The sequence below is a fragment of the Nicotiana sylvestris genome, chromosome 11 (genome assembly GCF_000393655.2).
Source record: "Nicotiana sylvestris chromosome 11, ASM39365v2, whole genome shotgun sequence".
In the NCBI taxonomy this organism is placed as follows: Eukaryota; Viridiplantae; Streptophyta; class Magnoliopsida; order Solanales; family Solanaceae; genus Nicotiana; species Nicotiana sylvestris.
The window spans coordinates 26,474,237-26,618,415 of record NC_091067.1 but is presented as its reverse complement, the minus strand read 5'-3'; positions in this window follow the sequence as shown (position 1 = coordinate 26,618,415).

The following is a 144,179-nucleotide window of genomic DNA, read 5'->3' as shown; positions in this document are numbered from 1 at the left end:
GTAGCAATTTTGGACAAAATGCCCCTCCAGGTTAATTATGCGACCACATTTCTATCGCAAAACAAACATGCGGTCCGCATTCTCGTCAAAACCATTGCATCTTAGAAACCTTAATTCCCAGGTAGTCGTCGCATTTTGGTTATGCAATCCACATTGTTGATTTGCGACCGCATAATGTCACCCGCATTTTAGATTTCAACAACTTCTACAGGGGGTTTGCGATCCATTATGCGGCCTGCAAACCTGTTATGGGCTCGCATAATGGATCGCATTTCTTGCGCTTGAATTTGGCCAAACAGACTGTTGGACTTTGATGTTCCTATGAGCAATATGCGATCCGCATGTTGGATTTGCGGTCCGCATATTCACATCTGCGATCGCATTTTGCCTTTTTCTTGTCCTTTTGCGGCTTTTTGATTTCATTTCCATGTTCTTGGGTCCTTAAGCCTCATACACTACAAAACATTAAAATTACATAAGTATAAAAAATAATTGCATTTAAAACGAGCTAAAATCTAAGAAATTGGTATTAAATGTGCCGAAAATCTCAGGCACATCAACACTCCCAACTTAAACTCTTGCTTGTCCTCAAGCAAATAAAACGACACTATCCTATTCTAGACTCCAGCTAAACGATATGAAACAATAGTGATCGTGGACGGTGTTAGTTGTCAGTACTACAAGCATGCACTTTCTTTTATTTACCCTTCCCGGACAATCATTGTTATTTACAAAGAAACTAATCAACTTGTGAACCTTGAGCCTCGACCAATTTGACAAAATGTTACTCTCAGCTAGTGCACTTGCATTCTACTTCAAGAACTCAACTTCTGTCCAACCTCACAATTCATGTGCCATCACTAGAAAGAAATTCCCAAACTCACAATATTTACATTGACACAAAAGAGACGGATTCACAAAGACACTCACTCTCATAAAGAGTTTCAAGTGGTACAACATGCCATACCATAGGATTGACCTTATTTTAATTCATCGCTTTATTATAAGAACGTTCGGTTGGAGATCCCATAAGGACTTTTTAAGCTTGTAATGTAGGTTTAGGGAAGGGCCGGATAAACATTTGGGTACAAGTGACTACACCCTCCTTGAACACTACTCACATTTTTCTTTCTTGTTGTTCTTTGCTTCTTTTCAAACCACATAGCCCTCATTGGCCCCTAATTTCCAACATTGAACCACCTTAAATACCTCTATAATTTTCTTCAAGGGCCGAATACATATGTGGCCCCTTAAACTTGTCCATTTTTTTCATTCAAATACCTAAACTAAAGGTTGTTCCTATTGAGCCCCTTAACTCCAAGCAATGTGTCCTATTAAACATAAAAAGCTGACATGGCACAAACAGTGAGATTCATTTACTTTGGGCGTGTGATAATGTTAAAATCCAACTGACATAGATTTAACAGAAAAACTACCCAAAATACATACTTTAATTCTGAAAAAAAGTATGAGCTTCGAGATGCTTCATCTTGTCAGACGGCAAGGTAAGTTTCTAGAAAACGTGAGAAACTATAATCACAGGTGGAATTCTCAATTAATTATATACCTGATTATGAAAATTAGTTGTCCCTATGGATTCTAGTGACTAAAAACCCAACTAATGATCATATGTTTGTTCTTTTATCTTTGGCTTGTCGTTGCCAGAATTAGGTGTTTAACGAATTGCTAAAGATTTTCTCTCTCTCTCTCTATCTCTCTCTCTCTCTCTCTCTCTCTCTCTATATATATATATATATATATATATATATATATATATATATATATATATATATATATATATAAAGCCTTCTCTTTGCATCCTTTGTAAGCAAAACTTGTAGAGAAAGCTTTAATTAAAGCAATACACAAAAATTACAGCACCCCCACCTTTCATGGAGGTTTGACCATGCCAAAGATTACATGAAGGAGAAAGAACTTAGATGACTAAATCGCATAACACCTGAGAATTATTCCTCATCAAGAGAAAGCCAAAAATTCAACAAGGACCTGAAATATGGGGAAGAAGAAGACCACGAATGGGGAGCGACAACAACCAAGAATGGAAAAGATGGGGAGAGTCTGGAAAAAGACATTGTAAAAGAGAGATTATTTTAGAATTTTCCAGGTGTAGCATATTGATTCGTCAGATTTGCCATGTCAGCGGCATGTGAGAATCATGCATTTTATTTTGGGCGAAAAATGTAGTTAGATGTTTAATAGGGCACATTGCTTTGAGTTCAGGGGTTCAATAGGAACAACCATTAGTTTAGGTGTTCGAATAAAAAAAATGGACAAGTTTAAGGGGATACATATTTATTCAGATTTTCTTCAAGGCTCCATATATATATATATATATATATATATATATATATATATATATATATATACATCTATTTTTCTTTTCTTTTTCTTCTTTTCTCTTGTATTTTTTTTTTTGTATTTTTCTTTTGGAGATTGAATAGTTTAATATGAATATTTTGAGGTACACTTTCCTATACTCAATGTACAACCTTGCCAATTTCTGGCTTGACACCACACCCCCAACTTAGGCTTTTAGCGTCATTCTCAATGTTCAAGGAGGGGGGTTCAAAAGAGGGGAATATTTTACAAAAAGGGGAAAGGTTTGTAATGAGGTGACCAAAGAAAAGGTTAAAGGCTCAAATGGGGTAACTAGTGATAATATCTATACAATGGGTAGCTTGAAAGGTTAACTGGGTTTTCCAATATCACAAAGATTGCCAGGTCATTTCTCTAACCAAATGTAACTATCATTAGCATCGAAAGACCAACCGAACAAGTTCTAGATGACAGAAGTAAACACAAGAATTATTTATACAAAGACTCACACACATGGCACACGAACTGTTTGACTCAACATAGTTTTAGCCCTCGAGTAAAAACTTGGCAAATTTGAAGCTTTCATCATATTTACATGTATAGTTCTAGGTAAATATAGAGTCAAAGAGTGAGCTTCAAGTTCACACAGTTGATTTTCTATACAACACAAATTATTTTTTATATTAATTGAAGGGTATAGGCTATTTACAGGCATACATGCTTGAAACTAGACAATTACACTAAACCGGTCAAAATGTTTCATCCTACTACCATGGTTCTACTATTACACCCTTGGAAAAGAACCCGACGAAGAAAAACCAAGGGGAATTCATTGCTAATTACTAAAGATAAACATGCATCTAACTATCTACTTGTTTTTGGTTTTTATTTTTATTTTTATTTTTTTATATACAAAAATAACATATGTACAAAGACAACACAAGTATATACAAAGGTTACCAAGAAATTTTCTTATATAACACAAAAACATGTACAACAGTTCAAGGATTTCAAAAAGTTTGTACAAGGCTATCCCACCCCCAACTGAAAAGCGTGCATTGTCCCTAATGCATAAGAATGTAAGCCAGAGTTTAGGGGCTCCTTAAGGCGCACTAAGCTCTATGGGAGTCGGAAGCTGGCTGAATGATGGTGTGGTCACCCTCTAATGCTGGAGCTGGGGCCGATGAGATCTCGGCCTGAGGACTGACCTCCACTGATGGAGGAGGGTTCTCCAACTGCCTCGACACTGGAGCTGGGGTCTGTGAGCTGCTAGCCTCGCCCGCTGATAGCTGAGTGGTCGATGGATTGGCATGGACGGACATGTCTGCTAGAGAATGTTCTATCTCCATCTGAACAGCTGCTTCTTCCTCCTCTGCAACTGCTGAGGCAGTAACATGCTTGCCTTTCTCTTAAGGGACCTCATCTTCCTCGGACAATGACTCCTCATCAGTCTCCCCCTCGTCTGTCTCCCCACCTTCGGACTCTGCAGAGTGTCCCGAATTGTCCCCAGAAGGGATGTCAATATGTGTAGGGGAAGCTGGATTCTGGGAAGCCCCGACAGTATGAGGTGCAGGAGCTGTCATCAAAGTGGAAAAATCAAGATCTAATTCAGCCACGGATGTGCCTGCTCCATACTCTCCTTCCTTGCGCATGAAGGAGGATAAATCAAACTCCAGATTTTGCATTTTGTGGTGCTCAGTCTTCAGTGTGACAACATCATCACGGAGCTTTGGCAAGTCTCCAACCTCACCCCGCTCTATATTTTGAATCCGCACCTCAAGTTTCTTTAGGAGATCCCCATAAGATGTTAGCTGTTGTTATAGGGCCGTCACTAAGGACTGGATATGGGTCAATGCTTGCTTGATGAGTGTGGGGAGGTCCTTCAGAATCCGGTCTACCTTAGCATTTGCATATTGAGCTAAGAGAGTGAACATCAAAATGGTTGGCAGTGCGGCAGAAAGCTGTGTAATGGTGGCCTGAGAGATGGGATGTGGAGTGGAAGTGGAGGCCACTGTGGCTTGAGGAGAAATAAGAGTCTAGGGGTCTGAGATCTATGTATCAGCGGGAATCTAGATCTGAACCTCTAGGGGAGCAACAACTACTTGTGGCACCACATCATTAATACGCGTGATATCAATATCCTTCAGCGTTTTCCCCGTCTTGTCACTGTGTAGCATTGAAGGGACTTCTACAACCTTACAGAGGGCTGTGATCAAGCACGTGAATGGAAGTGACTTGGCTGTCTAGTTGGCCTGGACCCCTAACTCTAGGAAAATAATGTCACCCACATCAATTTTGATCCCGGTCATAATGCATGCAATGAGAAAAGCTTTCTCAATGCTTATATCAGTCTCACTTGGAGACAGTATCAAGCGAGAGGTGACAAAGCTGAGCCAGAATCTACCCTCTCGTGTGAGATCTTCCTTGAATATTTTATGCATAGGGTCAATCCAAGCGGTGGTCCTCTTGGCTATCACTGAGGCTATCCAACCATACTCACTATCTCTGTTAGCCCATTTGGTGATGTACTCCACTGAGCCCGGTTCACAGTTTGAAAAGTATAAATCATTTATAGTCTCACTACCACAAAGCACCTGCTTCCCCCAAACCAAGACAGTCTCATAGAATACTTTGTTGCGCTTGTAATGAGGTGTTCTAGAGGCTCCATAAGATGCGTAAAACTCATGCACCCATGTTTCATTGAAATCATTAGGCAGCTCAGTGAAGCACTCCTAGTTTCTAGCTACCCTGGGGTCGTGTGGGCACTGAATCATTTAAGTCTCCAAGTATCTCGGGACGTATTTGGCGGAGCGGCTTCTGTCGAGAGTATACTGTGATTTTCCCTTTTGGAGAATGAGATGTTTGGAAGATATTCTATGATCCATTGGTGTAATACAAGTGTTGTTGTGTTGAGTCGATCTATTTTTAGGTCGAGTTTGGTTGCTCCGATGATTTTCACGTTGTCGTACTTGAGAAGGAGCCTTTCTCTTTTTTTTCATGGAAAAAGGGGTATTTTTTGATTGCCCGATAGAATAGTACATGATCCCGCTTTGGCGGGGTCTGATTACATCGACCGTTTGGCCCGATACAGTGTCTCCCTGTAGGAACCTTTGCTTGGCATTTCCCCACCTCTTTCGAATCGGGTGACTTCCAGGGGAATGCCCCTCACCGCTTGAAAGTTGGCCGTAAGGGTGGATTCGAGCAATTCGTGGAGTTTCCCCTTTAGGCAGCATCACAGACGTTGCCTCATTAAAAAACTTGCCGGTAAAAACCCTTTTTTTGGGATAAAAACTCGGTCGAAGGAAAAGAGTGCAACGGGCGTGCTTTTGGGGGTCTCGAGGCCTTCTGATAGTGTTAGTATTCTGGTATCTCCGGTCGAGTGCCTACATGAGGGTTAGTTCTTAATCCAAAATGAAACAAAAGGAATGGCTGTACCTTGAAACAAGATATACTGGTGGCGACTTGAGATTGGCTTATTATGAATGCCTGAGGGCAGACATGCGATGCAGATTTCTACTTCGTGTTGTCAAACCCGACCGGGGTTGAGACTTGATTCGCCCGTGTGCTTATTCGAGAGTGGGGGTATGGGCACTGATAACACGTCATATATTGCAAACATTTCCCTTGCCTCGTGTTGTTCCCCATAGATGGTTTTGACCTCGTCCTTCGTCCGGAACTTTATCATCTGGTGGAAGGTGGATGGTTTTGCTCTCATGTTGTGTATCCACGGTCGCCCAAACAAGGCGTTATACCTCATATCTCCCTCGATGACATGGAATTTGGTGTCTTGGGTTGTGCCGGACACGGTAATCAGAAGGACGATTTCTCTTTTCGGTTTCGCTCGCCATGTTGAACCCATTAAGGACCCGAGTGGCGGGCACGATCCGTTCAAGCAGTCCGAGTTGTTCTATCACCTTCGACCTGATAATATTGGTCGAGCTACCAGGATCAACGAATACACTTTTATCTGAAAATAATTTACAAGAAAGGAGATTACTAGGGCATCATTGTGGGGCTGAGACAGGGCCTCGGTATCTTATTCGCTGAACGTGAGGGCATCTTCGGGGATATATCCCCTAGTCCATTTTTCCCTAGTGATGGATATTTTTGTTCTCCTCAACATGGGTTCCTACGGGGCATCGGCGCCCCCATGATCATGTGGATGACATGTTGCGGTTCATTTGCCTCGTTCTTCTTGGTTGCCTCCCTGTCTCGAAATTGATTTTTGGCCCGATCGCTAAGAAATTCCTGAAGGTGCCCTTTGTTGAGTAGTCGGGCCACTTTTTCTCGTAGTTGATGGCAATTCTCGGTCCTGTGACCGTGTGTGTTGTGGAACTCACACACTAAGTTGTAATTTCTCTATGAAGGATCCGACGGCATTGGTTTGAGCCACTTGGCATCCCTGATTTTGTCGATAGCGAATACGATGTCTGATATGTCGACGCTGAAGTTGTATTCCGATAAGTGGGGCGCGTTTGTCGGCACCATGTTTCGATCGAACCTAGTTCTATTGACGAGCCCTTGAGGATCATGTCCTCGATCTATCCTCCGATCGTTGCGGGGTAGGTTGCGCCTCGGGGCATTACTTCTATCTTCAAGGTACAGTTGTTACCTTACTTTGCTTGGCTTCGACTCTTTTGCCAGGAGTCTGTTTGGGAATATTGAGCCCGAAGAGGCTCCCAGCTGGTCATCCTCGGCCCTAATCTTTGATTGGTATCGGTTGTGAACGTCCGACCAGGTCACGGCCGGATATTCGATTAGATTCTACTTCAACTGTTTTGAAGCCATCGACTTTCGTTCGTTCAAGCCTTGGGTGAAGGCCTGCACCGCCCAGTCACTGGAGACTGGTGGCAGCTCCATCCGTTCCATCTGGAAGCGGGATACGAATTATCGCAACATCTTATTCTCTCTCTGCTTGATTTTGAAAACGTCAAATTTCATCGTTGCTACCTTGATGGCTATGGCATGTGCTTTTACGAAGGAGTCTTCTAGCATGGCGAATGAATCTATGGAGTTAGGAGCCAAGTTATGGTACCACATCATGGCCCCCTTTGAAAGCGTTTCTCCGAATTTTTTTAGCAACACGGACTCGATCTCATCATTTTTTATGTCGTTGCCTTTTATTGCGCAGGTGTAATCAGTGATGTGTTCGTTAGGGTCGGAGGTGCCATTGTACTTGGGGAGTTCCAGCATTCTGAATTTTTTCAGGATAGGCTTCGGGGCTGCTTCCTCGGGGAACGTCCTCTGAATGAACTTCTTTGAATCCAAACCTTTGAGGATCGGGGGCGCACCTGGGATCTGATCGAACCTGGAGTTGTAGGTCTCAACTTTTTTGTCATTGGTTGCAATCATTCTCTCACCTGATTCGATCCTTTTGGTGAGGTCCTCTATCATTTTTACGATGGTGGGGTCAGCCACTGACCCGTTGTTGCTTAACCATTCGAGTGCTCACTCGGCTGGGGGAGTCGTCTCTGGCGCCGCTGTGCTGGGGGTTCTCGGATGGCTTTGCAGCTGAGCAATGGCCAGTTGTTGTGCCTGCAACATTTCAAAAACAACATGAATACTAACTTCTTGTTCTTCCCAGGCCGAGATTTTTTGATCTTCCTGTTGTTCGCCGTGTCGTACGCTCCTGTCGGTGTGAGAAGTTTCATCGACTTATTGTGCGTCCTGTGAATCTGCGTCCGCTAGGATCGGTCCGGGAGCGATATCAGGATTCCGTGGAGGTGCTCCAGCGACCGGGATAGCCACGCCAGTTTCCCCATTATTTTTGAGGTTGTCATTCTTAACTCATTTTACCGAGCCGAACATTTTGGCCTGAAATCAAACTTGGACGAGAAAAAGTGTGAAAGCTGATGTGTGTTTATGTAATGAAAACCAGCAAGAAAATAATCACTATTATTTTTAGCCCCACGGTGGGCGCCAAACTGTTTACCGTGAAAATGGTAACAACAATTAAATTTGTAATGAGATTCTAAAAATACGTGATCTATTCTCGAGCTAGTTGTTAAAGCAGTTAATGCTAAGAATGCTAAGTTTAACGATGAAATGCGGGGTAAAAAGAGGCAGTAACCAAATCGAAGGTGGGTGCTGTTGCCCGGATGAAGAGATGGTTGATGGGACCTCGGGGTCGGCATTAGTATCGATCTCGAACTACCGGGGATAGCCGGGGATGGGATAACAATTAAAGATATAATTAGACAAGGCTCTTTCGGCCGATATTAATTATATAATGAAGAACAAGTTAAGAGGCGATGAATACGGAGATGGCCTCGAGCCAGTACCAAGTGATAAACAAGAAGAATGACCGAAGATAAATAGCTTTGAGCCAAGGGAAATAAGCAAATTAGAGAAGAGAGGAAGAGAGAAGAAATTATTGCCCTTGAGTAGGATGATTGGAGCTGCTTTACAAGATATTGGTGACCCCCCTTTTATAGGAAGGGGACGCCCAAACTAAGTACAAGATGTGTAGTATGACAAAAGAGAATGAGATGTGACAGCATGTTAGCTTTACGTCGCATGTGGGCTGACGTCGAGTCGCTTGAGTAGATTTGATCGACCCCGGGTGCATTCCTCGGGGAGATTCTTGCGTTCGTCGGGGCTTCAGTTGATGTTATTCTTGGCAGGCATCAACAGGTTTCGAGGGAAGCGACTCACCCGAGATCCCGTGTTTCCGGGGTCACTCTTCGAAGCATTACGTCAAGGGGAAATCGGTCCCCGGATTTCACCGCACACAATTAGGAATAAAGGAAACAACCTAAATCTTCTTTTGAATTTGGATTTTTTTTTTCATTTTTAATTTTCGAAAGAAAGACTTATAAAGAAGAAAGAAAATATTTTTTTGATTTCGATATATTTTGGGGGGAATTTCGAAAGAAAAACTTCAAAAAAGAAAGAAACTATTTTTGGATTTTTGCTTTTATGTTAAAATTATGAAAGAAAGACTTCTAAAGTAAATATTTTTGAATCTTGAATTTTTTTTCAATTTTTGAAAGAAAAACTTCTAAAGAAGAATGAAAATATTATTGGATCTTTAGAAGAAATTAAAAGAAAATATTTTTGGATTTTTTTTTTTAAAATTGGGGCTTCAAAGAAAGACTTTTCTAAAGAAGAAAGTAAAGGAAAATATTTTTGGATTTTTGAAAATTAGGGGCCGGACTGATGAGGTTTGCCTACGTATCTCACATCAGGTGAGAATCAGACCTGCGTAGTTCGGCATGTTTTGAGGGAACAAAGGAAACATGACTTTTTGAAAATATTGGCTTATTTTCTTTCTCTTTTTTTTTCTTCTAAATTTTGGCATAGTTTCGAATTTTTTCAAAAACCTACCTCTCACTCTTGTTTTTTTTTTTTCCTGTTTTTTCTTTTTTTCATTTCTTTCCCTATTCTAGAAACCAGTCAATATACAAACCAAAACAAACAAATAAGCAAGTAGCACGTAAGATGCATTAGGATGGTCTTTCAATTTGGATACACCTGTCCTAGACGGACCCAACCCCTGTGTTGAGTCCCCAAAGTCAAATGCACATGATGCAAACAAACGTACCTAATAGGGATCCAGTATGAGGTTATGTCATTCTAGGTTGAATCATGTGGTATATTGTTCTAGACCTGGCTTACCCGCGGACAACTCGAGCCGGGGAGGGGGGCAACGTACCGGGAACCAAAATGCCATCTGACTTTGTAACTGATCCGATCCTCGTTCTAAATTAGGGTATGACACTAACGGAAAAGAAGTCACGCCAGCGTGCACTTTCTAGTAGATTTAGAAGGCTCAGAGAAAAGAAGGGTTTCGTAACAATTTATATACAGTTCAAACAATATCAAAGCGGTAAAAGCGGCATTTAGCACACTAGGATCAAACACGTAAAAAGTCAGATGATAAACAAAGACAACTATAACAATTATTCTAAACTCGAATTCTGAACCCTAAACCAGAGATTCTAGGTTCGATCCCCAGCAGAGTCGCCAGAGCTGTCACACCTCCTTTTTTCCGAGGGGGGCATGGAGTTTTTCCAATTTAAGTGACATTATTCGAAATGAGATTATTTATTTAATTTCAGTGTTGCCACTTGGAATAATATGGTGTTCCAAGTCACCGATTTATTTTAAATCCTAAATCGAGGAAATTAACTCTTATTTATGGTCCGGGAACACAAAAGACCGGGTAAGGAATTCTATTAACTCGGGAGAACATTCCCGGGTTCGTGGTTTTAGCACAGACGCTCAACTATTAATAATTGGCCTAATTATCAGATTAATACAAATTTTAAACCTATTGTGCATTTTAACCTTTTAAACTACTTTTAATTATTTATGAAATTTGTTTGAACAAGTCGCGATGTCGTGCACTCGTTTGTTTTGTACACGTTGTGAATCGCCCCATGAGAATCGTATTCGCGATCTACAATATGTTTATTTTATTATTATTCAAAGTTATGGTCAGGTCACATGAAATGCGCACTCGAATTGGAGATTATGTATCACGACTATGCCAAGGGAGACGTACCCATAGCCGTGATGAATTATTATTAATCGCGCCTAAATCAACTAGCGCATTTGAATTATTTTCCTAACCTTTGAGATTATTGTAAGGCCTTGAGTTATGAATATGGAGCTGATGTGGAAGTCAAGAGATATTTTAGCTATTTAGGCATATACAAGTTATCCACACTTAGAGATGTTTACAACTTACTACTCTATTTTTAAATTTAGGAGACATTTATCTATGAATGGAGAATGGGCTAATTATTAATCTAGTAATTAAATTGTTGGGCTTGGAAAATTAATCTCATTCAGCCCATGTCATTTTTAAAATTAATTGCCTTGAGCCCAAACAAAATGTCAGCCTAAAATTAAAATCCAGAATTCCCATGACCCATTAACATCCATCTTAGAAATTCTATCTCTAAATCAATGACAGAAGGAAACAACACAAACGACACATAATGATCTTTGGGATTAAACCAATCAACTCATAAGGCATGTTACGAGATTACCAAAAACCAACAATAGCAACAGATTTGAAAGCATAACGTAAATTAATAAATAAAGAGATGAATTAAAATTGAACCTTTGTATTGAATTTTAGCTTTTGAAGTAAACAAGATATAGATAGGACCTCCATGAACGCAGACCTCAGCGGACGAGACACAAACCTCGACGGCCTCGTCGGACTTTCTCAACTCAAAAAAGCATCGGCAGTGAGTGAAGATGGAAGTTGTTGCATTTTGGGTGGAGAAATGGAGATGTATTCATGGCTAAAACTCTTTGGCTCAAGGTTGAAGAAGGAGGTAGATGTTTCTTTCCCAGATCTGCTTCGTTCCCTCCCTTGTTCCCCTCTCTATATCTTCAAATATATCCGTCCTCTCTCTCTTATATCTCTGTAGGTGTCTCTCACTCTGTTTCTGCATTTTTTGTTTCTGGTTTGAGCAGCAAGGGGGTAAGAGGCGGATGATTGCTCAGAAGGGTAGTGGGGTGAGGCTCTAGCGTTCTTGGGGTGTAGCTGGTTTAATTTGAAGAGATGCCATTCTTTTTTAGAGTTGTAGGAATTAGGTTCTCTCCATTGATATGGCTGAAGGTTTTGAAGAAGGGTGGCTGCTTGTTAGAGATGAAAAATCAGAGCGAAGGGTGTTGGGTTGTGGCTATTCCTTTTCTTTCTCTTTTTGATGCACTCTTTTTGTTCTCCTCCTCTCTGCTTTCTATATGTGAGACCCTTATTTGTGAGTGTGTGTGTATATTTATAGGAATTAGGAAGAAAGATGTTGAGTATTTTCAGTAAGTCCAAAACGTGAGGACAAGTGTAGAGTTTGTTACAAAAAGAATCTTTACCACTTGCTCATTTCTGATTGGCTATTGTTTATTATTTTATTTTTCAATTTCTTTCCTTTTTGAAGACAAATAAAGAGAAAGACAAAGATAAAAAATATTAGCTAAACTATTTTTTAGATTAAAAAATTCACAAATGCTACTATGGAACATCTGCGAAATCACTAATCTTTCTAAAATTAAAAGATGACATATTTTTTGTAATTTTAATTTATTTTTTTAAAAAAAGTAAAACCTATAAAAAGGTAAAACAAAATTTTTATCTAGATTAAGTTTAAAGATATTTACAAACTATGTGATGAAAAATTCAAATATAGCCAAAAATTAGGTGCTAACACTTCAAGTTCTGCGGATGCCAACAGATCAACCTCGAGTCTCCAAAGGCCAATCCGAGCTGATACACCTCACGGACAGCTAGGACCAGTACCAAAATCTGCATAAGAAGTGCAGAGTGTAGTATGAGTACAATCAACCCAATGTACTACGTAAGTGTCGAACATAACCTGGACGAGGTAGTGACTAGGCTATGACAGGACACCCACATAAATAAACCTGCACGAAGAGAAATATACGAGCAACATAACAACAAATAAAGAATTAACAAGTACTATTGGGAGGGGGAATGAGATAAGGGGTGTAAGATACGGTACTAACAACAGGAAATGATAATAAAAGACAGTCAATAAACCTTTAACCAACAAGATGAACAGAACACAACAAATTAAACTGCAGGGCATCACCCTTCGTGCTTTTAATCTCAATCTCACTATGAAATAATAACAACGGTAAGACATCACCCTTCTTGCTTTTACTCTCACATTCATCATAAATCAACAGATATAGCACTTTATTATCTTTCGTGCATTAACTCACAAATATGGTACGACATCACTCTTCGTGCATTAACACTCATATATGGCACGACATTACCTTTCATGCATTAACTCTCACATATGGCACGACATAATCCTTCGTGCATTAACACTCACATATGGCACAACATCACCCTTCGTGCATTAACACTCTTCCTTACCATGTAATAATAAACATATAAGAAAAGGGAGATAGAATAAGCAAGAATAGGCCTTACGTCCACAATAATTCCACAATACCAATCTCAACTTTGGAAACAATACTCAATTATCACAAATAGCTTGTAATGCAAAAAGAACGATCAATTTAGTAATTAACTAGTCTAAGCATGGATATCATGATCAAAGAAAGAAATAAACTACAAGAAACAAGTTCCATCCGCATGCTTTGACCCAACAACAACGCATAAGTACTCGCCAACTCACATATACGTTGTACCCAACAATTAGACACATAGAAAATATACAAATAAGTCGTAATCCCTCAAGTTAAGGTTAACCATGATATTACCTCGCTCCAAAGATCAACTTAAAGCCCAACCACAACTTTGCCTTTCAAACAAGCCACCGAACAAAAAAAACTAGCAAATTACCAACCAAGCGATTCAAATTAAGCCTTAGGAACTACCCACAATTGCAAAAGAGTCAGTTTAGGACATTATTGAAAAAATCAATAAAAGTTAGCTCCTGGACCCGCTTGGTCCAAACCCAAAATTCGGACCAAAATTCGATTACCCAATCGCCCCCGAGCTCGATAATGTAATTTATTTTTAAATCCGACCTAATTTGAGGTCTTAATCCCAATTTTACAAAAATCCCTAATTCTACCCAAACCCCCAATTTCCACCATGAAAATACTAGATTTTAGGTTGAGATCTTATGAAATATAATGAATGATTGAAAGAAACTAGGTTAGAATCACTTACTAATGAATTGGGGAAGAAGGGCTCTTGGGAAATTGCCTCTAGGGTTTTCTTGTTTTGAAAATTTGAAGAGAGAGAAAATCTCGTCTAACTCGAATTTAACCAGTTGCAGATGTCGCAATTGTGATTGCAAACCCACAAATGCAAGCTTTCTTCGCAAATGTGAAGTCCCAACTTTTTCTGCTATCATCACAATTGCGATGATTTGTTCGCTATTGCGAACAGTGGCCATATGCAAATGCGATCTTTTCTTCACAGTTGTGACCAGACAGGAATTTGGGTTCCTCGCAATTGCGAACTCTTACCTCGCAATTGCAAGATCAGAGGCCTGCACCAGAACTGAAGCACACCAGCTATGTTTTCTAAGCCCAAACCACTCCGTAGCCTATCCGAAACTCACCCGAGCCCTGAGGCTCCAAACCACATATGCAAACAAGTCCAAAAACGCCATACAAACTTGCTTGCGTGATCAAATTACCAAAATAACACCTAGAACTACGAATCGGACACCAAATCAAATAAAACTTTAAGAAAACTTTAGAATTGCTATTTTAACAACCGGACGCCCGAATCACGTCAAACAAACTCCGTTTCTCACCAAATTTGACAGACAAGTCATAAATATAGTAATGGACCTATATCAGGTTGCAAAACCAAAATACGAACCCGGTATCAATAAAGTCAAACATTGGTCAAACGTTTATATTCATTAAGCCTTTAAACTTCAATTTTTATCAACAAAATATGAAAACTTGGGCTAGGAACCTCCGAATTCGATTCCAGGTATACGCCCAAGTCCCAAATCACGATACGGACCCACAAGGACTGTCAAAAGATGGATCCATGTCCGTTTGCTTAAAACATTGACTGAAGTCAACCCAAAAGGATTTTTAAGGAAAAATATAATATTTTAGCAGTTATTTAACATATAAGACTTCTGGATAAACATCCGGAATGCACACGAAAATCGAGGAAGGCTAAAATGAGATATTTGAGGCTTCGAAACACATAATTAGGTTCTAAAACTCTAGATGACCTATAGGGTAATCACATTCTCCACCTCTAAAACAACCGTTCGTCCTCGAACGGACATAGAAAAGTACCTGGACTGGTGAAAAAGTATGGATATCTACTCCACATGTCCAGCTTGGACTCCCAAGTAGTTGCCTCGATGGGTTGACCTCTCCACTATATTTGAACTGAAGGATAACTCTTAGATCTTAACTGACGAACCTACTGGGCTAGAATAGCAACCGACTACTCCTCATATGTCAAATCCTTATCCAACTAGACTGAACTGAAATCTAACACATGGGATGGATCATCGTGATACTTCTGAAGCATGGAAACATGGAACCCCGAATGAACTGCTGATAAACTAGGTGGAAATGAGAGCTTGTAAGCCACCTCACCCACTCTCTAAAGGATCTCAAATGGTCTGATATACCTAGGGCTCAACTTGCCCTTCTTTTCGAACCTCATCACACCCTTCATGGGTGAAACCCGTAGCAACACCCTCTCTCCGATCATGAATGCAACATCACAGACTCTATGGTTGACATAACGCTTTTGCCTAGATTGAGCTGTGCAAAGTTGATCCTGAAAAATTTTGACCTTATCCAAGGCATCTTGTACCAAGTCTGTACCCAGCAACCGAGCCTCCCCCCACTCAAACCATCCAACTGGCGAACGGCACCGCCTCCCGTATAATGCCTCATAAGGGGCCATCTGAATGCTCGACTGGTAGTTGTTGTTATAGGCAAACTCCGCAAGTGGCAAGAAGTGATCCCAAGAACCTCCAAAGTCTATAACACAAGCGCAGAGCATATCCTCCAATATCTGAATAGTGCGCTCGGACTGACTGTCCGTCTAAGGATGAAATGTTATGATCAACTCAACCTACGTGCCCAATTCATGTTATACTGCTCTCCAATTTTGTAAGGTGAACTGTGTACCTCGATCAAATATGATAGACACATGCATACCGTGAAGACAAACGATCTCGCAGATGTAGATCTCAGCCAACCGCTATAAAGAATAGGTAACTGCCATAGGAATGAAATATGCTGACTTGGTCAGCTTGTCCACAATGACCCATATCAGATCGAACTTCCTCTAAGTCTGTGGGAGTCCAACAATAAAATCCATAGTGATACGCTCCCACTTCCAGTCAGGAATCTCTAACTTCTGAAGCAAACCACCAGGACTCTATTGCTCACACTTTACTTGCTGACAATTTAGACACCGAGCTACATATGCAACTATGTTTTTCTTCATCCTTCTCCACCAGTAATGCTGCCGCAAATCCTGATACATCTTGGCGGCACCCAAATAAATAGAATACCAGGAGCTGTGGGCCTCCTCAAGAATCAACGCACGAAATATAGCTACATTGGTACAACCTTGCATCCTCAAAACTCCATCATCTCTAATAGTAACCTACTTGGCACCACCATGCCGCACTATGTCTCTAAGGAGAACCAAATGAGGGTCATCATACTGCCGCTCCTCGATGCGCTCAAACAAAACTGAGCGACTGTACAAGCTAGAATACGACTGGGCTCTGAAACATCCAACCTTACGAACTGATTGGCCAAAGCCTGAACATCTACTGCAAGCGGTCTCTCACCGACTGGGATGTATGCAAGGCTACCCATACTCACTACCTTTCTACTCAAGCCATCGACCACCATATTGGCCTTCTCGGGATGATACACGATGGTGATGTAATAATCTTTCAACAGCTCCAACCACCTCATCTGCCTTAAATTGAGATTCTTTTGTTTGAACAAATACTGTAGACTCCGATGATCAGTGAAAACCTCGCACGGCACGCTTTAAAGATAATGCATCTAGATCTTCAGTGCATGAACAATGCCTTCCAGCTCTAGATCGTGAACATGGTAATTCTTCTCATGGACCTTCAACTGACGCGATGCATATGCAATCACTCTATTATCATGCATCAGTACTGCTCCAAGCCAAACACGAGATGCGTCATAATACACCGTATAAGATCTTGAACCTGTGGACAACACCAACACATGTAACAACCCAACTGATCATTTTGAGAAATTGCGTCTGGTTCAGCAGTTTGAGGTCACGAGCAGCTTAATATTATGTGTATCGACTTGCGTACGCAGTCCGGACATAAAACTGGAAAGCTTTTATGTGAAAATATGAAGAAAAAAAATAGTAATTTCTAGAGTTAAAATTTAATTTTTAGTTGACTTTGGTCAACATTTTTAGTAAATAGACTCAGATCTGTGTTCCGAAAATCCCAGGAGGTCCACGGTAAAAAATGAAACTTGGGCATATGCCCGGAATTGAATTCCAAGGTCCCTAGCCTTAGAAAACAAATTTTGAAGAAAATTGTTGTGCTAGTTTTTAAAGGAAATAAAGAAATGAATTAATATTTGAACTCGTTGGTGTCAGGCCCGTATTTTGGTTCCAGAGCCTAGTACAAATTTGTTATGATATTTAAGTCCTATCTATAAAATTTGGTGAGAATCGGAATTGATTTGACGTGATTTGGACGTCCGGTTAAAAAGTTATAAATAATGAGTTTTGAGGTTAAATTCATAGTTTTTAATGTTATTTTGGTAATTTGATCGCATGAGCAAGTCAGTATGATGTTTTTAGACTTGCGTGCATGTTTTTTTTAGAGCCTCGAGGGCTTGGGTGAGTTTCAAATAGGTTTAGGCTATGTTGCGCTTGTTTTTGGATGCTTCATCATCGTTTCTTCAAGCAAAAATGATACCATATTGAGAAAATAATATCCAAATTCAATTTTTATTAAACCATTAGATCCGCATTGAAATTACAGATCCATAGGAAAGAGAATCATCAAATTTGGACATCGTATGAGGAAGTTATGCTCATTTTCGTGTTGGGAAAAATTATTGGTTTCTGGTGTGGTCGCAAATGCGAACTTTTTCATCGCAATTGAGATGCCCATTTCACAATTGTGAACTTTTTGTTGCAAATGTGAGTTCTGCAAGCCCTGTCTTGTTCGCAATTTGCGAGGGATGCGACATCTGAGGCCTGTTAAGTGAGATTTTTGACAGGATTTTCACCCATTTTTCAATTTTCTCAAACCCTAAACCTCCATAGACGATTTTCCAAAGATCCAAACTTCTCCAAATCATTGGGTAAGTATCTCTAATCAATTTCAAACTATATTTTGTGATTATATCTTAGATTTAACATCAAATTCATGAGAATTTAAAGGAAAATTTGGAGAAAATTGTGAAATCTTTTAAAAATGAAAAATGATGATTCGAATGATCAAATGGTATCGGAATTAGATAATTTTTTTATGGGTGAACTCGTAGCGGAATAGGTGTTCGGTTTTTGTAAATTTTGTCGGGTTCCGAGGTGCGGGCTCATGGAGTTGACTTTTGTTGACCTTTTGCAAATTGTATAAGAATCATAGTTTTGTTAATTGAAATTGTTTTCTCTTGCATTGTTTGATGTATTCAAGCCGTCTTTGGCTAGATTGAGCCGAGCGTTGATGAATTGATAAAGTAAAAGTTAAATTGAGTATTGAATTGGCCGGATTAAGATAAGTATCTTGCCTAACCTTGTGTGGGTGACTTTCCTTTAGGATTTGAGTCTTCCATGCTAATTGTAGTTTGTGCACGCGAGGTGACAAGTGTGTGCTCTTACTTATTTGTGGGAATATTGCCTTTAGGGTTCTTAGGCTCTTATGTTCATTATGTGGGAACTATTCTGTTATGATTGAGTTATCTAATTACATAATTTACCTCTATATGCTCTATACGATATAGTTAGCCTTCCTCTAACTCTTACTTGTTACTTGGCCTTATTTGCCTTAATTGAACTAATTGTTCTCCTTATTGTTTTGTTATCTTTAATTGGAAATTCCTCTATGACCCCGTGTATATATGCTATGTTTCCAAAATATTGTGATTGTCAGTGTAGTTATCACGTGCTTATTATGCCTTGTTATTTTGTTAAGGTTATTGCGCTTCTTGGTTTCTCCGTGATTCTCTTGTTGCTATGTAATCATACTCTTGGTAGTGAAATTTCCTTGTGATTGGATTGTTAGATTGTTGTTGATTCCTTTTCTGGGATGTTATTGTTCATATTGTTGATTCCCTTGTCGGGATATTATTGTTCATATTGTTGATTCCCTTGTCGGGATGTATTGTTTCTATTGTTTGGGTGAGGAATAGTGTAAAGCATGAAGGGTGATGTTGTGCATGATATTGTGAGGAGAGTATAAAGCACGAAGGGTGATGTCGTGCATGATATTGTGAGTGAGAGTCAATGCACGAAGGGTGATGTCGTGCCATGATTATGAGAGTTAATGCACGAAGGGTGATGTCGTGCCATATTCTGTGAGTGTAAAAGCACGAAGGGTGATGCTGTGTCATATTATTGAGGGTAAAAGCACGAAGGGTGATGATGTGCCATATTATTGCGAGTAAAAACACGAAGGGTGATGCCATGTCGTTTCTATTGATTTATATGGTGAGAACGAGAGTAGATGCACGAAGGGTGATGCCGTGCACTTTTTGTTTGCTGTATTTATTTGTTGTTATCAATTCAAGTGTTTTAACGGTTCAGAATTTCCTTACTGTTGTAATCCTTTGTGTTGGAAACCATAGTGTTATCAATACCTCGCCGTATATATATATATATATATATATATATATATATATATATATATATATATATATATATATTCCAATACCTCAAAGTTCAATAATTTTTTACATTTTTATTCAATTAGTTTTTCAATTAAATTTCCTTAAATCATCTGAGGTTATATTCTACTTACAAAAAAAGGAACTTCTACTAAGTTGTAAATTATTAAATCCCATAGTAAAGGTAATAATTCATTCAATGTTGTATTTTAGTTGAAAATGGTACTTTCTTTATTCAAATAATTTCTAAAAATAACTTCATCTTTTCTTACTGAGTTCTTAATTGGTTTAGAAGTGGTACTCTACTTCATGTTATGTAAATAAGACTCCTTGAACCTTTTAAATTGTATGGGTTATGGACTTTATGTACTGAGTAATATGAGAATATTGTTGCGCAAGGTGAGACAGAAATATGTGGGCACAAGGTGTCGGGTGTGCCAAAGGTTTGGTAATTGAGGTTATGATATGAGACATCGAGTTTGAGATGGTTGGAATTTGTGCATCAGAAATGATATGATTTATTGAGCTGACATTGCCTTCCTTATTGAGTACCTATTTACTTGTAGGTGTTCCAGCTGTGTTGGTGTTAATTTCCTTGGTTGTCTTTTATTTCCATCCCTGTGTCCTTTTATCGTTTCTACTTATTGTAGTTTGTTCTCTTTATGTCGTTGATGTTACTTTGTTATCTTTATGTTGATAGTTTATTATCATGTCCCGTTTTATTTATTTGACTAATAGGTGTCTGGACTATTCCTCGTCACTACTCCACCGAGGTTAATCTTGATACTTACTGGGCACCACTATGGTGTGCTCATACTACACTTCTATACATTTTGTGTACAGATCTAGGTATTTGATCGATAGTAGTTGTGCGGGTTGTTGCGGTGGAGACTCAAGGTAAACCTGCTGCAGTGTTTGCAAGTCTCGGAGTCACCTTCAATTGTACTCATTTCCATATGTTCCTTTTGTTTCGAAACAGTGATGTTTTTATTTTGTATAACGACTCTTAGAAAGGCTTATGACTTGTACAACCTGTTTTGGGAATTGTAATTTGTTCAGAGTAATTTAATTTAAAGTTAGTAAATATCCATGTTATTACAGAAAATGTTAGGCTTACCTAGTTTAGAGACTAGGTGCCATCACGACTCTTTTGGAGGGATTTTGGGTCGTGACAAACACCAATGCTATAGTCAAAGCAGTCTTGAGCTTCTGAAAGCTCACCTCACACTCGTCTGACCATCCGAACGGGGCACCCTTCTGGGTCAACTTGGTCAATGGGGCTACTATAGATGAGAACCCCTCCACAAACAGATGGTAATAACCTGCCAAACCCAAGATACTCCGGATCTCCGTGGCTGGAGTGATCTGGGCCAGTTCTGAACTACCTCAATCTTCTTAGGATCCACCTGAATACCTCTACCGATACGACGTGCCCCAAGAAAGCGACTGAGTCCAACCAGAACTCGCACTTTGGAAACTTGGCATTAGCTGTCTATCCCTCAGAGTCTGAAGTACAATTCGAAGATGTTGCTCGTGCTCATCTCGGTTGCGGGAGTAGATCAATATATCGTCAATAAACACAATCACAAAGGAATCCAGATAGGGCTTGAACACCTGGCTCATCAAATCCATAGATGTTGCTGGGGCATTTGTCAACCCAAATGACATCACTAGAAACTCACAATGCCCATACCGTGTCCGAAAAGATGTCTTAGGGACATCGGATGCCCTAATTTTCAACTGATAGTAGCCAGACCTTAAATCAATTATTGAAAAGACCTTGGCACCCTGAAGCTGATCAAATAAGCCATCAATCATTGGCAGTGGATACTTGTTCTTGATGGTGACTTTATTTAACTACCGGTAATCTATGCACATCCTCATCGACCCATCCTTCTTCTTCACAAACAACACAGGCGCACCCAAGGCGAGACACTATGTCTAATGAAGCCCTTATCAAGCAAATTGTGCAACTACTCATTCAATTCTTTCAACTCTGGCCGGTCCATACGATATGTCAGAATAGAAATAGGATGAGTGCCTGAAGAAAAATCAATACAGAAATCAATATCTCTGTCGGGTGGCATCCCCGGAAGATCTGCAGGAAATACCTATGGAAACTCATGAATGACCAGTACTGAATCCATAGAAGAAGCCTCCGCACTAGTATCGCGGACAGAAGCCAAATATAAGCTAGGCACTATCGCGCCCCCTTTTTCTCACGAAATCGGGTTTATGATATTTGGAGGGCAACTCGTTCCTTTTGGGAACTGGGTTTTGCATTTTGAAGAGTCTCCACCTAATGATTTGAGGTGCATTAAGACACCAATAGGGTTCAATTCTAAGTTTGTTTGGATAACCAGAGATTGGGAAAGGGCTTGAAATTATCCCAAGGGGAAGGTGTTAGGCACCCCTTAGGATCCACTAGTGTAGTTTCCGGCCAGACAGTTTATTGTGAATTTAGCAAATATACAAGTACGGGCTCAAATATTAGAGGATTCAAACACATAAACAGAAAGAATAATTAAAAGAAGAGTAAAAAGAGTTTGTTAATAAAAGGAAAAGGGGGGTCCTAGGTTTATATTTAATATGGATCATATCAATGCAATACCCGGTAAGACACTCCTCAGAAGAGGGGATACACATGATATTAGCGCACCTGTCATCATATCCATATCTACCATTTCCACCCCGTTAAGGTATTAAAGCGCGGATTGGTCTTGATTACTATTGCATGCTATTACCCGTCCCATTCCTATCAGTCTTGGAGGCACTTAGGATTACTAGTTCAAAAGGGTGGGATATTAGGCTGATTGGTTTCAAAGAATAAAAGTCTAAGGTGACATACAAAACAAGTAACACTGCACATTAGGGGAAAGCATGCAAGAAAATAAAGGCTCAGGTATGCCTCCTCAAACAAAGCACATATATAGCATGACTTGCACATACTATTTAGGTCTGATTAAAAATACTAAAGACGAGGGGAGTTTGATTATTGAAGCAGACTTGTTTATTACATAACTCAGATAAGAAGTCTGAATCAGGTCTGCCTGCTACAACAAAAAATCGGATTCAATTTTACAGCTATTACTCTAAGGCTTGCCCAAGTGTTTAGACGAAGTCCTATAAGCATGATATCTACTTAATTCAGAAGGTAGTGATACAGTGATAACTCAAAACAAATTGCTTGAAATTCAATAGGCATGATTGCTAAACCTTATTAAAATAAGGGAATTAGGTTATTAAAAAGGTCTAGAATGGATGAATTTTAAAATAGACTAGTTTCAGTTTGTGCAGATGACAGTATCCACTATCGCTGATTTTACTCCTATGAACATGAGATCTAGGATTACTGATTTTAGACCCTTATAGACATAATTGCTTATTTTAAACCTTATACAAAGTATTTAAATGAATAATGTTAAACTCCATAGGCATAATATCTAGTAAATAATGGAAACAGACAGGTTCTTGCTGGGGAATTCCTATAAGCATGATTTCTATACATTATACCGATTTTAACATGCTACTGGATTATAACCAATTGGGCCCTAAAAACATGATATCTGAACGGTGACTAACGCGCAAAATTTTAGATAACTCCTATAGGCAGGTTATCTTTATGTAAACAAGCAGGATTTAAAGTAAGTCCTATAGACATGGTTTCTAAATGCGATGTGAATATACAGAATTTAAAAGCAGTCCTATAGGCATGTTTTCTACCCTTGAGCATACGTAATTACCCAACCCTTTTTCACTAGCCAGCCCCAAATGTTCATTACAAATTATTACAAACCAGGAATACTGAATTACATCAGAAGAGTACAAAGAAAAGTTACAACCAGAGGAAGCCTGATTCTTGACTTTCTCTCTGAGTTATGGAATAAACCACCTCAAAATGCCATTGATCCAAAGCTTTCTCAGACTTGAGTGTGTCAGAGTTCCCTAAGGGCCTCAATAGGACCCCGGGCAGTGCTCACTCCCAAGTTACATAACCAGAATAGAGATGAGTGTAGTGTGGAAATGTCAGCCCTCATGTGTCTAAGTTCAGAGGGAGCTCATGAGTCCTAAGGCAAGGCTCATATGAGGGGTGTAGAACTTAAGTCTAAGAAGAGAATGAAAGTGCAGAAATTGAGTTTTAGGAGCTGAGGGAATAAAGGAGAGGGGAAGGGTGATAGGAGACAGCCATTAACATTTCAGGGAGTCAATAACTTCACACAAAGGGGCAGGGGATTGGGAATCCATTACAAGGAGCCTATACACTTAGACATAGATTATCTTTGGGAATGCACAACAATAGGAAGTGCTGACATGCCTGTAAATCAACCAGAACACACAACGTATAAGAGAAACATGGAGGTTATGATCCTAAGAGGATCAAGTTTGGGTCATGCACATCAATTTCCAATGTTGTCATGCCCCAAACCAACCACAAGTATTAAACACATTGGGGTAGGGATTTGAGATTCACAGGTCATAATACATTGATTCAGAATAGGAGAAAGGAAATTACAGCATGCTAAACAATGGTACTGGGCTAAATACAAACAGTAGGCAGACAAAAATGCAAGAAATAGTAAATAAGCATGTTGTTGTTGGTGCAGAAAACTTAATTAGAACATACCAGTAAGAAATGTAAATGCAGAAAATAAGCAAATTTCCCCACAGCCTAGCCTTGGCTTTTAGCCGGCTAGGTAAGGCAGCAATATAGTAGTAGCAGAGAAGAGAGAGAGGTTTAGTATAGTGTGTGTTTGAACTCAAGTATTTATGCCTTGTGTTCGTGTGTTTGAAAGAGAAGAAGTACATGGTATTTATAGTTTTTGAAAACGATTAAAAGAGAGGTAATAAGCTACAAACATGGAAGCAATCATGATTCAGAATCAATTATACAAGTGATTCCTTTTAATTAAGGGATCACTTGCTTAACGGGCATTGACAAGTTCAAAACAAGGAAAGAAATCAATTTGTCAGCAGTCTGACAGTTGTCATAAAAGAAGTAGTAAAACATTAAGCAAACAATAGAGTCTAGGTACAGAAATACTCTAATTTTGGAAAGCATTCAGTAAGGTAAAACTGGAAAAGAAATTAGTTAACCTTAACAGGCGGGTGAAATCAGAATTTCACAAAAGAAAAGTTTGAAATCAGTCACAAGTTTGAAAATTAGTCAATGAAGGAGACTCAGCATATAAATAGGGTGTATAAACATAATACATGTGAGTCCAAACATGTTGGCAAAAGGAAAATAGCATACAATAGTAGCGCAAAAAGAAAATTCAATGGATAACAACACTCGAAGCATGATAGTCAATTGAATCAGTAGTGAAGAAACATAGAATATCAAAAGCATGTGAAGGTCTCGCGGTAGCCGGTGAGGAAAACACCTTTTGAAAAATTAGGGTTTCGAGTATACTTGAGTTCTAGAGGAAATAGGAACCCAGAATCAAAAGGATCACACAAATAACAGTCTCAGATCCAAAGCAATAGGGTTTTCAACAATAGAAGAATTTTAAAAGATGGATAAACAAAAAAATCAGACAAAACCCAAGCAAACCAACATTAGTCTAATAAACAGTTCAAAATGAATTAAGACTTTTAACATGCAAACTCAGGCAGAAGAATAATACGAGCAAACACAACAAAACATGTCAAAAATCAAAGAAAAGTTTTTGAAATAACTTAACATAACCCTAATTGAAAAGATAAGGAGTTTTGAAAGCAGAGTTTTAAAAGAAACTTTGAGAAAAGCGCTTAAAAGTTCAGAGCAAACATAGATCTGAAACGGATCTAAGAGAAATCGAAAGAACCATAGAGGTTAGGGTTCCAGAAAAACCCCAAATGATGAGAAAGGCTTTGAAAACCCTTGATCTAAGCAGGAGAGTCAAAAGTCTGACTCGAATAGCCATGGATGGCCGGAGAAAGGTCAGAGACGAACGGAAAACAGTCATCGAGCAAAGACTGGACAAAGCTCCTTCACGATCTGGTCATGAGACCACAGAATCGAACACGTAGAAGCCATGGGAGGTGGATACAGGCCTCCGATGACCTCGGAAGCCATAGATTTGGGAGGTATTAGGGTTGTAGTTTGATGGCGACAGCTAGGGTTTGAGAAGATTTGAGAGTGGATTGAGAGAGAAGGGGGATTCAGAGGCGGCGGAGTTTGGAAATGAGGCTAGGGTTGGGGGTCGGTGGAATTAAAAAAGGAAAGGAATCGTGAAGGCCGTTGATCTTTTAGATCAACGGCCAGGATTTGGCGAGTCTTGAGTTGGGTAGGCATATTTAGGGCTTGGGTCGGTTCAGATGGCAATTGAGCTGGGTAATTGGGTTTAAATTGGGGGTCCAATCCAGGCTGTAATTGAAATGCAATTGGGGCTATATTTTAAATAGACACTTTTCCTTTATTTATTTTATACAAAATAGCAAATTAATTTGTGAAAACAAATTGAAGGTACTAAAATGATTTGTAATACATAATTATCAATTTAAAAATACTACACTTAATTTTTATAAATATAAATGCAATTAAATCTAAAAGAGGCTAATATTGCAATTATATGCAATTTAGCTTTAAAAATACTAAATGACTTTGTAAAAATATACAAAAATTATATTAGCTATATTTTAGTATGAATATTATAATCCAATAAAATAATCATCAAAAATAATAATTTTGGAAATTATTATTTGATTTTGGGGATGAAAATAAGGAAATAAATTGGTTTAAAACCATTTAAAACTTAAGGATAAATAATAAAACAATTAGACATAATTATATATGCATTTATATGCTATTTTGAAAGTATTTTTCATATTAGAAAATATATATATTGGGAAAAATTGGGTATCAACAGTTGCCCCTATTTACCCGGGAAGGATGAAAGAGTTGTCGGGTAAGGATATGATGGCCAATTTTGACCGAGCGAGATAGTTCGAAGAAGTTTAGGCCGTGCGTTGGTTTCTGACTGCCTACGTATCCCTGATTTTACAGGAATCAAGTCATATGTAGTTCAGAATCCGTCGGCAAAGTATGCCTATGGAGACTTTCAAGAAGGGACGCAATATCTAGGACGGGGTGAATGGTTAAGGTCTGATAGGGCTGCGGGAACCGGAGCAGAATCGCTCCTGCTGAGATGGTCGTTTGCTCGTCGGTTTACCTACAAATAAGCAATACAATCCTATATTGTGCATAAATTTAAACATGATGCAATTTCCCGTTGGACCATGAGGATTGTCTTCGGACGCTTAGAATGAAGTCCTTAGACCATGATGTCCTGGGCCATGAAGCGTATAATAAAGGATTCGCAGGACATGAAATGATGCTCTCGGGCTATGAGGTTGATGCCTCCGAACCATGATGCCTTTGAATAATGATATGCAAAATATTTAAAGGGGGTCCTCAGGACATGACATGGTATTCTCGGGCTATGAAAATGGTGCCTCCGAACAATGTCTCCTTCAGATGGTTTGGCGATCTTTCAGCCCATGCAATGTAGTAGGTGGTGATCTTTCAGCCATGCAAATGGAGATAAGGAGGCGATCTTTCAGCCATGCAAATGGAGATAAGGTGGCAATCTTTCAGCCGCGCAAATGTGGATACGGTGGCAATCTTTCAGCCACGCAAATGTAGATAAGGTGGCGATCTTTCAGCCGTGCAAATGTAGCTGAGGTGGCGATCTTTTAACCGTGCAAACATAGATGAGGTGGCGATCTTTCAATCGTGAAAATGTAGATGAGGTGGCTATCTTTCAGCCACACAAATGTAGATAAGGTGGCGATCTTTCAGTGTTCTAGACAGTGTACCCGAGCGGACAACTCGAGTTGAGGAGGGGCAACTTACCGGGAACCAAAAGGCCGTCCGGCTTCGTAACTTATCCGTCCTCTTTCTTATTTCGGGTATTGACACTAACAGAATAGGGAGTCTCGACCAGCGAGCTTCTCCCCGGAGGTAAGAAGAGAAGGGTTTCGGCACAGTTTATATATACAGTCCAAATAATATCAAAGCAGTAAAAGCAGCATTTAGCACATTAGGCTCAAACACGTAAAAAACCAGATAATAAATAAAGCCAAATAATAACAATTATTTTAAGCTCGAATTCTTAACCCTGAACCAGTGGTTCTGGGTTACAGATCCCCAGCAGAGTCGCCAGAGCTGTCACACCTCCTTTTTACGCGCCCGCGGGGGCGCAGGGGAGTTTTTTCCAATTAAAGGACAATCGAAACGGGATTGGTTTAATTATTCAGAGTCGCCACTTGGGAGATTTAGGGTGTCCCAAGTCACCAATTTTAATCCCGAATCGAGGAAAAGAATGACTCTATATTATGGTCTGCGTACCAGAAATCCGGATAAGGAATTCTGTTAACCCGGGAGAAGGTGTTAGGCATTCCCGAGTTCCGTGGTTCTAGCACGGTCGCTCAATTGTTATATTCGGCTTGATTATCTGATTTTATACAAGTATGAACTTATGTGCCAATTTTATCTTTTAACCGCTTTTATCATTCACTGTTTTTATCAAGAATTGCAACGTTGTGAAAATGTATCTCGAACCGCGTTACAATCAATGTACCCGTGGTCGTCGACACACTTTGACTCCGTTGAGATTTGGATTTGGGTCACATCAATGTGCACCCGAGTTTAAGGAAATTAAATTATTAAAGGCGCGCCTAAAGCGACTAGCGTATTTATTTTGGGTAAGACCGTGGAATTTGACTGAACGGTCCATCCCGAAGTCTAGATAATTTTTAAAGCAAACATTTACTGAGGGCCCCGCAATTTGTATTTTATCTGGCGAGGCTCGTCTCATTCTTATTTTTTAAAAATGAATTTGCAACGTCATGGACACGCATCTCGAACCACGTCACATTCAATGTACCCGTGATTAGAAACACATTTCAACTCCGTTGAGATTTGGATTTGGGTCACATCAATGTGCACCCGAGTTTACGAAGGTAAGATTTATTAAGGTGCGTCCTAAAGAGTCTAACGTATTGTTATTTTAGGAGGATTGTGAGATTTGCTAAACAACCCGTCCTGGAAAACTAAATGCTTCAATAATATACATTTAACAAGGGCCCCGCATCTGCGCGTTTTGTTTATTTTCATCGAGGCTCATCTCGTTCTTATTTTTAAAGGATATCCTATAGCAACTACGTTTCTTGTCATGTTTGTCTCTATCAATTGAAAACAGTAGATAGTCCTAATTAATTACATGTTCGCGAATTGTTTGTGGCAACATTCAGAAAAAAAAAGCTTGAAAATCAGAAATGAGGCTGCATGTGCAATCAGCCGAACAAATAATCATGGGCCCAAATCCAGCCCATGCGTGATAGGCCAGACCTGGGCCACTGCTTGTTCGATGCGGGCCTGCCTGGTCTGTTTTGACCTGGGCTCGACCTCCATGAGGTTGAGGCCCTGAATTTGTGCTCTTTATCTTAACACATGATTTTAAGGGTTATACATGGCAATTTATTAGAAAGGAAAGAACTTATTTACAGTGTACGGATTTCATGCTTGGACTATATCACAGGCTCATACTACACCATTGAACTAAGTAGGAGATACTACCTACTGCCTTGGGCACACTCTCATCATCAACCTATATGCACATTCTAGCATTCAACTACCATGCATTGACATTTATAGGCATGAAGACTGTCTCTAGTACCCAGAACAAAAATGTAAAAAACTATTACACATTACATGAATATTTAATGTAACAATCTATGTGTAAGAGTCATCCTTCAAGATCTTTCATTTGTATTCATGCTCATTTTTCAATTACATTTCTTGACAGTGCATTGGTTGTGTACCTGGTATAGAGGACAAAGAAGAAAGGGATGATCAGCTGGGCAGTATGCAGTAAACACAGCAACAACACAGCAACAAAACTCAACCAACAATGATGAAGCTCCCGAGTAGTCGAGCAACAAACAACAATCCCAGAAACAGAGTAATGAACCAGCAAAACAGCAGAGTATTCGATGTAAACACCCCAGCAGTTCAACAATCACAAGCGGCTCAAACAGGCAACCAACAATGTCTCCCAGAATACAAGGACTAGCAGATAGTCGAGTACCAAGCCAGTAATCCCAGGAAAGAGTAAGGAAATAACAGCATTAACTGGGGGTTCAAATGCAGTAAAACCACCAGTTCAATAACCACAGACAACTCAGTCAATGCAAGCAACAGAACTTGGCCAAGACAGCTTGACCAATATGCACTCTTATACAACTTTCAGGCAGTGTTTTGGTTACAATGTCTATTGGAAACTACCCTATGTTTATACTGTTATGATTTGAGACTCACTAGACCTCTCTTCAGACTAAAAGTTTCAGCTTTAAGACTAAAAATTCCAGCCTTCTATTTTTCTCCTTTTCTGAAGACTAAAAAGTCCAGCCCTGTTTAAGTTCTCAAATGGCCTATTTATAAGCCAAATGAACCAGTGCAGTTAAGCTGCCTTTTTGCTGCAACTTGCAGCCTGCCCATACTCTGTTAAACCCATGCTTGAGCATCTCTTGATGCCATCCATTGGTTCCCCACGCCTGGTTTTGTTTAATCAAGAGGTATGGGCTCATTTCATTTTAAGCCCCATACCCTTGTGTCTTGTTCCCCATTGGTATTAGTTTAATCTTAATTAGTACCCTACTTGTCAGCTTCATTTAAACTAACCTTTTCTGCCCTTTTCCAAACCCCAGAATACCCTTGCTAGCCCTTGATTATCACTGCCCTGCCCATTGCAGTATCAGGGCACTTTGGGCTTTGATCATTCGATTTCAGAACTGCCCCAGCCTGGCTTTTTAATTGTTTACAAGGTAGTTACAAACTAACATTCATAGGCAATGCCCAATTCAAATCACAATACAGGCCCATTCAGAATATTTGAACATTCAGTCGTAGGAGACTAATCGACGACATTTATCAGGTCGACTACACTAATTATAACGGGTAATAATCAGTCGCTCATATAAACAATACGTTCAGGGACCTAAAGGGTATCATACAACTTTTGCTCGATTACTGGGCCTATATGAATTAACTCATTTGACGACTAACCTAATTGACGATCATGTTTATCACAGAGTGTATTCAGAACACAAACAGAAGACAATCGACCAAATAAAAAGGCCTTTAACAGAGATGGAAGAAATCCGAATGAAAAATAACAACATAACAAACAAACACCACGAAACATGCTGACAACTTAATTAGAACTAAAACAAAAGAAAGGAAAACTTACCAAAAGAGTTTGAAATCAAAACGGACCCAAATCAGATTCAACTTCGAACTTTTGAGGCCGAACAAACTTTAATCAGGGTGTTCTCACATGAGAACACCTTGATTAAGGTCTATTAGACCTCAAACCCTTGTCCAGACCGGCCGGATTCCCCAAGTGCATGTGTTCTAAGGTCTGGATTTCCAGATCTGATTTTTAGGGAGTTGTGGGTAGATTCGGACCAAACCAAGCTTGGTTTGGTCACGAGGAAAGTCAGGGGAGTGGCTGATACAAAGATGGTGAGGTTTGGTATAGATCGAGTTTTGTCTCGAATCTTCAAATCCAGATTCGAGACGATAGGAGATGATTCGAAGTTCGTGGTTAGTAGATTCGTGTTCAGGGGAGTGAGGGGGTCTTAGGGTGTTCAAGGGGTGGCCACCGGCGTTCGTGCCGCCGGCTTTAATGGCGAAGGAGACTAGGGCGACTGCTAGGGTTTGGGGGTTTCAGGGTTCGGGGAAGGAGATGACTGAAGGGGGGGGGTTCGGATAGGGGGTGCGGGGTAAAGGGCTGAGTTTATATATGGGGAGGTTGATTGGATCTTAGCCGTTAGATCATATGATCTCAACGACTTGGATCTGAGGGTGAGAAATGAGACGGTGTCGTTTGGTAGTTAAACGGGGTCGTTTGGTTTAAGTGAGGGGTTGGGTCGGATTGGTTATTGGGTCGGGCTTTGAAACGGGTTATTGAAAGTGATCCTGGACCGTTGGATTGGATTGATTGGAACGGCTGAGATGGATTGGCCTGAAACGGTGTCGTTTCAGGAGGTGTCTGGGCAGGCCTGGACTTGGACCGGATTTGAATGCTGGTTTTGGGCCTGTTTTTGTTTCACTTCTTTTGGCCCAAACCGATTTCCTTCACTCTTTGTTTTCTAATTTCATTTTTTCTTTTAAAACAAAAATAAAAATAATAAATAATAAAATAACGAAATTAAAACTAAACAACAATGTAACATTTTAACACGATTATCACAAAAATTATTTAAGTAAGTTAACTAAAAGCCTAGAACGGACGATGCACACATATATATATTTTTTTTGAATTTTCTTTTACTGACCGAATTATGGTTTAATCATCCTGACATACATATTTTGTTTGTTAATGATTAAATGCAAAAATGGACAGATCCACAAATGACTAACAACACATGTCACGAAAACTCGAACAATTGTACAGCGAAACCATTTGTTACTATTTTTATTTTCTTTTGGAGCGATTGCTCGTAAAGCAAAAATCACGTGCTTACAGCTGCCCCTCTTTGCACGAAGACACGAAGGGTTTTCGCGCAAAGATAAAGCGAGCGATTTTTGCCCGTCCGAATACTCCGTGTGAAGCATTTTTGAAAAAGATTTGACCGAACCTTTGCTTCAGAGGTTTCCTACATATCCTGGGCTGAACAGGAATCAGGTCAATGTAGTTCGGGAAATTTTGGTAGCTGGGACTACCGTGTGACTGTAGTGTTTGCTGTTGTTGTGCGCTGTTGTATGCTGCTGTAGGATGCTACTGCTCAACCGATCTCCCTATTACATTGCTCTAAAAGGAAAACAAGAAGCTAAGCTAAACTGAGGATCCTGAAATCTCATCCATCTTCAACTTGTTCTTGTTGCCTTGCTTTCTTGTCGGCTAACGCTTTCCTCCGATGCCTTTATCTTGTGACTTTGGGAGAGGATGCTGGTCCTTTGCTGACATTTGAATGCCAGTTTTCATCACATTGCTTGATCCGCTGGGAACATGACCTGTTCTTCAAGCCTTTCCATTGTTTTTTTGGTGGTACGACTTTTCATTAAAATTGTTATGTTGGGCATGCTATAACTTAAAATGTATTCCCGCATTATACTGGTGGGCGACCTAGAACTTAAAAGTATTCCCGCATTATACTGGTGGGCGACCTAGAACTTAAAATGTATTCCCGCATTATACTGGTGGGCGACCTAGAACTTAAAAGTATTCCCGCATTATACTGGTGGGCGACCTAGAACTTAAAATGTATTCCCGCATTATACTGGTGGGCGACCTAGAACTTAAAAGTATTCCCGCATTATACTGGTGGGCGACCTAGAACTTAAATGTATTCCCGCATTATACTGGTGGGCGACCTAGAACTTAAATGTATTCCCGCATTATACTGGTGGGCGACCTAGAACTTAAAAGTATTCCCGCATTATACTAGTGGGCGACCTAGAACTTAAAAGTATTCCCGCATTATACTGGTGGGCGACCTAGAACTTAAATGTATTCCCGCATTATACTGGTGGGCGACCTAGAACTTAAAAGTATTCCCGCATTATACTGGTGGGCGACCTAGAACTTAAATGTATTCCCGCATTATACTGGTGGGCAACCTAGAACTTAAAAGTATTCCCGCATTATACTGGTGGGCGACCTAGAACTTAAAAGTATTCCCGCATTATACTGGTGGGCGACCTAGAACTTAAATGTATTCCCGCATTATACTGGTGGGAGACCTAGAACTTAAAAGTATTCCCGCATTATACTGGTGGGCGACCTAGAACTTAAATGTATTCCCGCATTATACTGGTGGGAGACCTAGAACTTGAAAGTATTCCCGCATTATACTGGTGGGCGACCTAGAACTTAAATGTATTCCCGCATTATACTGGTGGGCGACCTAGAACTTAAATGTATTCCCGCATTATACTGGTGGGCGACCTAGAACTTAAAAGTATTCCCGCATTATACTAGTGGGCGACCTAGAACTTAAATGTATTCCCGCATTATACTGGTGGGCGACCTAGAACTTAAATGTATTCCCGCATTATACTGGTGGGCGACCTAGAACTTAAAAGTATTCCCGCATTATACTGGTGGGAGACCTAGAACTTAAATGTATTCCCGCATTATACTGGTGGGCGACCTAGAACTTAAAAGTATTCCCGCATTATACTGGTGGGAGACCTAGAACTTAAATGTATTCCCGCATTATACTGGTGGGCGACCTAGAACTTAAAAGTATTCCCGCATTATACTGGTGGGCGACCTAGAACTTAAAAGTATTCCCGCATTATACTGCCCCGGTTTTTTGGTGACTTCCCTGGCGTTGCCTCTCGCTGTCATCATCAATCCTTTGTTTTCCTGCAGCAGACAAAGGGATTTAATTAGTTTTTATCGTGGTGGTAGAGGGTGCCTTTCTGGCGGATGATTTTCCTTTCTTCCCCTTTTCTTGCTCTTTGTCCCCATAATTGGTTGGCGGGCAAAGTTGCCTGTTGGGGGGTCTCTAGCCTGCTGGGGATTGGTTTTCAATTTATCCCCTTTTCTGCTTTCTCTTTAAACACATGATGTGGGAGTCTGCTTCTAACTCCCGAAACCACTTCCTTTTGGAGCTTACTTCTTCCAAAATTTCCGAGCACAATCCCTGCATTGCCTGGGACCGGCCTTTAAGACTATTTATATTATCCTGCATTGGATGAATTCCCCTTCGGTCCCTGGTAGTAAGCTTTGAAAAAATTCTTTTCAAGACAAACTTTAGGAAGAAAAGATAAAGCTAGAAGAAGAAAATCTTTCTGAACCCATATTTGGTGGGGAGAAGAAATTCAGAAGAACTTATCTGGAGGACATGACTGGTCCCTGTGATCATGACGTGCACCATAGATTCCCGACCCAGTCTATTTGTATCAATCGATTTGCCCGATGGTCTGACTTGCTGGGGATGATAAATGACTGTCCATTCTGTTGCAAATGTGGTAACTTTTGCTGATTCGTCTTGTCGCCTCATAGTGCCCTTCGAGGGGTTTTCACTAATGAGACTCTCTCTTTTCTCTCATCTCCCGGCGCCTTATGGTACCTGTGAAGGTTTTCACCAATAAGACTCTCTCATTTCATACCTCTCATCTTACATCTCCTCTCGGTGCCTGCGAAGGTTTTCACCGATGAGACTCTCTCATTTTATTTCTTTCGAGGAATCGGGGCGTTGTAGATACGACCCTCTCTTCTGGAGATTCCTTTGACCATCAATTCATCCTCAGTCTTGCGATCCTCTTCTTTGTTGGGGATCGGCGTATTATTCTCGGCCTCATTGCTTGACTCGACATCTCTTGAACATTGATCGGGAGGTCTTTTGGACATTGATGTTGGTTTTGGTGTGGAGTTAAAGAAAGGCTATGAAAAATGAAAATAATTTGATGGGTGATGTGCTACAACTTTTGGAATCAAACCTTTGTTGGAATTTAAAACATAACCTCTGCCCCAGTTTTCTTGCTTGGGGAATTTATTTTTTACACTTATGTTGCGCTATGTGCGTTACGCATGTTGTGTCTATTATGCACACTATGTACATTATGCATCCTATATTCACTATGATGCATACTATGACCGAGCCGTGAGGCGCCTACGTATCCTCTTTGAGGAATCAGGTCAAATGTAGTTCCCACGGTTTTGTATTTCTTATGATTTTATCTTCCTTTTTCTTTTTCCTTCTTTTCATTTTTCTTTTTCTTTTCTTTTCTCTTTTTTTCATGTCTTTTCCATTAATGATTCCAAAAGAGGGGTATGAAAGAATAACTTAAGGCTCAAAGGGGGGAAGCAAGGGTTACGAAGTGTTTGGATAGAAGAAAGAATTGCCTCCGTCATCTCATTATCCAATAAATGCCAAATACAAACAAATAAACCAAAAATTGCCATAATTAAAGAAATTACGCATAATATCTCTTGACTGCATCTGAATTGATAGCCATGTCGACACATCTACCTTCGACATCTGTCAAACACAAAGCACCGTTGGACAATACTCTGGTCACGATATAAGGCCCTTGCCAATTTGGGGCGAATTTGCCTTTTGCCTCGACCTGATGTGGGAGGATCTTCTTCAATACCAGCTGCCCTACTTCAAACTTCCTGGGGCGCACCTTCTTATTATACGCTCTTGCCATTCTCTTCTGGTACAGCTGACCATGGCACACTGCTGCCAATCTTTTCTCATCTATCAGGCTCAACTGTTCCAATCGAGCTTTGACCCATTCATCATCATCAATCCCGGCTTCAGCGGCAATTCGGAGGGATGTAATTTCGACCTTTGCTGGTATCACGGCCTCAGTTCCATACACCAACAAATAAGGAGTTGTGCCTATGGAGGTCCGGACGGTAGTGCGGTACCCCAACAAGGCAAAGGGTAATCTCTCGTGCCATTGTCTGGACCCTTCTACCATTTTTCGCAGTATCTTCTTGATATTCTTATTGGCTGCTTCGACTGCTCCATTCGCCTTGGGACGATATGGGGTGGAATTGCGGTGTGTAATCTTGAATTGTTGGCATACCTCTCTCATCAAGCTGCTATTAAGATTCGCACCGTTATCCGTGATGATCACTTTTGGGATCCCAAATCTGCAGATGATATGGGAGTGAACAAAGTCCACCACTGCCTTCTTGGTTACTGATTTGAAGGTTTTAGCCTCAACCCATTTGGTGAAGTAATCAATGGTCACTAGAATGAACCTATGACCGTTGGATGCTGCCGGCTCGATGGGCCCAATGACATCCATGCCCCATGCCACAAACGGCCAGGGTGCTGACATCGTATGTAACTCTGTTGGCGGAGAATGAATCAAATCTCCATGTATCTGGCACTGATGGCATTTCCTCACAAAAGTGATACAGTCGTGTTCCATGGTGAGCCAATAACACCCTGTTCGAAGGATCTTTCTTGCCAATACATATCCGCTCATGTGTGGCCCACAAACTCCAGCATGTACCTCTGCCATAACCGTCGTTGCTTGACTGGCATCTATGCATCTCAACAATCCCAAATCCGGGGTTCTTTTGTACAATACTCCTCCACTGAGGAAGAAACCATTCGACAAACGCCGAAGGGCTCTTTTTTGGTCTCTAGAGGCATGTTCTGGATATATCCCCATTCTGAGGTATTCCTTGATATCATGAAACCAGGGTTCGCCATCTGCTTCTTCTTCTATGGCATTGCAGTAGGCGTGCTGATCACGGACCTGGATGTGTAGAGGATCCACATACATTTTGTCAGGGTGGTGCAGCATTGATGCTAAGGTGGCCAAGGCATCCGCAACCTCATTGTGAACTCTAGGGATGTGTTTGAACTTCACCGATCGAAATTGCTTGCTCAGATCATGCAAGCATTGTCGGTATGGTACGAGTTTTAGATCTCGTGTTTCCCATTCTCCCTGAATTTGATGTATCAAGAGGTCCGAGTCTCCCAAGACCAAGACGTCTTGGACATCCATGTCGGCAGCCAGGCGCAGACCCAGAATGCAAGCCTCATACTCGGCCATATTGTTGGTGCAATAGAAGCGTAGTTGAGCCGTAACAGGATAATGCCGTCCTGTTTCAGAAATGAGTACTGCTCCTATTCCAACCCCTTTTGCGTTTGCAGCTCCATCGAAGAAAAGCTTCCAACCCGGTTCCTCAGGTAATTCCAACTCATTCGTATGCATCACCTCTTCGTCAGGAAAATACGTTCTTAAGGGCTCGTATTTTTCATCAACGGGATTCTCTGCCAAATGGTCTGCCAGTGCCTGGGCTTTCATGGCCGTCCTCGTTACGTAGATGATATCAAATTCTGTGAGCAGAATTTGCCATTTTGCCAACCTTCCCGTGGGCATAGGTTTCTGAAAGATATACTTCAACGGGTCCAAACGGGATATGAGATAAGTAGTATACGAAGACAGGTAGTGCTTCAACTTCTGAGCTACCCAAGTTAAGGCACAACATGTTTTCTCGAGTTGAGTGTACTTGACCTCATGTACTGTGAATTTCTTGCTAAGATAGTAGATGGCTTGCTCCTTCCTTCCTGTGTCATCATGTTGCCCCAATACACAACCAAATGAATTTTCCAAGACCGTCAGGTAAAGAATTAGGGGCTTCCCGGGCTTAGGCGGGACCAATACGGGTGGATTAGACAGATACCCTTTGATTTGGTCGAAAGCCTCCTGACACTCTGCCGTCCAACCTACCGCAGCATCCTTTTTCAACAGCCGAAATATGGGCTCACAAGTTGCTGTGAGTTGAGCGATGAACCTGCTGATGTAATTGAGTCTACCCAGCAAACTCATTACCTCTGTTTTGTTCCTTGGCGGTGGCAAATCTCGGATGGATTCAATTTTGGATGGGTCTAACTCAATCCCCCGTCGACTGACGATGAATCCTAGCAACTTTCCTGATGGAACCCCGAATGCGCATTTGGCCGGGTTAAGCTTGATATCATACCTCCGGAGTCTTTGGAAAAATCTCCTTAGGTCTGCTACATGGTCCTCCTGACGCCAAGATTTGATGATCACATCATCGACGTACACCTCGATTTCCTTGTGTATCATGTCATGAAACACAGCAGTCATTGCTCGCATGTACGTTGCCCCAGCGTTCTTTAAACCGAACGGCATTACCCGATAGCAGTAGGTTCCCCATGGCGTAATAAACGCTGTCTTCTCAGCATCCTCTTCGTCCATTAGGATCTGATGATAACCCGCATAACAATCCACAAAGGATCCGATCTCGCGCCCAGCGCAATTGTCGATCAGGATATGAATGTTAGGTAGCGGAAAATTGTCCTTGGGACTTGCTTTGTTGAGGTTGCGGTAGTCGACGCACACCCTGATTTTTCCATCCTTCTTTGGGACTGGTACCACATTGGCCAACCACTCGGGATACCGAGTGACCCGAATGACCTTCGATTGCAACTGCTTGATCACTTCTTCTTTGATCTTTACACTCATTTCTATTTTAAATTTTCTTAGTTTTTGCTTGACCGGAGGGTATGCCGGGTCAGTGGGTAATTTGTGAACCACTAAATTGGTGCTTAATCCAGGCATATCATCATATGACCATGCAAAAACATCTTTGAATTCCCTAAGAGTTTTGATCAATTCTGCTCTGACATTCGGCTCAATATGGATGCTAATTTTGGTCTCTTGGACGTTATCAGCGTCTCCTAAATTCACAGCCTCGGTGTCATTTAGGTTAGGCTTGGGTTTCTCTTCAAATTGGCACAGTTCTCGGTTTATTTCTTCGAAGGCTTCCCCTTCGTCACATTCGGATTCATTATCACAAACGACCTCTTGCATCATTGAGTCAGATTCAGATTGATTTATTAGACTAGGTCGAAGATCCGCTGTGCATGCCATGTCATTAGGACCAGTAAAAAGAGAACTGTTCAGAAAGAAAAAGAACAAAACAAGAAATTAAAATGGGACAAAAGAAAAGAACTTTATTAAATTTGCAGGATAAAAAGGGTTCACACTTTTACAAAACGAAAGTAAAATTGGGATTACACCCTTGAATAATCCGATCAAACAAACAAACAAACAAAACATTAATCAAAGCCTACTACCAAGACTCCCCTCGGACAGGAAGAGGAGTAACCGTCCAATTGTTGGTCTTGGCCTCAGGCCCCACAAATTGTATCTCTGCTCTGCTGGAACCTTCTCCAGCTTCCACCATACTGACATCCGCGAATAGCCTCTCAAAACTCTGATTCAGGTCTTCATTTATACCGATCAAAGGTCCTCGAATCTTTGGGATCGCTGACCCCTTGGCACTTGCTTTAACAAAAGACCTTGAGAGGCGTGGCACTGGTTTAGGCAGAAACCAGACCCTCTTCTTCATTTTTCGCGCTTGCTTCCTGTCTGCTGCGGTTGGTTTGAACCCCAATCCGAAAGTTTCCAGATTTCTGGGAAGGGAGACAGGTTGGACTATCCCTTGAAGCTCGATTCCCAGGCCTTTTCCCGGTACAAATCCATTACCCAACATTTTCGAGACCATCATGACTGTTGCGGCAGCTACCCTAGGGTGCGGGATGATTTCTCCTTCAGAAATTTTGTTGGCCGACCCTGTATCGAGAATCTGGTAGACCCAAGGACCTTTGTCATCAGTGGTCTCTATGAAAGGCACAATGGTTCCGCCCATGGTGCATGTTGTATCCTCGCCGTGTAACACGACCTCTTGTCTTTCCCACTCGAACTTCACCGTCTGATGTAGGGTGGAAGGCACCGCTTTGGCTGCATGAATCCAGGGTCGTCCTAACAGCAGATTGTAAGAAACTGTGGCATCTAACACCTGGAATTCCATTGTAAACAGGACTGGACCGATGGTCAGTTCAAGTACAACATCCCCCACAGTGGCTGTTCCGTTTCCGTCAAACCCTCGGACACAGATGCTATTCTCCCGGATTCTTCCACGGTCAATCTTTAACTGGTCCAGGGTGGATAATGGACAAATATTGGCGCTTGAGCCGTTATCCACCAATACTCGAGTTACCACCGAGTCTTCACATTTGACAGCTAGGTATAGAGCTTTGTTATGCTCTGTACCTTCCACCGGCAGGTCATCATCTGAGAATGTTACCCTGTTCACCTTGAAGATCTTGCTGGCAATGGTTTCCAGGTGGTTTACAGAAATCTCACTGGGTACATGAGCCTCGTTCAATATCTTCAACAGGGCCCGACGATGCTCCTCAGAATGGATCAACAACGACAACAGTGAGATTTGGGCCGGTGTTTTTCTCAGCTGTTCGACCACAGAATAGTCATGTACTTTCATCTTCCTCAGAAATTCTTCAGCCTCTTCTTCGGATACTGGCTTCTTGGTTGCCACTGGGTTGGTTTTTCTTAGCTCCACCAGAGCAAAACATCGACCTGATCGAGTCAGCCCTTGCGCTTCACAACTGACTTCTTCCACCTGTTTTCCTTGGTACGTCACCACTGCCTTTTTATATTTCCAAGGCACCGCCCTGCTGTCAATCATTGGCAGTTGGACCACAGGCTTTATGGTCACCCGTTCTCTACATACCCCTTTCAACACGACTACCGGTGTGGGCAGGATCCCTGGTATTACCAACTTGCTTGGCTCGGGTTTGCTTGCTATGATGGACGGGCTCTTCCCCAATATCACTACCGGCTTGATGCCTTCTCCCTGCGACTGTACACTTGTTCCTCCACTGGTTAAGACTTCTTTCGGGGCGGCTTGGATCATCATCACTGTTTGTGAGGGTTTTCTTAATTCTCATCCCTCACACACCAACTCAATCATGTGAGTTTCGTGGTGCACTGGCAGTGGGTTTTGGTTGATGTTAGGAGCCTCTGGTGTCTGGACCTCGATCTTATTGGTGTCAATAAGATCCTGTATGGCATGCCTTAACTTCCAGCATTTCTCGGTATCGTGCCCGAGCATCCCTGAACAGTATTCACAACTGATTGAACGATCCAAATTCTGAGGTGGGGGATTTGGTTCCCGAGTGTGGACAGGACTAACCAAACCCAATTGCCGCAGCTTGTGGAACAAAGCGGTGTAGGTTTCTCCCAGCTCTGTGAAGGTTCTTTGCTTCCGCAACCTGTCATTCCTAGCATCTGGATTTCCCCGGAAGCCTGCCCCTGAAGGGTTTCTATATGCCCTTGGTGGAGGGTAGGTGTTTTGTGGTGGCGCATATATGTTCTGGGGAGCCGGTGCGCGCCATTGTGGGCGAACCGGAGGCTGAGTGTATACCTGGGCTTGGTGTACGGAACAATGTGGTTCTCGAGGTGGATAGAAATTTTGTGGTGGGTTGTATGGGTAGTTTGACCTGTGAGGCCTGGGTTGGTTGTAGTGCGGCCTGCCAGCCCTGGACCAACTGCCTGCCTCGATCGTGGCAACCTCTTCTTTCTTTCTTCTCAGCGCACCTCCCGTGCCGCTTTGAATAGCCTGGGTTGTGGCCTTGAGTGCCGAATAGTTCAAGATCTTGTCCGACCTCAAACCTTCTTCTATCATGACCCCTATTTTGACCACCTCGTTGAAAGATTTTCCAACCGTTGTCACCAAGTGACCAAAGTAGGTTGGATCCAATGTCTGCAAAAAATAGTCCACCATCTCTCCCTCTCTCATGGGAGGATCGACTCTGGCTGCTTGTTCTCTCCAGCGGAACCCGAACTCGCGAAAACTTTCCCCGGGTTTCTTCCCAGTTCTCAATAACGTGAGACGGTCAGGGACTATCTCCAGATTGTATTGGAAATGACCTGCAAAAGCCTGCGCCAGGTCATCCCACGTGTACCACCTGCTGAAATCCTGCCTGGTATACCATTCCAGTGCAGATCCGCTCAGACTTTGGCCGAAATAAGCTATCAAAAGCTCATCCTTGCCTCCTGCCCCTCTCATTTTGCTACAGAATCCCCGCAAATGTGCCATGGGATCACCGTGCCCTTCATATAAATCAAACTTGGGCATCTTGAACCCAGCCGGGAGTTGGACATCTGGGAAAGGGCACAGATCTTTGTATGCCACGCTGACTTGATTGCCCAGCCCGTGCAAGTTCCTGAAGGATTGCTCCAGGCTTTTGAACTTTCTCAACACTTCATCCTGTTCAGGGGCCTTAACCGGTTTCTCAACCTCTGCCGGTACTTCTAAATGTGGATTGTAAGCTTGAGGCTCGGGTGCATGGAATGTAGGCTCAGGGGGATAGTATTGTGTATCGTGAGCCTGAAACAATGGCTCACTGGTCGTTCTCTGCAAAGGGGCTGATGTAGGTCCCACAAAAATGGGAATATTGGGTGTTGGGAGAGGTTGATGGGGTGGTGGAGCTTGGGAATCATGAGGGCTTCTTTCTTGATGATAGAGGGGATTTGGGCGGCTTGTGGAAGGGCCAGAGTGAGGGTACTCCGGCATGTGTCCCAGTGTTTCAGGACTCTTTTGTGTTTTGGCTAGGGCTAGTTGCATTGCATTCATTTCTAGTCCCATCCTTTCAATCTTTTCCATCGCTTCTTTTAACAACTGGCTCATCGGCCTTTCTTCCTCATTGCTATTCTCCGAAGTAGTCATGCTTGTTGCTACCGGTCCTTTGGATCTGGTTTGGTATGAATGTGTTGCCAGAATTCTTTAACAACTAACTGTCTGGTATCAGACAACAACAAACTTTGTTAGTGTTAGAGCTTAACAGATTTGATCATAACACATAGAGGATGCAATGCACCTAGGCAGTTAACCGTTTCTACATGCTTTGCTTCAAACAACATGCGTCATCCCGGTTTGCTCATTTGTCTCTTTAAAGTATTTTGCGAAACCCTGCGTTTTATTTTATTTACAATCTTTTCTTTATTTATTAAAAGCGGTCGAATCTTATGGGGATTGCCTACGTATCACGTCCCCGCGTGAATCAGACCAGGCGTAGTTCTGCCTTAAAGTAAAGAAACACACAATTCTTGTGAAATCATTAAATTCATTCTCAAAATTTTGCTATTACAAATTACATCAAGCAAGGAATAGCAATAGTACAGACTCCACAGTTCTTAACCCGTTTTGACTAAAAGAAAGGAAAATAACATATGGAAAAACGACAAAGCCAAATAAACAGGACTCAACCAAAGATTAATTTTCCAACTTAGGGGCCGTGAGGCATCATCCGGCCTTTTTGCGGCTCTAGGTGTAAGGTCTCTTTGCAAGCTCTTCAATTCGTTCATAATCCGGCGGACGCAACCCATGATGGAAACAAGGAGGGTCTTCCGAGGTGTTCGCTCATATGCCAAGCATTTCATGTAGATGTAATGCCCTATTTCATCAATCCTTCCCCGGATGTTGTCCCTTTCTGCGAACAAATGCCTTATCTGTTGGTTCTTCAATCCCAGTGTTTGCGCATTGTTGGCAAGCTGATCCTGGAACATCTCCATTTGCCTTTCCATTCTGGTCATTGCATCGTAACATTGCCTTCTGTCGGCTTGGGCATCTCGTGTTTGCTTGAGGATCCTTTCTCGAAGAGAGGCATTCGTTTCCCTTAATGTCCCGATGCTCAGTTCATAATCCCTTATGACTCGTTGCAGGCGCTGCCTCCGAGCTATCGCACCCTTTGCCCACTTGGTCCGCAATCTTGCTGTGCTGGCCTTGGCTCTTTCCAAATCTTCCTGGCATTCCGCAACCTGATCCTTTAACCCTGCTATCAATCTTTTATCTGCCCGGCTTCTCAGCTGGCTATTAGCCTCCTTTTTCATTCTCCGGATCTGAGCTTTGAGGATCTCGCCTTCTCTGATTAACTTGTTCTTTTCTCCCTTGTGGGCAGCAGACTGTAATTGGCACTCAAACTTCATATCCTGAACTTGTTGCTTCAGTTTGCCTGCTTTGACAAGATATTCCTGCTCTTTGGCCAACCAGCCCCACTGTTCTTGTGAAGATTTGGCAAATTCTTGCAGGTGAGGTCTTTTGGTCGGTCTTCCAGATGATGTCTCCCCTTTGTACCAGGCCTGATACCCGGGCGAAACTTCCCCTTTTGCCCGATTCATTACACAAGTATTTGCTTCTAAGTATTGACATTGGCTCCAAATTTGACGAACCCTTGCTTCAGGAAACTGGCCGTCGGGACTGATCTCGATTACCTGGATGCTCAGATCCTCGTCTTTCGGCACTATCTGATACCTCCCAAGTTGCCTTAAAACCCGATGCGGCGCGTATGGTTGAATGCTCTTAAGTCCCATTAAGAGAAAATGGGGCCTGGCTGCTGGCATGTATATGACTTCGTCGATCGGTAACCATCCTAGCGCCCACTGTATTTGACTGGCGTTGAGGGTATGGAAATATGAGGTCCATGCTGTGACTCCTTCTGGTAGGTAGGTTTCATTAACTCTGGTATAGAACTCCTCTATGCAGGTCTTTCCAGCGGATCCATGGCTCAGAAACTGGGCTCGGTGACATAGGTGTTCGGTCATCCACATTTGCAACAACAAATTGCAACCCTCGAAAAAGCTTCCTCCGGCTTTGCAAGAAGTGAGTGCCCGGAATATATCAGATACTATCATGGGCGCCAACGTACTATCACTCTGTGTGAGCAACGTACTGACGACCCCTGCTATCTTTATGTCAATATTCCCGTCTTTTCTTGGGAATACTAGTAGTCCTAAGAAAGTTATCATGAAAGCAATCCGTCTATGTTCTTCCCACTTTTGGCGATTACCTTTGCTGCACAACTGGTTTTCTGGCTTGTCGAATCCTCCTATGTGACCATATCTTTGATATATGAAACTCATGCTGCAAAAACCTTTTGCCAAGTCAGGGTTATGAATTGTTCTGACTATCTTTAAGGAGTCCAGAAACCGGTGTATTGCTACAGCTCTTGGAGCAATCAGATATTTGTGCCTCAAAGGAGTCTCAGCGCTGCCGATATACCCTGCTATTTCTTCTAAAGTTGGGGTAAGTTCAAAATCTGAGAAACGGAAGACATTGTGCGCAGGATCCCAGTGGGGGACTAGTGCCCTTATGATATCTCCTCGTGGCCTGATATCCAACAAACTCGTGAGGCCTTTCAGATACTTCTTGATTTCGTCATGCCCTTCTTTGCCTAAATCATTCCACCAGAGCCGCAATTGGAGGGGGATTTTACTCATGATTGAAAAGGGTTCATTTGGAGTCGTGCTCATTCTGCACATTTATTAATAAGATTTTAACAAACGACACTTATTCTGATAAAAACAAAAATATATGTGATTTTTTGAATTTTGAATTTTCGTATATATATAAAAAAAAAACTTTTTAAAGAAGTCAACAACGGAAAATATTTTGGATTTTTGTTTCGAAAACTGGGAGCCTAAAAGAACTTTTCTTGACTTTTGGTAAGACAAATACTTTTGCAACAAATAAAGATATATATACATTTTTTGAAGTAAAGAAAAACTTTTGAATTTTTCATATATATATATATACATATATTTGCAACAAATAATAAAAGTAAAGACAAAAATAAGACTCCCTTTTTTTTTTATTATTATTATTATTATTATTATTCTCGAATTTTCATAAAAAAAAAACCATTTTAAAAATAGGATTCTTTTTTTTTTTAAATATTTTTATGACAAGACAAACTATATGTTTCTATTGATATTTTATTTTTTGAAAAAAAAAACAAAATAGAACAATGACTTTTCCAAATTTTGGCAGAGTTTTGACAGTATTTGTTTTTTTTCTCTTTTTTTTTCAACAATAAACAATCAATTCCTAACCGTTATTTCCCTTTTTTTCACAATATTCCAAATATTCAAACACCGGTCAGCATGCGGGCATGAGACAAATAAATGCACGGAAAACAATAGGATGCATCAGAATGGCCTTTTCATATCAGGTTGCTAGTCCTAGACGGACCCAACCCCTATGTTGAGTCCCCTAAGTCATATGCAACATGATGCAAATAAGCGTTCCTACTAGGGATCCGGCATGAAGTCACGTTATTCTATGTTCAAAACCTGGGTCGGTGTTCTAGACAGTGTACCCGAGCGGACAACTCGAGTTGAGGAAGGAGCTCCTTTCCGGGAACCAAAAGGCCAGCCGGCTTAGAAACTTTCCGAGCCTCTTTTATTTAGGGTATGACACTAACAGAATAGGGAGTCTCAACCAGTAAGCACATCCCCGGAGGTAAGAAGAGAAAGGTTTCGGCACAATTTATATACAGTTCAGATAATATCAAAGCGGTAAAAGCAGCATTTAGCACATTAGGCTCAAAACATGTAAAAATCAGATAAAGCCAAATATAACAATTTATCTAAGCTCGAATTCTTAACCCTGAACCAGTGGTTCTGGGTATAATCCCCAGCAGAGTCGCCAGAGCTGTCACACCTCCTTTTTCAGCACCCGAGGGGCGCAGGGGAGTTTTTTCCAATTAAAGGACAATCAAAACGGGATTTGTTTATTTATTTCATAGTCGCCACTTGGGAGATTTTAGGGTGTCCCAAGTCACCAATTTTAATCCTGAATCGAGGAAAAGAATGACTCTATATTATGGTCTGCGTACCAGAAATCCGGATAAGGAATTCTGTTAACCCGGGAGAAGGTGTTAGGCATTCCCGAGTTCCGTGGTTCTAGCACGGTCGCTCAATTGTTATATTCGGCTTGATTATCTGATTTTATACAAGTATGAACTTATGTGCCAATTTTATCTTTTAACCGCTTTTATCATTCACTGTTTTTATCAAGAATTGCAACGTTGTGAAAATGTATCTCGAACCGCGTTACAATCAATGTACCCGTGGTCGTCGACACACTTTGACTCCGTTGAGATTTGGATTTGGGTCACATCAATGTGCACCCGAGTTTAAGGAAATTAAATTATTAAAGGCGCGCCTAAAGCGACTAGCGTATTTATTTTGGGTAAGACCGTGGAATTTTACTAAACGGTCCATCCCGAAGTCCAAATAATTTTTAAAGCAAATATTTACTGAGGGCCCCGCAATTTGTATTTTATTTGGCGAGGCTCGTCTCATTCTTATTTTTTAAAAATGAATTTGCAACGTCATGGACACGCATCTCGAACCACGTCACATTCAATGTACCCGTGATTAGAAACACATTTCGACTCCGTTGAGATTTGGATTTGGGTCACATCAATGTGCACCCGAGTTTACGAAGGTAAGATTTATTAAGGCGCGTCCTAAAGAGTCTAACGTATTGTTATTTTAGGAGGATTGTGAGATTTGCTAAACAACTCGTCCTGGAAAACTAAATGCTTCAATAATATACATTTAACAAGGGCCCCGCATCTGCGCGTTTTGTTTATTTTCATCGAGGCTCATCTCATTCTTATTTTTAAAGGATATCCTATAGCAACTACGTTTCTTGTCATGTTTGTCTCTATCAATTGAAAACAGTAGATAGTCCTAATTAATTACATGTTCGCGAATTGTTTGTGGCAACATTCAAAAAAAAAAAGCTTGAAAATCAGAAATGAGGCTGCATGTGCAATCAGCCGAACAAATAATCATGGGCCCAAATCCAGCCCATGCGTGATAGGCCAGACCTGGGCCACTGCTTGTTCGATGCGGGCCTGCCTGGTCTGTTTTGACCTGGGCTCGACCTCCATGAGGTTGAGGCCCTGAATTTGTGCTCTTTATCTTAACACATGATTTTAAGGGTTATACATGGCAATTTATTAGAAAGGAAAGAACTTATTTACAGTGTACGGATTTCATGCTTGGACTATATCACAGGCTCATACTACACCATTGAACTAAGTAGGAGATACTACCTACTGCCTTGGGCACACTCTCATCATCAACCTATATGCACATTCTAGCATTCAACTACCATGCATTGACATTTATAGGCATGAAGACTGTCTCTAGTACCCAGAGCAAAAATGTAAAAAACTATTACACATTACATGAATATTTAATGTAACAATCTATGTGTAAGAGTCATCCTTCAAGATCTTTCATTTGTATTCATGCTCATTTTTCAATTACATTTCTTGACAGTGCATTGGTTGTGTACCTGGTATAGAGGACAAAGAAGAAAGGGATGATCAGCTGGGCAGTATGCAGTAAACACAGCAACAACACAGCAACAAAACTCAACCAACAATGATGAAGCTCCCGAGTAGTCGAGCAACAAACAACAATCCCAGAAACAGAGTAATGAACCAGCAAAACAGCAGAGTATTCGATGTAAACACCCCAGCAGTTCAACAATCACAAGCGGCTCAAACAGGCAACCAACAATGTCTCCCAGAATACAAGGACTAGCAGATAGTCGAGTACCAAGCCAGTAATCCCAGGAAAGAGTAAGGAAATAACAACATTAACTGGGGGTTCAAATGCAGTAAAACCACCAGTTCAATAACCACAGACAACTCAGTCAATGCAAGCAACAGAACTTGGCCAAGACAGCTTGACCAATATGCACTCTTATACAACTTTCAGGCAGTGTTTTGGTTACAATGTCTATTGGAAACTACCCTATGTTTATACTGTTATGATTTGAGACTCACTAGACCTCTCTTCAGACTAAAAGTTTCAGCTTTAAGACTAAAAATTCCAGCCTTCTGTTTTTCTCCTTTTCTGAAGACTAAAAAGTCCAGCCCTGTTTAAGTTCTCAAATGGCCTATTTATAAGCCAAATGAACCAGTGCAGTTAAGCTGCCTTTTTGCTGCAACTTGCAGCCTGCCCATACTCTGTTAAACCCATGCTTGAGCATCTCTTGATGCCATCCATTGGTTCCCCACGCCTGGTTTTGTTTAATCAAGAGGTATGGGCTCATTTCATTTTAAGCCCCATACCCTTGTGTCTTGTTCCCCATTGGTATTAGTTTAATCTTAATTAGTACCCTACTTGTCAGCTTCATTTAAACTAACCTTTTCTGCCCTTTTCCAAACCCCAGAATACCCTTTCTAGCCCTTGATTATCACTGCCCTGCCCATTGCAGTATCAGGGCACTTTGGGCTTTGATCATTCGATTTCAGAACTGCCCCAGCCTGGCTTTTTAATTGTTTACAAGGTAGTTACAAACTAACATTCATAGGCAATGCCCAATTCAAATCACAATACAGGCCCATTCAGAATATTTGAACATTCAGTCGTAGGAGACTAATCGACGACATTTATCAGGTCGACTACACTAATTATAACGGGTAATAATCAGTCGCTCATATAAACAATACGTTCAGGGACCTAAAGGGTATCATACAACTTTTGCTCGATTACTGGGCCTATATGAATTAACTCATTTGACGACTAACCTAATTGACGATCATGTTTATCACAGAGTGTATTCAGAACACAAACAGAAGACAATCGACCAAATAAAAAGGCCTTTAACAGAGATGGAAGAAATTCGAATGAAAAATAACAACATAACAAACAAACACCACAAAACATGATGACAACTTAATTAGAACTAAAACAAAAGAAAGGAAAACTTACCAAAAGAGTTTGAAATCAAAACGGACCCAAATCAGATTCAACTTCGAACTTTTGAGGCCGAACAAACTTTAATCAGGGTGTTCTCACATGAGAACACCTTGATTAAGGTCTATTAGACCTCAAACCCTTGTCCAGACCGGCCGGATTCCCCAAGTGCATGTGTTCTAAGGTCTGGATTTCCAGATCTGATTTTTAGGGAGTTGTGGGTAGATTCGGACCAAACCAAGCTTGGTTTGGTCACGAAGAAGGTCAGGGGAGTGGCTGATACAAAGATGGTGAGGTTTGGTGTAGATCGAGTTTTGTCTCGAATCTTCAAATCCAGATTCGAGACGATAGGAGATGATTCGAGGTTCGTGGTTAGTGGATTCGTGTTCAGGGGAGTGAGGGGGTCTTAGGGTGTTCAGGGGGTGGCCACCGGCGTTCGTGCCGCCGGCTTTAATGGCGAAGGAGACTAGGGCGGCTGCTAGGGTTTGGGGGTTTCAGGGTTCAGGGAAGGAGATGACTGAAGGGGGGTTCGGATAGGGGGTGCGGGGTAAAGGGCTGAGTTTATATATGGGGAGGTTGATTGAATCTGAGCCGTTAGATCATATGATCTCAACGGCTTGGATCTGAGGGTGAGAAATGAGACGGTGTCGTTTGGTAGTTAAACGGGGTCGTTTGGTTTAAGTGAGGGGTTGGGTCGGATTGGTTATTGGGTCGGGCTTTGAAACGGGTTATTGAAAGTGATCCTGGACCGTTGGATTGGATTGATTGGAACGGCTGAGATGGATTGGCCTGAAACGGTGTCGTTTCAGGAGGTGTCTGGGCAGGCCTGGACTTGGACCGGATTTGAATGCTGGTTTTGGGCCTGTTTTTGTTTCACTTCTTTTGGCCCAAACCGATTTCCTTCACTCTTTGTTTTCTAATTTCATTTTTTCTTTTAAAACAAAAATAAAAATAATAAATAATAAAATAACGAAATTAAAACTAAACAACAATGTAACATTTTAACACGATTATCACAAAAATTATTTAAGTAAGTTAACTAAAAGCCTAGAACGGACGATGCACACATATATATCTATTTTTTGAATTTTCTTTTACTGACCGAATTATGGTTTAATCATCCTGACATACATATTTTGTTTGTTAATGATTAAATGCAAAAATGGACAGATCCACAAATGACTAACAACACATGTCACGAAAACTCGAACAATTGTACAGCGAAACCATTTGTTACTATTTTTATTTTCTTTTGGAGCGATTGCTCGTAAAGCAAAAATCACGTGCTTACACATGCATCCAAAATAATCATGTGTTTTGTAAAGGGGGAAGATTAGTTCGTATCCCCGTTGGCTCTACTTGACTTGCTCGGCTTTGATCTGGTGATACTGTATGTATATTTGGGGTAGCGTTGCTAAACAAGGCAATTTCAGTAATAAACATGCATGATTTTGTAAAAAATATGATATAAGTATACAATTAAGAAACGCTTTTAGATGAACTGACGACTATGATGTGGTTCAGGATATTGCAACCTCTTTTGCTATAGAATTTTGAGGGTCCTCCTCAAAATTCTACCCCAGTTAATGGGTTGATGCTTCTGACCATTGCTTGCAACGATTGGCTGAAATCACTTCGGAATTTTGAGGGTCCTCCTCAAAATTCTGCCCCAGTTTTTGATTGCGGGAGGGGAGGAATGGAAATTTTATTGAATTGTGACCGAACCCATAGGGCTGCCTACGCATCCCCTCTTAAACGAGAATCAGTTCAGGCGTAGTTCAATTTACATCATATAGGAAAGCATAAAGATTACACATAGTAACGCTTGACTGCATCTAAGTTGATGGGCTTTGGCCAGACTTCTCCGTCCATTTCTGCAAGTATGAGGGCTCCTCCTGTCAGAACCCGATGAACCATGTATGGACCCTACCAGTTGGGAGAGAATTTCCCTTTGGCTTCATCTTGATGTGGAAAATTTTTCTTTAACAGCAGCTGCCCCAGTGTGAATTGTCTTGGCTTGACTCTTTTGTTGAAGGCTCTGGACATTCTGCTCTGATAGAGTTGACCATGGCAAACTGCATTCATCCTCTTCCCGTCTATAAGGTCTAGTTGCTCATAATGACTTTTCACCCACTCTACGAACTTCCTGTATGATAAGGAAGGAATTTCTACCTCAGTAGGAATGACTGCCTGAGTACCGTAAACCAGCATATAGGGGGTTGCCCTGGTTGATGTGCGGACTGTGGTGCGATATCCCAATAAAGCAAATGATAACTTCTCGTGCCACTGCTTATGCTTCTCTATCATTTTCCTCAATATCTTCTTGATATTATTGTTGGCGACTTCTACGGCTCCATTCATCTAAGGCCTGTAGGTTGTAGAATCCTTGTGTCTGATCTTGAAAGTTTCACACATAGCTTTCATCAAGTCACTATTGAGATTGGAACAATTATCAGTAATGATTGACTCTGGAATACAGAATCGACAAACAATGAGGTCGCTGACAAAGTCTGCCACAACTTTCTTGGTTACTGCTCTGTAATATGCTGCTTCGACCCATTTGGTAAAATAGTCGATTGCTACCATGATAAATTTGTGCCCATTGGAAGTGGCAGTCTCAATTAGTCTAATGACATCCATTCCCCAGGTGGCGAACGGCCATGGTGAGCTTGTTGCATTGAGCTCATTTGGTGGTACCTTTATCATGTCTGCATGTACATGACAACGGTGGCATTTCTGGACATACTAGATGCAGTCTATTTCCATAAGCATCCAAAAGTAACTAGCTCGGAGTATCTTCTTTGCTAAGACAAAACCGTTCATATGTGGACCGCAGGTCCCAGCGGGAATTTCCTCTAGTAGCCTGGATGCTTCTTTTGCGTCAACACACCTTAGTAACCCCAAATCAGGAGTCCTCCTATACAGGATTCCTCCGCTGTGAAAGAAGTTGTTGGACAACCTCCGAAGTGTGCGTTTCTAAGTAGGATGTGCAAGTTCTGGGTATTCGCTTTTTGTCAAATATTCCTTGATATCATGAAACCAGGGCTTTCCGTCTGCTTCTTCTTCGACATGGGCACAATAAGCTGGCTGATCATGGATCTTTACTGGAATGGGATCAATGAAGTTTTTGTCTGGATACTGTATCATAGATGACAGGGTAGCCAATGCATCGGTGAACTCAATCTGGATTTTGGGAATATGCTGGAATTCTATCTTTGTGAACCTCTTTCTCAATTCTTGTACATGATTCAGATACGGGAGTATCTTGGAGTTCTTGGCTGCCCATGCTTCTCGGACCTGATGTATAAGTGGGTCCGAATCTCCAATCACTAGCAACTTTTGAACGTTTATGTCAATGGTCATTTTGAGCCCTAGGATGCAGACTTCATACTCGGACATGTTGTTGGTGCACGGGAACCTGAGTTTGGCGGACACCAGATAATGTTGACCGGTTTCTGATACTAGGACAGCTCATATGCCAACTCCTTTGAAATTTGTTGCTCCATAGAAAAACATTCTCCAACCATCATAAGATTCTGTGATGTTTTCTCTTATGAATGATACCTCTTCTTTAGGAAAATACGTTTTCAGGGGTTCGTATTCTCCATCCACGGGATTTTCAGCAAGGTGATATGCTAGTGCTTGTCCCTTGATTGTCTTCTGAGTCACGTAGACAATGTCAAATTCACTCAACAGGATTTGCCACTTGGCTATCTTGCCAGTAGGCATGGGCTTCTGAAAGATGTACTTCAAAGGATCCATCCTTGATATGAGATATGTGGTATAGGCACATAAATAATGCCTCAGTTTCTGAGCTACCCAAGTCAAAGCACAACATGTGCGCTCTAACAGAGAATACCGGGCCTCGTACGGGGTGAACTTCTTACTGAGATAATAGATGGCCTGCTCCTTCCTCCCCGTTTCATCATGCTACCCCAGAATGCAGCCAAAAGCTTCATCCAATACTGCGAGGTAGAGTAATAGGGGTCTACTTGGTTCGGGTGGGACTAAGACCGGTGGTGTTGATAGGTATTCCTTGATTCTATCGAAAGCCTTTTGGCAGTCATCAATCCATTTGGTAGAGGCGTCCTTCTTCAATATCTTAAAGATTGGCTCATAAATAACTGTACACTGTGCTATGAACTGGCTGATATAGTTAAGTCTCCCCAAGAAACTCATCACATCCTTCTTGTTCTTTGGTAGTTCTTGAATGGCTTTGACCTTTGATGGATCCAATTCTATTCCTCGACGACTCACAATAAACCCCAGTAATTTTCCAGCGGGAACCCCAAATGCACACTTTGCGGGATTCAGTTTTAGGTTGTACCTCCGCAATCTCTTGAAGAATTTCTTCAAATCTTCCTGTGATTAGTGGCCTTCTTGGACTTGATGATAACATCATCCACATATACCTCTATCTCCTTGTGTATCATATCATGGAAAATGGTAGTCATGGCCCTCATGTAGGTGGCCCCAACATTCTTTAGCCCAAACAACATCATCTTGTAACAGTACATCCCCCACGGCGTAATGAAAGCTGTTTTCTCAGCATCTTCTTCATCCATCCAGATCTAATGAGAACCAGCAAAACAATCTACAAATGATTGCAACTCGTGCTTCGCGCAATTATCAATCAGGATGTGTATATTCGGCAAAGGGAAGTTGTTTTTCGGACTGGACCGGTTGAGATCCTAATAGTCGACACAGACTCTAACCTTCCCATCCTTCTTTGGCACCGGTACAATGTTGTCTAACCATGTCGGGTATTCTACTACGCTGAGAACCTTAGCTTTGACCTGCTTAGTGACTTCTTCCTTGATTTTCAGGCTTATATCAGGCTTGAACTTTCTAAGCTTTTTCTTTACCGGCGGACATGTTGGATTGGTTGGCAGTGTGTGAAACATAATAGACGTACTTAAACCAATCATTTCATCATACAACTAGGCGAATATGTCCTCATATTCTTTTAGAAAATCTGTGTATTTCTTCTTTTCTGATGGCGATAAGTGGACGCTGATTCGTGTTTGTTTGACGTTTTCTGCATCTCCCAGGTTAACAACCTCTGTATCGTCCAGGTTGGACTTGGGTCTGTTTTCAAAATTCTCAACTTCTTTAACAATCTCCTCTGGTATGTCATCTTCCTCTGAATCTATTTCTGTTTGTTGTGTTGTCTCATTGCATGTCACAGTCATTGGGTCATCAAGATAAGTAAGTAATGTTGTATAAGTAAAGTAATGAGAGAAAAATAATAATGAGCATCGAATCATGAGAAAAGTTAAAAAGCTTTGATAAATTGCGTAACTGTTTTGGAACATTGGAGCTCTTACTATGGGAATTAAAATGCAAAAGAAAATCATTTAGTAAATAAAACAGTGCATGATGCTTGTTTTTGCCTTGCTACCCCGAGGCTCGTCGGGCTCTGGTTGTCCTAATGGTCCAGTTATTGAGGTGTGCTCCTCTGCTTACAGCCTGTATGGAAGGGCCTTCCTCCCCCTCCTCCTCGAGAACAACACAACAGTCCATGTCATTGTCTTCTAAGAACAAGTTTTTCACCGCTGCCAGTGCTTTTTCTTCCTCTGACCCATAAATAATATCGGCCGGTCGGAAAGTCTGCTCCAGATGTGGTATCGGTTGCTCCAGTTGATAGTAAGGATTGCGCCATGGTGGTGACCAGTTGTTGAATTCTTCCTAGGTGTACTCATATCCCAGACCGAAAGTGGTGCCATACTTCTTGAGTATTATGGGCTTCGTGATTCCTTGGAGGTTCTTGCCGAGACCTTTGCCAGGTTCGTACCCACTCCAATTCAGTATACTCTCAATCTTATTATCCCACCATTTGTCTTTGTCAACAACATTTACCCATTCAATGTGATGGTAAGTCTCTCCACCTAGATTCTTTCTTCCTTCGATTGACGGAATGGTCTGGCGACTGTATATAGGGTTGCTACTGTCGTCGTGAATGATCACCTCCTGGTGATTCCATTCAAACTTTACCGCCTAATGTAGTGTTGATGTTACGACCCCAGCAACATAAATCCATGGTCGTCCTAATAGTAGATTGTAAGATGCCGGTACGTCTATCATTTGGAAATAAACATTGAACCAAGTTGGCCCCATTTGTAAACACATACTAATCTCCCTAATGGTGGACCTTTGGGAGCCATCAAAAGCTTTCACATTGATAGATCCATCCTTTGTTTCATGTAGTCCCTTACCCAACTTTTTGAGTGTTACCAGCGGATAAATATTGAGACTGCACCCTCCATCGATCAGGATTTTGTTGATAAATAGTCTTCACAATGCACAGTGATGTGCAGCGCCTTGTTGTAACCCAAACCTTCAGGTGGTAGCTCGTCCTCATGAAATGTGATCTTATGACTTTCCAATACCTGTCCTACCATGTTAGCTATTTCTCCGCCAGTGGTGTTGCTTGGCACGTATGCTTCACTCAACACCCTCAACAGGGCATTCTTATGTGCCTCAGAATTTTGTAGCAAAGCAAGGATGGAAATTTACGTCGGTGTTTTGTTCAACTGGTCGATGATCGAGTATTCCTTGGCCTGTATCTTTCTCTAAAGATCATCCGGCCCGGTTTTGATGATGGGTGGCCAATTGGAGGCTTGCTTGCTTGACTCAGCTAAGTGTTCATGGGTATAAACTCTACCCATTCTCGTTATACCCTGTGCCGTAATGGTTTCTTCGAACCTAACCTTGCCTTTTCTCCTTGCCTCGACTGTATAGTCCCATGTGATAGCCTTCGTATGGAAAGGTGTCATAGTCGACATCTCCACTGCTATCAGCGTGGCTATCTTTACTCTGAACGAAGCATGGGCCTTGGGTGGCAAAATCGTAACTTTAAACGGTGTGGGTGCATTTGTTGGAGACACGAATTCGACCTCAATTGGCGTTGGTGTCTTTGCAGATGACGCTGCTTCAAACTCAAATGGTACGGGCATATTTACCTCAGCGTCCCCATAGGGCTAAATCTAGACTACGATTGGATTAAGAGTAACTATTGGCTTCTTTGGGTCATTACCTTATGCAATCAACCCAATTGATCCCTCGGGATCCCAATCATCCTCTATTTCAATCATGTGAACGCCTCTACCCTTATGGTCCGGCAGGGGGTTATTGCGGACATTCGGAGTGGGTTCCTTTGCCACAATAATTTTATTGTCAATTAAAGTCTAGATCTTGTCCTTCAAAGAACGACATTCATTGATGATGTGTCCCTTCATGCCAGAATGGTATGCACAGGATTTGTTCGAGTTAACCCACTGAGAGGGGTTCTTAGGGTTTACAGTAGGGATGGGGGTAACATAGCCAGCAGCTTTGAGTCTTTTGTATAATTGGTCAATAGGTTCAGCAATGGCTGTATATTATTTCGAAGACCTTCGGTCAAAGTTTGGTCGAGGTCTAGGGAAGTTTTGGCGTGTAGGAGGGGATTGATAGTGGGATGGTTGAGCATTGTAGGCTTGGTAAACATGTGCGGGTTGGGAATATCTGGGTGAAGTATCCTGATATATGGGAGGTGGAGGTGATTGATAAGTGGGTGGTAGAGTTTGGTAGGAGGGTGAGGGTGCTTGGTAGTTCAGAGTTGGTTGATATGTGAGTGGAGGTGTTGGGTACATTTGGTATTTGATGGAAGATTTGGTTCTTTTTGCAACTATTACGACCCCTACGTCCCTTTTCTTAGACACACCACCAGACTGTAAGGCCTTATTTGTAGCTTGTAAGGCCTCAAAGTTTGTAACCATACCATTTTTGATGCCCTCTTCAATCCTTTCACCCAGCTTGATAATGTCAGAAAATTTGTGGCTCTCAATCATTATTAGCCTTTCATAATACTACGGGTCCTGAGCCCGGACGAAGAATCTGTTCATTTTTTTCTCCTCTAAGGCAGGTCTGACCTTAGCAGCTTCGGACCTCTAGCGAGTAGCATACTCATGGAATGTTTTTGTAGGCTTCTTCTTTAGATTTTGAATATAAAACACATATGATGTATTCTCTGTGTTGAACCTGAACCTATCCATAAAGTCGGATGCCATGCCTACCCAGTTCGACCACTTCTTCGGATCTTGGCTAATGTACCAGGACAATGCATCTCTTTTCAAGCTTCTCATGAAAAGCTTCATGCAAATTCTTTCGTCTTTTCCTACCCCAACTAGCTTGTCATAGTATGTTCTCAAATGTACTCTTGGATCCCCTATATCATCAAACTTTGAAGGTTTGTACCCCTCGGGCAGTTCGACATCGAGCTGTATGCAAAGATCTTCGTAGTTCAGCCCTTCCATTCCCTTACTCCCTTCAACGCCTTGAATTCGGCTAGTCAATTTCTTAAGTTCTTCATCCAGTCTCCTGATGAGCAAGTCTTTATCATCAGACTCAGGTGTGCTTGAGATGGGTTGGGTGGAGTGTGGCATGGTCTCCACGTAGATGGGGGTGTTATGGTAGGTGTGAAAGTGGTCATTTGTGTAGTTTTGGAGTTTTGGGATGAGCAACGTGGTGTTGTTTGAGGTATGGCAGGTGTTGCAGTGGTGGTGAGGAGCAGGATGGTTTTGTTGTTTTGGGATATTTTGCGGGGGTGTAGGGTTCTGAGCATTTGGAAAATTGATATCCGGAGTGGTGAGGGAAAATGACAGATTTGCCAGATTCCGAACCTGATCAAGTTCTTCTTGGAATTTCAGCAGCTTTTGTTCGAGTAGGGATGCATTTTCTTTGGAAACCTGAGTACCGTGACCATGAGTGACCTCTACCCGTTCAGTTGAGTTCTCTTTTCTGGCGTTGTTAAAATCTTCCATTTTCCCTTTGTTCTTCTTTTTGACAGGGCTAAGAGAAGGAGTGGGTGGAGGGCCCCTGGATCTCGTGGAATAAGATGATGTTGCTAGAGAGCACGAACTAACCTTTGGGGAGGGGGAAATAATATACAAAAAGTAAAACAAAAAGGTAACCAAGTTAGTGAGGATTATAAAAAGCGTTGCGATACTTAAACACATAGTGCAGAATGTAAGACGTGTCCTAATTTGGGGACCTCTTTGTGCCCGAGGTAGGCCTAGCGACAAATTGATTTGGAGAACTTAGGATGCTAAATGCCTCATTTCATTGATAAAAAGTAGACAAATCCCAAATCGACACTAAATAAACAAGAAATGAAAATCACTAATGGTCATTGGCCTTATTACATTTTATAAAGCAAAAAAGATAAACTCGTATCTACTTGGTCCCTGAAGGACCTTCCTCAGGTTGAATGCTCTCGTTGATCAAATCCTCCAGTTCGCGTAGGTTCACCAGTAAAAATGCCTTTGCCAGGTGTTCTCCTTCGTTTCCCTCAGCGTTCTGGCAGTCGGTGACTCTCTTCCTCACTTTCCCTTCCAATTCTAGTAGACTGTACCCCAGATATTCCAACTTTTTGCTAGCTTTGGCGGTCCTCTCTTTCCACTCATTGATTTTGTCATTTGATGGAAGACTCCTCCACCAATCTACCAAGAGTGGGGGCGTGCTAATCATACCAAAACAGGGGACCTCGTGCCTCATTTTCTGCAAAACAAAAGGGTTAGGCCCTTACCCCCACCAGACTCGACTATTTAATATCAACAATTAGCATAAAGCATTTTGTTCTCCAAATAAATGCACAGAACGTAGTGGTGCCCGTTTAGGTTCAGGGAAACCCGGTGGACTTTGGACAAGGCTATCTTAAAGGATCATTATGTGGGCAACATAACTGACCCGGCTAGGTTTGACCATGATGCATGCACAGTTTAAACAGAGTAAGGTTTCTATGGGGTTTTAGCCTGGTACCCTTGAGCGGACAACTCAAGGGGGAAAGGCACGGAACCGTCGATTACACCATTGATCGACTGGGTTTACCACAAATATGTCTTTTCCGGATTTAGGGGGTGATAATATAGGAAGAGCGCAACCACTCATTATAAGCATTGCTATGGTATTTGTTTGGGCACGAGTGGAATATGATGTTGAGCATGGTTATGCAATAATTAAAAGCATGTTGGCACATATTTGCACGTTAAAAAAGTGATAAATACAGCAGTTTCATAATTTAAAGCAGTAATAAAGGAAAGAAGCGAAGAAGATAAGTCAAATTTGCAGTTAAAAAAGAAATTGAATGCTTAAAGGAATTAAACAAGTAATTGCACATAAGGGAGGGTACAAATTCACAATAACAATCTAAAGTGGTAAAAGCCTAAAATCCCTAGCAGAGTCGCCATGCTGTCGCACCCCCTTTTTCTTGCGAAATCGGATTTATGACATTTGGAAGGCAACTCGATCCTTTTGGGAACTGGGTTTTGCATTTTGAAGAGTCGCCACCTAACGATTTGAGGTGCATTAGGACACCAATGGGGTTCAATTCTAAGTTTGTTTGGATAACCAGAGATTGAGTAAGGGCTTGAAATTATCCCGAGAGGAAGGTGTTAGGAACCCCTAAGGATCCACTAGTGTGGTTCCCGGCCAGATAATTTATTGTGAATTTAGCAAATATACAAGTACGGGCTCAAATATTAGGGGATTCAAACACATAAACAGAAAGAACAATTAAAAGAAGAGTAAAAAGAGTTTTCTAATAAAAGGAAAAGGGGGGGTCCTAGTTTTATATTTAATGTGGATCACAATAATGCAATACCCGATAAGACACTCCTCAGAAGAAGGGATACACGTGGTATTAGCACACCGGTCATCACATCCATATCTACCCTTCCCACCCCGTTAAGGTATTAAAGCGCTGATTGGTCTCGATTACTATTGCATGCTATTACCCATCCCATTCCTATCAGTCCCGGAGGCACTTAGGACTACTAGTCCTAAAGGGTGGGATATTATGCGGATTGGTTTCAAAGGATAAAAGTCTAAGGCGACATACAAAACAAATAAGCACATTAGGGGAAATCATACAAGCAAATAAAGGCTCAGGTATGCCTCCTCAAACAAAGAACATATATAGCATGACTTGCACAAACTATTTAGGTCTGATTAAAAATACTAAAGACGAGGGGAGTTTGATTATTGAAGTAGACTTATTTATTACATAACTCAGATAAGAAGTGTGAATCAGGCCTGTCTGCTGGTTGTAGCAATTAACAAAAAAGCGGATTCAATTTTACAGCTATTACTCTAAGGCTTGCCTAAGTGTTTAGACGGGGTCCTATAAGCATGATATCTACTTAATTTAGAAGGTGGTGAAATAGTGATAACTCAAAACGAATTTCTTGAAATCCTATAGGCATGCTTACTAAACCTTGTTAAAATAAGGGAATTAGGTTATTAAAAAAGGTCCAGAATGGACAAATTTTAAATTAGACTAGTTTCAGTTTCTGCAAATGACAATATCCACTATCGCTGATTTTACTCCTATGAACACGAGATCTAGGATTACTGATTTTAGACCCTTATAGACATAATTTCTGATTTTAAACCTTTGTATACAAAGTACTTAAATGAATAACGTTAAACCCTATAGGCATAATATCTAGTAAACAATGGAAGCAGACAGGTTCTTACTGGGGAATTCCTATAAGCATGATTTCTATACATTATACCGATTTTAACATGCTACTAGGTTATAACCAATTGGGCCCTAAAAACATGATATCTGAACGGTGACTAACGCGCAAAATTTTAGATAACTCCTATAGGCAGGTTATCTAGATGTGAACAAGCAGGATTTAAAGTAAGTCCTATAGATATGGTTTCTAAATGCGATGTGAGTATGCAGAATTTAAAAGTAGTCCTATAGGCATATTTTCTAAATGCGAATTGAACATGTAGAAAAAGCAGTCCTATAGGCATGTTTTCTACCCTTGAGCATGCGTAACTACCCAACCCTTTTTCACTAGCTAGCCCCAAATATTCATTACAAATTATTACAAACCAGGAATACTGAATTACATAAGAAGAGTACAAAGAAAAGTTACAACTAGAGGAAGCCTGATTCTTGACTTCCTCTCTGAGTTATGGAATAAACCACCTCAAAATGCCATTGATCCAAATCCTTTCTCACACTTGAGTGTGTCAGAGTTCCCTAAGGGACTCAATAGGACCCCGGGCAGTGGCCACACCCAAGTTACATAACCAGAATAGAGATGAGTGCAGTGATGAAATGCCAGCCCTTATGTGTCCAAGTTCAGAGGGAGCTCATGGGTCATAAGGAAAGGCTCACATGAGGGTGGGGGCAGAACTTAAGTCTAAGAAGAGAGTGAAAGTGTAGAAACTGAGTTTTAGAAGCTGAGGGAATAAAGGAGAGGGGAGGGGTGATGGGAGATAGACATTAACATTTCAGGGAGTCAATAACTTCACACAAAGGGGCAGGGGATTAGGAATCCATTGCAAGGAGCCTATACACTTAGGCATGGATTAACTTTGGGCATGCACAACAATAGGAAGTGCTGACATGCCTGTAAATCAACCAGAACACACAACGTATAAGAGAAACATGGAGGTTATGATCCTAAGAGGATCAAGTTTAGGTCATGCACAACAATTTCCAATGTTGTCATGCCCCAAACCAACCACAAGTATTAAACAGATTGGGGTAGGGATTTGGGATTCACAGGTCATAATAAATTGATTCAGAATAGGAGAAAGGAAATTACTGCATGCAGAACAATGGTACTAGGCTAAATACAAACAGTAGGTAGACAAAAATGCAAGAAACGGTAAGTAAGCATGTTGTTGTTGGTGCAAAAAACTTAATTAGAACATACCAGTAAGAAATGCAAATGCAGAAAATAATCAAATTTTCCCATAGCCTAGCCTTGGCTTTCAGCAGGATAGGTAAGGCAGCAATATAGTAGTAGCAGAGAAGAGAGAGAGGTTTAGTATATTGTGTGTTTGAACTCAAGTGTTTATGCCTTGTGTTCGCGTGTTTGAAAGAAAAGAACTCAAGTGTTTGAAAGGTATTTATAGTTTTTGAAAATGAGTAAGAGAGAGGTAATAAGCTACAAACATGGAAACAATCATGATTCGGAATAAATTATACAAGTAATTCCTTTTAATTAAGGGATCACTTGCTTAACGGGCATGAACAAGTTCAAAATAAGGAAAGAAATCAATTTGTCAGCAGGCTGACAGTTGCCATAAAAGAAGTAGTAAAACATTAAGCAAAAAATAGAGTTTAGGTACATAAATACTCTAATTTTGGAAAGGATTCAGTAAGTAAAATAGGAAAAGAAATCAGTTAATCTTAACAGGCGGGTGAAATCAGAATTTCACAAAGTTAAAGTTTAAAATTAGTCACAAGTTTGAAAATCAGTCAAAGAAGGAGACTCAGCATATAAATAGGGTGCATAAATATTATACATGCGAGGCCAAACCTACTGGCAAAAGGAAAATAGCATACAGTAGTAGCACAAAAAGAAAATTCAATGGATAACAACACTCAAAGCATGATAGTCAATTGAATCAGTAGTGAAGAAACATAGAATATCAAAAGCATGCGAAGGTCTCGCAGTAGCCGGTGAGGAAAACCCCTTTTGAAAAATTAGGGTTTCGAGCATACTTGAGTTATAGAGGAAATAGGAACCCAGAATCAAAAGGATCACACAAATAACAGTCTCAGATCCAAAGCAATAGGGTTTTCAACAATAGAAGAATTTTAAAAGATGGATAAACAAACAAATCGGACAAAACTCAAGCAAACCAACCTTAGTCTAATAAACAGTTCAAAAGGAATTAAGACTTTTAACATGCAAACTCAGGCAGAAGAATAATACGAGAAAACACAGCAAAACATATCAAAAATCAAAGAAAAGTTTTTGAAATAACTTAACAGAACCCTAATTGAAAAGATAAGGAGTTTTGAAAGAAGAGTTTTAAAAGAAACTTCGAGAAAAGTGCTTAAAAATTCAGAGCAAACATAGATAAGAGAATCGAAAGAACCTTAGAGGTTAGGGTTTCAGAAAAACCCCAAAAGATGAGAAAGGCTTTGAAAACCCTCTATCTAAGCAGGAGAGTCAAAAGTCTGACTCGAATAGCCATGGCTGGCCGGAGAAAAGTCAGAGATGACCGAATAACAGTCATCGAGCAAAGAATGGACAAAGCCCCTTCACGATCTGGTCATGAGACCACAGAATCAAACACGTAGAAGCCATGGGAGGTGGATACAGGTCTCCGATGACCTCGAAAGCCATAGATTTGGGAGGTATTAGGGTTGTAGTTTGATTGTGGCGGCTAGGGTTTGAGAAGATTTGAGAGAGGATTGAGAGAGAAGGGGGATTCAGAGGCGGCGGAGTTTGGAAATGAGGCTAGGGTTGTGGGTCGTTGGAATTAAAAAAGGAAAGGAATCGTGAAGGTCGTTGATCTTTTAGATCAACGACCAGGATTTAGCGAGTCTTGAGTTGGGTAGGCGGATTTAGGGCTTGGGTCGGTTCAGATGGCAATTAGGCTGGGTAATTGGGTTTAAATTGGGGGTCCAATCCAGGCTGTAATTGAAATGCAATTGGGGCTATATTTTAAATAGACACTTTTCCTTTATTTATTTTATAAAAAATAGCAAATTAATTTTTAAAACAAATTGAAGGTACTAAAATGATTTGTAATACATAATTATCAATTTAAAAATACTGGACTTAATTTTTATAAATATAAACGCAATTAAATCTAAAAGAGACTAATATTGCAATTATATGCAATTTAGCTTTAAAAATACTAAATGACTTTGTAAAAATATGAAAAACTTATATTAGCTATATTTTAGTATGCATATGAGAATCAAATATATGAATCATAAAAAATAATAATTTTGGAAATTATTATTGGATTTTAGGGATGAAAATAAGGAAATAAATTGGTTTAACACCTTTTAAAAATTAAGGAAAAATAATAAAACAATTGGACATACTTATATATGCATACATATGCTATTTTGAAAGTATTTGAATATTATAAAATATATATAGGAAAAAATTGGATATCAACAGACACCCTTCTCGACCATATGACGAGCATTCACATAAGAGATAACCCTACTAGTAAAATGGCCAGGAGTCCCCCTCCACTCTGATCGGGGCAACTCCGGTAAGGCTAAGGTCACCGTCTTGGCGTGACAATCCAATATAGCATAATAAGGTGACAGCCAATCCATACCCAAGATGATGTCAAAATCAACCATATCGAGCAGTAGGAGATCTACGCTAGTCTCGAGACTCTCAATGTTAACCACACACGAACGATAAACACGATCTACAATAATAGAATCTCCCACAGGTGTGGACACATGCACAGGAGCACTCAAAGAGTCATGAAGCAAAACCAGATATGAAGTAAAATATGATGACTGTGAGCACGTGATTTTTGCCCTATATATGAATAATTCCCAAAATTCAAGCAAAATAATATTTCGTTATTTTTACAATTTTTTTTGTGCATTCTTGATATCATTTTCTGATAATGGTTGCCTTTTATTTGTGCATGTTAATTCATATAAAATACAAAAAATGCATTTTGCATTTAGAATACAAAATAGCTCACTTCCGCATTTTAATTGTTTTAATCGTAAATTTGGCGTAAAATAGGTTTTAAATAGTTTTAGAATTTAATTAGTCTAGTTTTGAAATATATTAGGACTTTATTTTAATTGTTACAATTTTATAAAATCAGAAAAAATTACAAAATGCAAATTGGATAAAAGAAATAAAAGAGAAAGAAAAAATAGAGTTTAAAAGGGGTGGCCTTTCAAAAGACCAATCTGGGCCATTTTTTATCTAATTCTCTTAGCCCAATATCCATTTCCACCGGCCAAATAACCCAGGCCCAATCCCTTACCCGGTCCTCCTCCCAGTCGATGAAACGACGTCGTTTCCCCTGCCCTCAATCACGACCGTTGGATCTCATCAATCCAACGGTCCGAATCTAACTAGGATGTTTGGTATATAAGTGTCCGAAACGCCCCTCCCCCCACCCCATTTGTATCGTCTCCTTCACCCTCACAAACCCTAATCCACGCCGCCCCCAAATCCCTCGCCGGCGGTGAACGTCAACTACACCAATGGTTACCCAATTAACACCATCAACTCCCCTCTTCCACCTCTTTCCAGTCCTGTATTTGCTTTTCCTCGAATCCGGCCAGAACTCGTCGAATATTGTTTTTAATTTTTCGGTTAGTTCGCAAGTTTGTCCAAACCCGTCCAAAATCATACCACACAATCCCCAGACTTCCCTCAACCCAAATCCATGACTATTTTCCTTCGAATCCTGGTGAAGTAGCTCGGATTTCAAATCTGAAATTTTTTGGTCAAAACCCTAACACAAAATCTTGTGATTTTGGACTGTACTATCCTTAACCATGTGTTTATTGTGAAAACACATGGTTAGGGATGTTACAAGTCAAAAATCTGGAAAGATTCGGATGATAGCAATCGGCCTGGATTTCTCGTGCTTCAGTGAGCTTTCTTGTTTCCTTTTTACTTGCATAGTTACAGTTTTAGTTATAAGTTTTGATTTCATTAAAGTGTTCTGTTAATTTTACAATTTTGTTTTGTGTGTATTAGTATAGTTTAAATCTTCTTTGTTCCGTGCTCCTTGATCAGTAAAGTATCTTCGCATTGTAATTTAGATTGAGGCATGTGTCGTTTATTAGTTAATTACAATTTCAATTGTAGAATCGACATAATTAATTAGTTTGGATTCAGTACCATTTTTTTAATATTGACTGATCCTGTTTTTTAAGTTGTCTGGGTTCGGGTGTTTGAACAATTGGGATTGGTTAATGTCTGACTTCTAGTTAAGCAGTCCTAGTTAGTTTTGAATTAATTCAGGGGATTGGTTATAGCTGTTGAGAATATAGGTAGAATCAGTGATTTGGAGAAGCTTTCAGGGGTAGTTTAGGAATGGAAGAGTTTAGTTTCTTTGGGAATAGTAATTTCAAAATAGGGGTAAGGGTAGTATAGGTAGTTTAGGGGTAGAAGAGCATCCTAGGGCCTTCTAGAAAGGTATTTTAGTGTAGATTTCAGCCAGCTTAGGATATTAGCTTGGGAAACAAGTCAAGAAATGAGGGACTAAACTGAAAATAGGGGAGGGACTAAAAAGAAAACCAAAAATCTGATTAACCCTCTTGGATCACCTATAAAAGGGGGGGAAGTTCCTTGAGGAAGAGGAGAATTTTTCAGCCCTAAAGAATTCCACTAAACATGTTCTTCAGTTCCCAGATCTGAAATTCTATTAACTGAATTACAACACTTTTCCTGGTTTAATTTTGAGTGGTTTCTAAGATCAAACAAGTCAAATTTGGAATCATTTATCTAGGATTTTAATGGTTGATATGCCTGAGTGTGTTTTGGGTTGATTATTTGAGTTTGCTCTGCATTTCAACTCATTTCTGCTAAACTGTTGAACCTGGGTGGACTGAAATGTTCCTTCACTGACTGTGACTGGGTTATTACCTTAGTTTCTGAGCTGCTGAGTTGTTACTGCTGCTAACCGCCCCTTCTCTATTTACATTCCAATTTCCAGGTACACTTTCAAAATCACTTTGATGTAATCACAATTTGGGATGAAATGCAATCACCTTGGTCAACCTGTGCTCGTTGGATGTATATAGCTGTAATCGGTTGATTGATAAATGATTATATATATTTGATTCATTTGGATTGAACTGTATTAAGGATGGTTAATTCAAACCATTTCTAGACTATTCAGACTGTTGCATTCCATGTTTATGTAGTTGTAGTTTTCAGTTTTGTTTAAGCTTAGCAGTCTGTTGAAGTTAAATTTGCAAAGTTACAATTGATTTCGAGTTCAATACACGTGATTGGTTTCAATTTTGGTTTTAATCTGAATTGAATATTCAATAGCTTCGTACTGGGCCAGTTTTCATTTGGCCCTGGGCGTGTTAATAGGCAGCCCAGATCTGTCTTGGTTAGGTGATTATTTGAATTGGGCCTAGGTGCATTAAAAGCCTGAAGCAATTAGTTAACTCAAAGTGTGCCCCCAAGGGCTCGATCCCCGGGCTTTACAGATGCCTATCATTGGGTTTAAAATTTTGGCCTGCGTTAGACCCAATGCCCGGAGCTGTAGGCGTTTGAGCTCACAGCATGTGCAATTACATGATTTGGGCCTTATGGGCTCAAGACCCATTTTCTCTGTTTTTTTCTGGATATTTGAACTTGGATTTGAAAAGTATGGCCTTAACTAATCAGGATTTTTAGGGACAAATTAAGTAGATAACAGTAGAATTATTTAAATGACTAAGTTTGGAAAGGTTGTTTAGTACATTCCACCGCCTTTCCCAAAATAATACGTTAGAATCTTTAGGCACGATTTAATTAAATCACTTTCTTAAAATTCGGGTGCGCATTGATGTGGCCCAAATCCCAATCACAACGAAGTTGAAGTGTGTTGACAACCACGGGCGCATTGATTGCGGCGCGGTTCGAAACATATTTTCAAGACGTTGCAATTCTTTTAAAAAAAATAATTATAAAAAGCACATAAGCTAGCATGTATTAAGATTAGATAAAATTAAATACAACAGTTAAGTGACCGTGCTAGAACCACGGAACTCGGGAATGCCTAACCCCTTCTCCCGGGTTAACAGAATTCCTTACTTGGATTTCTGGTTCGCATATTGTAACAGAGTCATATTTTTCCTCGGTTCGGGATTCAACCGGTGACTTGGGACACCATTAATCTACCAAGTGGCGACTCTGAATAATTAATAATTAAATCCCGTTCCGATTGTCCTTTAAATGGAAAAACTCCTTTACGCCCTTACGGGTGTAGTGAAAAAGGAGGTGTGACAGTTCTGGCGACTCTGCTGGGGATCGAACCCAGAATCTCTGGTTCACAGTTCAGAATTCGAGCTTAGATAAATTATTGTATTTGATTGTATCTGATTTTCCTACATGTTTTATGCTGAATGTGCTAAATGTTACCGTTTTGATATTATCTGAACTGTATATAAACTATGCCGACACCCTCCTCTCTTCACCTCCGGGGATGTGCTTACTGGTTGAGACTCCCTATTCTGTTAGTGTCATACCTTGAAGTAAGAAAGAGGCCGGACAAGATACAAAGTCGGATGGCCTTTTGGTTCGCGGTAAGTTGCCCCTTCCTCGACTCGAGTTGTCCGCTCGGGTACACAGTCTAGAACACTGACCCAGGTTTTGAACGTAGAATAATGTGACTTCATGTCGGATCCCTAGTAGGAACGCTTATTTGCATCATGTTGCATTTGACTTAGGGGACTCAACACAGGGGTTGGGTCCGTCTAGGACTAGCAACCTGAAATGAAAAGACCATCCTGATGCATTCTCTTGTGCTGTGCATTTATTTGTTCCGAACCTGCATGTTGACCGGTTTCTCCATCTCGAAAATGTTGGAAAATTGAGAAAAAAGAAAAAGGAGAAATAACAGTTAGGGAGTTAATTGATTATCCTAGAAAAACCCAATGCCCAAACACTGTCGAAACTCTACCGAAATTTTGAGAGAATAAAAAAAGGAAAATGCGTTATTCCTAATAGTCTGTTTTACTAAAAGCAAAAGAAAATAGGAAAAAAGAGTCTTTTATTTTTTGAAAGTGTTTGTTGAAAAGAAAAAAAAGTCTTTTATTCTTAGTTTGGAAAAATAGGTTGTTTATTGTTTGTTGAAAAAGAAAAATGAAAATGAGAAAAAAAAATTGTTTCAAAATAGTTCGGTTGATTCGCCCAAACTACGCCGGTTTGATTCTCACAGGGTGTGGGATACGTAAGCAACCCTCATCGGGTCCAACCTTTCCTTTGCAAATATAGCCAAAAAATGTCAGAATTTTTATTTTTCGTTATAACAAATTGGGTGATGCTGTTTTGTCAAAAATAGCCAAATGTTCCCAAACGGAACGCCGGAAGGCTGACCTTGCATAAATAGCCATCTTTGGTCATGTTTTCATTTTTTTCGACCCTCACAGCCTTAAGTTTTCGTCCTCGAGGCTTTGAAAGGCCGTGTTGCAATACCGGGTCTTTTTATCTTAAATAAAAACAAGTAAGAATTGTGAATAAGCTAAGTAGAGCCGTCTTGTCATAAATAGCCGAATGTCCCAAAAAGGGACGCTGGAAGGCTGACTTTGCAAAAACGGCCATCTTAGTCAATTTTTTGATGTGTGATCGGTTGACTTCCGCGGCCTTGAAATCTTTGTTCCCGAAGTGCTGAAAGGCCGCGTTTGAGAATTGAGTTCTTCATTTGAAAATATATAGGTAATTTTGAGTCGATAATATAGATAGTTTTTTTTGGAGTCGAATAAAAATTTTTCTTTTTTGCTTAATCGCCTTAATAAATGTGTAGGATGAGCACGATGATAAATGAGCCTTATTCAATAATGACCAAAATCCCTTTTGAGCTGCAATTATGGTGGAATGATTTAGGCAAAGAAGAGCAAGACGAAGTGAAAAAATATTTGAAAGATCTTCCGGATTTATTAGACATTCAGCCTCGGGGGATATTATCAGGGCATTGGTCGCTTATTGGGATTCGGCACATAATGTATTTCATTTCTCGGACTTTGAGCTCACCCCAACATTGGAAGAAATAGCGGGGTATATCGGAAGTGATCAAGCTCCATTGAGGTTCAAATACTTAATTGCTCCCAGGGCCATTACCATACACCGGTTCTTGGATTCCTTGAAAATACCCCGAACAGTTCATCATCCAGATTTTGCAAAGGGTTTCTGCAGTTTTCGCTTCATATATAATAGATATGGCCACGTGGGTGGGTTCAATAATCCAGACTTTAAGCTATGCAGTAGAAGTAACCGACAAAAATGGGAGAAACACAGACGGGTGGCTTTTATGATAGCCTTTTTGGGCCTCATAATATTCCTAAGGAAAGATGGTAATATTGATTTGAAAGTAGCGGGGGTCGTCAGTACCTTGCAAACCATGGGGAAAAGCACTTTAGCACCTATGATCGTGGCTGACATCTTCCGGGCTCTCACTGTGTGCAAAGCTGGGGGCAAATTTTTTGAGGGATGTAACTTGTTGTTACAAATGTGGATGACTGAGCATTTGTACCCTCGCTCTCAGCTATTGAGTTATGGTTCGTTTGAGAAAACTTGTATAGGAGAATTTTACACAAGAATCAAAGGGGATAGTCTACCTGAAGGAGTCACGGCCTGGACATCATTATTTCGGACCCTCACTGCCAGCCAGATACAGTGGGTGCTTGGATGGTTGCCTGTCGAAGAAGTCATATATATGCCAGCAGCCCGGCCGCATTTTCTGTTGATGGGACTCAAAAGCATCCAGCCCTATGCACCATATCGGGTTCTGAGGCAACTCGGGAGGTATCAAGTAGTACCGAGAGATGAAGATCTGAGTACCCAAGTGGTCGAAATTAGTCCTGACGGTCGGTTCCCCGAAGAAGATGTCCGCCAAATCTGGAGTGAGTGTCAACATTTGATAGCGAACACTTGTGTGTCAGATAGGGCTAAAGGGGAAGTTGCTACGGGGTATCATGATTGGTTCAGAGGTGACGTGGTGTGCGGGAGACCGGATAAAAGACCTCATCTCGAATATTTCGCCAAGTCGTCCCAAGAGCAATGGGACTGGTTAGCAAAGGAAGAAGGCTATCGAGTTGAGATTGGTAAACTGAAGCAACAAGTTGAGAGTCTAAAATTCGAGAACAGTGTACAGGTTGCCGCGGATCAAGGTGAAAAGAATAGACTGGCTCGAGAAAATGAAGCGCTTAGGGCCCAAATCCAGAAATTGAAGATAACCGTCGATAAGCAATCGAGGAGCCGATCCGATGAGCAATTGATAAAAAGATTGGAAAACAAAGTCAGGGAATGGCGGGATGAATTAGATAAATCTGAAAATATCATGGCAGTGCTTAAAGCACAGTGGGCTACCAGAACAGAGGAGCGTTGCCAATACTTGAATCAGTTGAAAAGGGACCATGAGAAAATTGTTGCTGATTTAAAGAGAAAAGTGGTCGCTCTTGAGGGTAAAATGGTTAGGCAGGCTAGAGATTTTGGAATTGAAAGTGGACATTGTTACGATTTGTTAGCCCGAATGGACATAGAAGTGCAGCAGTTGCAAGATCAACACCTGCAGGACTCTCGAGCTTTAAAGACATGCAGTGATCAGATAAGACAATTGCTTATAGAAAAGAAGCAAACAAAAGACAGAATTAGAGCCATTGCTCATGCCATTTTCAGAAGATGTCGGGTTTGTGAAGACATGACCCCTACTACTTTTGTCTCTGAAGTGATGATCTATGTGAAACGAACCATGAATGAATTAGAGCAGCTTGAAAGGGATTTGGATCCTAGGCCCGCGGCGAGGCCGAACGACCCCCCGCGGACACCTAAGTTTGAAGCGCTAGAGTATGCATAGGCCATGTCTGTAATTTTCTACCATTTTGAGTCTGTCTTTCGTATGTCCGTTATCTTTTCAGGTCAAGTATGTTTGCAGTCTTAGAGTTTGTGTTTGCTTTTAATTTGCGTCTGTTAGTTTCATTCTGGAAAATGTTTAGTTTGTAATAGTTTGTTTTAGTAATGAAAAATGAAATTTTTAAAAATAATTCTTATTTCCACCCTTTATTTTTGCATTTATTTTTCATGAACTACGCTTGGTCTGATTCGTGCGGGGTCACGATACGTAGGCAATCTCCATAGGATTCGACCGTAATCGTAACAACAAAACGTAAGAAAAAGAGAAAGAAAGAAGAGAACGGAAAAACAAAAGAGAAAGAGAAAGCAGGAAATGAGCGGAAACACAAAGGAGAAAGAAATAGAAAAAAAAAGCATAAAAATGTGAAAGAAAGGTAAAAAGAAAAAAGGAACGAAGTGCCGGGATGACGCATGCAATCGAGCAAACGCATAACAGAAATGATTAACTGTATAGGTGCATTCATACCAACGTGCGATTGTCAAATCTGTTAAAACTTAATCGCTAACAAAGTGGTTGTCTAAATATGTGAGTCCAGGCAGTGTAAGCACGTGATTTTTGACCCTCCCCGGGAATTTTTACGTTCTTAAGCTTAAATATCTAATTTAGGTCTAGTATAGCTATTTTAACTATTTTCACATTTTTAGTTTATGTATCTCTCATAAACTTGAAAAAATACAAAAATTGTACTTTATTTTGGTACTTTATATAAATTCGAAAATTACAAAAAAATATAATTCTATTAATGTTTTGTAGTCATTTTAATTTTGGAAAAATACAAAAAATATTACTTTATATTTTGTCTTTATTAAAGAACGAAAATTACAAAAAAAATAGTTTTATTAATATTCTATAGTCATTTTTAACTTTGAAAAATACAAAAATATTACCTCATATTTTATCTTAATATTTAAAAACGAAAATTACAAAAAAATAGTTTTATTAATATTTTTGTAGCTATTTTAAAATCTTGAAAAATATTTAAAAATATATAGTTTTGTTTAAATACTAGTCTTATTTTTGGTAGTTATTTTGCTTACATAGGACTAGTTAAGCAACGTGTTCCTATTTCTCGGGTCCGGGCAAAAGAATAATATTCGGGTTCAAACTACCCGGTTTTAGGCCTAATTTTCGGACCTAGCCCATAATAAACCGTGTCCAGGACACGTGGGGAACCCCACCACGCGTGGGGGACATATGCCTCAAACCCCACCACGCGTGGGGCTCATTTTCATGGGCATTGTATTACAAAAACACGGACAAACACATTTTTAAAGGGGGAAAAAATGAGAAAAAGGGACGGACTTTAAAAAATTTGGGAGGAGACTACTGTGGAGGCTTCTTCTTCAAGAAGAAGAAGAAGCAAATACCCAGCGAAAAACCCTACGAAAAACCAGAAGGACTTGGGAATTTTTGGAAAAAGGGTACTGTACCCTCGTCTTCTTCCGGAAGAAGAAAGAAAACCCTACTGTCACCTTCCTCCTCCTTTGAACAAGACCTAACCAAGCTCACTCCTCCTCAACCCGTCACCTTCCCCGGCAGCCCCACCATCGTCAACCTCCAGCCCAGTCCGTCGACCTCGCCCAAACCACCACCTCCCCAACGCCTCGACACCGTCCAAACCCACCTGCTCCAACAGACCCTCCATCGTCGACCCTCCATCTACAGCACCCAAACTTCTAGTAAACCACCAAACGAACGCCATAACCACCACCCCCCACGTACAAACACCTACTGAGACCAGCCTTTCCACCGTCCGAACCCCAGCAGCACCCATCGACCTCCCGTCAAGCAGCAGCCATCGCTGCTGCGTCGTCCAACCACCCCCCGTCGCCAACTGCCCAAACGACCTCTCCAACTGCAGCTTCACGTACACAGGCGTCGCGCCGGAAAAATATAGCAACGACCAGCTCCTTGACACTGTCCAAACACCGCCATAACCATCGCCTTCCTCCTCCTTGAATCCGCCATTGTTGCCGTTGCTAGCTCCACAGTCGTCGACCAAACAATCCGTCAGTGAGGTCGAGTTCCAGTCCAAAGCCCAAAAGCTGAGTCGAGTTCCAGTCCAAAGTCCAAAAGTCGAGTCGAGGTCCGGTTCGTCGGGTTTGTTCCGGGGTTTTCGTTGTTGTTCCTTGTTCGGCGAAGTCCGGTTCGAGTTCCGTAGGAAGCACTGTTTGTCGTTCTAGGATTGTCGAGGTTCGAAGGTTGGTGTTCTTCGTCCCTTGTTTCATTTTGTTCGTTTCGCATGTTATGATTCAAGGCAAATGAGAGTATTTGATATTGAAGAATGTCGACAATGAAATCTTGTTGTTTTGTTAAAAAATGTTTATTTTTATGGATAGTTACTGCGTGTTTAAAGTGAATGCGAGAATGTATGAACGGTTTGCGAGTCATCTTGGTTGAATCGTTTTTTTTATTTACCATGGCTATTATTATTTATTAGAATCGTTGTTTTCATTTAACCTCAGATGACGTCATGGGTAGAAAATCTTAATTATTTTTAGGCTTGCCTTTAATAAAAATGAGACGAGCCTCGAAAAAAACGCACAAGCTGCGGGGCCCTCTAAATGTACATATTAAATACTTAGATTCCGGGACGGGCCATTTAACAAATTTCACGGCCTCTTCCTAAAATAACAATACGTTAGTCTCTTTAGGACGCGCCTTAATAAATCTTACCTTCTTAAACTCGGGTGCACATTTATGTGACCCAAATCCAAATCTCAACGGAGTCGAAATGTGTTTCTAATCACGGGTACATTGATTGTGACGTGGTTCGAGATGCGTGTCCATGACGTTGCAAATTCATTTTTAAAAATAAGAATGAGATGATCCTCGCCAAATAAAAATACAAATTGCGGGGCCCTCAGTAAATATTTGCTTTAAAAATTATTTGGACTTCGGGATGGACCGTTTAGTAAAATTCCACGGTCTTACCCAAAATAAATACGCTAGTCGCTTTAGGCGCGCCTTTAATAATTTAATTTCCTTAAACTCGGGTGCACATTGATGTGACCCAAATCCAAATCTCAACGGAGTCAAAGTGTGTCGACGACCACGGGTACATTGATTGTAACGCGGTTCGAGATACATTTTCACAACGTTGCAATTCTTGATAAAAACAGTAAATGATAAAAGCGGTTAAAAGTTAAATTTTGCACATAAGTTCACACTTGTATAAAATCAGATAATCAAGCCGAATATAACAGTTGAGCGACCGTGCTAGAACCACGGAACTCGGGAATGCCTAACACCTTCTCCCGGGTTAACAGAATTCCTTATCCGGATTTCTGGTACGCAGACTGTAATATAGAGTCATTATTTTCCTCGATTCGGGATTAAAATTGGTGACTTGGGACACCCTAAACCTCCCAAGTGGCGACTCTGAAATAAATAAACCAATCCCGTTTCGGTTGTCCTTTAATTGGAAAAAACTCCCCTGCGCCATGCGGGTGCGGAAAAAGGAGGTGTGACAGCTCTGGCGACTCTGCTGGGGATTTGGACCCAGAACCACTGGATCAGGGTTAAGAAGTCGAGCTTAAAATAATTGTTATTATTTGGCTTTATTTATTATCTGATTTTTACATGTTTGAGCCTAATGTGCTAAATGCTGCTTTTACCGCTTTGATATTATTTGGACTGTATATAAACTGTGCCGAAACCCTTCTCTTCTTACCTCCGGGGAGAAGCTCGCTGGTCGAGACTCCCTATTCTGTTAGTGTCAATACCCGAAATAAGAAAGAGGACGGATAAGTTACGAAGCCGGACGGCCTTTTGGTTCCCGGTAAGTTGCCCCCTCCTCGACTCGAGTTGTCCGCTCGGGTACACTGTCTAGAACACTGACCCAGGTTTTTGAACATAGAATAACGTGACTTCATGCCGGATCCCTAGTAGGAACGTTTATTTGCATCATGTGCATTTGACTTAGGGGACTCAACATAGGGGTTGGGTCCGTCTAGGACAAGCAACCTGAAAATAATAGACCATCTTATGGCATCCTATGTGCTACATGTTGTATTCAGTCAAGGGCGAATGAGTCATTTGGTCATTTCCAGCATGATTTTATTTTAATCAAAGCATGGGGAACATTTGTGGAATCCAAGAAGCCTTGGAATTCCCTATGTCCCCCACGCTTGCTTTTTGGGAAAGCACATGGGGGACATTTGTGGAATCCAAGAAGTCTTGGAATTCCCATGTGTCCCCCACGCTTCATATGTTGGGAAAAGCGCATGGGGAGCATTTGCGGAATCCAAGAAGTCTTGGAAATCGTTATGTCTCCCATGCCACATTTTGAAAATAACAATAAATATAAAAAAATAAAAATACATATAAAAACAAGGCATGAATATTCAAAAGATTTTGTATGTTTTCATCATCATCCACAAGTTGGAAATAGTGGAAAAGAGGAAAAAATAACAGTTTATAAATGTGAAAAAAACAAATGTCCAAGTAGTATCGGAACTCTGCCGAATTTTTGAGAAAATAAGGAAAATATATGTCTTATTAGTTAGTTTTATTAACAACAAAGGAAAAGTAGAAAAAAAAATCATCATTGTTTTGTTTTGTTTTTCAAAAAAAAATAGTTTGTCTTGCCATAAAAATAAAAGTAAAAAAAAAGGGAGTCTTGTTTTTGAAAAATATGTTTATTTATTTGTTTATGAAAATGCTGAAATTATAATAGTCCCAAAATATTTTCCATTATTGACTTCTTTAGAAATTCTTTCAAATTGTTTTTTTTAAAAAAAAAAAAGAAAAAAAAACAACATATATATATATAATAAAAAAAAATCCGAAAATATTTTGATTCTTCTTTCAAAATTGAAAAGCAAATTCAAAATTCAAAACAAAAAACATTTTGAGAAGCATGTCTTTTATTAAAGGTAAAATTCTGAAAAATTCAAAAATATATCTTAGAAGTGTTTCTTTTAAAAAGAAAATCAATCAAAAATCAAAAAATATACTTCCTTTCTTCTTTTAAAGTAGTTCTTTCACGAATTCAGAAAAATTAGTTCATCTACTTATTCTTGATCGCCCGAACTACGCGGGTTTGATTCTCACCGGATGTGAGATACGTAGGCAACCCTCATCGGGTCCAACCCCACCGTTTTGCTAAAAAGCCAAAAAAAAACAAATAATAATAATAATAACAAAAAATACATGTCAAATTTTAGTTTTTGTCATAAAGAAGTCAGGTGACGCTGTTTTATCAAGACATAGCCGAATGTTCCCGAAAGGGACGCCGGAAGGCTGACTTTGCGTAAACAGCCACCTTTTGGGTCATGTTTTGGATTTGGTCCAATTGGCCCACACAGCCTTAAAAATCTTCGTCCCCGAGACGTTGAAAGGCCGTGCTTGCAATATTGAGTTTTCTAATTTGAAAAACGACAAAAGAGTCATAAATAAGTCAGGTGATGTTGTTTTGTCATAAAGAGCCGAATGTTCCCGAAAGGGACGCCGGAAGGCTGACTTTGCATAAATAGCCACCTTCGGGTCATGTTTAGAATTTTTGGTCCAAGTTGACCCACACAGCCTTATAAATCTTCGTCCCCAAGGCGCTGAAGGGCCGTGTTTGCAGCACCAAGTTTTTATTATAATTTGAAAAAAAGAGTCGACGGTCAGGTGAATACCGTTTGAAAATTTTGTCATAATAAGCCGAGCCAGCTTCGGCCGCGTCTTAAACCGTTCTTGCCGAAATAGCCTTAGAGTATCTTTCAGTTGTCGAAAGGTTATTTTCGTAAAAGAATGGACAAGTTTTAAAGTGTCAAAATAATCCTCCCCGGCCTCAAAATTCATGTGAAAATTGGAAGGGGCCACATTTGCAAAAAATAACCATTTGGTTGCATTTGTCGAACAGAGAAAGGGAGCTGGAATTTTGTTTTTAAGTCTACCAATCTTTTGATTAGAACATGCGGGTTGTTTAATTTTCAAGCTTGTGGGTAATCTTTAAATCCTTGAAACCCAGTTTGTTTTAAATTTTAAAAAAAGTGTTTAGTATTGTTTATCTTTTATTGGTCCGAACTACGCAAGGTCTGATTCATGCGGGGTCATGATACGTAGGCAATCTCCATAAGATTCGACCACAACGAAAAAAAAGAATGAAAAAAAGGGGAATGAAAAAAATGAAAAAAAAACGAAATGGAAAAAATGAAAAAATGGAAAAAAGAAAAAAAAGAAAGAAAAAAAAATTGAAAAAAAATCGAAAAAAAAACATAAAAAAAAAGAGATAAAGAAAAGATGTTGTCAATAATGAGGACCGACTGAGTCCATTCTAACCTGTTTGTTTTGTAAATAAGTTAAGGTGGTTGGTTTGTGGTAAGCCGGACAACGACACCCAGAATCCTTTACTTGCACCTCCTGATGCACATTCTGCGGGGATCAGGCCTGATGACGGAAGCATTCGAGTCCTATTGGGAACTTGTTGACTAAGGGCAATGATATTGAAGTTGGCAATGGTCATTGCAATACTAATGCAAAGCTCAGTGGCTACGATGCCAAGTTTGATAAAATGGGAGGAAGCTCCGTTCCTTGGTTAACAAGAAAGAAGCAGTTGGTGGCTTATTTTGTTGTCATTTCTGTTGTTCGGATTATTAGGGTTATATGTCGGATGTTGTCTTGTCCAGTTTGTTTTAGGATTTTGTTCTGGATTGTTTTGTTTGTTTTGTTATTTAAACCATTTCACCGGTAGTCTAATACAAAATCCGGTCTTTTATTATTTCCAGTCATCTTTTTGTTTAGTCCTTTTATCATTTTTGTTCAATGCCGATTCTAGGGACATGACATGCGCACCCAGTTTGGGCCTAGTCTTAAAAGTTAATCATAAAACCCTGGAAAGGCGATCAGACCATTTAAAGAAAATAAGGACGGTTTGAGATTATTCAGAGCTCGAGTCATGTGGAACTGGGGCAAGTTAAGCACAAAGAAAACCGTTAAAAGCAAGATTCGCCAAATTGGCATGAGGGTCGGTCATGATAATGAGAGTGTCGCCCAACGGTGCTTAGAAATGACAAAGGAAAAATAAAATGTTTAACATAATTGTCAAGTCCAGCACCATCAGAAGAGACTACAAATTTAAAGTGTGTTGTTTGCACTTGGCATGTTTTGAAGACTGGAATGACGAAGGCATTTTGTTCTGCTACCCAAACACTTTATCCTTCGTTACCCCTTTTGAGCCTTATTTATTTTCTTTCATACCCCTCGTTCGGAATTAGTAGCAACGAATAGAATACGCAAGCATGGCATAAAACAAAAACAAAAAAAAAAGGGAAAGAAAAAAAAACAACAAAACGAAAAAAAGAGAAAAGAAAAATGATAACAAAAAGAACAAAAGAAAGTCAAATGAAAAGAGGAATTGGGAACTACGTTTGACCTGATTCCTCAAACAGGATACATAGGCGCTTCACGGCTCGGTCATAGCTTTGAAAAATGGAAAAAATCAATTAAAATATCCCCAAGCAAGAAACTGGGGCAAAAGTTGCGTTTGTTGTAAATAAATCTAATTCCGAAAGTTGTAACTAATAACCCAAAATTAATGTATTTTTGAGCCTTTTATACCCTTTCTTTCTAGCCTATCCAAAACCCACATTACGGTCCAAAGAAAGACCTTCTGATCAGTCTCCAAAAGATGCCAAGTCAGACAAATGAAGAGTCTTACCGGCGAACATAACATTCTGTTCCACAGCAGAAAGGACTCTAATCTCCAACAGAAAGAGTCATACCGGCAACACTCCAAATCTCCCCAGCTAGAGAGAGATATAAAACGAGAGAGTCTTATTGGTGAAAACCTTCACAGGCACCATAAGGCGATGAAAGCTGAGAGAAGAACCCAAAATGAGAGAGACTTGATAGTGAAAACCCTTCGGGCACTACAAGTCGAATAAGATTAAGAAAGATGAATGGCATGGCCAATTGAAGATCTTGAAAGATGATTGACGGTAAAGGATAGGCCACATGCGCATGGCATGGCCATTAGAGTCGGTATCTGCATTTGATAGGTTTTATTTATAGTTTCTTTTGTTAAAGAGTCGTCTTTCCCTTGGTCTTTTTATTCTGTTCCTTTTTTATCTTTTTCCTTTCATAGAAAAATCCCCAATAGAGTCTGTCTGGTCAGAACAAGTGTGAATTGACTTCAAAATATGACATCAGCTTTCCAATTATGCCAGATGAGATATGACTAGTGCACCCAAATGGTATAGTCGTCAAGGAACAAGCGCGAGGCCAATGTCAAAAAGATATCCCCAAAAGGGAGTTGACAAAAAGATTGACAAGTGTCAAGAGGGATACCATCGCCTTTACCAAAAGTTATAAACCTCAAGGCCAAGGCCCATGAACAAAGCAAGGAAAGCAGTGTGCATGATTTGGGGAAATTCATGCTAGACTAAAAGATCGGGAAAATGCCAGTTTCCGAGCTATGCCACAAAAGAAGATGGATATCCCCAGCAGGAAGGGATTATCCCCAGCACATAATATCATCCCCAACAAGTTGTGGAACACAGAGCAAGGAGGGAGAAAGGGAAAACCATCCCAGCAGGAGTATCACAACCAACCACCATGTTTTAAACTAACAATTTTTGTTTGATTTGAAACAGGTAAAGGAAATGGCATTGATGCAGAAACGCATGCCACAAGGGATATTATCAAACTGGGGCAGAAAATTTTCCTTCCATTTAGAAAATTTTCTGGAAGTCAGGTACCCCCAGCTGATAACATTTTACCCCCAACAGGTAAGTAAATAATTCCTCAACAGTGTTATCCCTAGCAGTTGCGAGGGGTCCAACACAAGGTTGGAAAGTCGGTATCCTCAGCGGTTAGACTTCAAAGGAGGAAGCTAATAATAATAATAATAATAATAATAATAATAATAAATAAATAAATAAATAAATAAATAAATAAAAGAATAATAATAAAAAATGGGGAAGGTAGAAAATGAAAATTCATCCCAATCCCCAGCAAGTATTCGAGGTAAGACATTTTCAAGTCTTAAAGATATTTTGGGTTCATCCGCCCTCAAATAGGATATGTCGGGTTCATCCGCCCTGAAATAGGATCTGTTGGGTTCATCCGCCCTCAAACGGATTCGAAATGCCTCTCTAATCACGGGTACATTGACTGTGACGTGGTTCGAGATGCATGTCCATGACGTTGCAAATTCATTAGAAATAAAGAACGAGGTGAGCCTCGCCAAATAAAAATACAAATTGCGGGGCCCTCAATAAATATTGCTTTAAAAATTGTTTAGGCTTCGGGATGGACCGTTTAGTAAAATTCCACGGTCCTACCCAAAATAAATACGCTAGTCGCTTTAGGCGCGCCTTTAATAATTTAATTTCCTTAAACTCGGGTGCACATTGATGTGACCCAAATCCAAATCTCAACGGAGTCAAAGTGTGTCGACGACCACGGGTACATTGATTGTAACGCGGTTCGAGATACATTTTCACAACGTTGCAATTCTTGATAAAAACAGTAAATGATAAAAGCGGTTAAAAGTTAAATTTTGCACATAAGTTCACACTTGTATAAAATCAGATAATCAAGCCGAATATAACAGTTGAGCGACCGTGCTAGAACCACGGAACTCGGGAATGCCTAACACCTTCTCCCGGGTTAACAGAATTCCTTATCCGGATTTCTGGTACGCAGACTGTAATATAGAGTCATTATTTTCCTCGATTCGGGATTAAAATTGGTGACTTGGGACACCCTAAATCTCCCAAGTGGCGACTCTGAAATAAATAAACAAATCCCGTTTCGATTGTCCTTTAATTGGAAAAAACTCCTTCGCACCTCGCGGGTGCGGAAAAAGGAGGTGTGACAGCTCTGACGACTCCGCTGGGGACTCCAGACCCAGAACCACTGGTTCAAGGTTAGAAATTCGAGCTTAGATAAATTGTTATATTTGGCTTTATCTGATTTTTACATGTTTGAGCCTAATGTGCTAAATGCTGCTTTTACTGCTTTGATATTACGTGAACTGTATATAAACTGTGCGGAAACCCCTATACTTTCTGAGTCTTCTAAATCATGAAGAAGGGCGTACTTCGTATGACTTCTTTTCTGTATAGTGTCAAATCCCAATTTAGAACGAGGTTCGGATAAGTTGCTAAGCCGGTGAAGCTTCTGTATTCCCGGTACGCTGCCCCCCCTCGGCTCGAGCTGTCCGCTCGGGTAAGCCAGGTCTAGAACAAACACCCAGGTTCTGAACCTAGTATAACAAAGCCACATGCCGGATCCCTAGTAGGAACGTTTATTTGCATCATGTGCATTTGACTTAGGGGACTCAACACAGGGGTTGGGTCCGTCTAGGACAAGCAACCTGAAAATAATAGACCATCTTATGGCATCCTATGTGCTACATGTTGTATTCAGTCAAGGGCGAATGGGTCATTTGGTCATTTCCAGCATGATGTTATTTTAATCAAAGCATGGGGAACATTTGTGGAATCCAAGAAGCCTTGGAATTCCCTATGTCCCCCACGCTTGCTTTTTGGGAAAACACATGGGGAACATTTGTGGAATCCAAGAAGTCTTGGAATTCCCATATGTCCCCCACGCTTCATATGTTGGAAAAAGCGCATGGGGAACATTTGCGAAATCCAAGATGTCTTGGAAATCCTTATGTTTCCCATGCCACATTTTGAAAATAACAATAAATATAAAAAAATAAAAATACATATAAAAACAAGGCATGAAAATTCAAAAGATTTTGTATGTTGTCATCATTTTCCACAAATTAGAAAATCGTGAAAAGATGAGGAAATGGCAGTGTAGAGATATAACTACTTATTTTTAGAAAGAAAAAAAACCAATGTCCAAGTAGTATCGAAACTCTGCCGAAATTTTGAGAAATGAAAAGAAATGTCTTATTGGTTTGTTATATTAAAAGCAAAGGAAAAATAGAGAGAAAAATCATCATTGTTCTGTCTTGTTTTTTTCAGAAAGTATAGAAAAGAAAATAGTTTTTTTGCCATTAAATGGAAATGAAAAAGAGTCTGGTTTTTAAAATGTTTTATTTTTATTTTATTTGTCTATGAAAATGCCAAAAATAAAAAAAATAAAATAAAAAGAGTCGGACGTTGAACGTGATTCTATTATTTGTTCCAAAATAAATATATATATATAATCAAAAAGAAAATTCAAAAAATATTTTTTTTAAGCATTTCTTTTATTAAAGGTAAAAATTCCAAAAAAAAAAGAACATTTTTCTTTTTCTTTAGAATAAGAAAAACAAATGAAAAAAGAAGAAGGAATGTTTTATGTTTTACGTTAGTTAGTTTGTTTGTTATGAAGGAAAAAATAATAGTTTGTTTGTTTGCTATATATATATATATAAAAAAAAAGAATAGAAAATGGAAAAGGATCTTCTCAAAAATAGTTTATTTACCCGAACTACGCGGGTTTGATTCTCACCGGATGTGAGATACGTAGGCAACCCTCATCGGGTCCAACCCCACCGTTTTGCTAAAAAGCCAAAAACAAACAAATAATAATCATAAAAAAAAATATATGTCAAATTTTAATTTTTGTCATAAAGAAATCGGGTGACGCTGTTTTATCAAGACATAGCCGAATGTTCCCGAAAGGGACGCCGGAAGGCTGACTTTGCATAAACAGCCACCTTTGGGTCATTTTTTAAGATTTGGTCCGATTGACCCACACAGCCTTAAAAATCTTCGTCCCCGAGACGTTGACAGGCCGTGTTTGCAGTATTGGGTTTCCTATTTTCGAAAAACAATAAAAGAGTCATAACTAAGTCAGGAGATGCTGTTTGTCATAAATAGCCGAATGTTCCCGAAAGGGACGCCGGAAGGCTGACTTTGCATAAACAGCCACCTTTTGGGTCATGTCTAGGAGTTTGGTCCAGTTGACCCACACAGCCTTAAAAAGCTTCGTCCCCGAGACGCTGAAGGGCCGTGTTTTGCAACACCAAGTTTTATTATAAGTTGAAAAAAAGAGTCGACGGTCAGGTGAATACCGTTCAAATTTTGTCATAATAAGCCGAGCCAGCTTCGGCCGCGTCTTAAACCGTTCTTGCCGAAATAGCCTTAGAGTATCTTTCAGTTGTCGAAAGGTTATTTTCGTAAAAGGATGGACAAGCTTGTAAAGTGTCAAAATAATCCTCCCCGGCCTCAAAATTCATGTGAAAATTGGAAGGGGCCACATTTGCAAAAATAACTGTTTGGTTGCATTTGTCGAACAGAGAAAGGGAGCTAGCCTTTTGTTTTTGAGTTTATAAATCTCTTGATTAGAATAATGTGGGTTGCTTGAGTTTCAAGTTTGTAGGTCATCTTTAAACCTTCGAAACCCAATTTGTTTTATTATGAAAATTGATAAAGAAAAAATGTTTCATTGCTTTACCTTTCATTTGGTCCGAACTACGCAAGGTCTGATTCATGCGGGAGCATGATACGTAGGCAATCTCCATAAGATTCGACCACAACAAAAAATAAAAAAATAAGAAAAAAAAAATTTTTGAAAAAAGAGAAAAAAAGAGAAAAGAAAAAAATGAAATGAAAAAATCTAAAGAAAAAGAAAATACAAAATATAATAAAATACAGGGGTTCCCAAAGTACTTCAAAGGGGCAAATAAGCAAGCCGGGATGACGCATGTTGTTTGAAGCAGGGATGACGCATGTTGTTTGAAGCAAGGCATGTTAGAAACGGTTAACTGCCTAGGGGCATTGCATCCTCAATGTGTTGTTATCAAATCTGTTAAACTCTAAACGCTAACAAGTTTGTTGTTTTCCGAATCTCAAACAGTTAGTTGTTAAAGAATTCTGGCAACACACCCTTACCAAACTAGATCCAAAGGACCGATAACAACAAGCATGACTACTTCAGAGAATAGTACTGAGGAAGAAAGGCCGATGAGCCAGTTGTTAAAGGAAGCGATGGAAAAGATAGAAAGGATGGGACTAGAGATGAATGCAATGCAACTAGCTCTAGCCAAAGCACAAAAGATCCCTGAGCCACTAGGGCACGTGCCCGAATACCCCCACTCCGGCCCTTCAGCAAGCCTCCCAAATCACTGTTGTCTTCAGGAGAGAAGCCCCCATGATTCCCAAGCTCCACCATCCCATCAACCTCTCCCAACACCAAATGTTCCCACTTTTGTGGGACCCACATCAGCCATTTTGCACAGAACGACCAGTGAGCCATTGTTTCAGGCTCACGATACACAATACTACCCCCCCGAGCCTACGTTTCATGCCCCCGAACCACAGGCTTACAATCCACATTTGGAAGTGCCGGCAGAGATTGAGAAGCCGGCTAAGGCCCCTGAACAGGATGAAGTATTGAGAAAGTTCAAAAGCCTGGAGCAGTCCTTCAGGAACTTGCACGGGCTGGGCAATCAAGTCAGCGTAGCATACAAAGATCTGTGCCCTTTCCCAGACGTCCAACTCCCGGCTGGGTTCAAGATGCCTAAGTTTGATTTATATGAAGGGCACGGTGATCCCATGGCACATTTGCGGGGATTCTGTAGCAAAATGAGAGGGGCAGGCGGCAAGGATGAGCTGCTAATAGCTTATTTCGGCCAGAGTCTGAGCGGATCTGCACTAGAATGGTATACCAGGCAGGATTCCAGTAGGTGGTATACTTGGGATGATCTGGCGCAGGCTTTCGCAGGTCATTTCCAGTACAATCTCGAGATAGTCCCTGACCGTCTCACATTGCTGAGGACTGGAAAGAAGCCTGGGGAAAGTTTTCGTGAGTTTGGTTTCCGCTGGAGAGAACAAGCGGCCAGAGTTGATCCTCCCATGAAAGAGGGAGAAATGGTGGACTACTTCTTGCAAACACTTGATCCAACTTACTTTGGTCACTTGGTGACAACGGTTGGGAAATCCTTCAATGAAGTGGTAAAGATAGGGGTCATGATAGAGGAGGGCCTAAGGTCTGACAAAATCCTAAATTACTCAGCGCTCAAGGCAACGACCCAAGCTATTCAGAGCGGCGCGGGAGGTGTGCTCGAGGTCGCATCAGTCGAAGCAGGTACTGGGTCCAAATTCAGAGGTCCTTCCCCTCACTACCAGCCCAGGCCCCACACTCCATACAACCTTCCACATACTCCATACAACCTTCCACAACCCTACTACCCACCATCAGAGCCACTCTTTTCAGAACATCATGCCCAAGCCTGCCCCCGAGCTCCACATAATCCGCCTCAGTATTATCCTTCGAACAAGGTCCGGTCGCAGGGTCAACCATCAGGTCACCCCTGCTGGCGAGAGCCAACACCACGTAATGCATTCTTGCCTTCACATCGTTTCCAAGCACCCAACGACCCTGGAAAACAGGGGCATGGGGGAAAACAAAGGCAAGGAAACAATTTCACGCCAATTGGGGAGTCCTACGCAAGTTTGTTTGAAAAGCTAAAGCTTTCAGGACTGATTGAGCCGCTCCTTGGCTATACTCCAGATCCATATGCAAAAGGGTTCAATCCTGCTGTACGATGCATGTACCACTCTAATGTCCAAGGACATAGCATTGAAGATTGTCGTTCTTTGAAAAAGGAAATCGAAAGAATGATTCAGGAAGGGGCAATTGTGATCGACGACAGTGACAGGGAGCAGGCGAATCATCTTGAGAACTTGTTGATTGATGTTGATAATACTGAAGTTGGGGATGGTCTTGGCAATGTTGATATAGAGCTCAATGGCTAAAATGTCATGCTTTGCAGTTGGAAGATACTCCATTTTGGGTCAGCCGGAGATGCCGTGCTTGGATAGTTGGAAAGACACTCCATTTTGGGTCAACCGGAGAGGATCTTTGATGGTCTATTTTGTTGTCATTTCCGTTGTTCGGATTATTAGGATTGTAATTCGGATTTGTTTTGTGTCAATATCTTTCCGCTTATCTTTCCGTTTTGTCATAGCGGTTTGTTTAAGTTTTGTCCAAGTTGTTTAGGATTTTATTCCGGTTTGCTTTGTTTTTTAAAACCATTTGTTCAGTCCAATGCAAAAAATTCAGTCTTGGATTATTCCCAGTCATCTTTCTGTTTAGTCATTTTATCATTTTTATTCAACGCCGATTCTAGTGACATGACATGCGTGCATAGTTTGGGCCTAGCATTTAAAGTTAATCATAAAACCCCGAAAAGGTGATCAGACCATTTAAAGGAAATAAGAACGGTTTGAGATTATTCAGAGCCCGAGTCATGTGAAACTGGGGCAAGTGAAACACAAAGAAAAACCGTTAAAAGCAAGATTTGCCAAATTGGCATGAGAGCCGTTCATGATAATGAGAGTGTCGCCCAACGGTGCTTTAGAAATGACAAAGGAAAAATAAAATGTTTAACATAATTGTCAAAATCCAGCACCATCGAAAGAGACTGCAAATCTTTGTTTAATTGTGTTGTTTGCACTTGGCATGTTTTGAAGACTGGAAGGACGAAGGCATTTTGTTCTGCTACCTAAACACTTTATCCTTCGTTAGCCCTTTGAGCCTTATTTGTTTTCTTTCATACCCCTTGTTCGGAATCAGTATCAACGACTAGAAGATGCGAACATGGAAGATAAAAAAAAAAAAAGAATAGCAAAACAACAAAAAACAAAACACAAAAAAAAGGGCAAGAAAAAGCAAAAGAAAAAGAAAAGAAAGATAAGAAATGAGTGAAAAGAAAGTCAGAAGAAAATAGAGGAATTGGGAACTACGTTTGACCTTATTCCTCAAAGAGGATACGTAGGTGCTTCACGGCTCGGTCATAGTTTTGAAAAATGAAAAAAAATCATCAATTAAAATATCCCCAAGCAAGAAACTGGGGCAAAAAGTTGCGTTTGATGTAAATAAATCTAATTCCGAAGGTTGTAATTAATAACCCAAAATTAATGCATTTTTTGAGCCTTTAATACCTTTTCTTTCTAGCCCTATCCAAAACCCACATTACGGTCCAAAGAAAGACCTTCCGATCAGTCTTCAAAAGATGCCAAGTCAGACAAATGAAGAGTCTTACCGGCGAACATAACATTCTGTTCCACAGCAGAAAGGACTCTAATCTCCAGCAGAAAGAGTCATACCGGCGACACTCCAAATCCCCAGCTGGAGAGAGATATAAAACGAGAGAGTCTTATTGGTGAAAACCTTCACAGGCACCATAAGGCGATGAAAGCTGAGAAAAGAACCAAAAATGAGAGAGACTTGATAGTGAAAACCCTTCGGGCACTACAAGTCGAATAAGATTGAGAATCAGATGGGGAATCGCCAATTGAAGATCTTGAAAGATGATTGACGGTAAAGGATAGGCCACATCCGCATGTCATGACCATTAGAGTCGGTATCTGCATTTGATACATTTTTATTTATAGTTCCTTTTGTAAGAGAGTCATCGTTTCCTTTGTCTTTTATTCTGTTCCCTTTTATCATTTTCCTTTCATAGAAAATCCCCAATAGAGTCTGTCTGGTCAGAACAAGTATGAAATGACTTCAAATATGCCATCAGCTTTTCAAGATGAGATTTGACTAGTACATCCAAATGGTATAGTCAGCAAGGAACAAGCGTGAGGCCAGTATCAAAAAAAGATATCCCCAGCAAAGGGAATTGACAAAAGGATTGACGAACGCCAAGGCCCATGAACAGAGCAAGGAGAGCAGTGAGCATGATTTGGCGAAATCCATACTAGACTAAAAGGTCGGGAAAATGTCAGTTTCCGAGCTATGCCACAAAAGAAGAGGGATATCCCCAGCAGGAAGGGATTATCCCCAACACATAATATCATCCCCAACAAGTTGTGGAACACAGAGCAAGGAGGGAGAAAGGGAAAACCATCCCAGCAGGAGTATCACAACCAACCACCGCGTTTTAAACTAACAAAATTTTGTTTGATTTGAAGCAGGTAACGGAAATGGCATTGATGCCAAAACTGCATGCCACAAGGGATATTATCAAACTGGGGCAGAAAATTTTCTGGAAGTCAGGTGCCCCCAGCTGATAACATTTTACCCCCCAACAGGTGAGTAAATAACTCCCCAACAGTGTTATCCCTAGTGGCTGCGAGTAGTCCAACACAAGGTTGGAAAGTCGGTATCCTCAGCGGTTAGACTTCAAAGGAGGAAGCTAATAATAATAATAATAATAATAAATAAATAAAAAGAATAATAATAACAAAAAAAATGGGGAAGGTAGAAAGGGAAAATTCATCCCAACAAGTATTCAAGGTAAGACATCTTCAAGTCTTAAGGATATTTCGGGTTCATCCGCCCTCAAATAGGATATGTTGGGTTTGTCCGCCCTCAAATAGGATATGTTGGGTTCATACGCCATCAAATAGGATATGTTGGGTTCATCCGCCCTCAAAAAGGATCTGTCGGGTTCATCAGCCCTCAAATAGGATATGTTGGGTTCATCCGCCCTCAAATAGGATATGTCGGGTTCATCCGCCCTCAAATAGGATATGTTTGGGTTCGTCCGCCCTCAAATAGGATATGTTGGGTTCATCCGCCCTCAAATAGGATATGTTTGGGTTCATCCGCCCTCAAATAGGATATGTCAGGTTCATCTGCCCTCAAATAGGATATGTTTGGGTTCATCCGCCCTCAAATAGGATCTGTCGGGTTCGTCCGCCCTCAAATAGGATCTGTCGGGTTCATCCGCCCTCAAACAGGATATGTCGGGTTCATCCGCCCTCAAAAAGGATCTGTTGGGTTCATCCGCCCTCAAATAGGATATGTCGGGTTCATCCGCCCTCAAACAGGATATGTTGGGTTCATCCGCCCTCAAATAGGATATGTCGGGTTCATCCGCCCTCAAATAGGATATGTCGGGTTCATCCGCCCTCAAATAGGATATGTCGGGTTCATCCGCCCTCAAATAGGATCTGTCGGGTTCATCCGCCCTCAAATAGGATATGTTGGGTTCATCCGCCCTCAAATAGGATCTGTCGGGTTCATCCGCCCTCAAATAGGATATGTTGGGTTCATCCGCCCTCAAATAGGATCTGTTGGGTTCATCCGCCCTCAAATAGGATATGTCGGGTTCATCCGCCCTCAAATAGGATATGTTGGGTTCATCCGCCCTCAAATAGGATATGTCGGGTTCATCCGCCCTCAAATAGGATATGTCGGGTTCATCCGCCCTCAAATAGGATATGTCGGGTTCATCCGCCCTCAAATAGGATCTGTCGGGTTCATCCGCCCTCAAATAGGATATGTTGGGTTTCATCCGCCCTCAAATAGGATATGTCGGGTTCATCCGCCCTCAAATAGGATATGTTGGGTTCATCCGCCCTCAAATAGGATATGTCGGGTTCATCCGCCCTCAAATAGGATATGTTGGGTTCATCCGCCCTCAAATAGGATATGTCGGGTTCATCCGCCCTCAAATAGGATATGTCGGGTTCATCCGCCCTCAAATAGGATATGTCGGGTTCATCCGCCCTCAAATAGGATATGTTGGGTTCATCCGCCCTCAAATAGGATATGTCGGGTTCATCCGCCCTCAAATAGGATATGTCGGGTTCATCCGCCCTCAAATAGGATATGTCGGGTTCATCCGCCCTCAAATAGGATATGTCGGGTTCATCCGCCCTCAAATAGGATCTGTTGGGTTCATCCGCCCTCAAATAGGATATGTTGGGTTCATCCGCCCTCAAATAGGATATGTTGGGTTCATCCGCCCTCAAATAGGATATGTTGGGTTCAGTCTTTATATTTCCAGAGTTGAAGTTGGGAGCCCGCCCATAATAACAGAGGCATACATTTAGTCTTTTTACTTTTAAGTGTTGAAATTGGGAGCCCGCCCATAATAACAGAGGAATACATTTCAGTCCTTACTTTTCAAGTGTTGAAATTGGGAGCCCGCCCATAACAACAGAGGCATGCATTTAGTCTTTTTACTTTTAAGTGTTGAAATTGGGAGTTCGCCCATAATAACAGAGGAATACATTCAGTATTTACTTTTAAGTGTTGAAGTTGGGAGCCCGCCCAGATAATAGAGGCATACATTCAGTCTTTACGTTTCAAGTATTGAAGTTGGGAGCCCGCCCAGATAACAGAGGAATACATTCCACGTCTTTACCCATAGGAGATATATTTCCTCCTAAAGTTTATTTTTACCCATAGGAGATGCATTTCCTCCTAAAGTTAAGTTTTACCAATAGGAGACGCACTTCCTAAGATAAGTTTTACCAGTAGGAGACGCACTTCCTAAGTTGATATCACCAGTAGGAGACGCACATCCTAAGAATAGTTTCATCAATAGGAGACGCACATCCTAAATTAAGATTCACCAGTAGGAGACGCACATCCTAAGTTAAGTTCACCGATAGGAGACGCACTTCCTAAAAAGTTTCACCGATAGGAGACGCACTTCCTAAGTTAAGTTTTACCAATAGGAGACGCACTTCCTAGATCCATTGTACCAATAGGAGACGCACATCCTAAGTAAGTTTCACCAAGAGGAGACGCACTTCCTAAGATAAGTTTCACCCAGAGGAGACGCACTTCCTAAAAATAATTTCACCAATAGGAGACGCACTTCCCGAGGAGACGCACTTCCTAAGCAAGTTTTACCAGTAGGAGACGCACTTCCTAAGATAAGTTTTACCAGTAGGAGACGCACTTCCTAAGCAAGTTTCACCAATAGGAGACGCACTTCCTAAGCAAGTTTTACCAGTAGGAGACGCACTTCCTAAGATAAGTTTCACCAGTAGGAGACGCACTTCCTAAGTAAGTTTCACCAAGAGGAGACGCACTTCCTAAGATAAGTTTCACCAGTAGGAGACACACTTCCTAAGTTAATTTCACCAGTAGGAGACGCACTTCCTAAGTTAATTTCACCAATAGGAGACGCACATCCTAAATTAAGTTTCACTAATAGGAGACGCACATCCTAAGTTCAGTTTCACCAATAGGAGACGCACTTCCTAAATCCATTGTACCAATAGGAGACGCACTTCCTAAAAAATTTTCACCAATAGGAGACGCACTTCCTAAAGTTCAGTTTTACCATAGGAGACGCACATCCTAAGAATAGTTCACCAATAGGAGACGCACTTCCTAAGTTCAGTTTTACCATAGGAGACACACTTCCTAAGTTCAGTTTTACCATAGGAGACGCACTTCCTAAAGTTCAGTTTTACCATAGGAGACGCACTTCCTAAGTTTAGTTTCGCCCATAGGAGACGCACTTCCTAAGTTTACTTTTATCCCATAGGAGACGCACTTCCTAAACTATTTTCATTCATAGGAGACACATTTCCTAGTTCAAAATCATTAAGTTTTCACCCCTAGGAGACGCACTTCCTAAGATTATTTTACCCCTAGGAGACGCACTTCCTAAGTTTAATTTCGTGCACATGAAACGCACTTCCTGAATTAAGTTTTCATTATTAGGAGACACACTTCCTAGTCTGGTTCGCTCAGGTTATACTTTTGCTTTAGGAGACGCACTTCCTAGTTTGGCTTTTTAGATTATATTTTATTTCAGGAGACGCACTTCCGGAATTGAGATTTCACCCTTAGGAGATGCACTTCCTAGTTTGATTCATTTTAAGTTCGACCATAGGAGACGCACTTCCTAGTCTAGTTTTTGAAGTCTACCCGTAGGAGACGCACTTCCTAATCGAGGTCTTTTAAGTTTTTAGGAGACGCACTTCCTAGTTTAGCTCATTCCGATTCAACCATAGAAGAAGCACTTTCTAGTTTGAGTCATTGAGGTTTTATTTTAGCAGACGCATTTGCTAGCAGAGTTTTGGTTTTACCCGTAGGAGATGCACATCCTAGCCTAGTCTTTAGTTTACTCTCATCATTGCATCAGTAGTGTAAATGAGTTACCATTTTGCTGACGACTCACAAATCTTCCCAGTACAAACTGGGTTAGGAAATTTTGTTTGTTTCGTTTGTTTTGGTTGTCAGGGACCCACCTGTAGAACGGAGTTTGTTGTATGTCGAAGATCGAAGAAGTCAGGAGTCCGCCTGTAGAACAGAGGAGCATTTTTCAAGATCAAGCAGTGACCCACTGGAAAGCAGAAGGTTACAACAGAAATCCCTAGCATTCAATCCAAGTTAGAAGCTCGCCTCAAGAATGCGAATCAATAGTCTGGGATGATCAACAGAAGCTGGTCACAAAAACAAAAAACAAGAAGAAAAAAAAAAGAGAAAGAAGAAAAAAGAAAAAGAACCCAAATTACGGAAGTGGAGAACAGATGTGGTCTGCTCAAGAACTAGCGCCTATAACTAGCAAGTATCAAGGTTCAAATCCAAAGTCTGTATGAAGCACCATTCAAGACTCAAGATCAAGTTTCAGAAGACTTAGAGATAGGAATCCTTGTAACTAGTAGCTGATAGGTTTAGTTAGTCTTTTTCAGTTATCATTTTTGATGTAATGACAGGACCACGGACCGGAACCTCAACGGAACGGCACCTCGATCGGCTCTTCACCTCGGTCTCGGGTTCATCCGCCCTCAAATAGGATCCGTTGGGTTAATCCGCCCTCAAATAGGATCTGTCGGGTTAATCCGCCCTCAAATAGGATATGTTGGGTTCATCCGCCCTCAAATAGGATATGTTGGGTTAATCCGCCCTCAAATAGGATCTGTCGGGTTCATCCACCCTCAAATAGGATCTGTCGGGTTCATCCGCCCTCAAATAGGATCTGTTGGGTTCATCCGCCCTCAAATAGGATATGTTGGGTTCATCCGCCCTCAAATAGGATCTGTTGGGTTCATCCGCCCTCAAATAGGATATGTTGGGTTCATCCGCCCTCAAATAGGATATGTTGGTTTCAGTCTTTTATTTTAAGTGTTGAAATTGGGAGCCCGCCCAGATAACAGAGGCATACATTCAGTCTTTTTATTTCAAGTGTTGAAATTGGGAGCCCGCCCAGATAATAGAGGCATACATTCCACGTCTTTACCCATAGGAGATGCATTTCCTCCTAAGTTTTAGTTTTACCCATAGGAGATGCATTTCCTCCTAGGTTTGTTTCAGTTTCACCCATAGGAGATGCATTTCCTCCTAAGTTCAGTTCTACCAATAGGAGACGCACTTCCTAAAGTTTAGTTAAACCCAGTAGGAGACGCACTTCCTAAAAACAGTTATCCCCAATAGGAGACGCACTTCCTAAGTTTATTGTACCCACAGGAGACGCACTTCCTAAAAAGTTTCACCAATAGGAGACGCACTTCCTAAGAAAGTTTCATCAATAGGAGACGCACTTCCTAAGCAAGTTTCATCAATAGGAGACGCACTTCCTAAGTCAGTTTCACCATAGGAGACGCACTTCCTAAAGTTCAGTTTCACCATAGGAGACGCACTTCCTAAGTTCATTTCACCCATAGGAGACGCACTTCCTAAGATATGTTTCACCATAGGAGACGCACTTCCTAAAGTTCAGTTTCACCATAGGAGACGCACTTCCTAAAGCAAGTTTCACCAATAGGAGACGCACTTCCTAAGATATGTTTCACCATAGGAGACGCACTTCCTAAAGTTCAGTTTCACCATAGGAGACGCACTTCCTAAGCAAGTTTCACCAATAGGAGACGCACTTCCTAAGTTCAGTTTCACCAATAGGAGACGCACTTCCTAAGTCCATTGTACCAATAGGAGACGCACTTCCTAACCTAAGTTTCACAAGTAGGAGACGCACTTCCTAAAGAAAGTTTCATCAATAGGAGACGCACTTCCTAGAGTTCATTTTCACCATAGGAGACGCACTTCCTAAAGCAAGTTTCACCAATAGGAGACGCACTTCCTAAGCAAGTTTCATCAATAGGAGACGCACTTCCTAAGTTTATTTCACCAGTGGGAGACGCACTTCCTAGAGTTTAGTTTCACCATAGGAGACGCATTTCCTAAAGCAAGTTTCACCAATAGGAGACGCACTTCCTAAGCAAGTTTCATCAATAGGAGACGCACTTCCTAAGAATAGTTCACCCAATAGGAGACGCACTTCCTAAAGTTTAGTTTCACCAGTGGGAGATGCACTTCCTAAGTCAGTTTCACCAATAGGAGATGCACTTCCTGGTTTGATTCATTTTAAGTTCGACCATAGGAGACACAATTCCTAGTCCAGTTTTTGAAGTTTACCCGTAGGAGACGCACTTCCTAGTCGAGATTTTATTCATAGGAGACGCACTTCCTAGTTCTAGTCACTGAAGTTTTCACCCTTAGGAGACGCACTTTTTAGTTTGAGTCATTGAGGTTTTTATTTTAGCAGACACATTTGCTAGCAAGAGTTTTTACTCATAGGAGATGCACATCCTAGCCTAGTCTTTAGTTTACTCTCATAATTGCATCAGTAGTGTAAGTGAGTTACGATTTTGCTAACGACTCACAAATCCTCCCAGTACAAACTGGGTTAGGAAATTTTGTTGGTTTTGTTTGTTTTGATTGTCAGGGACCCGCCTGTAGAACGGGGAAACATTTTTCAAGATCAAGCAGTGACCCACTGGAAAGCAGAAGGTTACAACAAAAATACCCAGCACTCAATCCAAGATAGAAGCAACAAGAAGCTCGCCTCAAGAGCGCGAATCAATAGTCTGGGATGATCAACAGAAGCTGGTCACAAAAAAAAAAAACCAAAACAAGAAAATGAAAAAAAAAAAAAAAGAAGAAAGAGAAGAGCCAAAATACGGAAGTGGAGAACAAATGTGGTCTGCTCAAGAACTAGCGCCTACAACTAGCAAGTATCAAGGTTCAGATCCAAAGTCTGTATGAAGCACCATTCAAGACTCAAGACCAAGTTTCAGAAGACTTAAGAGATAGGAATCCTTGTAACTAGTAGCTGATAGGCTTAGTTAGTCTTTTTCAGTTTTCATTTTTGTTGTAACGACAGGACCGCGGACCGGAACCTCAACGGAACGGCACCTCGATCGGCTCTCCACCTCGGTACCCTCTACCTATCTCTCTCATTTCCGAACTACACGTGGCCTGATTCCTGTATAACCAAGGATATGTAGGCAGCTCGGATACCAGGGCTCGGTCACATTCCCTCCCTTTCCTCAAGTGTAGTCCGTCCAAGTAATGGTCGGGTCAAAAACACGTCTAGTCGTTCTTTGTCGGAAAACTCTTCGTGTTTCCAGTCAAAGAGGGGCAGCTGTAAGCACGTGATTTCTAGTATAGCTATTTTAACTATTTTCACATTTTTAGTTTATGTATCTCTCATAAACTTGAAATAAATACAAAAATTGTACTTTATTTTGGTACTTTATATAAATTCGAAAATTACAAAAAAAAATATAATTCTATTAATGTTTTGTAGTCGTATTTAATTTTGGAAAAATACAAAAAAAAATATATTACTTTATATTTTTGTCTTTATTAAAAAAACGAAAATTACAAAAAAAATAGTTTTATTAATATTCTATAGTCATTTTTAACTTTGAAAAATACAAAAATATTACCTCATATTTTATCTTAATATTTAAAAACGAAAATTACAAAAAAATAGTTTTATTAATATTTTTGTAGCTATTTTAAAATCTTGAAAAATATTTAAAAATATATAGTTTTGTTTAAATACTAGTCTTATTTTTGGTAGTTATTTTGCTTACATAGGACTAGTTAAGCAACGTGTTCCTATTTCTCGGGTCCGGGCAAAAGAATAATATTCGGGTTCAAACTACCCGGTTTTAGGCCTAATTTTCGGACCTAGCCCATAATAAACCGTGTCCAGGACACGTGGGGAACCCCACCACGCGTGGGGGACATATGCCTCGAAACCCACCACGCGTGGGGCTCATTTTCATGGGCATTGTATTACAAAAACACGGACAAACACATTTTTAAAGGGGGAAAAAATGAGAAAAAGGGACGGACTTTAAAAATTTTGGGAGGAGACTACTGTGGAGGCTTCTTCTTCAAGAAGAAGAAGAAGCAAATACCCAGCGAAAAACCCTACGAAAAACCAGAAGGACTTGGGAATTTTTGGAAAAAGGGTACTGTACCCTCGTCTTCTTCCGGAAGAAGAAAGAAAACCCTACTGTCACCTTCCTCCTCCTTTGAATGAGACCTAACCAAGCTCACTCCTCCTCAACCCGTCACCTTCCCCGGCAGCCCCACCATCGTCAACCTCCAGCCCAGTCCGTCGACCTCGCCCAAACCACCACCTCCCCAACGCCTCGACACCGTCCAAACCCACCTGCTCCAACAGACCCTCCATCGTCGACCCTCCATCTACAGCACCCAAACTTCTAGTAAACCACCAAACGAACGCCATAACCACCACCCCCCACGTACAAACACCTACTGAGACCAGCCTTTCCACCGTCCGAACCCCAGCAGCACCCATCGACCTCCCGTCAAGCAGCAGCCATCGCTGCTGCGTCGTCCAACCACCCCCCGTCGCCAACTGCCCAAACGACCTCTCCAATTGCAGCTTCACGTACACAGGCGTCGCGCCGGAAAAATATAGCAACGACCAGCTCCTTGACACTGTCCAAACACCGCCATAACCATCGCCTTCCTCCTCCTTGAATCCGCCATTGTTGTCGTTGCTAGCTCCATAGTCGTCGACCAAACAATCCATCAGTGAGGTCGAGTTGAGGTCGAGTTCCAGTCCAAAGCCCAAAATCTGAGTCGAGTTCCAGTCCAAATTCCAAAAGTCGAGTCGAGGTCCGGTTCGTCGGGTTTGTTCCGGGGTTTTCGTTGTTGTTCCTTGTTCGGTGAAGTCCGGTTCGAGTTCCGTAGGAAGCATTGTTTGTCGTTCTAGGATTGTCGAGGTTCGAAGGTTGGTGTTCTTCGTCCCTTGTTTCATTTTGTTCGTTTCACATGTTATGATTCAAGGCAAATGAGAGTATTTGATATTGATGAATGTCGACAATGAAATCTTGTTGTTTTGTTAAAAAATGTTTATTTTTATGGATAGTTACTGCGTGTTTAAAGTGAATGCGAGAATGTATGAACGGTTTGCGAGTCATCTTGGTTGAATCGTTTTTTTTTATTTACCATGGATATTATTATTTATTAGAATCGTTGTTTTCATTTAACCTCAGATGACATCATGGGTAGAAAATCTTAATTATTTTTAGGCTTGCCTTTAATAAAAATGAGACGAGCCTCGAAAAAAACGCACAAGCTGCGGGGCCCTCTAAATGTACATATTAAATACTTAGATTCCGGGACGGGCCATTTAACAAATTTCACGGCCCTCCCCAAAAATAATAATGCACTAGTTGCTTTAGGCGTGCCTTTAATAACGTTATCTCCCTAAACTCGGGTGCACATTTATGTGACCCAAATCCAAATCTCAACGGAGTTGAAATGTGTTTCTAATCACGGGTACATTGATTGTGACGTGGTTCGAGATGCGTGTCCATGACGTTGCAAATTCATTTTTAAAAATAGGAATGAGATGAGCCTCGCCAAATGATAATACAAATTGCGGGGCCCTCAGTAAATGTTTGCTTTAAAAATTATTTGGACTTCGGGATGGACCGTTTAGTAAAATTCCACGGTCTTACCCAAAATAAATACGCTAGTCGCTTTAGGCGCGCCTTTAATAATTTAATTTCCTTAAACTCGGGTGCACATTGATGTGACCCAAATCCAAATCTCAACGGAGTCAAAGTGTGTCGACGACCACGGGTACATTGATTGTAACGCGGTTCGAGATACATTTTCACAACGTTGCAATTCTTGATAAAAACAGTAAATGATAAAAGCGGTTAAAAGTTAAATTTTGCACATAAGTTCACACTTGTATAAAATCAGATAATCAAGCCGAATATAACAGTTGAGCGACCGTGCTAGAACCACGGAACTCGGGAATGCCTAACACCTTCTCCCGGGTTAACAGAATTCCTTATCCGGATTTCTGGTACGCAGACTGTAATATAGAGTCATTATTTTCCTCGATTCGGGATTAAAATTGGTGACTTGGGACACCCTAAACCTCCCAAGTGGCGACTCTGAAATAAATAAACCAATCCCGTTTCGGTTGTCCTTTAATTGGAAAAAACTCCCCTGCGCCACGCGGGTGCGGAAAAAGGAGGTGTGACAGGCAGGTGGTTAGTTGATTGGCAATTCTGGAAACTCACCCATACAACACCCGGTCAAAAGATAAAGTAAACATGACAGGGCAGGACTCGGAAATCAGCATCGTAGACCCTTCAAATGAAGTTGAGATAACAGATGTGGGTGCTATGAAAGAAGAGATGAGGAAACTAAAAGCACAAATGGCCGAAATGCATCGGACATGGTCTCAGGGACATCCGGCACCACTATACCCCGCTAATCCATCTTACATCCCACCCCTGGCTCAAGCTCAGGAACCCACCACTCCCCACGCATCTTCAGCCTTCCCCTATCACGCCCAGGGCTATGGTACCACCTCATACACTCCCCCAGCTCCACCCTCCAAACAGAACCCTTCCACACCCATGGTTCCAGTCTTTGTGGCACCTCCCCTAGCCCCATTACATAGATCGTCCAGTGAGCCGCTATTCCAAGCTCACGACACCCAATATTACCCTCCCGAACCCACTTTCAAAGCGCCTGAGCCATATACCTATTCTCCCCATTTTGAAATCCCGGGAGAAGTTGAGAAACCGGTTAAGAATGCAGAACAGGAAGAAGTGATTCATAAAGTCAAAAGCCTGGAGCAATCCTTCAGGAACATGCATGGTTTAGGAAACCAAGTCAGCATCGCATACAAAGATTTGTGCCCTTTCCCTGATGTTCAGTTGCCTGCGGGGTTTAAAATGCCGAAGTTTGACTTGTACGAGGGGCACGGTGACCCAGTAGCCCATCTGCGTGGTTTTGTAGCAAAATGAGAGGTGTTGGGGGAAGGATGAATTGTTGATAGCATATTTCAGTCAAAGCCTGAGCGGATCCGCACTAGAATGGTACATGAGATAGGACCGCGGCCGATGGTATAAATGGGATGATTTGGCACAGGCATTCATTGGCCATTTTCAATATAACCTTGAGATAGTCCCCGACCGTCTGTCATTGTTGAAGCTGGAAAAGAAGCCTGGGGAAAGTTTTAGAGAGTTTGGTTTTCGCTGGAGGGAACAAGCAGCAAGGGTTGATCCTCCAATGAGGGAGAGTGAGATGGTAGATTACTTCTTGCAAACATTGGAGCCTACCTATTTTGGTCATCTGGTGACATCTGTCGGAAAGTCGTTTAATGAAGTGGTAAAGATGGGAGCCATGATTGAAGAGGGATTGAAATCTAACAAGATCTTGAGCTACTCGGCATTGAAAGCAACCACCCAGGCCATCCAAAGCGGTACTGGTGGTGTGCTTGGAAAGAAGAAGAAGGAAGAAGTTGCTACGGTTGAAGCTAGTGCTTGGTCCAGGCCCAATAACCCTCCACCCTACTACAACCAACCCAGACCCCACCACCCAAACTACCAATATACCCCATATGGCCCACCGCAACACTACTATCCACCACCAGAACCACACTTTTCTATCCACCACGCCCAGACCTACACTCAGCCTCTGATGCACTCGCAATGGCGTGCACCGACTCCCCAAAACACACATCCACCTCCGCAAAACACCTATCCACCTCCCAGGGCAAATAGACCAGGAACCAGCTTCCGCCCAAACCAAGCTTTTAGAAGTGAGAAGGCCCCAAACAGAAAAACATTTACTCCGCTGGGAGAATCTTACACCGTTCTCTTCCATAGATTGAAACAGTTGGGAATGTTGACCCCAATTGAGTCCAAAGCACCAAACTCCCTTCCCAGAAACCTGGACCATTCTGTTAGCTATGAGTATTGCTCAGGGATGTTGGGGCACGATATTGAGAAATGTTGGAAGTTGAAAAACGCGATACAAGAACTCATTGATAATCGCCGTATTGAAGTACAGGCTCCAGAGGCCCCAAACATCAATCAAAATCCGTTACCAGCGCATTATGAAGCCAATATGATCGAACTGATACATAGGGGGACAGAGCCTAAAAAACCCTCGCAGACGGTTATGGTGATCCGTTCTACGGAAGCCAAGGTCAAAGAAAAGACAATTAGCGCAAGGCCAGTGGTTCAGCTAAAAGCAATAAAAGATAAGCCAGTGTTGGTAATGGGAAAAGGACCATTTGTTGCTGCAAAAAAGCCAGAGCCAGTCAAGTTAGTGGTATCGGGGTCATCATCTGCGCCCGTGGTTGTTGTGAAAGGGGCCTACATAGAACCAGTTGTCATAAAATCGGTAGCCTAATTACCCGTGGTTGATAGCAAAGCCGTACCGTGGAAATATGACAAGGTAGTGGTGACATACAAAGGAAAGGAAATTGAGGAAGAGAGTTGTGAAGCACAAGGGCTAACTCGGTCGGGACGTTGTTTTACTCCCGAAGAGTTGAGAAAGGCTAGGGGCGCTAAAGACAATCCAGTGCTAATCAAAAAGGCTGTGACGGAAGAAGAGGCAGAAGAATTTCTAAAAAGATGAAAGTGCAAGATTATTCCATTGTTGAACAATTGAGAAAAACACCAGCCCAGATCTCGTTGTTGTCATTATTGATCCATTCTGACGAGCATTGCCGAGCTTTGATGAAGATATTGAATGAAGCTCATGTGCCCGACAAAATTTCAGTGAACCATCTGGAGACAATTGCCAACAAGATCTTTGAAGTAAATAGGGTAGCATTTTCTGATGATGAATTGCCTGTGGAAGGCACAGAACACAATAAAGCTCTTTACTTGACGGTCAAGTGTGAAGGTTCAATGGTTACTCGGGCGCTGATCGATAACGGGTCAAGTGCTAATATTTGCACGTTGTCCACATTGAACAAGTTGAAGATTGATGATGATAGAATCCGAAAAAATAGAATATTTGTTCAAGGGTTCGACGGAGGGGGAACAAACATAGTAGGGGATATTGTACTCGAATTGACTATTGGCCCAGTCGAGTTCACGATGGAATTTCAGGTGTTGGATGCTGCAGTGTCCTACAATCTTTTGTTGGGTCGACTATGGATCCACGCAGCCAAAGCAGTGCCTTCCACACTGCACCAAATGGTCAAGTTCGAGTGGGACAGACAAGAAATCGTGTTATTTGGGGAAGATACACATGCACCATGAATGATGCCATTGTGCCCTTTATAGAAACTGAAGATGATAAGGGACCATGGGTTTATCAGGTCTTTGACACGGTACCGGTAAGCAGAGTGCCCGAGTGTAAAAGCATTTCGTGTCCCAGGGTGGCAGCTGCGACCGTCATGGTAGTATCAGAAATGCTGAGTAATGGCTTCGTGCCAGGAAAAGGTCTGGGGGCTGAACTTCAGGGCATTGTTCAACCTGTTTCTCTGCCCAAAAATCTGGACACCTTCGGATTGGGATTCAAACCAACAGCGGCAGATATTAGAAGGGCTCGTAAATAGAAAAAGAAAGCTTGGGTTCTTCCCAAACCGATTACACGCTTGTCTAGGTCCTTCGTCAGGCCGGGTAGCAAGAAACAGTCATTGGCAAAAGTGTCAGGTCCACTGATTGGGGCAGAGGGGAATTTGGATAAGGTGTTCGAGAGAGTATTTGCTGAAGTGAACATGGTTGAGGCCGGGGAAGGGTCAAGCGGAGCAGATATACAGTACATCGGACCATATGCTAACATCAACAATTGGGAAGCTACTCCTCTTCCAATTCGGAGGGAGTCGTGGTAGTGGGTTTTTGTTTCCTTTTGTCACCTGGATTACTCCAGGGTTTGTAATCCAATTGCTATGTTCCGTCTGTTTGGATGAATTAAAACCCTGTTATATTTACATTCAATGAAATGCAATTTTCTTCGTTCCTAATTTTGTTTCCATTTTTTTTTCTTTTGTACAGTTCTTTTTATGCTGATATCAATGATATGACATGCATGAGGAATCTTCGGCCTAGTTTTAAAAGCCAATCTAGCTCAGAAGTAATAATACAAGAAATCGAGTGCGATGATGGGGTGGATTGTAACAACGATGAAGCTAATGAGGAAATTAGTAAAGAATTAAGTCACTTTGAAGAAAAACCCAAACCTAACCTAAATGACACAGAAGCAGTTAATCTAGGGGACCAAGACAATGTGCGGGAAACTAAAGTAAGTGTTCATCTGGAGCCACAACTCAAGGATGAGATAATTAGAGTATTGCATGAGTACAAAGATGTTTTTGTATGGTCGTATGATGATATGCCAGGTCTATGAACCGATTTGGTGGTCCACAAATTGCCCACTGATCTGGCATTCCCTCCTGTCAAGCAGAAGTTGAGGAAATTCAAAACGGACATAAGTGTAAAGATCAAAGAGGAAATTACCAAGCAATTTGATGCAAAGGTCATTCAGGTTACACGGTATCCCTCTTGGTTAGCTAATGTTGTGCCCGTGCCGAAGAAAGATGGCAAGACCAGGGTATGTGTCGATTATCGGGATCTTAACAAGGCAAGTCCAAAAGACAATTTCCCCCTGCCCAACATCCATATACTGATTGACAATTGTGCCAAGCATGATATTGGTTCTTTTGTGGATTGTTACGCGGGTTATCATCAGATTCTAATGGACGAGGAAGATGCAGAAAAGACGGCATTCATCACGCCATGGGGAACGTATTGTTATCGGGTCATGCTGTTTGGTTTGAAAAACGCTGGGGCAACTTATATGAGGGTCATGACAACCATATTCCATGATATGTGTGAGCACGTGATTTTTGTTTTGCGCGACAATCGCTCCAAAAGAATAAAAATAATAACAATTGGTCCTGCTGAACAGTTTTTGGATTTCTGTACGGCACTTTGTTAATTATTTGTGACTTTGGCCCATTTTTATTTTTATTTAAAACAAAATATAAAAAATGTGTGTGTCATTCATAATTCGAATCGTAATCCGGTTGTTAAATGGAAAATCATAAATAGGCATCTTTGTCCGTAATTTTGTTTGTTTGATTTTACCTGTTTTGAATTATTTTAATGTGTGTGCAAATAATTGTATTAAGTGTTTATTTAATTTTAATTTGATTTTACTTAGTTTTGTTTGTTAAAAAAAAAGAAAAAAAAAAGAAAAGGAAATAATAAAAAAAGACCCCTTCCTTTTTCGGACCTGGGCCAATTTTAACAAATTGGCCCAAACAAATTCAGCCCAAAACCAGGCCTGCCCGGTCCTTGTCCAGTTGACACCAAAGACGTCCAAACGACGTCGTAATGGTTAAGTCCGATCTGAGCCGTTGATCTCAGATTGATCAACGACCAAGATCTCTCACCCCCAAACCCACTAACAAACCCGACCCGTCTCACCCGGACCGACCCCAACCCTTTAGCCTTGAAACGACGTCGTTCCCTGTTAGTCGAAGGATCCTGGCCCTTCATCACATCTCATCCAACGGCCAGGATCCACCTACCCACTAACTATATAAACTCATAACACTACCCTTCCCCCCTATCCAAACCCCAGCCTTCGTCGTCTTCACCAAAACCCCCAAACCCTAGAGCCGCCCCTGTACCCTTCACCATGAAAACCGGCGGCACGGACGCCGGTGACCTCGCCCTTAACACCATAGAACCCCCTTGCCATTCGGAACACGGATCTGTTAACCACGTAGTTCGAATACCATCCCACCTTCTCGAATCTTCATTTGAAGATTCGAGTCAAAACTCGATCTACACCGTTTAACCCCAGCTTCACACCAGACACTCCCCAGACCCCCTCGTGACCAAACCATACTTGGTTTGGTCCGAATCTGACCAGGGAAGCATGAATCCCGGATCTAGTTTTTGAACCTTAGGGTTCCTCGTCACTGGTCCGTGTCTTGTTTCGAGCCAAAGAAATTAAGGTCTAATGGACCTTAATCGAAGTGTTTCTCATCTGAGAAACACTTCGATTAAAGTCCGTTCAGCCTTAAGAAAGGTCTGTCCGAGTCCGAGTTAAGGTTTTGATCTTTCGAGGTTTAAGGTGAGTTCTTTCTTTTCTTATTTGTTTTGGTTCATCTGATTGTTGTAAAGGTCTGTTCATGTTTTGTTTGTGTCCTTGACTTTTATCAACTGTGCCTTAACCACTTTGCCTGAACCTCTGTTGTTTGATTGAGTCTTTCCATTTGTTCTAATAATGTATATGTAAGTGTTATGCAACTAGCTGATTTTCAAATTTGGACTGACTAATTGATTCCTCGAGTACCACTTTGCTTAGTCAGTATAATTCAAACCATGTGTCGATACTGTTAAATGTCTGATTTTTGGTTACGATTGTATGTGTTATAACTAGTATAGTCGAGTCGACATATGTCGTCAATTAGTTTCAGTTGTCCGAACAATAACAAATCGATTTACTTTTGATAAGCATGGCTTGAATCACTTAGGAACTGAGTTTAGTGCTTATAATTAGTAATTTGAATCAGAAGTGTAAAAGAACAATGTTCTGTTTAGTCACAGTTCTGAAATTGGAGAGCATGTGCACTTATGCACAACATGTGCATTTTGTGCACAGCTTGTGCCCTGCCTAAGTGTTTTTGAATTAAATAGTTTGACAGCATGTGCTGTCAGACTACATTCTGCTGCCCGTTACCTTGCTTTAGTTCAAAAATATTAAACCTTACCTAAAAGTAAGTCTGCCAGGGAATATCATGGGCTGGTGTTCTTATTTTAAATAGTAAGTGGAATCTGAAAATAAGATAGCACATGGGAGGGGTATCTGATTAATCTAACAGGCTGTAAAAGGGGTGATGTTAAGGCTTATAAAAGGGAGGCACATAGAGAGCTGGAGGGGGAGATTAAGAGACACAGACAGACAATATAGGAGGAGAGGAAAAGAATACCATCTGATAATAGAGATCAGAAGGCATAGATAGGGACAGAGGGAATTATTAAGGAAAGGATAAAAGATATAAGAGAGAAATGGGAAGGGAATTAAGGAGAAGGAGAGCTGAAGTTCTGGGAAAAAGATACACACATACAGAAAGAGAGATACACATAAAACACTGAGATTGAATGTTGAGAGTTTTGAGTTCTGAAAAATAGAAAACTGGAAAAGGTCTCTTTTGATAACTCAAGCATAAGTTCAAAACTGAAAACTGATATTGGATCTTGAAAAGAAGGAGATAGGGAGAGGGATAAACAGAAAATCAACATCTATTTCTGCCTTGTTTGTGTGATTCTCAGTTTGTTCAACCTGTTCAATCAACTCTGTTTTCTTTCAAGTATCAGCTGAGTTCATTGGTTGATTGACATTGTTTGTTTCTCCTGGATTTGGTCTGTCTTGGATTATTGTTCCTACTGCATTGTCTGCTGCCACCTTTCTGCCATTTCTTATCGGTTCTAAATGTATCTTGCACTGGGAGCTGTCCTATTTGTACCTGCTGTTACTGCTGCTGTTTGGTGTTGCTTCTATTGTCCTACTGACCCCTTTGTTTCTTCTGTTGTATCCAACATCCAGGTACATACTAAGACTTTGCATCTGATGTAACAATGAAAGCATGGAATCAAAGATATGCAGGAGTTTAATCATTCGTTTGCTGCAGTTACAGTTTTACAAATGTTATTAAGATCTGTGCAATTTGCTTAGTTTGTAATTCAATAAAGAAACACGTAGGCAGCCTTGTACTTAATCGCAGCTTAGTCCGTCCTAAATTGTGATTTCGTTTGCTTAATGGGTTGTCTAATAGGAATGCATGAGTGTTTTAACACACAAATAATTAGGTAACTTTTCAACTAATTTTCTGCATGTATAGAAAAGATTGCTTCAAGATTTCCAGCTATGATGTTTAGTTTTATTGAATCTTTGTAGATAGTTCACATGATCCTATTCAAACTCTATTAGTAATAGTTTCCGATAAGTTAATTCCACTGATTTGGTTTAAATAAACGAGTTTCAAACTTAGATCTGAGGAACATTTATTATAAGCTTTTAACAGTTCTATTAATCTTGTATATTAATTTCCCTTGACAATTTAACAACATGCTCCTCCATGAAATAAGGCACAAAATAATTCACGTCTCATAAGATCAAATAATCAAGTAAGGATCCGAAGCGGGTCAAGCATGTAATTAGCACGTAATCCTTTTTTTTATTAGAGACAAATGTAATAGAAATGTAGACGCTTCAGGATATCCTTTTTCTAAAATAATGAGACGAGCCTCGCCAAATAAAATGCAAATTGCGGGGCCCTCAATAACTAAACATAATAAATATTTAGAATTCAGGGCAGGCCGTTTAGTGAATCTCATGGCCTTCTCAAAAAATAATAACGCGTTAGACTCTTTAGGCGCGGCTTAATTAAATCATATTCTTAAATTCGGGTGCACATTGATGTGACCCAAATCCAAATCTCAACGAAGTCAAAATGTGTTGACGATCACGGGCGCATTGATTGTGACGTGGTTCGAGATGCATTTTCACGACGTTGCAATTCTATAAAAATAAGTGATAATGATAAAAGCGGTTTAAACTTAATAAAAGCACGTAAGTCATAACATGTATTTAAATCAGATATTTAGCCATTATAACAATTTAAGCGACCGTGCTAGAACCACGGGATTCGAGGGTGCCTAACACCTTCCCTCGGGTCAACAGAATTCCTTACTTAGAATTTCTGGTTCGCAGACTTCATTTGGAAAAGTCGAAAATTTCCTCGATTTGGGATTCAAGATAAACCGGTGACTTGGGACACCAAAAGCCAAACCTTTCCCAAGTGGCGACTCTGAATTAAATAAATAATCCCATTTCGAATATTGTCACTTAAATTGGAAAAACTCCCCTCGCGCATTTAACCCTTCGGGGCGGGGCGCGCAAAAAGGAGGTGTGACAGCTCTGGCGACTCCACTGGGGATATTTACCCAGAACCACTGGTTCAGGGTTCAAGAATTCGAGCTTAGAATAATTGTTATATTTGGCTTTATTATCTGATCTTTATTACATGTTTTTGCATAACGTGCTAAATGTTGTCTTTTACCGCTTTGATATTATCTGAACTGTATATAAACTGTGCCGAAACCCTTCTCTTCTTACCTCCGGGGAGAAGCTCGCTGGTCGAGACTCCCTATTCTGTTAGTGTCAATACCTGAAATAAGAAAGAGGTCGGACAAGTTACAAAGCCGGACGATCTCGCGGGTCCCCGGTACGTAGCCCCCTCCTCGACTCGAGTTGTCCGCTCGGGTACACAGTCTAGAACAAATACCCAGGGTATAAACCTAGTATAACGAAACTTCATGCCGGATCCCTAGTAGGAACGTTTATTTGCATCATGTTGCATTTGACTTAGGGGGCTCAACACAGGGGTTGGGTCCGTCTAGGACAGGCAACCTGAAATGAAAAGACCACCCTGCTGCATCCCATTTGTTTTGTGCATTTATTTGCCTCGGTTCCGCATGCTGACCGGTTTTGAAAAAAAAATAGCGGTATAGGGAGATAATTACTTATTTTGGAAAATAGAACCAATGTCCGAGTAGTGTCGAAACCTCGCCGGAATTTCTTCTAAAATGTGTATATAAAAAAAGAGATTGTCCTTTAGTTCGATTTTTTTTTAAAAAAATATATATATAAAATTTTTCTTTTTATCATTTTTCAAAATCAAAAAAAAAAAGTATTTATTTTTAAAAAGTAAAAAAAAACGGAAAATTTATAATTCAAAAAGAATGTCGTTTCTTTTGTAGTACCCCTTTTTATAAATTTAGACTAATAGTCCAAATCTTTCCTAAAAAAATAAATAGTAATAAAATCTTCTTTAATCTTTATCTCTTTTCAAAAAAATAATAAAAATACGTATTCTTGATTTTTAGGTTTATTTGATTTTCTCTATTCACGATAGCGAGAACTACGCCAGTTTGATTCTCACCGGATGTGAGATACGTAGGCAACCCTCATCGGGTCCAACCCCACCTTTGCTAAAATAGCCAAAAATCAATCAATAAATAAAAACGTGTCAAATTTTGCCATAAATAAGTGGGGTGGTGTCCAACCTTCCTTTTTTGCTAAAAATAGCCAAAATATATGTCAAATTTTAAATCTGTCATAAATAAGTCGGGTGATGCTGTTTTGTCGCAAATAGCCGAATGTTCCCGAAAGGGACGCCGGAAGGCTGACTTTGCATAAACAACCACCTTTGGGTCATTTTTCAAGGTTTGGTCCAGTCGACCCACACAACCTTAAAATCTTCGTCACTGAGGTGTTGAAAGGTCGTGTTGGCAATATTGAGTTTTCTAATTTGAAAAAAAAATGATAAAAAGAGTCATAAATAAGTCAGGTGACGCTGTTTTGTCATAAATAGCCGAATGTTCCCGAAAGGGACGCCGGAAGGCTAACTTTGCACAAACAGCCACCTTTGGGTCTTGTTTAGTATTTTTGTCCAGTTGACCCACACGGCCTTAAAATCTTCGTCCTCAAAGTGTTTAAAGGCCGTGTTCAAAACTTGATCCCCTTTGTAAAATATTTTAGAGTCAAGTCATTTTGTTAAAATCACCTTAATAAATGTGCAGGATGAGCACGATGCAAAATGAACATTTTTCAATAATAACCAAAATCCCTGTCAAGTTACGGCTATGGTGGAATGATCTAGGTGCTGAAGGACAAAATGAGGTCAAGAAACATCTGAAAGGCCTCGTGGGTTTGTTGGAAATCCAGCCTCGGGGAGATATCATAAGAGCTTTGGTTACCTATTGGGACCCGGCGCACAATGTTTTCCATTTCTCTGATTTTGAACTCACCCCGACTTTGGAAGAAATGGCCGGATACATCGGGAATACTGAACTTCCCTTGAGGGAAAAATACTTGGTCGCCCCAAGAGTCGTCACGGTACATCGGTTCCTAGATTCATTGAAGATACCTAGAACAGTCCACAACCCGGATCTGGCAGCCGGATTTTGTACTCCATGCTTCATATATGATAGGTACGGTCATGAGGGGGGATTCAATAATCCAATCAACAAATTGTGCAGCAAAGGAGTTCGTCAGAAGTGGGACAAGCACAGACGGGTAGCGTTCATGATGATGTTCCTGGGCCTTCTGGTATTTCCAAGGAAAGACGGAAACATTGATTTGAAGGTATCCGGGGTCGTCAGCACTTTGCTCACGCAAAGTGACAGTACTCTCGCACCTATGGTGGTATCTGACATCTTTCGAGCTCTTACAGTTTGTAAAGCTGGGGGAAATTTCTTCGAAGGTTGTAACTTGCTCCTACAAATATGGATGACCGAGCACCTCTGCCATCGTTCCGAGATTTTGAGCCATGGTTCCCCGGAAAAAACCTGCATAGAAGAATCTTACACGAGAGCCAAAGAGATCAGTTTGCCCAAAGGAGTCCTGGCATGGACCTCGTTCTTTCAAGCTCTTACTGCCAGCCAAATACAATGGACGTTGGGATGGTTTCCTGTTGATGAGATCCTATATATGTCTGCAGCTAAAACTCATTTCTTACTAATGGGGCTTAAGAGCATTCAACCTTACGCACCCTGCCGAGTTTTGAGACAGTTCGGAAGATGCCAGACAGTACCTCATGAGGAAGATCTTAGCACTCAAGCAGTTGAGATAAGTCCTAACGGACAATTCCCAGAAGCAAAGATTCGCCAAATCTGGAGTGAGTGTCAATATTTGAAATCAGATACTTGCGTGCGGGATCGAGCCAAAGGAGAGACAGCGCCAGGTTACCTTGCATGGTATAGAAGGGAATTTGAGCATGAAAGGCCAGCTAAGAGACCCCACATCCGGAATTTCACCGAATCATCGCAAAGGCAGTGGGATTGGTTAGCAAAGGAAAGAGGCTATTGCGCCGAAATCAGCAGGTTAAAGCAACAAGTGGAAAGTTTGAAATATGAGCACAACGTGCAAGATGCTACCAATCTAGGAGAGCGGAACAGGTTAATTCAGGAAAACGAAGTGCTCAGAGCCCAGATCAAACAGATAAGGGTGGATGCAAATAAACATCCAAGGCGTCAATCAGACGAGCAGATGATAAAAAGGCTAAAAAGTGAAATCAGGGAATGGCGAGATGGTTTGGAGAAATCTGAAAACGTCATAGCGGAGCTCAGGGCACAGTGGGATACAAGAGCAGATAAGCATCGCCGATATTTAAATCAATTGGAAAGCGACCACGAGAAAATTGTTGCTAAAATAAGGAGAGAGATGGCTACACTTGAGATCAAAGCAGCTAATCAGGCCAAGGATTTCCAAATTGAGAGCAGATACTGGTACGACTCAATAGCCCAGATGAAGTTGTATGTACGGCGACTGAAGCATCAGCATATACAGGATGCTCAAGTATTCAAGATATGTAGCGATCAGATAAAACGCTTACTCGTAGAGAAGAAGCGAACCAGAGATAGGATTAAGGCCATTGCCCATGCCATCACCAGACGATATCTACGATGTGAGAACATGTCCAGCGTTACCGTCCTTTCGGCAGTGATGGGTTATGTCAAGCAGACTATGCATGAGCTGGAGCAACTTGAGAGGGATCTCACGCCTAGGACCGCGGCAAGGCCGAACGATGCCCCGCGGACACCAATTTTCAAAACCATAATGCACTCATAAGTCAAGCCTGTAACTTAGCATCTTCTGCCTGTTTTTTCCCATCAGGGTGATTTTTAGTCTATTTTGAGTCTAGGTTTATTTTCAAAGTTTGCTCTTTCTTTTGCAAAATGTAGTTTGTAATAGACCATTTCAACAATAAAGAGGTTGTTTCTTTTACGCTCATTTGTGTTTTTCGAACTACGTAATGATCTGATTCACGTAGGCATCGTGATACGTAGGCAATCCTCATCGGATCCGGTCGCATTTTTTTTACTGCAAAATAAAGAGAAATATAATAAAAGAAAAACAAAAAAAAAGAAAAAAAAAAGGGAAAAAAAAACTAAAAAGAGGAAAAATGCCGGAATGATGCATGCTCTCGTAGCAAACATATAGTAATCCACTTAACTGTATAGGTGCATCATGCCCAACGTGAGATTAACTATCTGTTATTTGCTACAAATTAACCGTGCGTTTGTCGTTAAGTATTCCCAGGATTTTTGGAAAGACGGTTGGTTTGGTGAAAGTCTGGCCTCGCACTCATACTTCACGAGGTCAAGGAGAAGTGTTCAACTACCTGTTGTTAAGACCAGAAGCAATACTCACACTTACTTCACCAGGTCAAAAGGAAGTGTGGAAATGTCTTCAGAAATTCCATTGCAAACAATCCCTGTTTCCGAGGAGAGCTCGATCTCAGCCGTCCTCACACCTGAATCCGCAACTGCGGAGGAAAATAGAATCCTACGGCTCCGCATGTTGGAAATGCTGGACGATTGGAATAATGGGAAAGAGCCGCCAAGTGTCGTCCCCGGATTCCCTGAATTATTCTCCAGGTCAAGTGGGACTTCTAATGTCCCCATAAATTATCCTGCTACCCCATTCGGGTACCCAGCCACCTCAGCCTTCTCTGCTGGATCGCCTTCTGAGCCTCATCCCCGAATGTCATCCACTGATGCAAGCATGAACATCTTTACTGCATCGCCTTGCCCGATTACGGCACAGCCTACCACGTACAAGCCAAGCTTTGACTCATCCTCTTTTACATTCCAAGCACCATCGTTCTCAATGGAACCAACTAGGTTCGCTACCAGCACTAATCCTCTACCGCCTCAGTGCGAGCTTGCACCTGGGCAGGATCAGAACCCCAGAATTGCAGAACAAAATGAGATTGCCAAGAGAATGATAAGCCTTGAACAAAGTTTGAAGAATATGCAAGGATTGAGCGGACAAAAGAGCGTCTCTTACGCCGACCTGTGCATGTTCCCTCACGTACACCTGCCAACGGGTTTCAAGACCCCCAAGTTTGAGAAATACGATGGGCACGGTGACCCCATTGCACATCTTAAGAAATACTGCAACCAATTGCGGGGAGCCGGCGGAAAAGAAGAACTGCTAATGGCATACTTTGGGGAAAGTCTAGTAGGGATAGCTTCGGAATGGTATATGGATCAGGAAATGTCCCGATGGCATATATGGGATGATCTCGCCAGAGATTTTGTAAAACAATTCCAGTATAACATCGACATTGCGCCAGACCGAAACTCTCTGTCGAATTTGAAGAAGAAACCTTCGGAAAGCTTCAGAGAATATGCTATTAAGTGGCGTGAACAGGCGTCGAGAGTGAAGCCTCCCATGGATGAAGTGGAAATGGTCACTACCTTTCTCCAGGCTCAAGAGTCTGACTATTTCCAAAACATGATGTCAGCCATGGGTAAGCCATTCGCGGAAGCGATCAAGATTGGAGAGATGGTGGAAAATGGCTTGAAAACAGGTAGGATTCTGAGTCAAGCAGCCATAAGGGCAACCTCCCAGGCCGTCCAAAGCGGGTCCGGAGGAACGACAAGGGGGAAGAAGAAGGAAGAAACGACTATGACAGCCTCGGAAGCAAGGGAGTATCGTCACCCAGGCCCCATTTTCCGGAAAGAGCCCCACAACACTACTACCCCCACTCAAATTTGGCATATGCTCATCAACCTTATATGGTCATGAATGCCCAACCTTATACCCATCCGCCACAACAAGCCAACCGAGGCCCAGCTCCACCTCCCAGAAATCAGCCTCCTTACCGCAACCACTATAACCCACAACCCCCGCAGAATAACTTCCGCCCTCAGGAGCCACCCAGAAGGCGGACTTTCACGCCCATCGGTGAGCCATACTCAACTTTGTTCCCTAAGCTGGTCCAGTTGGGTTTCTTGCAACCAATCCCTCAAACAAGGCAAAACCCGACGTCACCTTCTTACAAAGCTAGAGTCAGATGCGCCTATCATTCAGGAGCCGAAGGACATGACACAAATGACTGCTGGTCGTTGAAAAGAGTGGTCGAAAACTTGATAGAGCAAGGGAAAATAGTGCTAAGGGACGAGGAGATCCCGAATGTAACTAACAATCCATTACCTGCTCACAATAATGGGCCGCTGATCGGGATGATTTGTGAAGACAAAGAGTTTGACCCTGCTCTGAAAGCCATAATTGCCATTGTCGACACGGGGAAGAGGCCCGAAATGGACCAGAAACCAGAAAAGGGGGAAGAGGTCAAAGCTATAAAGAAAGTGCCTGAAAAGAAGGTAGGGAAGAAAGTGGTACCGGTAAAGGATGAAGTTCTTTACATACCACGAGGTCAAGCTGAGAAGATGCAGAACTTCGGAATCAAAAAGACAAAACCTATGTACGTACCGAAAGGGGCCTATGTGGTCCGGGGGACGATTCAACCACCTCGGCTGAATGAGCCAGTGGTTATCGGACGCGTGCCACAAAAGCCAACGACCAACCCGTCCACAGTGCCGTGGAATTATCAAAAGACTTTGGAGATGTACAAGGGTAAAGAGGTCATGGGAGAACTTCCAGAAAATACTTCCATTGGAAGGTATTCAAATACCCAAGAACCGAACAACGCCACACAAAGGCGCTTCCCGCCAAAGAAGCCCGTGAGTGTTAAAGAAGCGGAAGTGTTCTTCCAACAAATGAAAATGCCGGATTACGAGGTGATAGATCAGCTGCGCAAGTACCCTGAGCAAGTATCCATGCTATCATTACTGATGAGGTCGACCGAACATCAAAAGATCCTACTGAAAACCCTGAATGAAGCATATGTACCAGTTGAAACCTCGGCGGAACAACTAGAGCGGATGACAGAAAGATTCTTCGTCGTTAACCAAATCTCTTTCAGCAAGAATGATTTACCCCCAGAAGGAGCGGCACACAACAAGGCTTTGCATTTAACAGTTAAATGCGAAGACTATTATGTCAAGCGGGTAATGTTGGATGGGGGATCAGGTGTTGACATTTGCCCGCTTTCCATGCTACAAAGGATGGAAATTGGGACCGGAAGAATCCGACCCAACAATGTCTGCGTAAGAGCTTTCGACGGCATCAAGAGAGATACCATGGGAGAAATAGACCTGTTGTTGGTCATAGGACCAGTCGAATTTCGAGTAACCTTCCAGGTGATCGACATGGACACATCCTACAATTTCCTCCTTGGCAGACCTTGGATCCATGCGGCAGGAGCCGTGCCTTCCACTCTTCACCAGATGGTGAAGTTCGAGTACGAAGACCGAGAGATCGTGGTCCATGGGGAAGACGAACATGCCATTTATCGGGACCCATCCATCCCGTATCTTGAACCGAGAGAAGGGAGCGAACATACGGTCTATCAAGCTTTCGAGATTGTACTGGCAGAGCAGCACGAAGAGGGAATACCTTGCCCCCAGCCTTTCTTGTCTAACGCCTCGGTCATGGTGGCCAAAGAGATGATCCGGCATGGATTTAGGCCAGGGAAGGGACTTGGACGAACCCTTCAGGGAATAACAGAACCCATTACTTTGCCAGTCATCAAGAAACCTTTTGGACTAGGTTTCAAACCTACTCCAGCAGACGAAGAGTGGGCAAAGAAAAGGAAAAATGAGGGTTGGAAGTTACCTCAACCACTGCCGAATTTATATGCAACTTTCATCAGGCCAAGGTACGTTGAAGAAGAAGATGATGAGGTCTTCACAGCTGAGGAAATCGAGGAGATACATGGGGCGATGAGAGAGATGCTCTACGAGGTCCACATGGTTCAACCAGATGAAGGCACAAGCACTGCGGAGATGCTATACATGGGGCCGAACGCCCGACTTCAAAACTGGGAGGCTACGCCATTCCCGACTAGACGGAAGTCTGGGTAGACCTGTCCTGCCACCTTTCCTGTGTCACAAGTTATCTCCAGGACATGACTTGAGCGTTTTCTTCCTTTCAATTGTTGTTTTGAATTCCTAAGTTGTAAACATTGATGTCTTCAAACTTTCCAAAGAAAAATAAAAAAAAAATCATCATTGCTTTCCCATTCTTTCTTTTGTTCTAATTTATGTTATTTTTCCTTTTTATCTTTCTTTTCAGTCATAATAATGCGGCTTTAAATATGACATGCTTGCGGACTTCACGCCCAGATCACAATGAGTTATTTAACTGCGAATTAATGAACCCAGAACCAGAATATGATGCGGAAGAGGCTTTTAGGGAAATAAACCGAGAGTTGGAATATTTCGAGAATAAACCTAAGCCAAATCTGAATGACACTGAACCGGTAAATTTAGGAACCCCGGAAGAAATCCGGGAGACCAAGATAAGCATTCACACGGACAAGAAAATGCGAGAGGCGATAATTCAACTTCTTTTTGAATTTAAAGACGTGTTTGCTTGGTCATATGATGACATGCCGGGGCTAGGTGTTGATCTAGTGGTTCATAAATTGCCGATTCATCCTGATTGTCCCCCAATTCAACAAAAGCAACGAAAGTTCAAAACTGAGGTCAGTGACAAGATTAAAGAGGAGATCACCAAACAACTGAAAACAGGAGTGATTCGGGTAGTCCAATATACAACATGGTTGGCGAATGTGGTTCCAGTACCAAAGAAGGACGGGAAAACTCGAGTATGTGTAGATTACCGAGATTTGAACAGAGCAAGTCCTAAAGATAATTTCCCGCTGCCCAACATCCACATCCTCGTTGATAATTGCGCCAAACACGAGATACAGTCTTTTGTAGATTGTTATGCTGGGTATCATCAGGTATTGATGGATGAAGAGGACGCCGAGAAAACTGCCTTCACCACGCCTTGGGGCACCTACTGTTACCGGGTCATGCCATTTGGTTTGAAGAATGCTGGGGCTACTTACATGAGGGCCATGACTGCCATTTTCCATGACATGATGCATCAGGAAATAGAGGTGTACGTGGATGACGTGATAGTCAAGTCCAGGACGCAGGATAATCACATCCAAGACTTGAGGAAATTCTTCGAGAGGCTAAGGAAGTATGACTTGAAGCTAAACCCAGCCAAATGTGCTTTCGGAGTTCCGTCGGGCAAACTTTTGGGCTTCATCGTAAGCAGGAGAGGTATCGAGCTAGATCCAACTAAGATAAAATCCATCAGAGATCTGCCTCCCCCAAGAACAAAGAAAGACGTGATGAGTCTTTTGGGCAGGTTGAACTACATCAGTCGGTTTATTGCCCAGCTGACAAGCACGTGTGAGCCCATATTCAAGCTGTTAAGGAAAGATGCGGCGATCAAATGGACACCTGAGTGTCAAGAAGCCTTTGATAAAGTCAAAGAATACCTTTCGAATCCCCCAGTCTTGGTCCCTCCAGAACCAGGGAGGCCACTTTTCTTGTATCTGACAGTCTTGGAGAACTCTTTCGGTTGCGTCCTCGGGCAACACGACATAACCGGAAAGAAGGAGCAAGCAATCTACTACTTGAGCAAGAAATTCACCGGCTACGAGGCCAAATACACTCTGCTGGAAAGGACATGTTGCGCTCTCACATGGGTTGCTCAAAAGCTGAGACATTATCTCCAAGCCCACACTACGTTCCTCATAAGCAGGTTGGATCCTTTGAAGTATATATTTCAGAAACCAATGCCTACTGGGAGACTGGCTAAATGGCAAATCTTGCTTACGGAATTCGACATAGTCTATGTCACTCGCACGGCAATGAAAGCCCAGGCGTTAGCAGATCATTTGGCCGAAAATCCGGTCGATGAGGAATACCAGCCATTGGATACCTACTTTCCAGATGAAGAAGTAAACACCGCAGAAGTGGTCTCGGAGGAAGCTCATGTTTGGAAGATGTTCTTTGATGGAGCCGTGAACGCCAAGGGTGTAGGGATTGGGGCAATTTTGATCTCACCTTCTGGTCAGCATTATCCCGCCACAACTAGACTTCGTTTCTTTTGCACAAATAATACAGCTGAGTATGAAGCCTGCATCATGGGCATGCATATGGCAATCGATCAGGATATCGAAGACTTACTGATTATGGGAGATTTTGACCTGATTATCCGGCAAGCCCAAGGCGAATGGGAACCTCGGGATGTCAAACTTATCCCTTACCGATAGCATGTGGAGGAACTCAGCAAGCGCTTTACATCAATAGAGTTCAGGTATATTCCGAGGTGTCACAATGAACTGGCAGATGCACTTGCTACTCTGGCTTCAATGCTACCATACCCGGGCAACGCCCACGTCGATCCTTTGGAAATCCAAATCAAGGAAAGACAAGGTTACTGCAATGTAATCGAGGCGAGATCAGATACGCAACCTTGGTACCATGACATTAAGAGGTTCCTGAAGACACAAGAATACCCCGAGCACGCTACTGGAGATCAAAAGAGGACCATTAGGCGACATGCAAGTGGTTTCTTTCTAAGCGGTGAATTGTTATATAAGAGGACCCCGGACCTCAATCTCCTAAGATGTGTCGATATAGAGGAATCAAGAAAGATCATGCATGAAGTACATGCAGGTGTGTGCGGACCTCACATGAACGGGTATGTCTTAGCAAAGAAAATCCTTCGAGCAGGTTATTACTGGATGACCATGGAAAAGGATTGCTTTAGCTTCGTTCGGAAGTGTCATCAATGTCAGGTGCACGGTGATTTGATTCATGCACCTCCCACGGAGCTGCATCCCATGTCTGCACCTTGGCCATTTGTCGCCTGGGGCATGGACGTCATTGGACCAATCGAACCAAAGGCTTCGAATGGACACAGGTTTATACTGGTTGCCATCGATTACTTCACAAAATGGGTAGAAGCTATCACTCTCAAGTCGGTCACTAAAAAAGTTGTAGTGGATTTTGTACACTCAAATCTTATCTGTCGTTTCGGTATTCCTGCGACTATCATTACAGATAACGCAGCAAACTTGAATAGTCACTTGATGGGAGATGTATGCGAGCAATTCAAGATAACGCATAGAAATTCTACTCCTTATCGGCCAAAGGCCAATGGTGTTGTGGAAGCGGCAAACAAAAACATCAAGAAGATCTTGAGGAAGACCATCCAAAGTTCCCGACAGTGGCATGAGCAGTTACCATTTGCATTGTTGGGGTACCGCACTACGGTACGCACATCAGTAGGAGCGACTCCTTACCTTTTGGTTTATGGGACCGAGGCTGTAATACCGACAGAGGTAGAAATTCCTTCGCTTCGAATCATTGTCGAAGCAGAAATCGAAGACAGCGAGTGGGTCAAGACTCGGTTAGAGCAATTGACTTTGATTGATGAAAAGCGAATGGCCGCAGTTTGTCACGGACAGTTATACCAACGAAGGATGGCCCGTGCTTACAACAAGAAAGTCTGACCCCGGAATTTCGAAGTAGGTCAGTTGGTACTAAGGCGGATTCTGCCGCATCATGAGGAAGCAAAAGGGAAGTTTGCTCCAAATTGGAAAGGCCCATACATCATAAGGAAGATATTGCCGAGAGGAGCATTGTATTTAGGCGATATCGAAGGAAATGACCCCGACACAGCAGTAAATGCAGATGCAGTCAAGAGATACTACGTCTAAATCATACTCCAGTGGTCCTGACACATTTGAAAATGACGAAGGTTTTATTCCCCACTACTCCCCAAACACTACCCAATTCTCTCTACAAGCCTTTAGGCCGCCTGCAAAAAAAAAAAAAAAAAACAACAACAACAAAAACAAAACATTGATTGAGGCCTGAACTACGTTTGACTTGATTCCGAAAGGATACGTAGGCAGCCTCCCCCTGAGGTTCAGTCACACCAACAATAAAATCCCATTCACCCTGAAATTGAAACCGGGGCACGTCGAGCAGTTGAGAAGTTAGTATCGTCTACCTCTCTTTACCAAACACAAGCCTTCAAATCAGTTACCAAATATGGTGGGGAACCAATAAGCGTCGCAAATGGAGACCAGCACACTCTGAATTGAGAGAGATAAAATGAGAGAGTCTCGTCGGTGAAAACCTTCGGGCACCACGAGGCGACGGGAGTAGAGAAACCAAAATGAGAGAGCTTGTTTTAGTAAAAATTCACAAAGAGTGCTATCAAACGATGACAGGAAGAGAAATGAGAGAGGTCAGTCAGCGAAAACCCGCAAAGGGCGCTGTTGGCCGAAAACGAATGACTCCACCCCAAGGAAGTCTCGACAAAGTTCCACCGGTTTGGAATCACAGATCCGTTCTGGTTCAGGGAAACGCAAGTTCATGGAAGGTAAGGCGTCCAGTCCAAAGAGCATGTCATGTCATTTAAAGCCAGCGTTATCTTCCTCAGATAAGTCTTTCTCGTCCCGAAAAGGACACTCCCTTCCTGAATTTTGTTTTCTCCTTTCTTTGTTTCTTTTCGAATCTTTTTATGATTTTAACCCCAAGTTCAGGATACACTGGAAAGGGCAGGCGGCAGGTTTGTTTGCACGGAATCCCGTTTCATGAAGGAAAACGCCTCATTTCATTGTTACTATTGCCCGAGCCTGATGAATCATGATGTGTGATGGTGTTTAAAGTAAAGAGGAAAAGAGAAATTTCCCCTCCAGCAAGTCCACTTTCAGATAAATCCCCACAGAATCTCCCTCTGTACAAATCCCCACAGAGTCTCCCTCTATACAAATCCTCATAGAGTCTCTCCTTTTGTACAATCCCCACAGAGTTTCCTAAAAAAAAAAAAAATGGAATCTCCCCAGCACATCCCAGCGAGTCCCTTTGTAAAAATTCCCCAACAAGCTTACCCCAACAAATCCTAGAAAGCCCGCTTTGAAATAAATCCCCAGCATGCCCCATTGTACAAAAATCCACACAAAGAATCCACTTTGTAAATATTCCCCCACAGAGTTTCCTTTTGTACAAATCCCCACAGAATACCTCCAATAAAATCCCCGTTGAGAACCTCCAAGCAAAACGGGACACAAAAAAAAGAGAGAAAGAAAAAAAAAAGAAAAAAAGGAGAGCCTTACGAGGCAAGTCATCACAGAATCTGGAAATACAAGCCTGAGCAATCTAAAGGGTTTCGCCATTCGAATCAAATCAATGGCGGGATATCGCAACAGAAATAGAAACGCAACAAAGCAACTGGGAACGATCAAGGTCACCGAACCGACCGTCATTTCCGAACTAACAATTGTTCTTTGTCTGAAAAGTTGAAACAGGTTTAATCCGAGACAACCGTGCAAGAAGCAGGCGTCGCCAAAAGGAGAAGGTACATGGGTACAAGAAACATTTTGGCAATAAGGAATTCACTCGAAAGGTAAGTTTCCACGAAACTCCCTTTTATCTTTACTAAAACAAGAAAATTCAAAAAAAAAAGTCAATTGTTGTTCTCGAATTTTGTCCCCAGCCGTCAGCATTAGGATTTTAAACCCTAAACTGAAATTTTCCCATTCAGCCAGCATTAGGGTTTTAAACCCTAAACTGAGCTCTTCCATGCAATCAGCATTAGGGTTTTAAACCCTAAACTGAATTTTTCCTTTAGTCAGCATTAGGGTTTTTAAACCCTAAACTGAACTTTTTCCATTCAGCCAGCATTAGGGTTTTAAACCCTAAACTGAGCTTTTCCATGTAATCAGCATTAGGGTTTTAAACCCTAAACTGAACTTTTTTCCATTCAGCCAGCATTAGGGTTTCAAACCCTAAACTGAGCTTTTCCATGTAATCAGCATTAGGGTTTTAAACCCTAAACTGAATTTTCCTTTTAGTCAGCATTAGGGTTTTAAACCCTAAACTGAACTTTTTTCCATTCAGCCAGCATTAGGGTTTTAAACCCTAAACTGAGCTTTTCCATGTAATCAGCATTAGGGTTTTAAACCCTAAACTGAATTTTTTCCATTCAGCCAGCATTAGGGTTTTAAACCCTAAACTGAGCTTTTCCATGCAATCAGCATTAGGGTTTTAAACCCTAAACTGAATTTTTCCTTTAGTCAGCATTAGGGTTTTAAACCCTAAACTGAACTTTTTCCTTTCAGCCAGCATTAGGGTTTTAAACCCTAAACTGAGCTTTTCCATGTAATCAGCATTAGGGTTTTAAACCCTAAACTGAATTTTCCTTTTAGTCAGCATTAGGGTTTTAAACCCTAAACTGAACTTTTTTTCCATTCAGCCAGCATTAGGGTTTTAAACCCTAAACTGAGCTTTTCCATGTAATCAGCATTAGGGTTTTAAACCCTAAACTGAAATTTTTCCATTCAGCCAGCATTAGGGTTTTAAACCCTAAACTGAGCTTTTCCATGCAATCAGCCTTAGGGTTTAAACCCTAAACTGAATTTTTCCTTTAGTCAGCATTAGGGTTTTAAACCCTAAACTGAACTTTTGTCCTTTCAGCCAGCATTAGGGTTTTAAACCCTAAACTGAGCTTTTCCATGTAATCAGCATTAGGGTTTTAAACCCTAAACTGAATTTTCCTTTTAGTCAGAATTAGGGTTTTAAACCCTAAATTGAACTTTTTTTCTATTCAGCCAGCATTAGGGTTTTAAACCCTAAACTGAACTTTTTCCATTCAGCCAGCATTAGGGTTTTAAACCCTAAACTGAGCTTTCCATGCAATTAGCATTAGGGTTTTAAACCCTAAACTGAATTTTTCCATTCAGCCAGCATTAGGGTTTTAAACCCTAAACTGAGCTTTTCCATGCAATCAGCCTTAGGGTTTTAAACCCTAAACTGAATTTTTCCTTTAGTCAGCATTAGGGTTTTAAACCCTAAATTGAACTTTTTTCCTTTCAGCCAGCATTAGGGTTTTAAATCCTAAACTGAGCTTTTCCATGTAATCAGCATTAGGGTTTTAAACCCTAAACTGAATTTTCCTTTTAGTCAGCATTAGGGTTTTAAACCCTAAACTGAACTTTTTTTCCATTCAGCCAGCATTAGGGTTTTAAACCCTAAACTGAGCTTTTTCCATGTAATCATCATTAGGGTTTTAAACCCTAAACTGAACTTTTTCCATTCAGCCAGCATTAGGGTTTTAAACCTAAACTGAGCTTTTCCATGCAATCAGCATTAGGGTTTTAAACCCTGAACTGAATTTTTCCTTTAGTCAGCATTAGGGTTTTAAACCCTAAAACTGAATTTTTCCTTTAGTCAGCATTAGGGTTTTAAACCCTAAACTGAATTCCTCCTTTGTTCGGCATTAGGGTTTTAAACCCTAAACTGAACCTTTCCCCAGCTAGTCGTTATTAGGGCTCCAGTCTTGAACTAAGCATTTTTATCTTCCTTCATTAATTTTGTGAACTTCCTGGCGAATAATTAACGAAATTTTCCTAGTGAAACTGGGGCAAAAAATTTCGTTCGTTTGTTTTCTCCCGCAGGTCTAACCTCGAACCACATGGATCGAAATAACCCACGAGATGAGTCCCAGCTCGGAATCAGAGAAGAAAAAGAAAAAAAGAGTAAATGGAAGGCAGATTGACTCCAACATTTGATTAAGGTCTTGAACCCTGCCGATCGCGTCTCACTCAGCATCCCAGAGATTAAACAAGTCGCAGCAACTCGCAAGCATCAAGATTCAGATCGGAGTCTACAAGTAGAATCAGCTAAGACCCAAGATCAAGTCACAAAGAATCATAGATAGGAATCTTGTAACTAGCAGTTGACATACATATAAGTAGTTAGCTCAGTTTCCAATTTTCCTTTGGTTGTAATAAGGCGGTCAGTGACGCAGCAGTGACAACAACAACGGCAGTAACAGCAAGCATTTCAATCCCATGGTAGTCCCAGCTACCAAAAACTTCTCGAACTACATTGACTTGATTCCTGTTTAGCCCAGGATATGTAGGAAATCTTTGAAGCAAGATTCGGTCAGATCTTTCAAAAACATGCTTCATACGGAGTAGTCCATAGGCAAAAAGCGCTCATACACGCTCACTTTATCTTTGCACGAAAACTCTTCGTGTTTCCGAACAAAGAGGGGCAGCTGTGAGCACGTGATTTTTGTTTTGCGCGACAATCGCTCAAAAAGAATAAAAATAATAACAATTGGTCCTGCTGAACAGTTTTTGGATTTCTGTACGGCACTTTGTTAATTATTTGTGACTTTGGCCCATTTTTATTTTTATTTAAAACAAAATACAAAAAAATGTGTGTGTCATGCATAATTCGAACCGTAATCCGGTTGTTAAATGGAAAATCATAAACAGGCATCTTTGTCTGTAATTTTGTTTGTTTGATTTTACCTGTTTTGAATTATTTTAATGTGTGTGCAAATAATTGTATTAAGTGTTTATTTAATTTTAATTTGATTTTACTTAGTTTTGTTTGTTAAAAAAAATAAAAATAAAAAAAAGAAAAGGAAATAATAAAAAAAGACCCCTTCCTTTTTCGGACCTGGGCCAATTTTACAAATTGGCCCAAACAAATTCAGCCCAAAACCAGGCCTGCCCGGTCCTTGTCCAGTTGACACCAAAGACGTCCAAACGACGTCGTAATGGTTAAGTCCGATCTGAGCCGTTGATCTCAGATTGATCAACGGCCAAGATCTCTCACCCCAAACCCACTAACAAACCCGACCCGTCTCACCCGGACCGACCCCAACCCTTTACCCTTGAAACGACGTCGTTCCCTGTTAGTCGAAGGATCCTGGCCCTTCATCACATCTCATCCAACGGCCAGGATCCACCTACCCACTAACTATATAAACTCATAACACTACCCTGCCCCCCCCCCCTATCCAAACCCCAGCCTTCGTCGTCTTCACCAGAACCCCCAAACCCTAGAGCCGCCCCTGTACCCTTCACCATGAAAACCAGCGGCACGGACGCCGGTTACCTCACCCTTAACACCATAGAACCCCCTTGCCATCCGGAACACGGATCTGTTAACCACGTAGTTCGAATACCATCCCACCTTCTCGAATCTTCATTTGAAGATTCGAGTCAAAACTCGATCTACACCGTTTAACCCCAGCTTCACACCAGACACTCCCCAGACCCCCTCGTGACCAAACCATACTTGGTTTGGTCCGAATCTGACCAGGGAAGCATGAATCCCGGATCTAGTTTTTGAACCTTAGGGTTCCTCGTCACTGGTCCGTGTCTTGTTCGAGCCAAAGAAATTAAGGTCTAATGGACCTTAATCGAAGTGTTTCTCATCTGAGAAACACTTCGATTAAAGTCCGTTCAGCCTTAAGAAAGGTCTGTCCGAGTCCGAGTTAAAGGTTTTGATCTTTCGAGGTTTAAGGTGAGTTCTTTCTTTTCTTATTTGTTTTGGTTCATCTGATTGTTGTAAAGGTCTGTTCATGTTTTGTTTGTGTCCTTGACTTTTATCAACTGTGCCTTGACCACTTTGCCTGAACCTCTGTTGTTTGATTGAGTCTTTTCATTTGTTCTGATAATGTGTATATAAGTGTTGTGCAACTAGCTGATTTTCAAATTTGGACTGACTAATTGATTCCTCGAGTACCACTTTGCTTAGTCAGTATAATTCAAATCATGTGTCGATACTGTTAAATGTCTGATTTTTGGTTACGATTGTATGTGTTATAACTAGTATAGTCGAGTCGACATATGTCGTCAATTAGTTTCAGTTGTCCGAACAATAACAAATCGATTTACTTTTGATAAGCATGGCTTGAATCACTTAGGAACTGAGTTTAGTGCTTATAATTAGTAATTTGAATCAGAAGTGTAAAAGAGCAATGTTCTGTTTAGTCACAGTTCTGAAATTGGAGAGCATGTGCACTTATGCACAACATGTGCATTTTGTGCACAGCCTGTGCCCTGCCTAAGTGTTTTTGAGAGTTTTGAGTTCTGAAAAACAGAAAACTGGAAAAGGTCTCTTTTGATAACTCAAGCATAAGTTCAAAACTGAAAACTGATATTGGATCTTGAAAAGAAGGAGATAGGGAGAGGGATAAACAGAAAATCAACATCTATTTCTGCCTTGTTTGTGTGATTCTCAGTTTGTTCAACCTGTTCAATCAACTCTGTTTTCTTTCAAGTATCAGCTGAGTTCATTGGTTGATTGACATTGTTTGTTTCTCCTGGATTTGGTCTGTCTTGGACTATTGTTCCTACTGCATTGTCTGCTGCCACCTTTCTGCCATTTCTTATCGGTTCTAACTGTATCTTGCACTGGGAGCTGTCCTATTTGTACCTGCTGTTACTGCTGCTGTTTGGTGTTGCTTCTATTGTCCTACTGACCCCTTTGTTTCTTCTGTTGTATCCAACATCCATGTACATACTAAGACTTTGCATCTGATGTAACAATGAAAGCATGAAATCAAAGATATGCAGGAGTTTAATCATTCGTTTGCTGCAGTTACAGTTTTACAAATGTTATTAAGATCTGTGCAATTTGCTTAGTTTGTAATTCAATAAAGAAACACGTAGGCAGCCTTGTACTTAATCGCAGCTTAGTCCGTCCTAAATTGTGATTTCGTTTGCTTAATGGGTTGTCTAATAGGAATGCATGAGTGTTTTAACACACAAATAATTAGGTAATTTTTCAACTAATATTCTGCATGTATAGAAAAGATTGCTTCAAGCTTTCCAGATATGATGTTTAGTTTTATTGAATCTTTGTAGATAGTTCACATGATCCTATTCAAACTCTATTAGTAATAGTTTCCGATAAGTTAATTCCACTGATTTGGTTTAAATAAACGAGTTTCAAACTTAGATCTGAGGAACATTTATTATAAGCTTTTAACAGTTCTATTAATCTTGTATATTAATTTCCCTTGACAATTTAACAACATGCTCCTCCATGAAATAAGGCACAAAATAATTCACGTCTCATAAGATCAAATAATCAAGTAAGGATCCGAAGCGGGTCAAGCATGTAATTAGCACGTAATCCTTTTTTTTATTAGAGACAAATGTAATAGAAATGTAGACGCTTCAGGATATCCTTTTTCTAAAATAATAAGACGAGCCTCGCCAAATAAAATGCAAATTGCGGGGCCCTCAATAACTAAACATAATAAATATTTAGAATTCAGGGCAGGCCGTTTAGTAAACTTCATGGCCTTTCCCAAAAGTAACAATACACTAGTTGCTTTAGGAGCACCTTTAATAATTTAACCTTCTTAAACATGGGTGCACATTGATGTGACCCAAATCCAAGTCTCAACGGAGTCAAAATGTGCCGACGACCACGGGTGCATGGATTGTGACGTGGTTTGAGATGCATTTTCACGACGTTGCAATTCTACAAAATAAATGATAATAATAAAAGCGGTTTAAACTTAATAAAAGCATGTAAGTCATAACATGTATTTAAATCAGATATCTAGCCATTATAACAATTTAAGCAACCGTGCTAGAACCACGAGATTCGAGGGTGCCTAACACCTTCCCTCGGGTCAACAGAATTCCTTACTTAGAATTTCTGGTTCGCAGACTTCATTTGGAAAAGTCGAAAATTTCCTCGATTTGGGATTCAAGATAAACCGGTGACTTGGGACACCAAAAGCCAAACCTTTCCCAAGTGGCGACTCTGAATCAAATAAATAATCCCATTTCGAATATTGTCACTTAAATTGGAAAAACTCCCTCGCGCATTTAACCCTTCGGGGCGGGGCGCGCAAAAAGGAGGTGTGACAATATGATACACAAAGAAATCGAGGTGTACGTGGATGATGTGATCGTGAAATCTAGACAGCAATCCGACCATGTCAGAGATATGAGAAAGTTCTTTCAAAGGCTTCGCAGGTACAATCTTAAGCTCAATCCTACAAAGTGCATTTTCGGGGTGCCATCTGGGAAGTTGTTGGGGTTTATAGTCAGCCGGCGGGGTATTGAATTAGACCTGTCGAAGATCAAAGCTATTCAGGAATTACCACCTCCAAGAAACAAAACCGAGGTGATGAGTTTGTTGGGAAGATTGAACTATATCAGCAGGTTCATTGCTCAGCTCACGACAACTTATGAGCTGATTTTCAAATTGTTGAAGAAAGACGCTGTGGTCAAATGTACTAATGAATGTCAGGAAGCTTTTGATAAGATAAAGGGGTATTTGTCAAACCTACCCGTGTTGGTCCCGCCAGAACCAGGGAGGCCTTTGATTCTATATCTGACGGTTTTGGATAAATCATTCGGCTGTGTATTGGGGAAGCACGATGTTACGGGTAGAAAGGAGTAGGCTATCTACTATCTCAGCAAGAAGTTCACATCTTACGAGGTTAAGTACACTCATCTGGAGAGGACATGTTGCGCCCTAACTTGGGTGGCACAGAATTTGAAACATTATTTGTCATCTTACACTACTTACCTCATATCTCGCTTGGACCCGTTGAAGTATATTTTTCAGAAGCCCATGCCCACAGGGAGGCTTGCAAAGTGGCAGATCCTGCTTACAGAGTTCGACATTATCTATGTGACACGGACTGCGATGAAAGCACAGGCACTAGCCGATCATTTGTCTAAGAACCCCGTCGATGAAGATTATGAACCTTTGAAAACTTATTTCCTTTATGAAGAGGTGATGCACATTGATGAATTGGAACAAGCCGAGAAGCCGGGATGGAAACTTTTCTTTGATGGGGCTGCAAATATGAAAGGCGCAGGAATAGGAGCGGTACCTATTTCTGAAACAGGTCAGCATTACCCTGTTACAGCTCGGCTTTGTTTCTACTGTACGAACAACATGGCAGAATATGAGGCGTGTATATTGGGATTGAGATTAGCTGTAGATATGGGTGTACGGGAAGTCTTGGTCATGGGTAACTCGGACCTACTGGTACACCAAATTCAAGGAGAATGGGAAACACGGGATTTGAAGCTTATACCGTATCGGCAGTGTCTGCATGAGCTTTGTCAGCGGTTTCAGGCTATAGAATTCAGGGACATTCCAAGGATTCATAATGAGGTTGCCGACGCTTTGGCTACTTTGGCGTCGATGTTGCATCATCCAGACAAGGCTTATGTTGATCCGTTGCAAATTCAGGTCCGTGATCATCATGCTTATTGTAATATGATAGAAGAGGAAATCGACGGCGAGCCGTGGTTCTATGATATCAAAGAATACATTAGGATGGGAGTGTATCCGGTACAGGCCACTGGTGAACAGAAAAGAATGATTCGGCGATTGGCAAGAGGGTTTTTCTTTAATGGAGGAGTGTTGTACAAAAGAACTCCAGATCTCGGATTGTTAGGATGCATGGACGCGAGACAGGCTACATCTATCATGACCGAGGTACATTCTGGAGTTTGTGGACCGCATATGAGTGGGTACGTTCTAGCAAAAAAGATTCTCCGAGCAGGTTATTATTGGCTCACTATGGAGCGGGATTGTATCAGTTTTGTGCGTAAATGTCATCAGTGCCAAGTGCATGGAGATTTGATTCACTCTCCACCATCAGAACTACATACGATGTCCGCACCATGGCCTTTTGTTGCATGGGGCATGGATGTTATTGGGCCAATCGATCCAGCAGCGTCAAATGGGCACAGGTTTATTCTGGTAGCTATAGACTATTTTACCAAATGGGTGGAAGCTAAGACGTTCAAGTCTGTGACTAAGAAAGTTGTGGTCGACTTTGTGCACTCAAATATCATCTGTCGGTTTGGGATTCCGAAGGTAATCATCACGGATAATGGGGCTAATCTTAATAGCCATTTGATGAAAGAGACATGTGAGCATTTTAAGATTACCCATAGGCATTCTACTCCATACCGTCCCAAGGCAAATGGTGCGGTTGAAGCAGCCAATAAGAATATAAAGAAAATACTCTGGAAGATGGTTGAAGGGTCTAGACAGTGGCATGAGAAATTACCTTTTGCATTGCTAGGATACCGCACCACCGTTCGTACTTCGGTGGGGGCGACTCCTTATTCATTGGTGTATGGCACCGAGGCAGTAATACCTGCAGAGGTGGAAATCCCGTCTCTGCGAATCGTTGCGGAGGCTGAGATCGATGATGATGAATGGGTGAAAAGCCGCCTTGAGCAGTTGAGTTTTATTGATGAGAAAATATTGGCATCAGTGTGTCATGGTCAAATGTACCAACGAAGAATGGCAAGAGCATACAACAAGAAAGTGCGTCCAAGGAAATTCGAGGTCGGACAGTTAGTACTGAGGCGGATTTGCCTCATTGGGCTGAAGCAAAAGGAAAATTTGCCCCAAACTGGCAGGGACCATTTGTGGTAACCAGAATGTTGTCTAACAGGGCATTGTATTTGACATATGTAGAAGGAAAATGTATAGAAATGGCCATCAATTCCGATGCAGTCAAGAGATATTATGTATGATTTCCTTATTTCTGAATGTATTGGTTTGTATTTGGCATATCTTAAAGATTTAAATGACGAAGGCGTTTTGTCCTGCTATGCAAACACTTTTATCCCTTGTTATCCCCTTTGAGCCTTACTTATTTTTTTCATACCCCTCTTTCGGAATCAATGACACTATCAGGGAACATAGGTGTCGATCATAAAAAAAAAGAGAAAAGCAAAGGGAAAAAGAAAAAAAAACAGAAAGAAGAAGGAAAAATAAAAAAAAACAAACAAAAAAGAAGAAAAATGAAAAGTGAAGGAAAAGAGAAAGAGAAGGAAAAGAAGAAGAAAAGAAAGAAAAGGAAAGAAAAAAAAACAAACAACAACAAAGTTAACTATGATACAGTGAACTACGTTTGACTTGATCCCGAAAGGGTACGTAGGTAGCCTTACTCCGAGGTTCAGTCATACCAAAATAAAAATCCAAAAATCCCCAAGAAAGAAACTAGGGCAGAAGTTGTGATTATCGTGAAAATTGGATTCCGAGAGTTGTAATTTAAACCCATTTGAATTGTTTTGAGCCTTTTATACCTTTCTTTCTAACCCAATCCAAAAGCCTACATTACGGTCCAAAGAAAGACCTTCTAATCAATTCCTAAGAAATGCCAAGTCGAGCAGGTAGCGGTAATTTATAGCAGTGGCAACACTCTGGTTCAAGAAAGAAAGAACAACAGTAAAAATGAGAGAGTCTTATTGGTGAAAACCTGCACGGGCACCGTAAGGCGACGGGAGCTGAGAGAAAATAAAATGAGAGAGTCTTAGTGGTGAAAACCTTCACGGGCACCTTGAGGCGAAAGGGAGTTGAAAAATGATTAATTGGCAAAGGGTCTGTGGTTGGAAAACTGTCTCGAGACACCGCAGGATGAACAAAGTTAAGGTCTGGGTAAAGTAATCAAGCGATAGAAATTCTGGGGCAATAAAGTATGGCAATTGAAAGTTGGTTAGTTGGACAGATTGGGTCGATTGACCCAAAATGCATGTCAGGACCATTGGTACCAGTTGTTCCGGTCTGATAAGTTTCTTTCCTTTACTTCATTTTTTTTAGTCATCCGATTTTGGATTCTTCTTATCCTTAACCCGTAAAAACCATTGCATTTCATTTTCGTTTGGGGGTTTTGTTTGTCTAAATGTTCCAGTGTCAGTTGTGTTTAAAGCAAAGGGGAAAGGATCTCAAAGCCCACTACCAACTTCAGAAAATGGTAAAGCATAATGTGATAGGGGAGGTCACTGGAAGTTGCACCGGCAGAATATTTGGGAAATATTGTGAGAAGTGTGAAGGTCCAGGCAAAAAGGGTCGAAAAGATGAGACAACAGTATGGGTACAAAAGCATTCAGGTGGTCAGAAATTGGGGAATGTGGAAGTCGGTTGGAAAGTCAGGCAGTTCAGAGGAAGTTAGTCAACACAAAGCAAGGCAAGGGAAGTATGATGTAGCAAGAGTGCCATCAGCTAACCACCATTTTTAAACTAATGGAATTTTCTTTGATCAAAACAGGGGCAGAAAATTGTTTGGCGGAAGGGATCTCCGTGAGGGAAGAGCAGGTATTAACCCAGTTTAATCACAAGTATGGCATGGTTAAAATACAAGAAAATGAAGAGTAGCATAGGGAGACGTAAGTTGTTCCAGGTCTGCATTTTAGAGTAGTGGTAAAGTGTTGAAGTGGGGAACCCGCCCCTATAACAGAGGAATACGTTTCAGTCTGTAAATTTCAAAGCATGCAAGTTTTAGTTTTCAACCCTTATTATATGATAACGAGCCCCAGTTTTCCCCAACTGGGGCAGTAAGTTTTCTTGGTTCGTCTATTTTTGAAATCAAGAGCCCGCCTGGAGAACAGAGGCATACAATTTCAAAATTTAGAAATCAGGAGCCCGCCTGAAGAACAGAGGTGATACAATTCAGTTTAGTTTTCAATCAATCTCTTTTGAAGTCAGGAACCCGCCTGGAGAACAAAGGTACAAAATTCAAATCTCAGAAATCAGGAGCCCGCCTGGAGAATGGAGGTGTTAAATTTTTAAGTAGTCGAAGTCAGGAGCCCGCCTGGAGAACAGAGGTATACAATTCAAGTTTCGGAAAGCAGGAACCCGCCTGTACAACAGAGGTATTTCAAGTCTAGCTTTAGTCAAATTCCTATTAATATCCGGTAACATGTGCCCAGTTTCCAAACTGGGGCAGAAATTTTTCTTCGTTTTGTCTATTTCTGTGAAGTCAGGAGCCCGCCTGGATAATAGAGGAGTATTTTCAATTTCAAGTTCAGCAGTCAGGAGCCCGCCTGGATAACAGAGGAATACATTCGAGTTCAAGATTACCCAAGTTCAGCAGTTTGGAGACAGGGAATAACATCTCAGTTAACCAGGGAAAATAGTAACAGGGAATTTTATCGAGAAAACACAAGACAATGAGGCAACAAGGCAACACAAGACAACAAGGCAACAAGGAAGTACAAGAGCAAGTTTGAAGAATTTAGATAGGACTTTTGTAATTCATAGTTCATAGCTTAGTTTAACTTCTTTTATTTTTGCACGGTGTAATAAGGGAAGTCAGCAAGCAGCAGCAACAGCAATCGCAGTGAAATCACAGCTCCCGGTAGTCCCAGCTACCGGACACTCCCGAACTACACTGACCTGATTCCTGTTTAGCCCAGGATATGTAGGCAACTTCTGAAGCAGAGTGCGGTCAAACTTTTCAAAATGCTTCACAACGGAATGTTTGAATAGGAAAAAATCGCTCTTATTTGCTCACTTATCTTTGCACGAAAACTCTTCGTGTTTCCGAGCAAAGAGGGGCAGCTGTGAGCACGTGATTTTTGCCCTATATATGAATAATTCCCAAAATTCAAGCAAAATAATATTTCGTTATTTTTATAATTTTTTTTGCCATTCTTGATATCATTTTATGATAATGGTTGCCTTTTATTTGTTCATGTTAATTCATATAAAATACAAAAAATGCATTTTGCATTTAGAATACAAAATAGCTCACTTCCGCATTTTAATTGTTTTAATCGTAAATTTGGCGTAAAATAGGTTTTAAATAGTTTTAGAATTTAATTAGTCTAGTTTTGAAATATATTAGGACCTTATTTTAATTGTTACAATTTTATAAAATCAGAAAAAATTACAAAATACAAATTGGATAAAAGAAATAAAAGAGAAAGAAAAAATAGAGTTTAAAAGGGTGGCCTTTCAAAAGACCAATCTGGGCCATTTTTGATCCAATTCCCTTAGCCCAATATCCATTTCCACTGGCCAAACAACCCAGGCCCAATCCCTTACCCGGTCCTCCCCCCAGTCGATGAAACGACGTTGTTTCCCAAGGCCTCAATCACGATCGTTGGATCTCATCAATCCAACGGTCCGGATCTAACTAGGATGTTTGGTATATAAGTGTCCGAAATGCCCCCCCCTACCCCATTTGTATCGTCTCCTTCACCCTCACAAACCCTAATCCACGCCGCCCCCAAATCCCTCGCTGGCGGTGAATGTCAACTACACCAACGGTCACCCAATTAACACCATCAACTCCCCTCTTCCACCTCTTTCCAGTCCTGTATTTGCTTTTCCTCGAATCCGGCCAGAACTCGTCGAATATCGATTTTAATTTTCCGGTCAGTTCGCAAGTTTGTCCAAACCCGTCCAAAATCATACCACACAATCCCCAGACTTCCCTCAACCCAAATCCATGACTATTTTCCTTCGAATTCTGGTGAAGTAGCTCGGATTTCAAATCTGAAAATTTTCGGTCAAAACCCTAACACAAAATCTTGTGATTTTGGACTGTACTATCCTTAACCATGTGTTTATTTTGAAAACACATGGTTAGGGATTTTACGAGTCAAAAATCTGGAAAGATTCGGATGATAGCAATCGGCTTGGATTTCTCGTGCTTCAGTGAGCTTTCTTGTTTCCTTTTTACTTGCATAGTTACAGTTTTAGTTATAAGTTTTGATTTCATTAAAGTGTTCTGTTAATTTTACAATTTTTTTTGTGTGTATTAGTATAGTTTAAATCTTCTTTGTTCCGTGCTCCTTGATCAGTAAAGTATCTTCGCATTTGTAATTTAGATTGAGGCATGTGTCGTTTATTAGTTAATCACAATTTCAATTGTAGAATCGACATAATTCATTAGTTTGGATTCAGTACCATTTTTTTAATATTGACTGATCCTGTTTTTTAAGTTGTCTGGGTTCGGGTGTTTGAACAATTGGGATTGGTTAGTTCAATTAGTTAATGTCTGACTTCTAATTAAGCAGTCCTAGTTAGTTTTGAATTAATTCAGGGGATTGGTTATAGCTGTTGAGAATATAGATAGAATCAGTGATTTGGATAAGCTTTCAGGGGTAGTTTAGGCATGGAAAAGGGCAGTTTCTTTGGGAATATTAATTTCAAAATAGGGGTAAGGGTAGTATAGGTAGTTTAGGGGTAGAAGAGCATCCTAGGGCCTTCTAGAAAGGTATTTTAGTGTAGATTTCAGCCAACTTAGGATATTAGCTTGGGAAACAAGTCAAAAAATGAGGGACTAAACTGAAAATAGGGGAAGGACTAAAAAGAAAACCAAAAATCTGATTAACCCTCTTGGATCACCTATAAAAGGGGGGAAGTGCCTTGAGGAAGAGGAGAATTTTTCAGTCCTAAAGAATTCCACTAAACATGTTCTTCAGTTCCCAGATCTGAAATTCTATTAGCTGAATTACAACACTTTTCCTGGTTTAATTTCGAGTGGTTTCTAAGATCAAACAAGTCAAATTTGGAATCATTTATCTAGGATTTTAATGGCTGATATGCCTGAGTGTGTTTTGGGTTGATTATTTGAGTTTGCTCTGCATTTCAACTCATTTCTGCTAAACTGTTGAACCTGGGTGGACTGAAATGTTCCTTCACTGACTGTGACTGGGTTATTACCTTAGTTTCTGAGCTGCTGAGCTGTTACTGCTGCTAACCTCCCCTTCTCTATTTACATTCCAATTTCCAGGTACACTTTCAAAATCACTTTGATGTAATCACAATTTGGGATGAAATGCAATCACCTTGGTCAACCTGTGCTTGTTGGATGTATATAGCTGTAATCGGTTGATTGATAAATGATTATATATATTTGATTCATTTGGATTGAACTGTATTAAGGATGGTTAATTCAAACCATTTCTAGACTGTTCAGACTGTTGCATTCCATGTTTATGTAGTTGTAGCTTTCAGTTTTGTTTAAGCTTAGCAGTCTGTTGAAGTTAAATTTGCAAAGTTACAATTGATTTCGAGTTCAATACACGTGATTGGTTTCAATTTTGGTTTTAATCTGAATTGAATATTCAATAGCTTCGTACTGGGCCAGTTTTCATTTGGTCCTGGGCGTGTTAATAGGCAGCCCAGATCTGTCTTGGTTAGGTGATTATTTGAATTGGGTCTAGGTGCATTAAAAACCTGAAGCAATTAGTTAACTCAAAGTGTGCCCCAAGGGCTCGATCCCTGGTGTTTACAGATGCCTATCATTGGGTTTAAAATTTTGGCCTGCATTAGGCCCAATGCCCGGAGCTGTAGGCGTTTGAGCTCACAACATGTGTAATTACCTGATTTGGGCCTTATGGGCTCAAGACCCATTTTCTCTGGGTTTTTTTTCTGGATATTTGAACTCGGATTTGAAAAGTATGATCTTAACCAATCAGGATTTTTAGGGACAAATTAAGTAGATAACAGTAGAATTATTTAAATGACTAAGTTTGGAAAGGTTGTTTAGTACATTCCACCGCCTTTCCCAAAATAATACGTTAGAATCTTTAGGCACGATTTAATTAAATCACTTTCTTAAAATTCGGGTGTGCATTGATGTGGCCCAAATCCCAATCTCAACGAAGTTGAAGTGTGTTGACAACCACGGGCGCATTGATTGCGGCGCGGTTCGAAACGCATTTTCACGACGTTGCAATTCTTTTAAAAAAAATAATTATAAAAGGCACATAAGCTAGCATGTATTAAGATTAGATAAAATTAAATACACCAGTTAAGCGACCGTGCTAGAACCACGGAACTCGGGAATGCCTAACCCCTTCTCCCGGGTTAACAGAATTCCTCACTTGGATTTCTAGCTCGCAGACTGTAACAGAGTCATATTTTTCCTCGGTTCGGGATTCAACCGGTGACTTGGGACACCATTAATCTCCCAAGTAGCGACTCTGAATAATTAATAATTAAATCTCGTTCCGATTGTCCTTTAAATGGAAAACTCCTTTACGCCCTTACGGGTGTAGTAAAAAAGGAGGTGTGACAATGAGACATAGGAATAACTAGAGTCCGGATCAAATTGAAACAATACCTATGATAACAGCATTAGATGACTCAGCCTCAGGCCTGGATGGGAAAGCATAACACTGGGCCTGGGCCCTTCCACTCCAATCCACGTCCTTGGGGCGGCCTCTAACTAGCTGGCCTCCACCTCTAACAGCCTGGCCTCCATCTCTAGTGGCCTAACCTCCACCTCTAGTTGTCTGACTCCTACATATGGCTGGCTGTATGGGCAGTGAAGCACCCGGTGGTGAGATCATGGCACGAGAACCCTACTGCTGAGAGCTGCCCGGTGCCCTAGGGCAAAATCTAGTAATATGCCTCGGGTCACCACAAGTATAACAGGACCTCGGCTGCTGTGATTGCTGGCCTTGAAACTGACCATGTCGACCTGGGTAACCACTCTGATAACTTTGGAGATGAGGTGCACTAATAGGAGCTGGTGGTGCACTGTAGGCTAGCTGGTCGGAATAAGACATATGAGGGTCACGACCACATGAAGCACCGTGGGATGCCTGGAGCATTGAATGAAACGGCCTGGGAGGATGGTCCCTACCAAAAGTACCCCTGCCTCCAAACGAGGCTCCACAGAAACCACCGGAATATTGAGGCCTCTTATCAGACCCCTGCCTTCTCTCATGTGAAAGAACCACCTCAATCCACCCGATGACATTGGCAGCCGCCTAAAACGAAATCTCACCTCTAGACTCTTTGGCCATATGAAGACTGATGGGGTAAGCGAGTTTATCATCAATAAACCTCCTTACCCTCTCCCTCTCAGTAGGAAGCAAAAGAAGGGCATATCGGGCTAGCTCCCAAAAATGGGTCTCGTACTGAGTAACAGTCATACTGCCCTGCTGGAGACACTCGAACGGTCAGCGGTAATCCTCTCTCAAAGTGATAGGGAGGAACTTCTCTAGAAAGAGCTGAGAGAACTGATCCCATGTAATAATAGGCGACCTAGCTGGTCTGGTCAACATGTAATCTCTCCACCACCCCTTGGCGAAACCTGTCATTCGAAATATAGCAAAATCGACCCCATTGTCTTAACTATCCCCATATTTCGCAACACCTCATGGCAGCAGTCAAGATAATCATGTGGGTCCCCGGAAGGTGCACCACTGAAGTAAACTAGAAAGAGTTTCGTGAACTTGTCTAATCTCAATAAGCCCTCAGAAGGCATGGAAGGCTGTCACCGACCTGTGCCGCAACAATCGGTTGAACTACCCCAGCTAGTAGGGCTACTGGTGTCTGATATTAGGGAGCAATCTGCTCCGAAATGTGGGTAGCGGGAGTCTGTGCACCTCCCCTAGCCTGAGAGACGGCCAATGCCATAGGGAAGGTACCGGTCTGGGCCACACTCTCCATAAGGCCCACCAAATGGACTAGAGCATCCTGTAGTACTGGGGTGGCGATGAACCCCTCAAGGACCTGAGCTGGTCCGAAAGGTATAGTCTGAATTAGAACCTCTTCATCAAAATCCACCTAAGGCTCCACTGCTGGTGCTGCTGCTTGAGCTCTAGGCTGAGCCCCCGACCTTTACCCCTAGTAGGAGCTGCCACTGGGGGCTCCGACTACTGTCCAGCTAAAGATGCAGTACGTGTTCTCACCATCTGCGGGAGGACAAGAATAGAAGAGTTCAATCAACAATAATAGAATAAAATCACATGACATAGAACAATAGAAGTGAGACTTGTTCCTAAACTTCATAGCCTCTGGAAGATAAGTACAGATGTCTTCATACCGATCCCCTAAACTCTACTAAGCCTGCTCGTGACTTGTGAGACTTAGGCAACTTAGTGCTCTGATGCCAACTTGTCACGACCCGAAATTCCCACATTCGGGACCGTGATGGCGCCTAACATTTCAGTTGCTAGACAAGCCAATATTGGAGGATCATTAAGCCAATTTAACCAATTAAGCTGAAATGAAACTAAAACTGAATGTCGAATAACATAAAAACCAACAACATCTAAGTAAAACCCGGGTCTGGAATCATAATTCATGAGCTTCTAGAGTCTCTACAAACAGGGTTTGAAATAAATACAACTATCTTGAACGAAAAGAACAGTAAATAGGGGAAATGGAAGGGGACTTCAAGGTCTGCAGACGTCGGCAGATCTACCTCGAGTCTCCAAAAGCCGATCTGAGCTGATACGCCTCACGGACAGCTGGGACCAGTACCAAAATCTGCACAAAAAGTACAGAGTATAGTATGAGTACAACCGACAAATGTACTTCATAAGTGTCGAGCCTAACCTCAACGAGGTAGTGACGAGGCTATGACAAGACACCCACGTAAATAAACCTGCACGAACAGAAATATATGAGCAACATAACAGCAAATAAAGAATTAACAAGTACTATTGGAAGGGGCAATGTGATAAGGGGTGCAAGATACAGTAATAACAACAGGAAATGATTATAAGAGACAATCAATACACTTTTAACCAACAAGATGAACAAAACACAATGAATTAAACTGCACGGCATCACCCTTCGTGCTTTTACTCTCAACCTCACTATGAAATAATAACAATGGAACGACATCACCCTTCGTGCTTTTACTCTCACATTCATCATAAATCAACAGATATGGCACGACATCACCCTTCGTGAATTAACTCACAAATATGGAACAACATCACCCTTCGTGCATTAGCACTCATATATTGCAGGACATCACCCTTCGTGCATTAACACTCATATATGGAAGGACATCACCCTTCATGCATTAACTCTCACATATGGTACGACATCACCCTTCGTGCATTAACACTCTCTCTTGCCATGTAACAATGAACACATAACAAAAAGGAGATAGAATAAGCAAGAATAGGCCTTGCATCCACAATGATTCTACAATACCAATCTCAACTTCGAAAACAATACTCAATTATCACAAATAGCTCGTAATGCGAAAAGAACGATCAATTTAGTAATTAACTAGTCTAAGCATGGATATCATGTTCAAAGAAAGAAATAAACTACAAGAAACAAGTTTCACTCGCATGTTTTGACCCAACAACAATGCATAAGTACTCGTCACCTCACATATACTGTGTACCCAACAATTAGACACATAGCAAATAAACAAACAAGTCATAATCACTCAAGTCAAGGTAAACCACGACACTTACCTCGCTCCAAAGATTAACTCAAAGCTCAACCACAGCTTTGCTTTCAAACAAGCCCCCGAACCAACATTCTAGCAAATTACCAACTAAACGATTTAAATTAAGCCTTAGCAACTACCCACGATTGCAAAAGATTCAATTAAGATCATTATTGAAAAAGTCAACAAAGTCAACTCCCGGGCCCGCTTGGTCGAAACCCAAAATTCAGACCAAAAACCGATTACCCGTTCGCCCCCGAGCCCGGTTACATAATTTGTTTTGAAATCCAACCTTAATTTGAGGTCTAAATTCCAATTTTACAAAAATCCCTAATTCTACCCAAACCCCCAATTTCTACCATGAAAATATTAGATTTTAGGTTGAAATCTTATGAAATATAATGAAAGATTGAAAGAAAATAGGTTAGAATTACTTACCAATGAATTGGGGAATAAGGGCTCTTGGGAAAATCGACTCTAGAGTTTTCTTGTTTTGAAAATTTGAAGACTGAAAGAAAATCCCATCTAACTCGAATTTGACCAGTTGTAGATGCCGCAATTGCGACTTGGGATTCATAATTGCAAACCCGCAAATGCGAGATTTTCTTCGCAAATGCGAAGTCCTAGCTTTTTCTGCTATCATCGCAATTGCGATGATTTGTTCGCAATTGCGAACAGTGGCCATCCGCAAATGGGACCCAGTGCTGAGCCGACTATCTTCGCAAATGCAAAGACTTTCTTCGCAATTGCGAACTCTTACCTCGCAATTGCAAGATCAGAGGTCTGCACAAGAACTGAAGCACACCATCTATGTTTTCTAAGTCTAAACCATTCCCTAGCCTATCCAAAACTCACCCTAGCCCTCGGGGCTCAAAACCAAAACATGTACACAAGTCCAAAACGTCATAAGAACTTGCTTGCGCGATCAAATCGCCAAAATAACACCTAGAACTACGAATCGGACACCAAATCAAATGAGAGTTTCAAGAAAACTTTAACATTGCTATTTTAACAACCGGACGTCCGAATCATGTCAAACCAACTCCATTTCTCACCAAATTTGATAGACAAGTTATAAATATAGTAATGGACCTATGCCGGATTTCGGAACCAAAATACGAACCCGGTATCAAAAAAGTCAAACATTGGTCAAAATTTTAGATTCATTAAGCCTTTAAACTTCAATTTTTTTCAACAAAATACGAAAACTCGGGCTAGGGACCTCCGAATTCGATTCCGGACATATGTCCAAGTCCCAAATCATGATACGAACCCACACGAACTGTTAAAATACGGATCCAGGTCCGTTTGCTCAAAACGTTGACCGAAGTCAACCCAAATGAATTTTTTAAGGCAAAATTTCATATTTTATAAATTTTTTAACATATAAGACTTCCGGAACCAGACCGCGCATGCAAATCGAGGAAGGCTAAAATGAGATATTTGACGCTTCAAAACACAGAATTAGGTTCTAAAACTCTAGATGACCTATCGGATCATCACAGTAAAAAAAAATTAAACTAAAGAAGAGAAAACTTTGAAAGGAGGATTTGCTCGTTTAAAGGTGGCTTTCTTTGGAGGAGAAGAGAAAGCTTTGAAAGGTGACCGTCGAAATTGAACGGTGTCACATGATTTGAAGGGATGGAATAGTTATTATTTACAATGTAACGAGTGGGCAACCCATAAACTCGCCCGTTTAAAGGTGGCCTCCTTCTGATCACTACTAGCCAATTTAGGTTCTTCAACCCTATTAAGTATTAACTTTGAAAATATAAATTAAAAAAAAAAAAGTAAAACAAAAGGAAAACTATGCAGTTCATTTAAGCTCGCTGTTTGGAAGATTAAAGTTTCGTATGTTTTTACTTCGCAATTTTATCCCTTAGACCTTCAATTTGATCAACTTTTTATATTATATTTGTTTGTTTCCCCAGCTTATGTTGTCATCTAGTGTAGTACAAAACCACAAATATTGTTTTCGTAGCTATTTTCAGTTTGAACCAAAAAAAAAAGCTATTTTCAGCTATAGTTGTTTTCTTTTGAGCTTTATAAAGACATTGGAAAGTTCTTCCAAATTAAACTCAAATTATTCCTAAAAGAAAAAAATAATTAATTTTTTCTCACTTATCTAAACTAATGACTATTATGGAATTAAAATCTTTTAGAACAACAAAATTACAAAGCTTCACGGGGCGTTCGTCCTCTTTTTATTTAACATTCAACACTTCAAGCTTATCAACTATTTACATTCAGCTAATTTACACCGGCTAATCAAGAAGGATTACAGAATAGATTACAGCCCAAAGAGACTTTTTCCTATTGAAACGAGGACGAAGACTTTTCTGAAAGACAAAGTTAGTCATCACTCAAGAATGAGAGGGGGTGTTAGAATATTTTCTTGCTTCCCACCTACAAATTCATTGGTTTTGGAATGGTGCATGTATTCGCGGTATCCAGCTTACTTAAATAATATTCGTCTGATCTTTTATCTTAACCCAGCAAATTAAAATATCGTTGCATCCACGGGTAGGATAACTCTGGATTTATTATTTTTAATATTTATATCAAAACGTTTCTAGTTAGGATTTCATAACGTCTCTACATTTTGGTATATCTTCAGCAAATCGTTTATGATTGTGACTATATTCAATTCCGGAACTATATATATACCATATTCAGATTAGTAGATCACCTGACACGTGTACCAAAACTGAAATTAAATAGACATTTTGCTAACAATATTATGGGTTAATTTTATACCAGGTAGTATAAAATTTTCTCACAATCAAACTATTTTAATAGGCGCTAAAGAAAAGACAGTCCGATGTTTTAAAGTTAAAACTCCTGCTATGTGTTGATAGGATCAAACCCTAATTAAGTTTTTTGCACGTGGCCTTATTTTATATTTCTACTAAAGGCTGTTTATGACTTTAATCCTCGACCTTTTGGACACAAGGCGGCAACTTTTATTGTTGCGTACCAAGGCTACCCTTCTATCTAACTAGCTGGGCGCTAGTACAAAATTTCTTGCCACAATCAAATTGGTTAAAGAAAATGAACTTCGAGCCTAACTCAATTATAAAGTTGGCTCAAAAAATGAGATTGCTCAAAATCAGATAATGAAACTATAGCTCATACATTCAATTAAGTGGGACTCTAACACTCCCCCTCTCCCCTCCTGTCAAGAGCTAGACATTTAGATCATGAAAATCAAAATGTGGGAGCTCTAACACTGAATAAATCAAGAATAAGAACGAGTTTAACTTTATATTATGTTTTAAAAAAATCGGACATTAAGCTTTAACTCAACTCCATAGATAACACCTTAAATTGAGGATTGTTCAATATCAGAAATTATAATCCATATACAGAGGCCGAGCTACAGACGTAGATACGTGTCCCGACGAACCCGGTAATTTTTGTTTAAACCTTATTTTTATATTAAAAAAATCACTAAATATATATAAATATTTAATTAAAACTTAATAACTAAATAAACTGTGAGTTCGGTAACAATTTCAAAACTGATCAACTTCAAAATGTCTATCCATATACTCAGTTAATGTGGGACTTGAACAAAAAGGCACCACAACAGAAAGTGTCTGATAAATATTGACAGCTCAAAGACAGTTGTAGTTGGCAAGAGAGGTGGCCTACCAATTAACGTCGTCCAAAAAAAGTACTATTCAGTTGAAGCATCACGGGTATTTATTTGGAAATTGCAAAATTGTAGCACGCATTCCTACAATTAAAAGGACAAAAAGAAGACGAAATGAACATATATCAAGCCATCAAATAGGTGGAATTCTTCTCAAAAAGTTGTTTTGAAAGGTTTAGAGAAGTTGTTTTGTCTGAAACAAGGTGCTAGATAGTTGTTCTTTTCAAAATTTAGTTAAGTTATTCCCAAAAAAAAAAAACGAATTTTTATGTCAAGTGAATCTCAATAAGCCATGTCATTCAACATAAATTGAGGAGGTTAAGATTAAGTTATTGTCGGAAAAAAGGTAGTAATTCTTTTAAAATAGACTAAACAAAAGTGCATCATATAAAATGAGAATGAAATAGGAAACAAAACGACGGCAAGAGCATATATCTCCGAAACCAAACGACATCGTAAAAAGGATTTATATTATTATCTAGTTAATAGTGTAAGTAAATATTTGCTCTAAGTAGTGTAATTTAACATGAAATAGAAAGCTAATGTTCTTTTTTCCTGAGTTATTAACCAATGATTATGAACAGTTACCTTTAACTATTTATAAAGTAACCAAATACTTCTGGTATCAACTTATGTGATGTAGTTTGACTCGGGATGAAGTTTACGGAAAAAAAAAATGAAGACTTTTGAAACTTGTGGTCTTAAAAATTTAAATGGTAAAAAGCCTTTGTGGGACTTTTAATTTGCGTGTCTATAAAATATGTAAAAATTGCACGGGGTGCCCTATTTGGTCGCCCTCATTTAACCTATACACCTTTTTTTTAAAACTTTTAACTCGTACCCACGTTTTAAATAACTTCAGCCCCCTTTCTCCTCCTTCTCCTCATTCGTTTTCTTCTTCAAGTTACAAAACAAACTGGTATTTATCTCCAGAAGCAACGCTGCTTTAGTTATAAGGTCAATTTTTTTTTAATTGAACAGTTCGGCAGTTGTACTTCTGCTCCAAATTTACAGCAAATTAGTCTTAGGAAAAAGTTTAAGTTACCAGTAGGATGAGCTGTAAAATTTTGGAGTTTTTGTATGTTTATTCGTGTTTGAGCTGAGAAGATATACACTATTTTTCTTAAAAAATCACTGCTAATTGTGGTGCTTCAGCTCTAGAGCTGAAGTTCGCCAGTTACAAAACAAAAACTTCGCCAGTTACAAAACAAAAACTTCAACTCTAGAGATGAAGTTCGCCAGTTACAAAAACAAAAACTTCAGCTCTAGAGCCGAAATTCGCCAGTTACAAAACAAAAACTTCAGCTCTAGAGCTGAAGTTGGCCAGTTACAAAAACAAAAACTTCAGCTCTAGGGCTGAACTTCAGGCCCGGCTACTGGAATGCTGAAGGTTTGCGTGATTACCTTTGCTACTTCAGCCCCGTATGCTGAAGTTATGCGAAAAAGCGGGTACGCTTGCAATTATTTTTGCAA